At 42.3% G+C, this 111,240-nt stretch overlaps 3 protein-coding genes and 4 long non-coding RNA genes across 7 annotated transcripts; 4 read left to right on the plus strand and 3 right to left on the minus strand.

Annotated features, from left to right (window-relative positions):
* Nucleotides 1-13,233: 13,233 nt before the first annotated feature.
* Nucleotides 13,234-15,003, plus strand: LOC119015316. The gene is made up of 2 exons (XR_005073287.1): nucleotides 13,234-13,982; nucleotides 14,132-15,003. It is a non-coding gene; the product is annotated as an uncharacterized LOC119015316 (long non-coding RNA).
* Nucleotides 15,004-18,398: 3,395 nt separating this feature from the next.
* LOC119015311 lies at nucleotides 18,399-19,642 on the minus strand. The gene is made up of 2 exons (XR_005073279.1): nucleotides 19,520-19,642; nucleotides 18,399-18,882 (listed from the first exon to the last, which is right to left on the minus strand). It is a non-coding gene; the product is annotated as an uncharacterized LOC119015311 (long non-coding RNA).
* Nucleotides 19,643-23,144: 3,502 nt separating this feature from the next.
* LOC119015291 (NLR family CARD domain-containing protein 3-like) lies at nucleotides 23,145-36,673 on the plus strand. The gene is made up of 12 exons (XM_037091145.1): nucleotides 23,145-23,381; nucleotides 23,687-23,809; nucleotides 24,012-24,119; nucleotides 26,528-26,606; nucleotides 26,746-26,974; nucleotides 27,137-28,916; nucleotides 29,006-29,179; nucleotides 29,733-29,906; nucleotides 30,391-30,564; nucleotides 31,112-31,285; nucleotides 35,750-35,796; nucleotides 35,923-36,673. The coding sequence occupies exons 1-12, from the start codon at nucleotides 23,176-23,178 to the stop codon at nucleotides 36,468-36,470; spliced, it is 3,816 nt and encodes a 1,271-aa protein (XP_036947040.1). The 5' UTR covers nucleotides 23,145-23,175; the 3' UTR covers nucleotides 36,471-36,673.
* Nucleotides 36,674-41,533: 4,860 nt separating this feature from the next.
* Nucleotides 41,534-71,693, plus strand: LOC119015205 (NLR family CARD domain-containing protein 3-like). Its single transcript, XM_037090997.1, has 12 exons — nucleotides 41,534-41,798; nucleotides 42,140-42,271; nucleotides 44,151-44,229; nucleotides 44,369-44,597; nucleotides 44,760-46,539; nucleotides 46,636-46,809; nucleotides 47,366-47,539; nucleotides 48,827-49,000; nucleotides 49,564-49,737; nucleotides 70,416-70,462; nucleotides 70,589-70,985; nucleotides 71,016-71,693. Exons 1-12 carry the CDS (start codon nucleotides 41,560-41,562, stop codon nucleotides 71,191-71,193), a joined length of 3,777 nt encoding a protein of 1,258 aa, XP_036946892.1. The 5' UTR covers nucleotides 41,534-41,559; the 3' UTR covers nucleotides 71,194-71,693.
* A 7,135-nt stretch (nucleotides 71,694-78,828) lies between these two features.
* LOC119015319 lies at nucleotides 78,829-79,912 on the minus strand. The gene is made up of 2 exons (XR_005073290.1): nucleotides 79,782-79,912; nucleotides 78,829-79,146 (listed from the first exon to the last, which is right to left on the minus strand). It is a non-coding gene; the product is annotated as an uncharacterized LOC119015319 (long non-coding RNA).
* A 3,170-nt stretch (nucleotides 79,913-83,082) lies between these two features.
* LOC119015199 (NACHT, LRR and PYD domains-containing protein 12-like) lies at nucleotides 83,083-100,186 on the plus strand. Its single transcript, XM_037090987.1, has 13 exons — nucleotides 83,083-83,653; nucleotides 83,959-84,090; nucleotides 87,498-87,576; nucleotides 87,716-87,944; nucleotides 88,107-89,886; nucleotides 89,976-90,149; nucleotides 90,406-90,579; nucleotides 91,085-91,258; nucleotides 91,694-91,867; nucleotides 92,433-92,606; nucleotides 93,083-93,256; nucleotides 98,481-98,527; nucleotides 98,654-100,186. Exons 1-13 carry the CDS (start codon nucleotides 83,427-83,429, stop codon nucleotides 99,223-99,225), a joined length of 4,110 nt encoding a protein of 1,369 aa, XP_036946882.1. The 5' UTR covers nucleotides 83,083-83,426; the 3' UTR covers nucleotides 99,226-100,186.
* A 7,740-nt stretch (nucleotides 100,187-107,926) lies between these two features.
* Nucleotides 107,927-109,009, minus strand: LOC119015310. The gene is made up of 2 exons (XR_005073278.1): nucleotides 108,884-109,009; nucleotides 107,927-108,246 (listed from the first exon to the last, which is right to left on the minus strand). It is a non-coding gene; the product is annotated as an uncharacterized LOC119015310 (long non-coding RNA).
* Nucleotides 109,010-111,240: the final 2,231 nt, after the last annotated feature.

Genomic DNA, 111,240 nt, shown 5'->3' on the forward strand with positions numbered 1-111,240 from the left:
GTGTGTTAGTTGAACTTCTCTCTGTGTTTTCTTGCATCTTTAGCTTTTAGTTTTATGATTTGAAGTGAAGGTGTGTGTCTGCGTTCATGCTGTCTCAGATCCTTCACACTGTTTCTTTCTGGATTTCTTTCTTAACCACAAAGATGAACGAACAGAACAAACCTTTCAGCCTGATAAGAAAAGCTCAAGTTCCATGTGTCAAACTTACATTTCTAACCATTTTGAGCATTTATTGCACATTTCAGTGATTTTACTTGTTATTTGTTCATTTTTTTCCTGGTTTGATGTTGTAAATTAGATTTTGTGAAGCACTTTTGTTGTTTCCAGATGATTTTATCCACATGACAGATCGAGGAAAACTTTAAACTGTAAATCATTAACCAGTTTCTGTAGCTCTGAATATCAGTTGTCATATATTTGGAAGCTAAATAACATCATAAAAAAACAATTAACTCATACAGCAATTAACGGTGGACTCGTTATGTAGAGTGATGTCAGTGGAAATGAAGCGATGAAGAGATGACGTGAACTTGTGACGACAATCTGGATTTGAAGTTCATGATCTGGAGTAAAAGTTTGAAATAACATGACATTTTAAATATTTAAATACTTTCCACTGCTGGATGGCGATCATTTCAAACTTTTTATTTCAGGTGTTTCTTCTGGACTGCTTGTTGTTGTTGTTTCCCACGAAGACATTCAGTAGAAAGTCGAGCTCTTATTGTACGATCGCGTATCGAAGCAGGAAGAGAAGCGGTTTGAAATATTCAACTTTTGTCCGTCAGAGAACAAACGAGGTGTTCTCAGAGGAAAATAAGGTCCCAGAACGCTGTTAGAAGGTGGCAGGGTCCGCCACAAGTAAACCAAGTGAAACAGTATGAAGTTGTGTCGTCCTTTACGTTCAGTTTGTTTATTCAGTCATTAAAACAAAGAGTTTCAATATTCAGTTTGTTTAAATCAGACAATCCAGATCTGAGCATTTCTTCCCCGAAACTTCAGACTGCTCCTTTAAATTTCTGTTAAATATATAAACAAATTTCAGTCTGTCGTAAAGTAAAGCTGCAACTAAAGATTTGTGTCATTATCGATTTATCTGCAGGTGAGTTGTACGAAGAATTAAGTCAGTTTAAAATGTCAAAAGATTGTTAAAAAAAAAAATGAAACCCCAAAACTCTTCAGTAAACGACAGAGAAAAGCAGCCGGAGAAACGATGTTTGACTTTTCTGCTTGTAAAACAGCTGAAACTATTCATCCATAATCAAAACTGTCTGCAACTTCAACATTAGATGTTGATTTTAAGACATTTTAGCACAAAAAAATGCAAGAAATCTCCTCGTTCGAGCTTCTCAAACATCAGGATTTGATGCTGAACCAACAAATATTTAGTTTTCATTAATGGTTTAGTTGATAAAATGTCACATCATGAGGTCTTTAAATCACTTCTTCTGTCAAAAAAAAAAACCCCAAAATCTTCACATATTGTCATTAAAGACGAAGAGAAGCTGCAGATCTTCAGATTTCAGCAGCTGGAACCAACAAATGTTTGACTTTTTTTCCTTGAGAAACGCCTGAAACCATCAGAGAGTTCAACGCTGGTTACTTGACGTTCGTGTTGCTTCGATCGCTCTGTTTGTTGTTGTTTGTGGATTTGTGTCTAATTATTTATTTCATTTCCAAACAGATGTGTGAGTTTTGACGTGTTTATATCAACGAGACCGTCTTTATGTTATTAACGTGTTTCCAGGCGGCAGGTTCGTCTGAAGAGTTTGCAGCAGCAGTTTGGTTTGTTTGTGTGAACCTGTGAGAGTTTCAGCTCCTGTCGCTGCTCCTCCTCCTCCTCCTCCTCCTCCTCCTCGTCCTCCTCCTCCTCCTCCTCCTCGTCCTCCTCCTCCTCCTCCTCCTCCTCCTCCTCCTCCTCGTCCTCCTCCTCGTCCTCCTCGTCCTCCTCCTCCTCCTCCTCCTCGTCCTCCTCCTCGTCCTCCTCCTCCTCCTCCTCCTCGTCCTCCTCCTCCTCCTCCTCCTCCTCCTCCTCCTCCTCCTCCTCCTCCTCGTCTTCATCCTCGTCCTCCTCCTCCTCCTCGTCCTCGTCCTCCTCCTCCTCCTCCTCCTCTTCCTCCTCCTCTTCCTCCTCCTCAGAGTTCAAGGTCGCCGTGCGGCTATTTCCAGCTCGTCTTGGCTTTGATCCGTGTCGCAAAATGACAAGGTAACGCAACTCGGGGGGTCAGCTGTGTTACAGGAATGCTTCCACGGATCGGGAAAGAGAAAATCAATCCTGGCTGACAGTGTCTTCAGGATACTCCGACCTGACTGGACCATGACAACTGCACACACACACACACACGAGATATAAACACTTGAGCTCACACACATGTACACAAACAAGCACTTGTCGTACACACAAACACAAGCTGCAGCCAAATATAGTTCACACACACACACACACACACACTGCAGCTGTCTGCGAGCCTGACACAGACGACCTCTGTCAGCTCGACTCCGTCTGTCGTCTTGTCAAGGTGCATCAGAGAGACAAGGTGTCGGCCCAAAACTTCATCAGCCGCTAACTGCTTCTGAAAAGTTCAGCTCAGGGAGAGAAACAACACACACAAGGAGGAAGTTAAACCTGAAAGTGTCGACACAACACTCGGTCGGAGTCCTCGTGGAGATCCGGGAAGTTCTGACGAGGAAAAGTTCCAGGCAACGAGCTCGTTAAACGTACAACAGTCTGGAAGGATCGACCCACATTTCATATCCTACAGAACCAAATATCACATTTTAGCCATTATGTCGTTTAACTATTGTTCGAATTTTGTCGCCAGTTGTTGAAAAGCGAAAGGCGGAAGCTCAGCGATTCAAATGAAGCCGTTATTTTGTGTTTTTAGCTTAAAATCCGATCATTTTATCTGTTATTTTGACGCCTGACTTGACACCAAACTCAGATCACGTCGGTGGTTCTGAAGATGAATTGTGCAACATATCTCACATATTATTGATGATTAAGGCAGCAGATTATCGTGGTTAGTCAGCACCTGATCAGTCACCTGCACCATCAGGAAGTTGTCGTGTGTTATGAATTGTGTCCTCTCTCCACACCCGTACATCCTGCAGTCTGACCGCCGGACATCAGCGCTGCAGCGTCTCTGCTCTCGTCCGTCTGACGGTGTGATATCTTCTGTTTCTGTGGCCAAACAATGCCTGTGAGCGCTGGCAGCCATTAGACTCCCTCCCAGGTCATTGAGCATTCCCTGCTAGCTAATTACAACAGGGCCCGTAGTTGTCTGCACCCCTGCCTCCCCCCTCGTCCTCCCTCCTTCCTCCCCTCTCCTGTCTGGAAGCAGGGGCAGGGGTTGCGAGGGGGGACATATTTCTGACAAATGTGCCATCTCCGTAATTAGCTCCGAAGCAACATATGAAACATTAAACACGCCGGGCGCTGACGACAATCAAAACATTTCATTTGTTGTCAATTATTCATTACTTTGAAGGTTCTGAAGGGGTCGTTAATATGGAAATAAGCCTCCGATGCTAACAAGGTTGTAGTATCTGATTCCAAATCATCCTTTTTTTTTTTTTCCCCTTTCCTCCTTTCAGGCTAATATTTAGCCTTTTCTTGTCTTTTATTGTGGTTTCTTCTCTTATTCATGAAGCGCCGCTTCTTCAAACAAAACCATTTTCCCCGACTCAAAAACAAGCCGCTTTTATCCACTTTATGAAAGAGCGGCGCCGCGTTTGATGGACTTCTTTGATAGCTTCAAGTTCAAGCTGAAGTTAAACCGCCACAAAGCCACGATCCAGTGGACGTGGCTGGAGCAGTTTCCTGTCTGCACCTGGGTTTATTAACGTCTACGTCCCCCTCGGTGGCCGTCTGAGCAGACCTGCCAACAGCGCAGCCGCTAAACTTCCCCTGTCTGCAGCTTTTCACGCTTTACTTCCCCTACAATTAATTAACGGGATGAAAAGTCCCACGCAGCACCTCGCCTCGCCGCCGCGCCTCTACCTTTGCCAGCTGTCAAATTGGAGAGACGTGGACTGGAAAAATAAGCCTGAGGCTGCGGCTATTTAAGGTAATTAGTTTTGATGCGTGCGGCTCTCAATCCCTATTACCTGTCCACTGCTGCCGCCGCCAACCGCCCAGGGCGCCGCTCGGTCGGGGAGTTCGGCTTAACGTGTCCCAACGCATGATGACGCCAGACTGGAGACATTTTACATCCACTGAGTCCACGTTGGCCGAGGACGGAGGTTCGAAACTGTAATTCTCCTGTGAATCATTGAAGGTTGTTTTACAAAATGTGTTTCGAGCAACGAAAACGTGTTCTTGACGTCGACAACCGTCGATGATTCTCACTGGACGGTTCTCAGGTGTTTCTGGAGGGATGAAAGCGATCAGGTGAATCCTTAAAGTCCTCTTGGAGTGTTTCGAGTGTTTCAGGAAGACGACTCCTCGACCTCGACTGGAATTAATTAAAGTCATGTCCATGGTTTACCTTCCAGAGAGCTTCAGTAAAGAGAGTCGTGTCATCTCCGTGTACTCCAGTGGAGCTTTTAATGGATAACGGAGCGTCTCAGTAGTTCGCAGAAGCTCAGTGCTGTAAACCAATTGATCAATAATCATCTATCAGCTTTTAAACTGCCAGTTCAGTCTGTCTGTATTAATGCAGTTAGATTACCTGCTGAGAACTTCCTGGAACTGTTTGAACTGTCTCCTTGACTCACGATCTGCATTTCGAACTTCCGCTGTCGCGACTCTCTCAACATAAGAGCATAAAAACATGTTTTACTGTTTTTATTTCAGAATAATTCGTTGTTAGTATCTAATGTTGTGACGACTGCTCGTGTTGTTAAAGACGCCACGAGGAGCAAGTCGACTTTTTTTTTCTGGTGATACGTTTTCTGACTCTGATCTATGTTGTTTTCTCATGTGGTTTTTTTTTTTCCTTAATGTTTTTAAAAAGTGACATTTTGGCAGATTTTAAAATATTTTCAAGACCTTTGTTTTTCAGGTGTGAAACCGAATTTTTTTTTTGTTTGTTTATTTGTTTTTTAGGTTCTTTACATATGCCAGTTAGATTGAGACAGTTTGAGTTTCAAGAAAACCTTCAAAAATGATGATTTCAGTGCGTTTCTGTCTGTGACCATGTCAGATCCCTCTTCACTTGTTTTGAGGACGTGGGTTCAACTCCCGAGTGACTCGCTCAGTCACCTGAACGGCTCAGGTGGACAAACGTCTGAGAGGGATCAGATCTTTATACCCTTTCATAAGTGTTTGTTCTGCAGATTTACTTTTGTTCTTCTACCTTTCGTCCTCTTTCCTCTTTGTGTTTTCCCCCTCAGACACTGTCTGTCTGAACCCAGCGAGCCCACGGTCATCATTAAGACAGTAAATCTGCATATTCAATCTTCTTTTTTCCTTTTTTTTTTTTAACAGTACAGTCACTTTAAGCTCAAGTAGCCCAAGGAAAGACAATACCCAGCATCTCTTCAATTATTTATTCTCACATCATCCCAAAAAGATGACAAATGCTAATTCAGGTCCATTCCCCAGCTGGGCGTCCAAGTGCTCATTAGTTTTAAAGAAGGTTAATCCATTTAGGTTTTTGCATATTGATATGCCAATTATGTCTAATCGTGGAATAGGCATCCGTCAAGGTAATAGTGCATAAACACATGCAGGAACATTAGGGAGAAGTCGGCGTTATAATAAAGTAGGTGTTAATTGGTGATGGCTAACTCATGTGTGTAATGTACAGCCGGGTGAGGAGCGGCGAGGAGGGGGAGGGAAAAAAAAAAGGGGCTTTCCCCCCCAAAATCATGTCATTTGCAAACCCCCACGCTGTGAGCTCTGCGGGTGTCGCGCCCAAACGCTCGGCTGGAGAGCAGGGTCACGAGGGCAAAGGACTGTGGGAGGTTTGACTGTTGTTGTGGTGAGCAGAAGACATCCAGCTCTTTGTAAAAGGTTTCATCCACCTGCTGTTGTACAACGGTTTTATTTACTGTTTCAGTGTGAAGTTAAGAGTCCTTGAAGTGCTGAAGAAACAACAATAATGTAGACATGTGAACACACACAAATATGAATCAACATCACCTGAAATGTCAACAAATCGTTTTCTGTTAGTCTCTTTACTCTTACCGGCATATACCACCTAAAGAAAATGTTTCTTAATTTCACCAAATCATTTCTCATTTTTCAGTTTGCTTACAGATGGAGAAAAAAAAATTGTCTCCTGAATTTTTCTTTTTTGTTGCATAATTTTCTTTTCTTTTAATTTAAAAAAAAAGGAATTCTTCTGAATCTATCTGGCAAATGAGCCAAACACAAACCTTACTCACTTTTTATCACCAGATCATTTCTCTTTGGTCTCTTAACCCAGACGATCACTGAGCCTGTCAAACACTTAAAGTCACGTTAAAATCAGCTCTACTCTGATGAAAGCACATACATGACACTTGTTCCTATTAAACAGGAAACCACTCCTGATGGGTCGTAATGTGTCTGTGAAGCACATAAAAAATAAATAAATAATAAGTTAGCACTAAGCTGTAATTGAACGCCATGTTTGAGCAGAACCTGGTGACAGTGGAGAGGAAAAAACTGCCTTTAACAGGAAGAAACCTCGAGCAGAACCGGACCGGATTGTTGCCCATCGTCCTTGTTTTAAAGTATTTCATGTTTCCTGACTTGACTTGACTCGTTTCAGCTCCAGGAAAGATGGCAGGGTCCGCCACATATAAACAAAGTGAAACAGTATAAAGTGTGTTGTCCTCTTTTACTTGATTTTTGAAAACATCTGAAACAAGTAGTATTTTGTCTGATTGTAGCACATCACCACAACTTAAATTCCTCTTTTTATTGTATTATTTTAACTTGTTCTAGGATAAAAGAAGTTGTTTTAAAAAGAGGAAAAGAGGAAAGAGGATTTTTTTAATATTCTAATAGCTTAAACATGATATCTTTTAGAGAAGGAACAAATAAATAAATAAAACAAAAACAAAATGAGTGTAAAAAACATTCATTATTAAATTAAACCAGGTGGCAGCACAGAATCAGTGGGACTCAGATATTTTCTGTCCTGATGACGCTGAAACTGATGAAATGAAACGTGACTCATTAGTTTAAGACAACAAATTCATGTTGAAACTTAAATGAAGTTCAGGACAAGTTTCAACACAATACAGTGAAAAATAAGACAAAAGAAGTTCTCATGAATCAAAAGTTTCAACTGACAGGTCCTGGGTCAGTCGGTATGGAGCGACCCGTATCTACAGAACATTTAAATATCTCATTTTGCTCAATAACGCATACATTTCTTACTTTTCAGTGGCAGTATTAAGTAGTTTTATTTCATAGGTCGATATTTGAACTGTGTTGACTTCAAGCTTTTCTATCTTTGTTTGATGCCTATTGACCAGAGCAGAAATACATTTTTAAAAGTTTGAAATTGTGTGTATGAGTTTGTGTATATTCATTAAAATGTATAATTTTGCTGACATGGTGTTATTTATTGTTTTAAGTGTTTCTACCTTCACCAGTTACTTTTACTTTGAAAATACTCAGAGCATCGGCAGCGGACGTACGGGTACTTCCGGTGGCTAACATGCTAAGTTTTTTGTTTGGTTTCACGTCCGGATAAGATGAAATCCGAGCAGTGGAGTCTGCGTGTTTGGATAAAAGCGGTTATACTGACTTCATGCACACATTCTGGATTTTCTTATCTCGGGCACGAATGTAAAAGGAAGCTAGCGTAGCATACTCAGCAGGAAATAGACCGAGCCGGAAGTGTTCAACGTCTGAATGAACTCCACTGTTGTCCCGCGAAGCTAACGAAGCTAACTTTGCTAAGTGCAGGAAGTAGACGGAGCCGAACGTGATGTCTGTGCAGGAGAACTTCTGCTGTGAAAATGACTGAAGTCCAGACGGTGAGAGTTTTTATGCAGCAGCGACTGACTGCGGCTGCTGAGGAGATATTCGAGCTGTTTGAAAGAACGATAACAGAGAACGAGGAGGAACTGTGTCGACAACAGAAACTACTGGACGCTGTTTACAACCCTCAGGTCCAGTTACACAGAGCAGGTTGGTTCTGTTTACATCAGTTGAAGTATTAATACTCCACCACAAGCACAAGTCCTGGAACCAAACTGCAAAGCATGAAACTAGTAATAGTTAATGTACATATTAGTTTTGAAAAATGGCTGAAAAATGCTCACAAAGCTCCATAAATGATTATTTTCCAAACAATAACCTCTTAGTTTTAGAGGTTACAGATCTCTCATTAAAAGTTACTAAAATATAGAAAAGAAGAGTTATAATAATAATCATACAGTTTTCTCATTAAGAACATTTTCATAAGATCATTTATGTGTTTCTTTATTCTCCGCAGACGTCCAGCTGCTGTCGGTGAGTAAAGAAGAGGATCCACCTGAGCAGCAGGGCTGGAGCTCCGGGCCGGACCAGGAGGATCCACCAGAGCCGCCACTCATTAAAGAGGAACAGGAGGAAGCCCAGACCAATCATGAGGAGGCTGGTGTCTTCAACATCACTGTGAAGAGGGAAGAAGAACATGATGAAGAGGAACATCAGTCCTCACAGCTTCATCAGAGTCACCCTGAGGATGATGGAAAGGACTGTGGGGGATCAGAACCAGCCAAGAACTTGAATCCTGATTGTATCACAAGCAACAGGATCCAAACAGGACTGAAATCTTTTAGCTGCTCAGATTCTGGTAAAAAAAAAAATACCCCCAGAAGAAATCTTTAACAAATCACATGAGAATCCACTCAGAAGGAAAAGAGTCGAGCTGCTCGGTGTGTAAAAAAATGTTTCACCACGGAGGAAAACACAGGAGAGAAACCTTTCAGCTGCTCAGTCTGCGGCAAAAGATTCTCAGTCGAGTCAAATTTGACCAGACACCTGAGAGTTCACACGGGAGAAAAACCTTTCACCTGCTCAGATTGTGATGCCAGATTCAGTGACAGAGGCCATTTGTCCCGACACATGAGAATCCACACCAAGGAGCAACTATTTAGCTGAACAACTAAACCCAATGTTTAGTTGTACTGTGGATTGTTTTTTAAAATTATTTTTGAATTAAAATGAATAAAATGTGTTTCAACTGTCACCTCTGTCTCAACTTCCATCACTTCATCAGAAAAACAGACACTATATTTATGAGAATGTAGTTTGGTTATTGGCATTATCACTGAAGGATAATACAGCTCAAAGCTTCAAGCACCAATGCCATGGTGTCCTTATAATCACTCTGCCTGTTTTACATTTAATGTCCACTTGATGGCGCAGTAGAGCAAATGAAGCACCATGACCACAGAAGTTGAGACATGTCAGTCGTGGCCATTCATCAGAAAAATCTAAATCAAAACTTCAAAATGCAACTCAAAGAGCTGCTGCTTGTATTGTACACAGGCAACACAAGTTTAATGTCCAAACAAAGTTCCTGCAGCCTCTCCTGCTCCGGGAAGAAACTACAGGCCCGCCCAGGTGCATCATGGTCCTGCAGCTACTTCTACCTATGAAACTGCGGTTATTCAGTAAAAATAAACATTATTATTTTAACGCAGTGAATGTTCTTGGTCCCATTTTAAACTGTTTCACTGGATGTCATGGTTTGTTGATTTCCTGTTTTATTTTGTAATTCTGGTGCATTTATTGTAAACACAGTTTCCCCTGCTGTTGTAAACAGTTCACCTTCAAACTGACCTGAAAAAATGAATTTAAAAAGAACACAACCTTCATTAAACACATTTTATGCAGATGAATAATTTTTTGTCTTTTGTATTCCTGAAGATTTGTGCATGCATTACACATTACAAACACCACGTGTTAGTGGACGTGCAGGACATGAGGTGTGTGTTTACTGTCTTTAGATCCAACATTTCTTTTTTATTCTACACATTTTCAGCCAGGAAGACGAGCCTGTCTCCTCCCTCTGGCTCGAGGTCTTGTTGTGGCTTCCTAACACAAAGCTGAGGTCCAAAGTTTTCAGCGTGTGGATGAACCCTGGCTGTCCACTGGGACCCTTTCTCATCATACAGGACATGATGATCAGTTGACAAGCTGCTGACCCGGTGGCTCAGTCAGCTGAAGCAGTTCTGTGAAGTTCTGAGGTCGTGGGTTCAAGCCTGGAGTCAGAACCACAAAGGAAGGACGAGTATCTGATGACGTCGCTTCCACTGTTTAAAGTTCTGAGTCCAAATCCTCAAAGTTTTCACACCATTATTTTGTGGTCAACAGAAGTAAAACACTCAAAGAAAGTGATTCATTTAAGACTGATTCATCAGCTCAGGATGGTGAAGTGATGCTGTGAAGTCTGGAGGTTGTAGGTTCAATCCCTGGGTAGGTCAGGTAATTATAAACCTCATGTCCAAAGTCCTCTCAGAAACAGAACTACAGTCCCAGCTCATTAGCTCAGGAAGATAAACTTCTGTTTTGAAGACAGTAGGTTGTGAGTTCAAACCCTCCCTGAGTTTTGAAGGTGTCCACCTGTCTGATCAGCAGCTCAGGTGGACACTGCACAGCTCAGAGTTTGATCTCATGACACTCAGTGACTTCTGAAGTCCAACACTTGTAAAGGTAAAAAGGTGGAAACCAGGTGTTTCAAAAGGTTTCCACCTTTCAGCAACAGGTGAGCATCATCAAAGATTGTATAGTCTTAGATTTGTCTGTTCAGACAGACAACTCTAAGACTATACAATCTTTGATGATGCTTCCACCTGTCTGAGCTGCTGATCAGACAGGTGGACACCTTCAACACTGACTGTGTGTTTATTGTGTTTGTGTTGTTGATCCTGAAGAAACATGATCTCATTTGTGTTGTACTACTTTTGTTGGTACAACTAATGACAATAAAGCTTTGATTGCTTGATTGATTGATTATAAGGAGCAAACCACCCACCTCCCCTCCCCCCCATCACCACCAACTCCCCCCACCCCCTCCTTCCCTCCCACTACCCCCCCATCAATACCAATACCATTTTTAATGTTAAAACAACTTCCATGTTACTATTTATGAATGATGAAAAGGTCAGAAGGATTAAACTACAGATGGCTGGCAGCAGTCCAGGGACAGTTCCAATATAAATATAGAAGGTGACAATAGTTTTGTTCTGGAGTCGCTCCTCTTTGTTCACAGAACCTCAGATGAGTTTATTTCTTGTCCTGTGTGCTGGTGAACTTCTGGTCCAGCAGCTTCTTGCTGTAGTAGCTCTGCCAGAAGTGCACCTGCACAGCGTTAACCATCAGCAGGCACATGACAGAAACAGCCAAGAAGCAGAAGACTGTCGGGATGATGCTGCCACCTTGTGGGACACCAGGCTCAGCAGGCTTACTGTCACCTGAGAATGAAAAGACGAGTAAAATGTTTAAGATTTGTGTCACTTTCTAAAGCCTGTAATGTTTAATTCTGTCTGCATTTTGTTTGTTTCAGACGTTCAGCAGAAATGCAGCCCTGCACGATGAGAAGAGGGTCAGACCCCGGGACCAGCAACTTTAAAAACAGCGGCCGTCCAGCTGACGAGGCCTGAAGGACTCATGGTGAAAAGATGGAGGGTGAGAAAACCATCCTGTCATGAGGAACCAACTTATCTGCTAATTTGTGTTGCTAACAGTGAACTATAACTTTGTTATTTCATATTTGTAGTCATCTCAGTTCCTGTAGAAGACGAGGGGTTCAAACAGCTGAACGACATTTTATTGCGAAAAGCTGCTGCGTTATCTTCTAGACATATTCTACATTTTAAGCATGTTTAAATGTTAACTTTGTTTAATGGGTATGGAAGTTTTTTGGTACTTGTTGGCTGAAGATGTTTGGAAGTCTGAGAGCCGGATGAAATACTGAAACACTTTCAGAGATCACAAACTAAACTGTCCTGATGAAGTTTTTAAACAAGCGCTGAAGAGATTTGAGCTCATGTTTGATGCTTCTGAACGTTGATGTTCAGAGCAAAGAGTCCAAAACTTGTACAAATTGTTCCTTTTTGTTTAAATGTGACTTTGTTTGTGAAACGATCAGCTGACGAGTTTATAATCAGACTGAAAGATGTCGCACAGCGTCACTGAAATGTTTCTCCTCTGCTGAAGTAGCTGAATATAAAAGTCTACTTGTGTCCTCATCATGTTGTCTGTCAGTGTGGAAACTGTAAATAATTCATATTGTTTTCATGCTATATTAAAGGAACCAGAACACATGAAGTGACATGTAGTGTGCTGATTTGACATGTGGACCTCCAGAACCTCGTCAGATTGTCCCGACACATTTTAGATGCTTCCTGTGGTCGTTAACAATCATTTACAACAGTTTGACGACGTGTTGCAGAGACAGTGAGGTTTATACTGAACCAGTCTGTAAGAGGATGATGTCATTATTCTACAGACGCCACACTGTGACATCACTGTGACATCACTGTGACATCAGGACTTGCTGTACAGTGAGAAATTAAAGTCCTCAGTGTTTCTGCTGTAAAATGAATGTGAACATTTGGACACGCAGACAAAACACGACATCTGAAGACCAACAAGTAATCGATTACTTTAGAAAGTAACTGTGAGTGAATGTAAACTTGTTCAACAGGAATTCACAGGAAGCAGCTCGACGGACAAACACAGAAGATCAGCTGAAGATTTCATTCAGCGTGTTATTGATCTGAACATGTGACGTGTTACAAAGACACTAAACAGGAACAATATAGGCGACTTCTCTGTCACCAGACTCCCTTTAAAAAACTCTAGATTTAGTGAGTTGTTGAGTTAAAACAAACTTTATAAACATTATGAAACTCTTTTGCTGACAGATTCTAATTCATTGTGTCCTTGTTGTAAATTCAGCATCAAATCTTTCAGCTGAAGTTGTTTGTCTCCTTGTAAAAAGTGTCAGTTTGTGGCAGCATGTCTGTACCAGCCTGTCTGCTTCTGTGTCTAAAGTGCTAAAGTCTTACCTGCCAACACTGATCAGCTGTTTGAACACACTGTTTACACTGATTTTACCATTTACACTCCATTTATGAAAGAAGAAACATGTTATTGATCTTAACATGTCACGTTACAAAGACACTAAACAGGAACAATATAGGCGACTTCTCTGTCACCAGACTCCCTTAACAAATGTGTCAGTTTAGTACAGTGTCGCCAGATGAACGATAATTATCTTATCTGTACGATAATTTTGCCCTCTGTACGATGTACGATCAATAATCCCAAAAAAGGCCAAATATACGATAATTTGACCATTCCGTGAATGTGTGGTTGTCTGTCGGAGTTTTTTTGTGAACCCTGAAGGCATCTGTTTCCATGTGACAAGTTTCCAGCCAATCGTGCTTTTCTAAATGTGAGCTACGAGTGACGTGCATGCGTTTGCCTCAGAACGACGGTCATGATTGGCTGAATAGTCCGCTGTGCCCGCCCCCCATGAGCGAGGGAAAGAAGAAAAACAAAGAAGAGAAGAAGAAGCAGAGCCGGTCTGGAAGAAGCGCGGAAAAGAAACTGAGAGAACCTGGAGAAGGAGGAGGAGGAGGAGAGGCTGAGAAGACGGCGGGGCAGAGTCGAAGTGAGCAGCATCGCCTACAAACTATAGAAAAGAGCGGGAGAGCCAGTTCGCCGGCTGGTTGAGACCTGTTGCAGGCTCGGAAAGCAAAGCTGTCTGCCGGTGCTGAAGACAGAGCTGGTGGCCCAAAGAACTGTATTAAAAAACACAGCAAATCCAAAAAACTCAAAGAGAAAGAATCCTGTGAACGTGTGTTTTCCAAGGTAAATCTAATGAAAACAAAACCACCAAACCGACTTATCACAGGCGCCCTTAATGGGCTCATGCACACATCAGAGAGTGTGAAGATGGCAGGTGGATGTGCCGGTTTGAAGCCAACAACCACAATGCTGCGGTCCATGACAACATGAGATGTAAACAGTAAGAGGACTGCCCCCACCCAGCAGGGTGCAGCAGACTCAGACAGGGACTCACAGCTGGAGACTGAACCTGAAGGTAAGCAGCATTCATTATTTAATGAGCCAGCTGATGGCCTGAACTGTTTCATGCACATGATGAACAGGGTTCTAGTCATCTGTCATGTAATGTAACATGTCATTAATCTAAACAGTAGTCTGCTCTCCGCTCTTCTTCATTTGATTCAGAAAACTGCCAAAGGCGGAGACGTGACGTGACGCAGCCCGGACAGCTGATGGAGACCGAGGCGATCAGGGCTACACACCACTTAGTGTTTGTCCACATTAGATGTTGGACTTTTGGTTCACTCGGTAAAAACACATGTAGCCCTTGGCCTGTTGTCTGCTGTGCTTCCCTCTTTTCCAGGTTATTATACAGCAGGTTATATATGCACTTTATTTAAAGTTATAAGCTGTTAAATGCTGTTTTTGTTGATTTTATGAGTTGTTGTCATTTTTGAGGACAGAGACATGTTGTAGCTCTGAAAATAAAATGTAATATGTGAAGCCAGATCTTTATTTTCTTGTCAGTTATCATGAATACTGTTTCTCTTTGTCTCTCTGCCTGTTAGACGCTATTCAACACTAGAGTGACTAAAGCGCATCAATAAACTTGTTATTTTGGTTATGACGGCTGTCCGATAATTTCCCTCCAAATACGATCATTTGATGTCTGTGGTACGATAATCCTACATTTCCCAGCTGGCAACGCGGGTTCAGTGAGTTGTTGAGTTGGAGCCACTTTATAAACTGTGTGAAACTCTGTCTCTGATGCCATCAAACTATCAATCAGAATATAATGACAAATCAATTTGCTTCACAGTAAACTTCATGATTTTAATAGGTAAATTCCACATCCACAAGAGTAAATTTTCCAAGTCCCTCCCAAACTTTAATGTCTTCACAAATGAAGATTCCTTGAAACTGTTGCCAAATAAGAAAAGTGAGCGCACACTATTATACCTAAAGTCGTTTTCACGTACCCCCAAATAAGAAATGCCTTGTATACACTAATTTATTTTATTTCAATTACAACTATTATTTCTTTATTAAGATTTTTTTTAAATCCTTTTTTATATGTCTGTCACTCAGTGCCTGTTCTGTCTGAATGTACTTTTTGCAAATGTTAAATAAAAACTTTCATTGAAACAAAACAAAACACGTTCCAGTGTGTCCTCCTCCTCCAGCTTCTTCTTCGTTGGTTTGGGCAGCTCCTCCTGCTCCATGCTGTCTCTCTGCAGAGCACCAACAGACCCAACACATATCTGCAGGGGCAGAGCGCCCTCTGGTGGCTGCACACACACACTGCACTCTTTGCTCTCGTCCTCCTGTGAGCTCAGCAGGTGAAACCAGGGCTGCAGGTTTTCAGGTCGTGGGTGGAAACAGTGAAATGTGACAGAAACAAAGAGCGTCAGTCAGATCTGTTAGCTCAGTGTGATAGAAGCCTGGTTAGTAGTCCGGAGGTTGCGGGTTCGAGTCTCCTTTGGCTTCAATTATTATAATAGTCCGATTAAAAAGCTGAAAGTCACCAGCGTCCAGAGAAGAGGTCCAAATGTGAAGTGGACTCTGTAGTACGGTGGGTTCAGTATCTGACTGGCAATCGGAGACATTAGGATGTTGGATTTGTTCTATTTGACTCTGTGAAGAGACGCAGACGTGGAAAACTCAACCTTTGGTCTGACAGACAGGAGGAGCCATGCCGGGACTCGAACCCGCAGCCTCTGTACATGAGACGCCTGCTCTACCAACTGAGCTAAACGGCACACCGCTCTGAAAAGCTTTGAAAACAAAGTCTAGACCTCTAAGAGTTCATCCCACTGAGTTATATTGGGGCTCTGCTGGAGAAGCTCTGAACTTGTGCAGGTCACAGTGTTCACATCTCAGTCATCTGAAGAATGAATGAAGGTGCATTTATTCACTTTTTCTATTGTTGGTCTGTGTTCCAACAAGCCTCTGTGTGATTGGCTGCAGGTGTGTGTGAGGGACTTCAGGTTGTCCAGGGAGCTGATTGGAAGTCAGAGTTTCAGGGCGGCTCCTCCCAGTTCCTGTAGTCGTCCCTGACCACAAAGCTGTCGGGCGTTTTCAACACTCTGCCACTTTATTATTGAGCCTTTGTTATTTTTGCTGGTGATCCTGAGATTCCTGGTCTTCCTGCTGAGTTGTTGTCAGTAGTTTTAACGGGGGGTTTGTTACGACCCTCATACATGTTTCTGTTTCAGTGACCCTCTGTGTGATTGGCTGCAGGTGTGTTTCCTGAGTCCAGGTTGTCCAGGGAGCTGATCCTGTTCCAGACTGCCAGCATGTTTGCTCGTGTTGCAACATGTGTTTTTGAATAAAACCATTTCAAGATAAATTATGAAGCATTACGACATTCACATGTATAAAAATGTTTGTAGCATGCGGTCCAGGGTCACAGCATTGTTCAGGTGGCAGGAGACTCGACCCCCTCCAGCCCTGGTTTCACCTGCTGAGTTCACAGGAAGCAACAAGCAAAGAGTCTCTCAGAGGTTTCCACTCCTTCTTCTGAGCAGCAGCTTCAGAAAGAGTCCGGCTCTTCAGACACTTTTACTGGACACGTCTCTTCTCTGAGCGCTTTCAAGATTTCATTTCTAAGCGCTGGACTTCAAAAGCCAGCGAGCGTCCTGAGATCAAACTGTGAGCTGTAGAGAGTCCACCTGAGCTGCTGATCAGACAGGTGGACAGCAGCATTCAGCTCTGACTGTGTGTTTGTGTTTGTCTTGTTGATCCTGGAGAAACTGCATGACAATAAAGCTTTGACTGACTGATTGTTGGAACTCCAGTTGTTCAAAGAGAATCAGACTCCCCCACAGAAATGGAACGTTCCGGGGGCCGGCCGCTGCAGCAGCCAATCAAGCCACCTGCAGCCTATAAAGCTGAGCTGCTGCCACACAGTCAGTCTTTGGTTCCTCAGTGTGGCGTGCGTACCTGCTCAGGTGAGTGATGTCATGACTTGGTGTTTAATGATCATTATGGTCGACTGTCACGTCTGATGCACTTCCAGTGTTGCTAAAGAGCACGTTGGTTAAATCAAACTAGAATTTACAGTCATGAATTTCCTTTGTAAAGTCACCAGTCTGAGTTAGTTACTAATTATTTCTGTTTTCTTTTACAGGAAACCTAATGAACCGTTTCCAAATCATCACGCTCAATCTTCAATAAAATAACTGAACAGAACCTGAAATCCTGAACTTTTGACTCTAACAGATCATCTGTGGTGGGTTAGTTTATCTGCACATTCAACAGTTTGCTCCACATTATATATTCATGAGTTGTTGTTCACAGCAGACGTCACCTGGACAGTCGACTCTAGTTGTAAACCACGTTTGACTGCACGTGAGCTTTATTCCACAATAATACTGCCTCACCGTATAGGGAGAGTTTTTACTCCACAACAGGAGTCGCTCCTCTTTGTCCTCACAGAAGCTGAGATGAGCTGACTTCTTCTTCTGGTCCTGTGTGCAGGTGAACCTCTGGTCCAGCAGCTTCTTGCTGTAGTAGATCTGCCAGGCGAGCAGCTGCACAGCGATAACCATCAGCAGGTACGTGGGACACCAGGCTCAGCTGGCTCGTGTCACTTTCTACAGCCTGTAGTGTTTCTGTCTGATTCTGTCTGCATTTGATTTGTTTCAGACGTTCAGAGGAAACGCAGCCCTGCACCATGAGAAGAGGGGCCGACCCCGGGACCAGGAACGTGAAAACCAGCTGACGAGGCCTGAAGGACTCGCTGGTGAAAAGGTAGCAGTTGTGAAAAAAGGTTTGAAAACCATCCTGTGATGAGGAACTAACTTTGTTATCTGTCAGATTCTTGTTGCTAACAGTCGACTTTAACTTTGTTTCTTCTTCTTCCAGGTGCGTCAGATCCTGAGAGGGAACTCACCGTCATGTCTTTTACACCAAATAACTTCCATACACATTAAACACTAACAATTACACATGCTTAAAATGTAGAATGTGTAGAAGATAACACAGCAGCCTTTCACAATAAAAAGTAGTTCAGCTGTTTGAACTCCTCGTCTTCTACAGGAACTGAGACCAAGATGGAAAAAGTCTGTTTTCTTTGTTCACTTTCAATATGTCGGCTATTAATGCATTTCCAAGTATAACAGTGTTGTACTTGGAAATGCATTAATAGTTGACATATTGAAAGTTACTTTAAAATCATTCTAACAAAGAAAACAGACTTTTTCCATCTTGGTCTCAGTTCCTGTAGAAGACGAGGAGTTCAAACAGCTGAACTACATTTTATTGTGAAAGGCTGCTGTTTTATATTCTACATTTTTCAAGCATGTTTAATGTGTATGGAAGTTATTTGGTACTTGTAACATATTTCAATAAATTCACTAAAAGTCTGAATTTGTTTCCTGTGTTTGTCTCCAATTCTGTATTCATGAGTTGTTTTCACTGCAGACAACAATAAACTTCATTTGACTTCATGTTCTTTGGCAGCTGTGACCTTTATTTCACTTTGTCATTAAACAATTAACATCAACTCTTAAATGCTACAATATTTTGGATCAAATAAAAAGCTAATTTGTCACATTTCCATGAAATGCATCAGACAAAAGGCTCAAACTGCACATTTCAACATTGTGGCTCAATAAAAACAACTGAATCAAATACGGTTTTTTTTATTTCATGATATCAGACAGGTACTAGCACTGGATGCTAAAGCTAAGCACAAAACACTTCACTTCTAAAAAGTCGCCAAAATGAGCATCTCCATACAAACTGACAGTGACTAAAAGTGTTGGCTGCAGGTGGATCTGATGTTTCTCACAGTCTCACTTCCCTCTGAGGGATGAGACTGGAACAGCAAAAAGAACGGACCTCATCTGGTCGGGTGAAGCGACCCGGTGCTGGAAGTCGCTGCCGGCTGTGCCCGTCGCTCTCGGACCCGCTCCAGAAGCCATAGAGGGAATCTGAAAGAAAAAACACGACAAGGTTAACACAAATGTTACATGTTCAGTCATAAAGCAGCAGGAAAACTAGTACAGACAAAAGGCTGGTTGACTCAACTGTTTCAATAATAAACTTTCAGTCCAACTCTTGCCTACTTATGTGTGTTTAAATCAAATGTACAAGCAGAGTGGAACAATAAAGTAGCAGAATATGGTACCTGAGGAACTCAAACCTGGTTAATTTCGTCGCTGGCTGTTTGAGATTTAGACACAAACGAGTTTAATTTGTACCTGATTAAATGCAGACTTGCTGCACAGCTGCACTCAGTTACTTTCAATCAACGCTCGTTAGCTAGCGTTGCTAAGCTAGCATGGAAAACGCTCGTCGGATACCTTCATTTGAAGCGTTCTTGACCCTCAATTTAACATTATGTGAGTCCAAATGTTCACGTAAACGCTTCATTTCACTCCGAGTGCCATCATTCTTCACTGAAACTGTTTGTTCACGGCACAACACAGCGGAGCTAACAAGCTAATGGCAGCTAGCTGTTAGTTAGCTACACGGACAGCAGTGTTAGCTCGGTTACTGTCGCTGGAGCGACATGCGAAGTATCCAGACAGCCGGTGAAAACATGGAACAGATGAATGAAGCACTTACTTTAGTTATCTGCTGCTCACACGAAGCGTCCGACCGTCAGCATGTCGGTGGACAAACAGAAAGCTGCTGGCTGACTGGGGCCATAGGAGACAGACCGGAAGTGTGACGTCTCTACCTCTGATTGGGCAAACGGCCTCACCTGGATTCAAACGAGCTTTATTGACAAAACGACCATTGACACTCAAGCAGCGTGTTGTTAAAAAAGCAGATTATTTTCACACAAAGCGTTTTAATCTTAGGAAAGTCTGAGTAACTGCAGGTTTGACTTTTAATTTAAAGTATTGTATTGGCCTTTATTGACAATTTAATTTAAGATATGACCGGAAACAGGACGAGTGACACACTGCAAAGGGCCCCAAACCGGGACACGAACCCGGATCCCCTGCAGAGGACAAAGCCTCTATCCATGGTGCACCTGCTCTACCAACTGAGCTAACAGATGTCACGTCCTTTCTCTATGACTATGATCGGGTCACTTTGGGTCATTTATCACCAAAACAGGTAATTTTGGTTCTTGCAGTGCATCAAAACATTAATGAGAAACTGTGATGTTGTTTGATTGGATAATGTTCATTGCGTGCAGTTAGACAAATAAAGTTAGAGGCAAAGTGTGACAATAATGAAAATCAGGTCAAGTCAAATGTTCCTATTTCACCATTTAATGCCGTGCACCATCGTCCAAAGTACAGCAAAAAAAAAAAAAAAAAAATTGCACATTCACAGTTTGAAGAAATAAAGCACAAAATAAAACACAAACTAAGTTCAGGTTCAGACACCTGATGTCCAGGTAGCTCAGTGTGTTGGAGGACTGTCATGAAGTTCTGAGATTGTGAGTTTGATCCTTGAGTCGGTCTGAGTTTTGAAGACAGTTCTTCAGATAAAAGAGTCAAAAGCAGGACATGCAGGTATCTGATGAGCTGGTCTGGAGGTTGTGGGTTTGAATCCTGACTCTTTATAAAGTTGCTGTTCAGAAGAACAAGTGAAAAACTCTGAGAGACTCTTTGTTCTCATTGTCCTGTTAGCTCAGCAGGGTGACACTTGGATTAAGAGTTTTGAGGTTGTAGGTTCAAGGCTTGATTGATACTTTTTTTCTGGGGATGTTGCCGTTCAAAAGGGTGAAATGTAAAAGAAACAAAGTGCATCTGTCAGATCCTGTAGCTCAGGCTGATAGAGGCCTGCTCCGCAGTTCTGAGGTTGCAGGTTCAGTCCCTGGATAGTTCAGGTGATTTTTATAAACCTGATGTCCAAAACAAAGAGTGAAATCCTCTCAGAAACAGACTTCCATCTCCAGCTCATTAGCTCAGGAAGATAAAGTGCTTCTGTGAAGACTGAAGGTTGTGGGTTCAAACCATGACTAAGAGTTTGCTCTCATGTGACTCTGTGACTTTTGAAGTCCAAAACATATAAATGAAAACTTAAAAGAAGACATGTGTCCAATAAAAGCTCCTCACTCTTCATGAAGTTGCTGCTCAGAAGAAGGAGTAAAAACTTTTGAGAGAGTCTGAAGTCTTTGACTAAATGAAGAATATCTCTCATCAGCAGCTCCAGTCTCCTGGTGGTCTTCGGTCTTCCTCTGTGGGAGCTTTAATTTAATTCCATCAAACTCTCCTGAGGTAGATGTTCAGGTAGCTCAGTGGTTTAGGGTGCTGTCATGAAGTTCAGAGATTCCAGGTTCAATTCTTGACTTTGCGTGAATTCTGAAACTGTTCTTCAAATAAAAGCATCTGACTTTTTTTATAAAGTTCCTGCTCAGAATGAGTGAAAACCTCTGAGAGACTCTTTGGTTGTTGCATCCTGTTAGCTCAGCAGGTGAAACCAGGGCTGGAAGTTCGGTAACTTGAATGATTTTTTTGAGTACTGAGGTTCAAAAGAGTGAAATCTGACAGAAACTAAAAGCACCAGTCAGATCCAGTAGCTCAGGCTGATAGATGCCTGATCAGTAGCCCTGGGGTTGTGGGTTCAATTCCTGAGTAGTTCAGGTGAATTTTAAACCTGATGTCCACGTCAATAAAAAAGGGACAAACTTATTCAGGGCCTTCTTGTAAATTCGGCATGTGTTAGCTGGTTGTGGGTCGTGCTGCAGCGCCCTCAGTCTAACAGGAAGACTCCCAGTCTGAACTCGCCTCGCTGGGTGTTTACTCCTCACAGTTTACTTTCACTTTCTCTCAGGTGTGTTGCGCACCTGGATTGACCGTCTGAACCTCCAGCTGAAGGTAATGTAATGAATCTAACATGTTGGACTCGCTAACACAAGCTCTACTTTTCATTGTTACACCGGAAACAGAACAAAAAGTGAAGCTCGGTTGTTTATTTCTCCAAACTCTCAAGTTTAAACTCGGAGCGTCCGGACACACGTCCGCCATTTTGTGTCGATACCTGCGGAGTGTAACAGATGAAATAAGAGTTGAAATGGAGTTAGTTGGTCAGTGTTTGAACACAGAGTGGTTGTCACTGTGTAGCTCCACTTACTGATGACTGAAGGCAGCTTCTCCTGCCTGAATCAGCCTGTGGAGGAGGCCGAGACGAGCCGCCGCTCTCCCGCTGTCTGACGCACTAAACGCGGCTGCAGAGCAGCTGTTGGTGTCGGTGAATAATCTGTGGTTGTATTTACAGTCCAGGACTGATGAGGAGGCAGTAAGAGGACATCCAGGAGTCTGAAGCTTTATTTAATTAGTACAAATAGAACTTCATCACTGAGCAGCAGTCAGCAGGAACACGTCGGCTCTCAGTGTTAGTACTTAAAGTAGGCCCGTTACGTCACTCGAGTATTTCTGCTCCTGATCACTTCTCAGAGGAAGAGATTCTAATTTTTACTTTGCAGATAAATGTTTTAAATAAACAACAGATGACCAGATTGACTCTTTTAGATTAAAAGATATCAGAGAAACGTGTGTGTTGACTCCGCCACAGCATCATGACGTCATCTAGTGGACTGATCCAAGTCCAGCAGCTGATGTTCTGACAGGAGACGTGACGTCAGTGAGAGACGTCATAGCCTCTCCAGACAAAACCCACCTGAACACACCTGAGACTTTCATATTTTATAATAACACAACAGGTTATTAGAACAATTTCTGCCTCTTGGTTAAATCAACTTGTCAGTATTTGTTTTTAATCAGTTATTTAACACTCCAAGCTGCACAGAAAGTCTCCACAGTCATGAACAGAAGGACAGTGACTGTTTTTATACCCTTTAAAATGTGATAATGTTTATATAGAAATGACATCAATAAAATTCAAAGTAAATATTCTAAAATACATAATGAGAGATTGTCTTTTATTTTGAAGTCAAACTCAGACTGATGACATCACTGTCCCTCCTGCAGGTCAGTGAAGACAGGTCCTGGATCAGTCCACTGTCTCTTTTCTGTCACAAGACATTTTCACATTTGTCTCCAGATTTCACGTCACTGCTGTGAGCAACTTTATTAGTAGAGAACAGTAAAAAACAGAGTACAAATGATTTAATGACATGATTTAGTTTTGGTTTGATGTCCTGCAGCAGCCATTTAGTGAAATATGTATTAATAGAGTCAGTGAGTTGTGGAATAATGTGCTCTGAGTTTAAATGTTAGAAGAGGAAGTCGACTTTCAGACATTTTGTCCTTCAAGAGTGTTTCTGAGCCAAAGGCTGATTTCAGTTGATGTGCAGATGAATGATTTGTGTTTCCTCTCCAGATGAAAGTGTGTGTGAGATGAGCAGCATGAATCAGTGTGAGGACAGAGAGGAGGGAGGCCCTCCCTCTAAAACCACTGGACCTGGACCAGGACCAGGACCTGGACCTGGACCTGAGCCCAGCTGTGTTTCCATCAAGAGTCTCATTAATTTGTTTGATAGACAACCAGCTCCTGCTGTAAAGAGGTGAGCTGTTAATAACATTAATATGTGACTGATTCATGTTTTAACTGTGGAGAAAGATGTTTTCTGAAACCTGATGTTTATTTTCAGCTTCGTTCTTCTTCACTTGAATTTATCTTCTCACTTTAGAAAGCTGCCCAATAGAACCAGTCTTCAACTCTTCATTTCACTTTATTGAATTAGTTTGGTCCAATATTCTCTGAAGGTTTATTCCTGATGTTTTCCACTATTTTATGGACAGAAGCTTCTGTGTCTGAAGACTAGAAAGTGAATTAACATCTCTGGTGGTCTTCTTCTCTGTCCAACAGGAGACCAGCCTCTACTGGACCTGGACCTGGACCTGGACCTGGACCTGGACCTGAGCCCAGCTGTGTTTCCATCAAGAGTCTCATTAATTTGTTTGATAGACAACCAGCTCCTGCTGTAAAGAGGTGAGCTGTTAATAATATTAATATGTGACTGATTCATGTTTTAACTGTGATGAAAGATGTTTTCTGAAACCTGATGTTTATTTTCAGCTTCGTTCTTCTTCACTTGAATTTATCTTCTCACTTTAGAAAGCTGCCCAATAGAACCAGTCTTCAACTCTTCATTTCACTTAATTGAATTAGTTTGGTCCAATATTCTCTGAAGGTTTATTCCTGGACATGGACCTGAGCCCAGCTGTGTGTCCTTCAAGAGTGACCGGTCAAAAGGTCGCCTCATTGATTTTAAGGGAAAAAAACCTCCTGCTGTAAAGAGGTGAGCTGTTAATAACATTAATATGTGACTGATTCATGTTTTAACTGTGGAGAAAGATGTTTTTCAACTCAAGAGGAAAATTTCAAAAAAAGTTAAAATTATTGTTGTTTTCAGCTTGCAGTGCTGTGAACATGTAAACACGCAGGTCGTTTCTGTAGATGCATCTACATCCAACATGTACATGTGCAATATGGCCGTGGTTGGGTTGGTGCGTTCGGGGGCGCGTCAGGGGAAGCGGAGGGTTGTCCATGATGTGATTGTGCCATATGAGCTCTGCCTTCCTTGGCACAAAGACCCGCCCACTCTGTGAAGTATTTGAGAGCTGCCAGGGCGAGCCAATCAGAGGCAGCGTTGGCTTGGCATGTCATGACATGTTTCATGCCTTTTTCAAGGAAAAATAGAATAAGATTTTATGTTCTGTAGTTCTTTTTTAAATAAAAAATATTTCATGTTATTGGCCAAAATTTTAGTTTGTAAATTGAGTAGTTAAACTACAAAAAATGACCGAAAAAGTAGTTGAAATACTTGATGCAACACAAAATATGAATGTAGTTTAACTAGCAGCAAGTTACAGCAAATTGTAGTTAAGCTATGTAGTTCAACTACATGTAGTTTGCATCTCCCCAACACTGGATTCATGTTTTCTGTTAGTTATTCAGAGACATTTGTTTAAAATTGTTGTTTTTTTCAGCATCATTCTTCTTTAGTACATTTATATTCTCACAATTGTCCAGATAAATGAACCATGGTTTGTTCGAAGTATGATGCCACAAAACTAAACTACTGACGAGACTTTTAGGGAACGAACTTTGCTTGCAGCCGCATTGTTGTGATTGTCTCTCCGCTACAGAAGCGGTGGTGTAGCAAGTTAAAGCTAGGGTCTACATTCCTGGACAGCTAGCAAGATTGGAAGTCAGTGCTCCGTCCAAAGCCACGCCCCCACAAACTTGAACGTGCATCAGCAGGGAGAAGGAGTGAGCTGAATATTTCTGGCATCAGTGAAACGTGACGTGTGCACGCGTGGAGAAGGGAGGGACAGAGGGGGCGCAGGCTGAACAAGACACGAAGGCATCTGAGTTTTTTCTGTTCGGGCCGAATAGCACGGATTGGTCAGCTTTTTCTCAGTCCTGCAGCTGCCACAGAGGTCTGATTGTTTTGGTTCCTTTTTCTGAATACATAATGTATTGACTACTCTCAGGATCAATGGCGGTGGGGTGGCCGTGGCCACCTCACCCTGAATCCTGGCCACCTTATTGGCCACCCTGGCCTGACCCCAACCACCCATGCAAGAACCGCATCACAGCTGTCACTGCTTTCTGGCATGCAGATGCTTTCCTGCACTGCGACGGCACTACCGGACACTTTAGATGCACACACATCCTGTCTTAACCCCCTCTGATAGAGCGGTGCATCAGAAATCAGCTACCTGCCTCCACAGCTCCGATGGGGTTTCTGCGGCGTGTCATCCTCTGACCCTCAAGCGAGGTCGTGGGTGAGGCGCTTCCAGCTGCTGGAGGCGGGGACTGAATAATTATTAGTTTAATATATTAGATTAATATCAACCCTGGAACTCTATCATACTGCACATCCTGACAGCTGAGAATATTACTCTCAGACATTGCCCCCCCCTCAGAGGGAACTCCTTTACACATACAGACACTTCTCCCTTCAAACAGGGCAGAGCTCTGTGAGAAACAGCAGGAGAGACACAGACACAACACCTGAGGGAGAAGCAGGTCCGCCGCAGACGTGCACGAAAAAACAAGTGTGTCGCACCGAATGTGTGCCGGTACGGTGTCGTGTTGGGTTGGGCGCCTACATTTCAAATAATGGCTTTGTGTGCACTGAAGACGCTTTATCTGAAACACACACAAACGCTTTAACCAAGACGGCGGCCAAAATCACTGCATGCACCACGTCATACAGTCTCAATATGCGCAAAATAAAAAAAGAAAGAAAAGCCAAGACTTTCAAGTCATCTGTGTCAAGTCTAAGTCAAGTCTCAAGTTATGAATGCCAAGTCAAAGTCAAGTCGAGTCTTTCATCAGTGTTAGTCAAGTAAGTCTCAAGTCATCAAATCTGCGACTCGAGTCTGACTCGAGTCAAGTCATGTGACTGGAGTCCCCCACCTCTGTCATATAGTGTTTGTTTGTGAAACCTGCAGTAAAACAGTTTGTAGATGTTATTCTCACTTTGACTCAGCTGATCTGAGCTCAGTCTCAGTTTTGACAGTATGTGTTAGCAGCCGACTCCTCCTGTCTTTTCTTCAAGTGCCCTCAACTGTTAAATCAGCTGCTGTAGTTGATCTGAGGTTCACAGACTTTCCATTCAAACACCCAAACACTGCAGCAAGTTTGTCTCCGAGTGGACAGACACAATGTGACTGATTCTTCATGATTCCTCCACAGAGTCGACCAGGAGAGCTCAGAGGTTCCCAGAGGTCCGTCTGTCCAGCAGCATCAGACACACCTGGACTCCATATTTATGGTCTGTACATGAACAACAACTACTTTTACATCCAGTCTGTTCACAATAATCTCCATGCTGCACTTTACAGACCAGTGGTGAATCTGTCCAACATGGATCTGATGTTAAATGTTGTCATTCACATGATATTCTGTTTCAGCTGCTGGAGGAGAACATTGTCACTTTTGTGAAGAACGAGCTGAAGAAGGTCCAGAAGGTTCTGAGTTCAGATTACCCAGAATGCTCAGAGAGTCAGAGGGAGGATGAGGAGGTGTTGGACGGTGAGGATGAAGAGCAGAGGAGGAGCAGCAGAGAGGCATTTCTGAAGATCACACTTCACTTCCTGAGGAGAATGAAGCAGGAGGAGCTGGCTGACTGTCTGCAGAGCAGTAAGAGGATTTCTCTAAAGATTTAATGTGATGGATCAATGAGACGATTACTGAAGTATGATGATGATAAACCTGTTTAAATATACAATCTTTAGGGGAATGAAATTGTGTTATTGTCTTTATAAATAACTTCATGAACTTGTTTGTTGTGTGTTTCTTTAGAAAGTCATTCTGCAGTTTGTCAGCGTGAACTCAAATCTAACCTTCAGAAGAAGTTCCAGTGTGTTTTTGAGGGGATCGCTAAAGCAGGAAACCCAACCCTTCTGAATCAGATCTACACAGAGCTCTACATCACAGAGGGAGGGACTGCAGAGGTCAATGATGAACATGAGGTCAGACAGATTGAAACAGCATCCAGGAAACCACACAGACCAGAAACAACAATCAGACAAGAAGACATCTTTAAAGTCTCACCTGGAAGAGACGAACCAATCAGAACAGTGATGACAAAGGGAGTGGCTGGCATCGGGAAAACAGTCTTAACACAGAAGTTCACTCTGGACTGGGCTGAAGACAAAGCCAACCAGGACATACAGTTCACATTTCCATTCACTTTCAGAGAGCTGAATGTGCTGAGAGAGAAAAAGTTCAGCTTGGTGGAACTTGTTCATCACTTCTTCACTGAAACCAAAGAAATCTGCAGCTTTGAAGAGTTCCAGGTTGTTTTCATCTTTGACGGTCTGGATGAGTGTCGACTTCCTCTGGACTTCCACAACACTGAGATCCTGACTGATGTTAGAGAGTCCACCTCAGTGGATGTGCTGCTGACAAACCTCATCAGGGGGAAACTGCTTCCCTCTGCTCGCCTCTGGATAACCACACGACCTGCAGCAGCCAATCAGATCCCTCCTGGGTGTGTTGACATGGTGACAGAGGTCAGAGGGTTCACTGACCCACAGAAGGAGGAGTACTTCAGGAAGAGATTCAGAGACGAGGAGCAGGCCAGCAGAATCATCTCCCACATCAAGACATCACGAAGCCTCCACATCATGTGCCACATCCCAGTCTTCTGCTGGATCACTGCTACAGTTCTGGAGGATGTGTTGAAGACCAGAGAGGGAGGAGAGCTGCCCAAGACCCTGACTGAGATGTACATCCACTTCCTGGTGGTTCAGGCCAAAGTGAAGAAGGTCAAGTATGATGGAGGAACTGAGACAGATCCACACTGGACTCCAGAGAGCAGGAAGATGATTGAGTCTCTGGGAAAACTGGCTTTTGAACAGCTGCAGAAAGGAAACCTGATCTTCTATGAATCAGACCTGACAGAGTGTGGCATCGATATCACAGCAGCCTCAGTGTACTCAGGAGTTTTCACACAGATCTTTAAAGAGGAGAGAGGACTGTACCAGGACAAGGTGTTCTGCTTCATCCATCTGAGTGTTCAGGAGTTTCTGGCTGCTCTTCATGTCCATCTGATGTTCATCAACTCTGGAGTCAATCTGCTGGCAACAAACAAACAAACAAAAGGCCGTCGATCTGCAGAGAAACGTCTCTACCAGAGTGCTGTGGACGAGGCCTTACAGAGTCCAAATGGACACCTGGACTTGTTCCTTCGTTTCCTCCTGGGTCTTTCACTGCAGACCAATCAGACTCTCCTTAAAGGTCTGCTGACACTGACAGGAAGTATTTCACAGACCAATCAAGAAACAGTCGAGTACATGAAGAAGAAGATCAGTGAGAATCTGTCTGCAGAGAGAAGCATCAATCTGTTCCACTGTCTGAATGAACTGAACGATCGTTCTCTAGTGGAGGAGATCCAACAGTACCTGAGTTCAGGACGTCTCTCCACAGGTACTCTGTCTACTGCTCAGTGGTCAGCTCTGGTCTTCATCTTACTGTCATCAGAAGAAGATCTGGACGTGTTTGACCTGAAGAAATACTCTGCTTCAGAGGAGGCTCTTCTGAGGCTGCTGCCAGTGGTCAAAGCCTCCAACAAAGCTCTGTAAGTGTGGAGACGTTTTTTTCATTATGCATTAAATGTGCTGTTATTGACCCAAATAGAAATAATTTTCTTAATTATTCTTTATCCAGACTGAGTGGCTGTAACCTCTCAGAGAGAAGCTGTGAAGCTCTGTCCTCAGTTCTCAGCTCCCAGTCCTCTAGTCTGAGAGAGCTGGACCTGAGTAACAACAACCTGCAGGATTCAGGAGTGAAGCGACTTTCTGCTGAACTGAAGAGTCCACACTGTGTCCTTGAAACTCTCAGGTCAGGATTCATTATTTTATTTCATTATTTCTTGTAACTGTACAATTGGAGCAGGTCTAAACCAGACATGGTAAAAAAATAATTGAAAATATAAAATCTGTCTCATATGTCAGAAGATCACCAAAATAGTTACAATTCATCCTGATGGATGCATGAATGCATTTTATATAAAATGTGGGTCCGTCAGTCTATTCTGCACTCTGGTCCCGATTTACTAATCTCAACAACCACTGGATGGATTATTATGAGTTTTGGTTCAGACATTCACGCTCCCCTCAGGATGAACTGTACATACTTTGGTGATCCTCTGACTTTTCTTCTAGCTCCATCATCAGGTCATAATTTTAATCTGAACAACATGTTGGTTCATGAACAAATATTTGCAAAACTAATGGCATTTACACCAGCTTCAGTTATACTCTGTTTTTAGCGCTGATTAATTAATTAGTGAAAAATAAGAAGATGAATATATTAAACATTAAACACTTAAACACAGATGTGCACTGAATCATCAGGACCCTCAGCTGATGTGTGTTGTTTTGTGTGTCTGCAGGCTGTCAGGCTGTCTGATCACAGAGGAAGGCTGTACTTCTCTGGCCTCAGCTCTGGACTCCAACCCCTCCCATCTGAGAGAGCTGGACCTGAGTAACAACAACCTGCAGGATTCAGGAGTGAAGCAGCTTTCTGCTGAATTGAAGAGTCCACACTGTGTCCTTGAAACTCTCAGGTCAGGATTCATTATTTTATTTAATCATTTCATCTAACTGTACAATTGGAGCAGGTCTAAACCAGACCAGAAAAAAATAATGAAAAAATATTTCTCATATGTCAGAAGATCACCAAAATTATTGCATCTCTTCCTGATGGAAGCATGAATGCATTTTATATAAAATGTGGGTCCGTCAGTCTATTCTGTTCTATTCTGTAGTCTATTCCTATTAACTAATCTCAACAACCACTGTCTGGATTATTATGAGTTTTGGTTCAGACACTCATGCTCCCCTCAGGATCAACTGTTGTTACTTTAGTGATCCTCTGACTTTTCATCTGATGCCATCATCAGTTCATCATTTTATCTGTACAATATGTTGATTCATGACCAGATATTTGGAAAACTAATGGCATTTCAATCAGATCAGTTACACTCTTGTGTACTGAATCATCAGGACCCTCAGCTGATGTGTGATGTGTGTTGTTTTGTGTGTCTGCAGGCTGTCAGGCTGTCTGATCACAGAGGAAGGCTGTACTTCTCTGGCCTCAGCTCTGGACTCCAACCCCTCCCATCTGAGAGAGCTGGACCTGAGTAACAACAACCTGCAGGATTCAGGAGTGAAGCAACTGTCTGCTGAACTGAAAAGTCCACGCTGTGTCCTTGAAACTCTCAGGTCAGGATTCATCATTTTATTTCATTATTTCATCTAACTGTACAGTTGGAGCAGGTCTAAACCAGACCAGAAAAAAATAATGAAAAAATATTTCTCATATGTTAGAAGATCACCAAAATAATTACATCTCTTCTTGATGGAAGCATGAATGCATTTTATATAAAATGTGGGTCCGTCAGTCTATTCTGCACTTTGGTCCCGATTTACTAATCTCATCAGCCACTGGATGGATTGTCATGAGGTTTGGTTCAGACATTCATGCTCCCCTCAGGATGAACTGTAAATACTTTTGTGATCCTCTGACTTTTCTTCTAGTTTCGTCATCAGTTCATCATTTTAATCTGTACAACATGTTGGTTCATGAACAAATATTTGCAAAACAAATGGCATTTCCATCAGCTTCAGTTATATTCTGCATTAGTGCTGATTATTTAATTAGCAAAAAGTAAGAGGATGAATATAACATTAAATCCTTCAACACAGATGTGTACTGAATCATCAGGACCCTCAGCTGATGTGTGATGTGTGTTTTTTTGTGTGTCTGCAGGCTGTCAGGCTGTCTGATCACAGAGGAAGGCTGTACTTCTCTGGCCTCAGCTCTGGACTCCAACCCCTCCCATCTGAGAGAGCTGGACCTGAGCTACAATCATCCAGGAGACTCAGGAGTGAAGCTCCTGTCTGCTCGACTGGTGGATCCAGGCTGGAGACTGGACACTCTCAGGTATGATGAGTTTTGCTGCAGCCACAGATGTGAGACTCTGTATCAGGATTGTAGATGGTTCAGTGTCAGGAGGTCTGCTTTGTTTACTCCACCTCCAGTTGGTCAGGTCAGGTGAAAAGGCAGCATAGCTTGCCAGCAAGCCAATAGATGATGGGAGTAAGTCACATACGTGCAAGTCATGAGCAAGTCTCAAGTCTTAACCTTCAAGTCTCAAGCAAGTCCCAAGTTACTGTGATCACAATCAAGCAAGTCAAGTCAAGTCATTGGTCAAACAAGTCACAAGAAGTTTGTATGAATGTATTCTTCATTTCTGTAGACGCAGTAAAAAGAAGAGGGTGGTTCGTCAGTAATATGATGTAATTGCATAGTTGATCAATTTTATATATTTTTTACAAATCCATGAACACAAAAATAAGACTAGATTAATATCAGCCCTGAAACTGTACCATCCTGCACATCCTGACAGCTGAGAATATTCCTCTCAGGTATTGCCCCCCTGCCTCTATAAAAGGAGGCTGAAAATCACAGGACATGTCTGTTCTGTCCTGAAATGTGTGTTTCTCTTCTATAAAACACATCCTACATCTCGGAGGCGACGTCTTTACACATACAGACACTTCTCATTTCAAACGGGGCAGAGCTCTGTGGGAAACAGCAGGAGAGACACAGACACAACACCTGAGGGAGAAGCAGGTCCACCGCAGACGTGCACGAAAAAACAAGCGTGTCGCACCGAATGTGTGCCGGTACGGTGTCCTGTTGGTTTGTGAGCGCGCATAATGCGCAGCTACATTTAAAATAATGGCTTTGTGCGCACTGAAGACACTATATCTGAAACACACACGCTTTAACCAAGACGACGGCCAAAATCACTGCATGCACCATGTCATACAGTGGCTGAGGGCTCAATATGCACACAAAAAAAGAAAGAAAGAAAAGCCGAGACTTTCCAGTCATCTGTGTCAATTCTAAGTCAAGTCTCAAGTTATGAATGCCAAGTCAAAGTCAGGTCGAGTCTTTCATCGGTATTAGTCAAGTAAGTCTCAAGTCCTCAAATTTGTGACTCGAGTCCAACTCGAGTCAAGTCATGTGGCGAGTCCCCCACCTCTGGTTACGAGTGAAGAGAGGAAGATAAGAAGAAGAGATGAAGATCAGCGACCAGGATGGTTTTAGCACAAACACTAAAGTTTCACCTCTTTCTTCAGACTAGTTTAGTGCCTGTTCAAAATGTGCCTGTCTGATTTCTTGGCCTCTGGTTTTGCTGCTTGATGAACCGCTCATCTAAACTACTTCACACTGCACACTGATTAAAAGGGTCATCAAAAGATTAACATTAAATCTTATCTCCACCATGTCACTGCTGTGTTATGATATTAATAATAACAATAGACTCTCTGTGTCAGATGTCTGATCAGAAAATACTTAAATTCAAAAGATTTCTGTGACACATAAATTAATTTAATCACTGAACAGTGGCAGCTCCTGACAAATTTCTCAGGGGGGGCAACTGTTCTGATGATGACTGAGGTGACCCGTTCAATGGGAAAGTTAATAGGCAGCAAGTCAATTGCCATATATTTTTATTTTCTTGTCAACTTACATAGCAATACCAAATGTAACAGCTACAGGGAAAAGTTACATCCAGGAGTGTTCAGCAAATAAAATGATCTTGGCTCTACAAATGAAGAGTCACAGAGAGAATCTGTGAACATGGACGGATGCGCTTGCTTTACCATTAATTACAAAGGGGACTACATATAAGTCAAAAAAATATGTATTTATTTATAGTAGTTTTTTTAAAATTCCAAATACAAATTCCAAAGAGGTAATGCATTGAAATTGTTCAACACTGCATGAACAATATGGGCCTCGCTATACGATTTCCCCTCTTGGTAGAAACTTGTTAGATGTTTAAATTTGGTCTGGGAGCTCCTGATTGTTTTCCTGCCAATTTATCTTCTTTACCACGATGACAATAAGTAAAATGACCAAGTTGCTCCGTACACTTGCCATTCTAACCTTGAATGTGACTAGCATTGTTGTCACTGTTGTTGATGTAAAGAGCAAATACACATCAGGCCTGTACAATAAAACACAACAACAACAGAGCAGCACTTCCTCGCAACATGTAGAAGTAGAAACATATTAGAGAAAACACGTTAAACATGTAACAGATTACATGTTCAACATGTAATAGATTACATGTTAAACCTGTAATAGATTACATGTTCAACATGTAATAGATGACATGTTAAACATGTAATAGATGACATGTTAAACATGTAACAGATTACATGTTAAAGATGTAATAGATTACATGTTAAACATGTAATAGATTACAGAGGGTTTGTTGAGCCAGTAGATGAAGAAACATGAACAGTTCTACTAGTGGAGAACCCAAAGAGCTGTGATCCAGCAGCAGTCTATGTTTTGCTGCCACAAACTGAGGGACAGTGAGTGACAGTCAGCTGACAGTTGTTCATGTTATATGTGATGACACTTATTATTTAGTGTTGTGCTGTTATTGTCAGCTTTGGTTACACTTATATCTATGTTGTGTTTTCATCTACTGTACTAGTCTTTACACTACAGTGTTCTTCTTCTTTTCTTGCTTTGGCCACATGTTTGTGTGACATCGTGCCAATAAAGACATTTTGAATTTAGAAAAGTAAATAAAAAGATAAATGTACATTGTGAATGCAGCCTGAGCCATGCAGTGAGAATAAACAGGACATGTAATATATATTTTAACAGAACAGATGTGCTCAAGTTTCTATGTGAAGAAATAAAGACTTCACTTCAGACGATCTCTGACTACGACATGAAATATTCTAAAACCTCCTCTGATGTCCTCCAGTGTCTCTGAGCGTACTTCAGCTAATTACCCACCAGGGGGCGACACTGATCCATCACAGACCTGAGAGCACAGACGGAAGCTGTTTCTGTCTTAAACGTTGGTTGTTAAATTGAAACCTGTAATGTAGCCGGGCCCTAATCTTGTGTTTGCAGGAACATCAGGTTTACTAATGGATGAAGTGGATCAGGTCCAAAAGTTCATCCTGTCCAAACTTTTGTCAGTCAGCCTGTCCAACAAACAAATCCTGCTGCTCATTAACACACTGAACAATAAGTGACTGAAGGGACAGACACTACGGATCAGTGGAGACAGGTTCTGGGTTTGAAACCTTCACTAAGTCACCGTGCCGAGTCTCCTTCACCCGTAGTGGCTCCGACCTGCTTTCTCTTCAGGTCTCAGTGATGTGGTGCTACCGGGCCATGTGAGATCAGCTCTGCACATCTTGGAGCTGTTTTCTTTCAACACTTTAATATAAAGTGCTGCCAAACTTTTGATGACTTGGCTCGAACACTTTTCTCTTCTGCAGCGTTTCTAGTTTCTGTCGCCTCCGTGGCCTCCGATATGTTGCAGATGTGTAACGGAGCCGATTCAGAAAGGAGACGGTACAACTCTGAGTAGCTTCCTGTTTCACTTACTGCTGTTCTCCTTAGGAAACCAGACCTGTTGCACTGAATGTGTTTTCCTAACGTATCTTCCTCTCTTTGTCTTTGACTATGAAGTGAAGCAGCTCGCTCTGTGCCACAGCGCCTGTATTGTAACGTAAACCAGTTAATCCACCATGAAACTGGTCAGAAACTATTTTCATAATTGTTTAAATAGGTTTGTCGCAGCCCTAAAATATTCTGATATAAAATTTAAATGGCCTCAAACATGACATGAAGTTCTCCTCACAGTAACTGTTACTGCTGTAATATACATCAGATATCAATCCAGCACCAAACTATAGTCACATGAACATGTCAACACATGAAACCATGAAACTGTTTCTATCACAAACAGCTTCAGTGACACTTGTGAGGTTCTGGAGGGAAACAGTCTGGGAGTCTCTGTCACTTGGTTTTGTGTCAGAGGTCGGGAACCAACGTCCAATGTTTTCTGATTGATTTATTACGTATAAATTGTATTTGTGTCTTTGCACAGTAAAACAAAGCAGCAGAAACACAGCAAGAACAAAAAGCAGACTGTGCAGCTGAGATTCAGAAAAGCCCTCCAAGCTTCAAACAGGAATCGGACCTCAAAAGTTCTGACGTCCAAATCCAAAAGTCCTATAATATAGAAACATGAGCACAAGTTGACATTGGATCAAACAGCAAGCGTCAGGTCGCCCACAGGAAACAGCAACAACATCCAATAAAATAAAGAGGACGTGATAAATCCAACAAGAGGTTTGTGTGTGTTCTCAGATGTTGTCGTCCTCTTTCACACACACCAACATCCTGTGGCTCACTCTCAGTGTGTGAGGAGAGAGGCAGAGGTGAAGAGGTTCAGGGAGAACAGGGAGAAGCAGCCTGATGGGCAGATTGTGTTTCTGTGTATGAGAGTCATGTCATGTCCATGTTTGCATGCTGAAAGAGGATGTGCTGCTCTGACCCCCCTCCTCCTTTCAGGGTGGAGCCTGCTGGAGTCCGATGGTTGACACCAGGTCTGAGGAAGTGTGAGTGTCTTTTTACTGTCATTCATCAAAACACTGTGACATCACTCATTCACATCTGTGATGTCATCATCACACTGATGACACATTAATAACTGCAGCTGTGTTGTGTCTTTTTCTCTCCATCAGATTCCTGTAAGCTCACAGTCGACACAAACACAGTCAGCAGAAGAATCAAACTGTCTGACAACAACAGGAAGATGACGTGTGTGGAGGAGGATCTGTCATATCCTGATCATCCAGAGAGGTTTGAATCCAGGTGGCCTCAGCTGCTGTGTAGAACTGGTCTGACTGGTCGTTGTTACTGGGAGGTCGAGTGGAGAGGAAGAGTTTCTGTATCAGTGAGTTACAGAAGAATCAAAAGGAGAGGAGACAGTAAAGACATTGTGTTTGGACTGGATGATCAGTCCTGGAGTCTGGAGTGTGATGATGGTCATTTCTCTGTCTGGCACAATAAGAGAAGAACAGTCATCTCCTCCTCCTCCTCTTCCTCCTCCTCTGGTAGAGTAGCAGTGTATGTGGACTGTCCTGCTGGCACTCTGTCCTTCTACAGAGTCTCCTCTTACTCACTGATCCACCTCCACACCTTCAACACCACATTCACTCAACCTCTTCATCCCGGATTTGGACTCTTCAGGTCCAGTTCTGGTTCCTCAGTGCGTCTGTGTGGTGTTTAGTGTGCAGAGTCTCCTCCTGTCACAGAAACATTGTCAGTGCTGAACAGTTGAGTCTGTACAGGATCACAGTCACATCAATCTTTCAGCTTCTTGTAATAAATTCATCATCAACTTTGTACAAAATGATTCAAACTGATTGAAAAGATTCTTCATTTACATTTGAAACTTCTTCCATTAAATTGTGGAAATTGTGTTGACTTGTACTTTCTGTCATGTGTTGTTTTGAATTCTGGCTCTTGTTCCAATAAAATCCACAACTATCAGTGAAATGTAAGAAACAGAAAACACTGTTGAAGTCCGGCTGTATTTTCAGGACGTTTGTTGGATTTGAATCTCATCTGTGAAAATAAACAGCTGTGAGAAAAGGTTAATGGGTTTGAGTCTTGATTGAGTTTTGGGTTTGACTCTTATAAACTCAGTGAAGTTTGCAGTACAGAATGAAAAGCGTCCAGAGAAGATCTTCCAGTTCTCGGGGGATTGGTAGTGTGATGTGTCTGTTCCTGGTTTGTAGTAACTCAGGTTACAGGTTCGACCTCTGCCTCCTCCAGAAGGACCTGGGATGGAAGCAGGGGATTATGGGAGAATGAACCATCAGCAAGTAAACTTTTATGGAAGTGTGAGTATCTGTCAAAGTTTAAAATCAACTGTTTCTAAAGTGGTTCCACCTTCCTGCTCAGTTATTCCGACGTATTCATTTATTCTGCCAGTTACTGTGATGGAGCCACGGCGGTGTCTGGAATCCAGCTCCCACCTTGTAACTTCTCCTGAACCTCCTTCATTAAAGGACCAGATGAGACAAGGGAACAAGTATCGGAGCGCTGGGCGGTCCGGACCTGACGCCTCCCGTGGTTGAGTTTGAGGATTCTAACAGTTCTTCAGCACCATCAGTGCATCAGAAGTGACAGTCGACCATAATGATCATTAAATAGAGACCCAGTGGACCAACAGCCCAACATATGTGATCCACAAGCCAACAGCAGCTCCCAGAATGTGTCCAAACCTAAAGTAGCATCACGTCCACCAACACCAAGTCATGACATCACTCACCTGAGCAGGTACGCTCACCAGACTGAGGGATCAGTAACAAACAAACTCAGTGAGGTCTGCAAATACAAAACATCATTCACAAACTAAAGCATTTAGTTTTGCAAACAAGAAATGTCCGTATCAAACAAATACAACATGCTGCAGAAACAAATACAGCAGGTTTTACACACACAACGAAACTTATTTCTTCATGAACAAAAAACAATTCTACAAGCACGAACAAAAAAATGTGTAAAAAGTGACTTTTGTCTCTCCTCTTCCGTCTTGCTGATCCACAAACAGATGCCAGTAAACTTTCTAACAAATGTCCTGTAATTCAAACTTCACAACAGCAGGTGGCGCCGTTGAGTCAATTTAAGGCCGGCAGGACGATTTTTTCCCCTAAAATTTTATTTTTAATTTGTCTATTTTATTGAAGGTCGCAACAGGATGTGCAGGGTTAGTTGCGGACTGTCTTGTCACATATTGTGGTGAAAGTAATTTGATGTTGCTTTTGTATTGAAACTTTTTCAGTGGAATCCGTCACATTATGAAGTGCTGTTTGGTGTTGAGCATGAACACCGTCACTGGTTCCTGATTGTTAGTATTGATTTTTCAGCTATTGAGAGCACATATTGACATGTCACATACAGTCTATCATACAGGAACAGATCAAGTGATGTATTTGTTCAGACTTGTGTTCAGCTCTGTGAACTCTTCATCCTGCACCTTGATACCAAAGTAGTTCTTGTTGCAGACCACATGCAGTAGAGCTCTTCTGTACTGTTGAAGTGGACAAACATATTGTATGTACACTGATCTGAGGTCTTTATGGTGCATACAGGTAATATATCCATCTGAAAGAAGAACACTCCTCTTGGATTCGCTTGGAGAAACTGCTGCCGAGCTGAAAAAGTGCCAGGATGTAACAAGGTACACTTTAATTACAGCGTCAGATTTAATATGAGCCACTTGTCACATATGACTATAGATGCAGCGACACGTCATGATGGAAATTTGTAGTAAATCATGTTGGTGTCATAACATCTGTCAAACAAATTAAAAAATTTAAAAAAATATGTTTGTATCTCATTTGAAAAGTTTGAGCTGTGATTTTCTTCTTCATATGTCAGAATTACATTTGATTACATATTTTAACAAAGCATGTAATACCTGTCATAATGCTTAATTGCAGTTGTAATACCTTACAACAATGTCAAACAACTGGTCAGCACTTAAGACAAAAGAATGAACTTCAAGGGATGATATTTGCTCAGGCAGACAAACAAAACCAGAAACATAATGTGGAGCATTGAATGATATTTCCAGAGGATAATAGATCATGAGATGCACGTGCATGTATGTGAAGTATCTGGTGAATATCAGCCAGAAGAATAGAATCAGTCCTGCTGGTGACTGCAGGACTAAATGCAGATGTATATGTCAAACATGTACAATGCCAAGTTTTCCTCTCTTGTAACATTACAGGTGAATATTACACAGGTGCATGTGGCACAAAATTAGTAGAATCTTTTTCTTTGAAAAATGCGGTTGTTGGGGAAGGACAATAGTTGTTTTCACCTGGAACAACGTTCTTATCTTTCTTCTGTTTTGATGACTGAGTATTTTCTTGTGCTCGTCTATCAGCACTTGACATCTTATAACAAATATAATGTGAAGCTTGTATGATGTTTAAGTCAATAAATCAAGTTACTATTTAAGATATTTTTGTTTTTTAGAGCATCCTTGAGGAAGAAAGTCACATGAATGGCAAAAGTGACGTCATTTGTCCCAGGAAGAACGTCACTGTGGATATCTGAAATGTTCTTTTAGAAGAAGTGAATTACAGATATCTGCAATACATATCCAGTCTAACTATTGTAGTTTCTGGGCTGTCTTCCTCAAAAGTGTCAGCATGTAGTATGTTGATAAAAGAATTCTGCGGAGGCAAGGCTGGGTGGAATGATAGAGCAGTCTTTATTGAGACAAACTTCGGTTAGCCGAGCGTCCGAGCAGAGTGTGGCCCCACATCTGATGTTCTCCAAACAGGGCAAAGTAATGCCAAACGTTTTTGCCCTCTTGCCCTATCAGAACTCCTACGCCTTCGATCTTAGGAATTCTACCAAATGCCACCCCCCCTTCTCTTCCTGTGCGAGGGTTTTTAGAGTCCCTTTCTAGCACACACCCACTTCTCCTAATTGGTCACTTTGGTAAATTATCCAATGGACTAAAAGAGGAGTTGACTTGTTTCTCTCGTAACTCATCTAACTTGGCTGCATTCAACTTCATGTCTTGTCCCCAAAATGACCCAAGTGGGTTTCCTGCTCTTCTACGGGCACAAACACAAACATTTGAGCATCTCCCACCATCTGGCGTGGGGGTCAATCTTAGGTTTACTGCTTTATCCTGGTCTGCCACCTGATAACCTTTGGCACTTACACAGTTACCACTCTGACCCCTGGAGCTGTAAATCCACTCTATTTGTATTCTTAACTCACATGAGGAGAAACAATTAGTAACCAAAGATGTGTAGAAAACACACAGATACTACACTATTAAATGTTAAAACGGCCACTTCATACTTTTTAAGGATTTTTAGATCTCTTAAATGTAGTTTTGACTAGTACAATCAGAGCTGTAGATATCTTGAACTAACATTTCTACTAGTAAGAATGTTATTGCGGATATCTTTAATTACAGAGAGGAGTGTGGTTCGATTCAATGTTAAAACAGCTTGTCATAGTCACCACACCGGCTTCCGTAGCTGCAGCTGCAGCCTGCAGGTGTTGATATTAGTTTGTTTACTTGACTGGGTTTGTTTAGGGGAGACCGGTTAGCAGGTGAGAGGCTGACAAACTCATTTCTATCCGGCTGCTTCAGCTAAGCTAACGTACATGTAGGCTAACGTTAACTTAGAAATGTAATGTGAGACGTAATTAAACGTTTATTAGTTCATTTAATACCACGGAACACATTATTAATTAATTCGTTATCACGAGATAACAGTGCATAAAAAGGAGAAAAGTCCGTGGCCGTTCTCGGCTTCCGTAGCTAAATGTGGCGAAATGTTGCTGTTTATTTTAACATGCGCAACTTTACATGTGTCAGCTGGTTGTGGGTCGTGCTGCAGCGCCCTCAGTCTAACAGGAAGACTCCCAGTCTGAACTCGCCTCTCTGGCTGTTTCCTCCTCACAGTTTACTTTCACTTTCTCCCACAGGTGAGTTGCGCACCTGTATTGGCCGTCTGAACCTCCAGCTGAAGGTAATGTAATGAATCTGACATGTTGGACTCGCTAACACAAGCTCTACTTTTCATTGTTACACCGGAAACAGAACAAAAAGTGAAGCTCGGTTGTTTATTTCTCCAAACTCACAAGTTTAAACTCGGAGCGTCCGGACACACGTCCGCCATTTTGTGTCGATACCTGCAGCACCTCCTAAAACGAGGCTGTAACATATGCCGGATTTACAAGAAGGCCCGAATCATTAAGAATGTGTCGTCGACAGCGTTTCACGGAGTTTATAAAGGTTCTCTGAACTTATCAACTCACTAAATGGAGGGATTTCTCAAGGGAGTCTGGGAGCTCTCCCTCCCTCCTCCTCTCCCTGCTGCTGCTGACTGGAGCTGATGAGACTTATAATATGTTGGTGTTCAGGTTCTTGTTCATAATCATCAGTTACTTGTTATCCTGTAAATTCAAATGAGTCCAAACACATGAATGTGTCTCAACATTTACTATGACGTCATCATTTAGACTGAGCCCGGATCATCAACTGCATGAAGTAGAAATACGTGACTAAAGTACCTCAGAACTGTAGTTCTTTATAGTACTGGAGTAAATGTACTTTCCTCCACTGTTACTGGTGTTTGTACAACAGTGATGCCAGTCGTGTCTGCTGGTTAAACTTCCAGTCTGATGCTCCATGACGCCATCTAGAGGACTGACAGTAGAAGTGCAGCATTCATGTGACACTGATATGAAGCAGCCAATCAGAAGAGGAGCAGCTGATGTTCTGACAGGAGACATGATGGAAAGGCTGATTTCAGTTGATGTGCAGATGAATGATTTGTGTTTCCTCTCCAGATGAAAGTGTGTGTGAGATGAGCAGCATGAATCAGTGTGAGGACAGAGAGGAGGGAGGCCCTCCCTCTAAAACCACTGGACCAGGACCAGGACCTGGACCTGGACCTAGACCTGGACCAGGACCAGGACCTGAGCCCAGCTGTGTGTCATTCAAGAGTGACCAGTCAGAACATCGTCCCATTGATTTTAAAGGACAACCAGCTCCTGCTGTAAAGAGGTGAGCTGTTAATAACATTAATATGTGACTGATTCATGTTTTAACTGTGATGAAAGATGTTTTCTGAAACCTGATGTTTATTTTCAGCTTCGTTCTTCTTCACTTAAATTTATCTTCTCACTTTAGAAAGCTGCCCAATAGAACCAGTCTTCAACTCTTCATTTCACTTTATTGAATTAGTTTGGTCCAATATTCTCTGAAGGTTTATTCCTGATGTTTTACTATTTTATTATTATTTTTATTATTTTTTTGTTTACCACTATTTTATGGACAGAAGCTTCTGTGTCTGAAGACTAGAAAGTGAATTAACATCTCTGGTGGTCTTCTTCTCTGTCCAACAGGAGACCAGCCTCTACTGGACCAGGACCTGGACCTGGACCTGGACCTGAGCCCAGCTGTGTGTCCTTCAAGAGTGACCAGTCAAATGATCGTCTCATTCATTTTAAAGAACAACCAGCTCCTGCTGTAAAGAGGTGAGCTGTTAATAACATTAATATGTGACTGATTCATGTTTTAACTGTGGAGAAAGATGTTTTTCAACTCAAGAGGAAAATTTTGAATTATTGTTGTTTTCAGCTTGCAGGGCTGTGAACATGTAAACACGCAGGTCGTGTCTGTAGATGCATCTACATCCAACATGTACATGTGCAATATGGCCGTGGTTGGGTTGGTGCGTTTGGGGGCGCGTCAGGGGTAGCGGAGGGTTGAAAATAAATGGACCATGGTTTGTTCGAAGCATAATGCCACAAAACTAAACTGCTGACGAGACTTTTGGGGAACGAACTTTGCTTGCAGCCGCATTGTTGTGATTGTCTCTCCGCTACAGAAGCGGTGGTGTAGCAAGTTAAAGCTCGGGTCTACAATCCTGGAGAGCTAGCAAGATTTGAAGTCAGTGCTCCGTCCAAAGCCACGCCCCCACAAACTTAAAGCGCATCAGCAGGGAGAAGGAGTGAGCTGAATATTTCTGGCATCGGTGAAACGTGACGTGTGGAGAAGGGAGGGACAGAGGGGGCGCAGGCAGAACAAGACATGAAGGCATCTGAGTTTTTTCTGTTCGGGCTGAATAGCTCAGATTGGTCAGCTTTTTCTCAGTCCTGCAGCTGCCACAGAGGTCTGATTGTTTTCGTTCCTTTTTCTGAATACATAATGTATTGACTACTCTCAGGATCAATGGCGGAGGGGTGGGGTGGCCGCGGTCACCTCACCCTGAATCCTGGCCACCTTATTGGCCACCAACTGCATCACAGCTGTCACTGCTTTCTGGCGTGCAGATGCTTTCCTGCACTGCGACGGCACTAACGGACACTTTAGATGCACACACATCCTGTCTTAACCCCCTCTGATAGAGCGGTGCATCAGAAATCGGCTACCTGCCTCCACAGCTCCGATGGGGTTTCTGTGGCGTGTCATCCTCTGACCCTCGAGCGAGGTCGTGGGTGAGGCGCTTCCAGCTACTGGAGGCGGGGACTGAATAATTATTAGTTTTATATATTAGATTAATATCAACCCTGGAACTGTATCATACTGCACATCCTGACAGCTGAGAATATTACTCTCAGACATTGCCCCCCCCTCGGAGGGGACTCCTTTACACATACAGACACTTCTCCCTTCAAACAGGGCAGAGCTCTGTGAGAAACAGCAGGAGAGACACAGACACAACACCTGAGGGCGAAGCAGGTCCGCCGCAGACGTGCACGAAAAAACAAGTGTGTCGCACCAAATGTGTGCCGGTACGGAGTCGTGTTGGTTTGGGCGCCTACATTTCAAATAATGGCTTTGTGTGCACTGAAGACGCTTTATCTGAAACACACACAAACGCTTTAACCAAGACGGTGGCCAAAATCACTGCATGCACCACGTCATACAGTCTCAATATGCGCAAAATAAATAAAGAAAGAAAAGCCAAGACTTTCAAGTCATCTGTGTCAAGTCTCAGTCAAGTCTCAAGTTATGAATGCCAAGTCAAAGTCAAGTCGAGTCTTTCATCAGTGTTAGTCAAGTAAGTCTCAAGTCCTCAAATCTGCGACTCGAGTCCGACTCGAGTCAAGTCATGTGACTGGAGTCCCCCACCTCTGTCATATAGTGTTTGTTTGTGAAACCTGCAGTAAAACAGTTTGTAGTTGTTATTCTCACTTTGATTCAGCTGATCTGAGCTCAGTCTCAGTTTTGACAGTATGTGTTAGCAGCCGACTCCTCCTGTCTTTTCTTAAAGTGCCCTCAACTGTTAAATCAGCTTCTGCAGTTGATCTGAAGTTCACAGACTTTCCATTCAAACACCCAAACACTGCAGCAAGTTTGTCTCTGAGTGGACAGACACAATGTGACTGATTCTTCATGATTCCTCCACAGAGTCGACCAGGAGAGCTCAGAGGTTCCCAGAGGTCCGTCTGTCCAGCAGCATCAGACACACCTGGACTCCATATTTATGGTCTGTACATGAACAACAACTACTTTTACATCCAGTCTGTTCACAATAATCTCCATGCTGCACTTTACAGACCAGTGGTGAATCTGTCCAACATGGATCTGATGTTAAATGTTGTCATTCACATAATATTCTGTTTCAGCTGCTGGAGGAGAACATTGTCACTTTTGTGAAGAACGAGCTGAAGAAGGTCCAGAAGGTTCTGAGTTCAGATTACCCAGAATGCTCAGAGAGTCAGAGGGAGGATGAGGAGGTGTTGGACGGTGAGGATGAAGAGCAGAGGAGGAGCAGCAGAGAGGCATTTCTGAAGATCACACTTCACTTCCTGAGGAGAATGAAGCAGGAGGAGCTGGCTGACTGTCTGCAGAGCAGTAAGAGGATTTCTCTAAAGATTTAACATGATGGATCAATGAGACAATTACTGAAGTCTGATGATGATGAATCTGCTTATATATTCAATCTTTAGAGGACGGAAATTGTGTTAGTGCCTTTATAAATAACTTTATGATTTTTTTGGTTGTGTGTTTATTTAGAAAGTCATTCTGCAGTTTGTCAGCGTAAACTCAAATCTAACCTTCAGAAGAAGTTCCAGTGTGTGTTTGAGGGGATCGCTAAAGCAGGAAACCCAACCCTTCTGAATCAGATCTACACAGAGCTCTACATCACAGAGGGAGGGACTGCAGAGGTCAATGATGAACATGAGGTCAGACAGATTGAAACAGCATCCAGGAAACCACACAGACCAGAAACAACAGTCAGACAAGAAGACATCTTTAAAGCCTCACCTGGAAGAGACGAACCAATCAGAAGAGTGATGACAAAGGGAGTGGCTGGCATCGGGAAAACAGTCTTAACACAGAAGTTCACTCTGGACTGGGCTGAAGACAAAGCCAACCAGGACATACAGTTCACATTTCCATTCACTTTCAGAGAGCTGAATGTGCTGAGAGAGAAAAAGTTCAGCTTGGTGGAACTTGTTCATCACTTCTTCACTGAAACCAAAGAAATCTGCAGCTTTGAAGAGTTCCAGGTTGTTTTCATCTTTGACGGACTGGATGAGTGTCGACTTCCTCTGGACTTCCACAACACTGAGATCCTGACTGATGTTAGAGAGTCCACCTCAGTGGATGTGCTGCTGACAAACCTCATCAGGGGGAAACTGCTTCCCTCTGCTCGCCTCTGGATAACCACACGACCTGCAGCAGCCAATCAGATCCCTCCTGGGTGTGTTGATATGGTGACAGAGGTCAGAGGGTTCACTGACCCACAGAAGGAGGAGTACTTCAGGAAGAGATTCAGAGACAAGAAGCAGGCCAGCAGAATCATCTCCCACATCAAGACATCACGAAGCCTCCACATCATGTGCCACATCCCAGTCTTCTGCTGGATCACTGCTACAGTTCTGGAGGATGTGTTGAAGACCAGAGAGGGAGGAGAGCTGCCCAAGACCCTGACTGAGATGTACATCCACTTCCTGGTGGTTCAGGCCAAAGTGAAGAAGGTCAAGTATGATGGAGGAGCTGAGACAGATCCACACTGGACTCCAGAGAGCAGGAAGATGATTGAGTCTCTGGGAAAACTGGCTTTTGATCAGCTGCAGAAAGGAAACCTGATCTTCTATGAATCAGACCTGACAGAGTGTGGCATCGATATCAGAGCAGCCTCAGTGTACTCAGGAGTGTTCACACAGATCTTTAAAGAGGAGAGAGGACTGTACCAGGACAAGGTGTTCTGCTTCGTCCATCTGAGTGTTCAGGAGTTTCTGGCTGCTCTTCATGTCCATCTGACATTCATCAACTCTGGAGTCAATCTGCTGACAACAAACAAACAAAAGAAAGACCGTCAATCTGCAGAGAAACGTCTCTACCAGAGTGCTGTGGACGAGGCCTTACAGAGTCCAAATGGACATCTGGACTTGTTCCTCCGCTTCCTCCTGGGTCTTTCACTGCAGACCAATCAGACTCTCCTTAAAGGTCTGCAGACACAGACAGGAAGTATCTCACAGACAAATCAGGAAACAGTCGAGTACATGAAAAAGAAGATCAGTGAGAATCTGTCTCCAGAGAGAAGCATCAATCTGTTCCACTGTCTGAATGAACTGAACGATCGTTCTCTAGTGGAGGGGATCCAACAGTACCTGAGTTCAGGACGTCTCTCCACAGATGAACTGTCTCCTGCTCAGTGGTCGGCTCTGGTCTTCATCTTACTGTCATCAGAAAAAGATCTGGATGTATTTGACCTGAAGAAATACTCTGCTTCAGAGGAGGCTCTTCTGAGGCTGCTGCCAGTGGTCAAAGCCTCCAACAAAGCTCTGTAAGTGTGGAGAAATTTCTACAGAATGCAGTGAATGTGCTGTTATTGACCCAAAACGAAATTAATTTCTTGTTCTGCCGATTATTCTTTATCCAGACTAAGTGGCTGTAAGCTCTCAGAGAGAAGCTGTGAAGCTCTGTCCTCAGTTCTCAGCTCCCAGTCCTCTAGTCTGAGAGAGCTGGACCTGAGTAACAACAACCTGCAGGATTCAGGAGTGAAGCTGCTTTCTGCTGAACTGAAGAGTCCACACTGTGTCCTTGAAACTCTCAGGTCAGGATTCATTATTTTATTTCATTATTTCTTGTAACTGTACAATTGGAGCAGGTCTAAACCAGACAGGGTAAAAAAATAATTGAAAATATAAAATCTGTCTCATATGTCAGAAGATCACCAAAATAATTACATTTCATCCTGATGGAAGCATGAATGCATTTTATATAAAATGTGGGTCCGTCAGTCTATTCTGCACTCTGGTCCCGATTTACTAATCTCAACAACCAGTGGATGGATTATTATGAGATTTGGTTCAGACATTCATGCTCCCCTCAGGATGAACTGTACATACTTTGGTGATCCTCTGACTTTTCTTCTAGCTCCATCATCAGTTCATCATTTTAATCTGTACAATATGTTGGTTCATGAACAAATATTTGCAAAACTAATGGCATTTACACCAGCTTCAGTTATACTCTGTTTTTAGCGCTGATTAATTAATTAAGAATAAGAAGATGAATATATTAAACATCAAACCCTTAAACACAGATGTGCACTGAGTCATCAGGACCCTCAGCTGATCTGCGATGTGTGTTGTTTTGTGTGTCTGCAGGCTGTCAGACTGTCTGATCACAGAGGAAGGCTGTACTTCTCTGGCCTCAGCTCTGGACTCCAACCCCTCCCATCTGAGAGAGCTGGACCTGAGTAACAACAACCTGCAAGATTCAGGAGTGAAGCGACTTTGTACGGAACTGAAGAGTCCACACTGTGTCCTTGAAACTCTCAGGTCAGGATTCATTATTTTATTTCATTATTTCATCGTACTGTACAATTGGAGCAGGTCTAAACCAGACTGGACCAGAAAAAAAAATGACAAAATATTTCTCATATGTCAGAAGATCACCAAAATTATTGCATCTCTTCCTGATGGAAGCATGAATGCATTTTATATAAAATGTGGGTGTCACGCTCAGACAAGGAGAGAGGACTCAGATGCAGAATGATTGAAGTAACGACAGGTTTTATTTAACTGATCTGTAACTCTTTAGTATGGATGACAAAACAATGGCTATGAAATTTCTATGGTGACAGACAAGACATACAAGACATAGAACACATAAAATGGAAAACGCTCCAGAAAGAGGAATCTACACTATTCTTAATTTCAAGATTATAAAACTTAAATGGAAAACAAAAACTCTCCGAAGAGGTCAGCTCACAGGCTATCAAAAATATCTACACTGAGTAATGAAAAGATGCAACAAAAGGCGCTCCACATGGAGGAAAACAAACGCCTATCAAAATCCTGAACTGAAAATCAAAGCACTAACCAAAAACTTTAGAACACAAGAATCAAACAACCAAAGAGAACAAATACAGAGAATAAAACTTGACGATACTTAACTTGGGAATTTACAATGCAAGGCTGTGGAAATGGCTTCTGTATACGACTAACGACGAAATACTTCTGCGACGCAGACAGGGGAAGACAAAGACTTTATACACATGAGGAAGGGGAGTACAGGTGAAAACAATCAAGGATTAGGGGTGACGTCAGACCGGGGACACAAGAGGAAGGGCAAGTGACCTGAAATGAGAGGAGAGTTACTTTTCAAAATAAAACATGAAAATCACAGGACAAAAAACCCAAGACAGGACATCCCTCACCGCATTGTGACAGTGGGTCCATGAGTCTATTCTGTTCTATTCTGTAGTCTATTCCCATTAACTAATCTCAACAACCACTGTCTGAATTATTATGAGTTTTGGTTCAGACATTCATGCTCCCCTCAGGATCAACTGTTGTTACTTTGGTGATCCTCTGACTTTTCATCTGATGCCATCATCAGTTCATCATTTTATCTGTACAATATGTTGATTCATGACAAGATATTTGGAAAACTAATGGCATTTCCATCAGCTTCAGTTATACTCTGTGTTTAGTGCTGATACATACATTTGTGAAAACTAAGATGATGAAGATAATAAACGTTAAATCCTTCAACACAGATGTGCACTGAGTCATCAGGACCCTCAGCTGATCTGCGATGTGTGTTGTTTTGTGTGTCTGCAGGCTGTCAGGCTGTCTGATCACAGAGGAAGGCTGTACTTCTCTGGCCTCAGCTCTGGACTCCAACCCCTCCCATCTGAGAGAGCTGGACCTGAGTAACAACAACCTGCAGGATTCAGGAGTGAAGCGACTGTCTTCTGAACTGAAAAGTCCACACTGTGTCCTTGAAACTCTCAGGTCAGGATTCATCATTTTATTTCATTATTTCATCTAACTGTACAATTGGAGCAGGTCTAAACCAGACTTTGAAAAAAAAATAATGAAAAAATATTTCTCATATGTCAGAAGATCACCAAAATTATTGCATCTCTTCCTGATGGAAGCATGAATGCATTTTATATAAAATGTGGGTCCATCAGTCTATTCTGTTCTATTCTGTAGTCTATTCTTATTAACTAATCTCAACAACCACTGTCTGAATTATTATGAGTTTTGGTTCAGACACTCATGCTCCCCTCAGTATGAAGTGTTATTACTTTAGTGATCCTCTGACTTTTCATCTGATGCTATCATCAGTTCATCATTTTATCTGTACAATATGTTGATTCATGACCAGATATTTGGAAAACTAATGGCATTTACACCAGCTTCAGTTATACTCTGTGTTTAGTGCTGATGCATGAATTTGTGAAAACTAAGATGATGAATATATTAAATGTTAAAACCTTAAAAACAGATATGCACTGAATCATCAGGACCCTCAGCTGATCTGTGATGTGTGTTGTTTTGTGTGTCTGCAGGCTGTCAGGCTGTCTGATCACAGAGGAAGGCTGTACTTCTCTGGCCTCAGCTCTGGACTCCAACCCCTCCCATCTGAGAGAGCTGGACCTGAGCTTCAATCATCCAGGAGACTCAGGAGTGAAGCTCCTGTCTGCTCGACTGGAGGATCCAGGCTGGAGACTGGACACTCTCAGGTATGATGAGTTTTGCTGCAGCCACAGATGTATAAACTTTTTATTTATAAGGTATTTGCATAAAATTGCACATTAAAAGAGAGAAAAGAAAAAAAACAACAGCAAACTACCAAACAGCAGAAACAAAATAAAAGGAGGTCATGGAATGGTGCACTTAAATAGAAAAAACAGAAAACCCAAAGATTCTCACAAATCAACATACATTACTCAGTATTGTACAGTAACATCACTGTTGAGCCATGTAAATGGACCACTTTCCCCATCTTTTCTCCCCTATCTCCTTTTGGTTATCAAACTTTTTATTCATTTAAGAGAACAAGAGAGGAAAAACAAGACAAAAATACATGTTGCACTTTTGTATACCTGACAAACAGAAAGAAGAGAAAGGCATATATACATTTTAACTTAAAAGTCATTATAATGGTAACAATTAGGCCACACGACAGAGAGACACCTCAGCTTTAAGATCTTTTAAATAATGATATATAAGTAAAGTAACAAAGGTATCAATCTACAGACATATTAATTATAATGTCAGTACACATTTTGTGCAAGAATGAAAAGGCATAAAGAAAAGAACATAAGAAAAGAAAACAAATACCAAAAAACAAACAAAAACAAAAACACAAAAACAACTGTGAGTGGAGTCCGAGATTTCAAAAAAAAAATAATTTTTACCCATTATTTTCCAAGTGATCCTTAATGTAGTTTGTCCAGGTTTTCCATAGACTCTCAAACTTGTCATTTTCAAGTCTAAGAATGAATGTTAGCTTCTCCATGTCAAAAATATCTTGGACCACCTTGATCCAGTCCTTGGCTGAAGGAGGATCTTTTGTCAACCATCTCCTTGTAATTGCTTTCTTACTAGCAAGTAGAAGAATATTATACATATATTTATTCTCCAACCCCTTTACAGTGTCTGGTCTTATCCCCAAATATAAGGTCTCAAACTCTAGGGGGATCACTACTCTCAAGATTTTTTCCATGATAATCTTGGTGTCTTGCCAATATTTTGAAATTATAGGGCAGTCCCAGAACACGTGGAAATGAGTTGCCTTGTTGTTGCCACAGAGTCTCCAACATGATGTATTTTGAGAGATCATTTGAGCTGGAGCTCTAAAAAATCGAACTGTGTTTTTCCACCCAAATTCTCTCCAAGAGATTGAAGAAGTACTTTTCCATTGTTGTACAAATATTTTTTCCCATGTCTCCGGGTGTATTGTTATACTACTCTCTTTCTCCCATTTCTCCTTTATGTATATAGTGTCCGCCCCCACTAGCTCTTGTAACACCTTGTATATCTTTGATATGTTTCCACGGCCAGGGTCTGACCTAAAACTGTGTAGAAAAATCTTCAGAATACCCAATTTGGTTGTTTGCCACTCTTCTCTATTCATTTTTTTCTGTACATAATGCCTAAGTTGTAAAAATTTATGAAAGTCCTGATTGGTTAAACCAAAACAATTTTTAAGGTCTTGGAATTGTCGCAATGTGCCTCCCTCATAAAGGTCATTATATTTAGTTAACCCTTTGTCTGCCCACTTTTTGAAACCTGTGTCTAGTCTATTTGGTATGAATTCAGAATCATATCCTATCCATCTCAAGATCCAGTATGGTTCTTTAGCTTTATTTTCACTGATTACTTTGTGCAAAATATTAGTTGATATCCTTAACCACGGATTAGTGTCTTTAAGATGACAAACCAGCCCATTGTCCACTATAATTGCTTGTAACGGTATATCACTGGAAATTTGAAGTTCTATCTCTTTCCACCTGGCATTATAAGACGGATTACAAATGTCAACCAAAACTTTAATTTGTGCTGCTCTGTAGTAATTGTGGATGTTCGGGAGAGAGAGGCCCCCTTTGCTTTGTCTTTGGCTAGTTGGAGAGTTGAGAGGCGAATTCTTGGCCTCTTCCCCTGCCAAACAAAACGTGATATTAATTTGTCTACTTCCTGAAATTTTTCCCTTGGAATTTCTGCAGGTACATTTTGGAATAGATAGAGTAATCTAGGAAGCACATTAATTTTTATTGCTTCCACCCTCTGCCCTAACCCTAAGAATGGCACTAGGTCCCATCTAGTCACATCAGATTTAATTTTAGAGATTAGGGGGTCATAGTTTTTTGATACAATCATGTGTAGATCTTTTGGAATATTCACACCTAGATACCTAATTAATTTTAATTCCCAGTTAACGTCGAATTCCGCTCTAATTTTTTGACTCGGAGAATAATTAAATGTCAAAATTTGAGATTTATGGGTGTTGAGTTTATATCCTGAGAATAGTCCATATTCCCGCAGGGTTGAGAGCAGTTCTTGAAAAGAAGTGGATGGGTGTCCCAAGTATATCAAAATGTCGTCTGCGAATAAGGCAATTTTGTGTTCTACCTGAGCCACTCTGATCCCCCTTATCTTCTCGTTCTGTCTTATCCACTGACTGAGGGGCTCTATAAAAATAGCAAATAAGAGCGGGGAAATAGGGCAGCCCTGTCGACATCCCCTTTCTAATTTAAAAGAATTTGATAGTCCGCCATTAATCCGTATTCTAGCACATGGTTTGTCATATAAAGTTTGTATTATCTTCACAAAATTTTTATGAAATTGAAATCTTTCTAATGCCTTATAAAGGAAAGACCAATTGACTGAGTCAAATGCCTTTTCCGCATCCAACCCCACCAAGACAGCTTCCAAGTTGTATTTATTTATATGATTAATTATGTGTAATGTCCTCCTTACATTATCCTGTGTTTGCCTTTGTCTTTTTTTTTTTTCCTCATTGTTTTTTATTGCAGTTTTTTTCTTCTTTTTTAACAAAGCAGTGTCTGCAACACCAGACACACAACAACAAAGCAATACAAACACAAAACGTACACAACAGCTCTTAAATATGGCCTAATACAAGAAGTGGTGGGTCATTCTTACAGTACCCGGGTGTGGATCACGTGCGCAACAGTCCTTTTAATAAAATGGTGGAAAGATCTGGTCCGATATAGTCCAAAAAAGGGTGCCACACTCTGTAGAACTGATCCACACTGTGGTGTATAACATTGGTAAGATATTCTAAAGGAATCAGTTCGAAAATTATTTTACGCCAACCACAGACAGTGGGAATCCTATCACTGACCCATTGCAAGAGGATATTTTTCCTGGCTGCAAATGTTAGAATGTTATACAATCTTTTGTTGACTGCTGCTTTTAGGTGGTCACTTGGATAACCTAGAATCAGAGATATGGGGTCCATCTCTATATCAACGTGGAAGATTCTCCCCATTTCACCTATAATTTCAACCCAATATCTTTGAAGTTTATGACAAAACCAAAAACAATGAGTTAAAGTCCCCACACCAGTTTTACACTTGAGACACATAGGGGAAAGAGAGCGGTTGAAGAGGTGCCTGCGGTGAGGGGATATATGTAATCTGTGTAAAATCTTAAATTGTATTGCTCTTGTCCGAGTACAAATTGAAATTCTTTTTGCAAGAGACCAGATGGTATCCCACTTTTCTTCGTCTATGGTTACCGACAGCTCCTTCTCCCACACACCTCTGACCCCTTGCGCATCAGTGGTAGACAAACCGTTAAGTACATGGTAAAATGAACTCAGAGACCCTTTCAACTGTTGTTTAAACAAAATTTTCTCAACATCAGATACTTCAGGGTGTTCAATAAGGGTTGTACTATGAGTGATATAATGTCTTATTTGCAGAAAGTGAAAGAAATCTTGTTTTGGCAATTTGTAACTGTTGGTAAGTTGTTCAAATGACATAAGTTTATCACCTGAGAAAAGATCGCCAAGATATTTAATATTCTTATCAGACCATCGTTGAAAGCCGGGGTCTGAGGAACCCGGGGGGAAAGCAGGATTATTTATTATTGGGGTAAAGGTTGATGTTATTTTTGATCTCCCCTCAAGACGGCGGACAAGTTGCCATGCTTTTAGGGTGTTGATTGTTATAGGGTTTGTACAGAGGGCTTTAATTTCTTTAAAATTATTACAAAATAATAAATCACTTAGTTTGCATTGTGACAGAGCTGTCTCAATATCCAACCAAATTGAAGTTTTACCCTTAACCCAGTCGTTCACAAATCTTAAATGGGCAGAAAGCTGATACATTTTAATATTAGGTAAATCCAAGCCACCCATGGAACTTGGCAGATGTAATACTGCCATCTTGAGCCTAGGTCTACGCTTATTCCAAATAAAAGAGGTGAGCCATCCATTTATGTCCTTCAATACCCTTTTAGAGAACAAGACGGGGATCATTTGGATAGGGTACAATAGCCTAGGCAGCACATTCATTTTGACCAGAGCAATGCGTCCCAACCAGGAGACGGGAAGTGACGCCCATCGCTCCAGGTCTTGTTTGATTTTCCCAAATAAGGGTGTAAAGTTAGCTTTGTACAGTTGATCGAAAGATGGGGTAATAAAGATTCCCAAATACACAAACCCATTGGGAGACCATTTAAAAGGAAAGGAAGGAACAGTAGCTGGTATTGTTAAAAGAGTACCAAGGGGCATGGCCTCTGATTTAGCCAGATTGATTTTATAGCCAGAGAAACAGCTAAATCTGTCAATCACCTCAATAAGACTAGGTATGGATGTTTCAGGGTTATTCAAAAGAATTAAAACGTCATCCGCGTATAAGGTTATTTTATGACACAGCTGTCCAATCTCTAAACTACGTATTGTGGGCGTCACCCTTATGGCCTCAGCAAGTGGCTCTATAGCCAGAGCGAATAGAAGGGGCGATAAAGGACAGCCCTGCATCACTCCTCTGTGAGTGTTGAAATAATCAGACCTGAATCCATTAGTCAGGACTGCTGCCTGTGGACCATTGTAGATAATTTTGACCCATTTTATAAAATTCTCCCCTAATCCAAATTTGCCCAGTGTATATAATAAATAAGACCACTCAATTCGGTCAAATGCCTTCTCTGCATCAAGAGAAAGCACCAGGCCGTCAATAGATTTTTGCTTAAAAGCTAGAATAGCGTTTAACAACCGTCTAACATTGGTAGCTGAATTTCGACCCTTTATAAAGCCTGTCTGGTCCTCCCTTATCAGTACAGGTAAGAGGTTTTCCAAGCGGGAGGCCAAGATTTTAGAAAGTAGTTTCCTATCTACATTTAAGAGGGCTATAGGTCTGTAGGACCCGCAAAAATCAGGACACTTCCCTTTCTTTAGAATTAAGGAAATGTTGGCCTCCCTCAGTGTCTGCGGAAATTCACCTGTAGTGAAGGAGTGGTTGAACATATCAAGAAGAGGTTCTACAAGGATATTTTGAAACTGTTTATAAAATTCACAACAGAAGCCGTCAGGCCCTGGTGACTTTCCATTTTGTAATGATTTAATAGCCTTGATCACTTCAGTCTTAGTTATGGGACTGTTAAGGGCAGTCTTCTCTTCTTCTGACAGATTTGGTAAGTCGAATTGTGTAAAAAAGTTGTGCATTAGTTGCTCCCCCTCTGGAGCTTGTTGGGAAGAGTACAGGTTTTTGTAAAAATTCTTAAAACCGTTATTTATCAGTTTGTTTTCATATACCTTGTGGCCTCCTTCATCAGATACCGCTGCGATGGTATTAGATTCTGCACGCTTCTTAACATAGTACGCCAGACATTTACCTGCTTTATCTCCATGCTCGTAAAACCTCTGTCTAGTGTATTTAATTTTCTTCTCTGCATCTCTGGTAAGAAGGCAGTTCAGCGCTGATCTGAGTGTAGTTATTTCTTGCCACAATGGTGGTGACGGGGAGGCAATGTATGCTTTTTCTTTATCCATCAACTCACTCTCTAAAGATTTTTGTTTCTCCATCCGTTGACGCTTCTTTGTTGCAGAGTACGAAATAATTAGCCCTCTCCCATAAGCTTTGCATGTTTCCCATAAAACAGAGGCATTACTGGCTGATGGAGTGTTAATATTCAAGAATGCTTTAAGTTCAGTGGAAAAGTTAGAAGTAAATTCTTCATCCTTAAGAATAGTGGTATTAAGCCTCCAGTGACGAGACTTATGAAGCGCAGTTTTAAGATTAAGATCCATAATTACTCTAGCGTGATCTGAAATAATTATACTGGTTATGTCGCATGATAAGACTGAACACAAGTCAGTTTTTGGCAGAAAAAAGTAATCAATTCTAGTTTGGCACTTATGCGGAGCTGAGAAAAATGTGTATTGTTTATCAGAGGGGTGAGTACTTCTCCAAGCATCAATGAGCCCAAACTCGTCGCATAGAGCATGTAGCGTATTGGCCTGAGGAGAGGGGGATGCAATGCTATGTGGAAATTTGTCCATAAGCGGATTTAATATTAAATTAAAATCACCACCAATAATAATGGTAGAGTTAGGAAGAAATGGGGCTAAATCCAGAAACATTTTGGTAAGAAAGGTAGTTGGATGGGCAGGTGGAAAATAAACATTCATTATTAAAATATTTTGACCTTGCAAAGTTCCCTTGACTATCACATAACGACCCTTCAGATCTTTAACACAATCAGATACTATAAAAGATACATTTTTCCTAATCAACACTGCCACTCCCCTACTTCTTGTAGTGAAGGATGAAAAAAATACTTGTCCATATGACCCTTGTTGTAACTTTAAGTGCTCATTGTCATCAAGATGTGTCTCTTGTAGCATAGCAACATCTATACCGTCCTTTTTTAGACAAGTAAATATTTTTCTCCTCTTAATAGGGCTATGAACCCCACGTACATTCCAGGTGCATATTCGCAGCTTATTCATTATTAGTCCCATTCATGTATCATACAAAGCATATTGAGCCAAAAGATTCACCACACCCTGGTTAAAAATAAAGCAATAAAATGAAAAAAGAGCATGAAAGAGCTGTGTGATAAAACATTCAAAAAACAGTAATTCGGCAACAACCCTACTAAACGTGTAGGGAAAAACCAATCTCCTCCTGCCTGTCGGTGGAAGCCGACAGGTGCGGCACGCGCTTAACTCACGCCTACTCATAGACAAAAACACAGTCTGTCCAGCACCCGATGAAGTGGGACATTTCACCTGGTTGCTTATAAGCAGCGGGAGAAAAAAAAAGAAAAAAAGGGATAAAGTCACACACGCCTGGATTCGGCAGGTACTCACACTGGTTCATAAGGCACAGCCCCGGCACAATGTGAATAAAAGGAACACTCCGGTAGATACGGAGATTCAGGGCAGCGACTCCGCGTAGATCGCAGCTGCCTCCGGTGTGTCAAATCTCTTCTCCTTGCCGTTGACAGACAGCTTCAGTGTAGCGGGATATAGAAGCGCATAATCCACCTTTTTCTTCCTCAGGCAGCTCTTCACCTCGTCAAAAGCCTTGCGTTTCTTGGCTACCGCCGCCGAATAATCATTAAAGAAGGAAACTCTGATCCGGTCTGCTGGCTGATTCGGCTGTGTAGCAAGGCGCCGGGCTGCGGCCATCACTCGTTGTTTATCAGCAAAGTTGTGAAGTTTCATGATGATGGGTCTGGCGCGTTGGTTGGTGCCCGGCTTCGGTGCTAGGGAGCGGTGAGCACGGTCCAGCTTGATCTTCCCATTTTTAGTTGTAAGGTTGAGATAGGAGGGGAGCCATGTCTCCATGAAAGTGACAGCATCAATTCCCTCCATGCCCTCGGGTAGCCCGACCAAGCGAAGGTTACATCTGCGGCTGCGGTTCTCTAAATCATCCATATGGTCTGCCATGTCAGTTACTTGTTTTTCGAGTTGTGCCACCTTTGCCTGCAACACATCTGCCGTATCTTCCACGCCTGAGATTCGTGTCTCGGCATCACCGACCCGCGTTGCCAAGGCCTGGATCCGAGATGTCTGTTCGCGGATTGCGGCCAGTACGGTATCAACTTTAGCATCCAACAAGGTTGTGATGCTGTCAGTTATCTTACTCAAAGCCGCGAGGATACTCGGGTTGATGTCACTCCCAGTTTCCTCGGCGTCAGCAGTGGCTTCTGTGTCGCTAGCGTTAGCTTCTTCAGGCTCAACCGCAGCAGGATCCACAATGTCGCTAGCTTGCACAGTCGAAGCTGTCTTTTTCTTAGACCTGGCGTTAGGCATTTTAGAAAAATAGTCGTCCAAACTCATTATAGAGTTACTCCCACACGCATTTGTAACGTTTCACCAGGTGAACTCGTATTTTGGACGGATAATCAGAAAACCTCACCGGAGCTCAACAAGACAGGTGTTCACGCTACGACGCCATCTTGCCTTCCATCTGTTTGCCTTTGTCTGATAAAACCTGTTTGATCTAGCTGTATAATATCTGGGAGTATGTTTTCTAGACATTTTGCTAAAATTGATGTGAAGATTTTGTAGTCCTGATTCAAAAGACTAATAGGGCGGAAATTGGAACAATCAGTCTTATCTTTTCCTTCTTTTGGAATTACAGTGATAATTGCCTCCTTCCAGGAGGGGGGCATCTCTCCTTTCTCTAGGACCCAATTGAGTGTTCTCAATAATACTGGGGATAAACAGTCACTAAATGTTTTGTACCAGCCTGAGGTGAACCCATCAGAGCCTGGGGACTTATCTGGTTTGAGCCTTGAGATTGCCTTTTGTAGTTCCTCCATGGTCACCTTAGATGTTAAGATTCTGTTCTGATCTTCAGTAACTGTTGGTAGGTTGAGTGAAGCAAGCATAGAATCAGGTGATTTGTCCCCTTCATGGACCGTCTGGGAGTATAGGTTCTTATAGTACTCTTCAAAACAGCTACAAATTTCCTGGAAGTCATGCTTCACTTGTTTGGTTGTTGGGTCTTTAATTTTATGCACAGCTCTCTCTGCTTGTTGTTTTCTCAGTTTGTATGCTAAGTTTTTTGCTGCTTTGCTACCCGCTTCGTAGTACCTCTGTTTCAAAAATGTTAATTTCTTCTGAATATCTGTCTCATAAATTTCTTTTATCTGGTTTTTAATTTCACAAATTTTTTTAGTAATATCTAGTTGGGTATCTTTTTTGTGTTGTCTCTCTAATTTACTCAAGTCCTTTTCTAGATTATGCAATTTTTCCTGCCTTCTTTTGTAAAGCCAATTTTGCAATGATTTTCCCCCTTAAAACAGCCTTTCCAGCGTCCCATACCATGACTGGGGATACTTCCCCATTGTCATTCTCCGACAGGTACAGCAATATTTCGTGTTTAATTTCTTCCTTCAGTTTTCCTTTGAGTATATTTGAATTAAGTATCCAGGTAGTTCTAGTTTTATTATTTCTTAAATTAAGATCCAGATAAACTGGGCTATGGTCCGATAAGTCCATTATTCCAATTTTGCATGTCCTTACAGAACCGATATCTTTATTGTACATAAAAAAATAGTCAATCCTAGAATATGTTTTGTGGGGTGTGGAGTAAAAAGTATAATCCCTGGATGTTGGATTGAACTCTCTCCATACGTCACAGATACCTATTTCTTTAATCATCTTTCTCATCTTTTTCCCCACTGTGGTATTCTGTGACTGAGTTGGTCTGGTTACATCCCACTTTGGGTTTAATCTCAAATTAAAGTCACCTCCACATATGACCATTCCCTGTGCTTTTGTAATCATAAGGTCTAAAACATGTCTATAGAACCCCCATGTTGCACCAGGAGGTGCATAAACATTAAGTAGGGTAATTTCTAGTCCTTCTAATTTACCCATAACCATATTATATCTTCCCTCCTTGTCTATGATTTCTGATGACTTTTCAAAAATTACTCTTGTAGATATCAGCGTTGCCACCCCTCTTCTGTGTCCCTTCTCATAGGATGCAGAGAATACCTGATTGAAGCCCTGTCTTTTAAGTTTAGCATGTTCAGAATTAGTTAGGTGGGTCTCTTGAAGGAATATTATGTCTACCTTGTCTTTTTTCATTTTGCTTATAATTTTACTTCTTTTAACTGAATTAAGAACGCCTTTCACATTGTAAGAAGCCAGTCTAAGTGGTACTTTGGAACTTTCCATTAATGATCACGTAGCATCCCTTGTTTTACAATCCCCCTCCACTCGAACTCTGAAAAAACTGAAACATCATAACTAACACAAACAGAACAGTCCCAAAAAAATATGAACTTGGTAGTTTTCACCATTACCTCGCACCAGACTTCCTGCTTTGAGGTCTTGTTCATGACCCTGATGGAGCCTAGATCTTCTATTGGCTCTGAGGGAAAGCCTCCACATCTCTGTGAAGGGCCCTCCTTCAAGTGAATGAAGTGTTGCATGTCCATGGAAGGTCAGGTCCTCCTCGATCAGACACGTAATATTCCAAATGTCTTTTACTCTTGCCCAAGTGTCTCACATAGTAATGTCTCCTTAGTCCGTGGAATCCGCCGTTAATGTGAAGCTGGTTCAGTTGTGTGCCCGTCTGAAAACATCGAGTTTCTTCTTAAAGCCATCCCGCTGCGCCTCAGGCTGCTGCTCCTCTCCTCTCGGGGGTCGGGTTTTATGCCACATCAAGTTCTCAACTCTGTCTATCCAGCTCGTGTGTGGTTTGTATATCGCTACAGGCAGACCTCTTTTCACCATATCTTTAGTAGCCTCCTGCGCCGAGTTGTACATGCACGTCTCTCCTTCATAAAACACTCTCATCCTGGCTGGGAAAGGGGTCTGAAACCGTATTTTGTTCTCCCTCAACACTCTTTTAGCTTCAACATATTCCCGGCGCTTCCTCAGGGTCTCTGGAGCATAGTCATGATCCACATACACTTTCTTTTCTTTGTACAGAAACCCCCTTTTGCGCCATACCTGCTGCAGGATTTCTTCTTTAGTTTTGCTGTGGGAGAATTTCACCACTATGGACCTCGGGGGAGAGTCTGCTGGGGGCTTAGGGCCAAGTGCGCGGTGCGCACGCTGGATGTTGAGTTCGGCATCGGGGGGCAGCTCCAGCTTTTCCTTCAGCATATTCTCCACAAATTTTAACATAGATGCTGAGTCGTTCTCCGACCCCTCCTCGATGCCATGAATTCTTATATTATCCCGTCTTGCTCGTCCCTCTTGGTCCGTTAGCTTGTCTTCTAATTTAGCCTGTAGCTTCAGTAGCTCCCTCGTAGCCTCCTCCAGCCCCTGCACTATTTCCTCTGTCTCTGCAATTCGTGTTTCGGCTTCGTCAATTCTATTGTTAGTTGCCTTAATGTCACCTCGTATGTCACGGAGGGTGTCTGCGTTTTCACGCCGAAACTCTCGTAGTTCTTGCAGTATCGTTTGCAGGTTAGCCATATTCGCGTCCTCCTGTGGTTCCTCGGCGTCAGGGTAGCTATCCTTGTCACCTTCGACTGATTCTTCCTCGTCCAAGCGGGTTTTTTCAATCTCTGAAATGTTTCTCCTGCTTTTTCTGGGCATATTAAAAATGCTCCTTAAGTTTGATCTATCTTTGTTTAGAGACATTTTGAGAAAATACAGCATTTTTCCAACTGATCGAGGAGCTCTGTTTTTCTGCTGCCTACCTCATGGTTGCTAAACCGGAAGTCCTCCCCTATCTCCTTTTGAAGTCGTAAGGAATAAGTCATCTGCTCAAGGAAGTGTAGATAATTCACAATGTCAATAAAGACCTTCAAGGTAGGAACATCTTTTTGGAGCCAGTACTTTGTGATTGCCTTTTTACCAGCAGCCAACAGAATCTTTAGGAGGTATTCATCGTCTTTACATAGTTCCTCTGGGAGGCACCCCAGGTATAAAGATGTGAATGTGGTTTCGACGTTAAACCCCAAGACTTCTGCAATAGTTGCTGCAACCTCCATCCAAAAGTTCTGTATTAGAGGGCACAACCAGAACACGTGGGCGTGGTCAACCCCCGTTTCTCGACAGTCCCTCCAGCATCCAAGTTGCGTGTTGGTCTGTTTACTTTTTTGTTTTGGTGTGATAAAGAATCTTATGAGGGTTTTCCAGCAAAAGTCTCTCCAAACCAGTGAGTTGGTGGTAGAAGACTGTGTTATCCAAGCATTTGTCCATGTGTCCTCTGTTAGTTCAATGTCCAGTTCCTTTTCCCAGCGTTCCTTGATATACATAGTGGTATGCCCATTTAATGATGATATGCCATTGTACAGTCTACCAATCAATCCTTTTGTACTGTTTGAACTGTAAGCATCAACAAATAGTCGAATAATTATTGGGAGTTCTTTCTGGTCAGAGCCTTTAAACTCTTTACACACATAATCACGGAGCTGTAAATATCTAAAAAAGTCCTGTTTACATAGTCCAAATGTCTGACACAAGTTTTCAAAGCTGACCAGTCTCCCATTTTTAACTATTTTACATAAAGCAGTAATGCCCACAAAAACCCACTGTCTATATCTAACATCATACAGTGCTGGCTTATAATTAGGATCATACGCTGGCCATCTGAGTAAATTGACTTCCTTCTGTAGATTGAATCGTTGAACAACCTCTAACCATATTTTCAGTGAAAAATTCACCCACTGACTATTTGTCTGTAATATACTCTGTTTACCATGAATAGATCCTATGAATGATTGGATTGGAATATCTGTTAAAGAGAACTCTATTGTCTTCCATTTGGCTTCGTAAAAGGGATTACACCAGTATATAAGAGGTCTCAGCTGAGCTGATATGTAATAATCCTGTAGGGATGGGAGGGCCATGCCTCCCTTTTCTTTAGGCAACTGAAGGGTGGAGAATCTTACTCTTGGTCTTTTATTATTCCATATAAATTGTGAAATATGCATATTCCATTCCCTAAATTGTTTGAGGAAATTTCTATAGGGAGAGATGAGAAAAGGTATAACAATCTAGGAAGAATACTCATCTTGACTGAACTGATTCTATCACCAAGGTCAAGGGGAAGGACACTCCATCTTCTCTTCATATATATTTTTGTTAACACTGCTGTAATTAGCATGGAATAATCTTACTTCATCCTTAGTCAAATTAACTCCTAGGTATTTCATTTTATTTGAGTTCCAGTTGAAGTTATATTGTAAGATTAATTCCTGTGCGGTGTATAATTGAATGTCATGACCTGTGTTTTACTAACATTAAGAACATAGCCAGCGTATGTTCCATATACTTCCAACATGTTCATTAAGACCGGGAGAGAAAATTCTGGGTTCAGTAATGTAACTAGGACATCATCTGCGTACAGACTCACTTTGTATTCATTTCCCCCGATGGTGATACCTGTAATTTTATCCTCCTGTCGTATTGCCTGGGCCAAGGGCTCAATAAATAGATTAAAGAGGCTCGGGCTAGCAGGGCAGCCCTGCCTGCACTCTCGTTCTAAGGCCACAGCGTCAGAGAAGCTCCCATTAACCTTTATTCTTGCTATAGGGGAAGAGTAGAGTGCTTGAATGGATCTTATACATTTTTTACAAAAAACAAATCTTTTCATTGTCAAATAAAGAAATTCCCACCCAACAGAATCAAATGCTTTTTCAGCATCAAAACTCAAGACCATGGAACTAAGTTTTTCTCTGTTTATGTGTTCGATAGTATGGAGGGCCCTCCTGATATTATCTTGTGTTTGTCTATTCTTAATGAATCCTGTTTGATCTTCGTCTATTAACAAAGGCATTGCAGTTTCCAATCTCTTCGTTAAGATGGTGGCATATAGTTTATAATCTGTGTTTAACATGCTGATTTGTCTGTATGCTTTACATTCCATCCTGTCTTTTCCCTCCTTGGGAATGTGTCAGGTTCAAACACCTAAAACATTCGTTAAACAAAGACTAGACAGAGAAAGAAAGACAATCAAGCGATCAGTTTTTACTTGCAAGGAGAACAGAGTGTGCGTACTGCTTCACGCTCCAAACTGCTCTGCATCACTCTGTGTTCTCCTATCTTTTATTTCCTTAGGGTGGTTACAGAAAGGTCATGGTGGTTACTCTTGCACAACTTTTTCCTCAGCACATGCATCTGCTAATATGGTCTTCCTCTTTAAAGTAAGACATAGTCAAGGCTCTTCTTATCTGGTTATGAAGCAGCTGCACAGTGAGGTTGTGTTCCAGCCTTCGTAGCAGGTGTGTAATTTCTCTATGCAGACAAGAAGCTGGCTCAGCAACGGTTACTCTTTGCAAAACACAAAATAAGCGAGTGATAATATGTACAGTGATTCCAACAGAATGACTGATATAAAGGCCTCTCTCCAGGATGGGGGAGGGGATCCCTTAGTTAGAATATAGTTAAAGCAAGTCTCCAAGAGGGGAACAAGGTGTTCTCTCATGGCTTTATACCACTCTGGGGGGAAACCATCTGTGCCCGGTGACTTATTGCTATTTAGACTTAAGATGGCTTTGTCTATCTCTTCCTTTGATATTGGCATGATTAGTTTATTATTAACTTCTTTACCTATGCTAGGAAGATCCAATGAATTCAGAAATTCAATAATTGTATGTTTTTCTGCCTGTTTCCTCCTAGTATACAGGGCTTTGTAGTATTTTTCAAATGCTTTTTGTATACCATCTGGATGACTAGTAATCTTTTTTGTTATTGGGTCTCTTATTTTATGAATAGTTTGTTCTGCTTGTTGTTTATTAAGTCTCCAAGCTAATAGCCTGGTCGCTTTAGGACCAGCCTCATAGTTCCTTTGTTTCAGAAATCTGAGCTTTTTCTCCACCTCCTCACTTAGTATTTTATCTATGTCCTGTTTAACATTTCTAATTTGTGGATTAATATCAGGGTTACTATTAGTTATACGGAGCTGTTCAAGATCCTTCAGTTTTTCTTGCAGGTTTCAAAATGTTTGAGCTCTTAACTTTTTTGATATAGCTGTCCTGGCTATGATTTTACCCCTCAGGACAGCCTTAGAAGCATCCCACAGTATACTAGGATTAACATCGTCATTGTCATTTTCCTGCAAATATATTCCTAATTCTGTCACCATTGCAGCCTGAAAATTAGCATCATTTAGGAGTCCAGTATTAAGCCTCCAGAGTGTTTTACGCTGTCTACCCTCAAAATGTACAGTTATGTAAACCCCTGAGTGGTCAGAGAGGTCCCTCTGGCCTATTTTGCAGTCTTTGAGTCTATGGATATCTTTATCATACATAAAGAAATAGTCAAGTCTTGAATGAGTTGCATGCCGTCCTGAGTAGAAAGTGTACCCAGGATCATGTCTATGAGTGGTCCTCCACACATCCTTCAATCCTAGTTCTCTTAGGGCCCTATTTATTAATTTTTCAGAACAGTTCTTTTTCCTGTTAATATTAGTTGTATCAACCACAGGATTCAGAGTTACGTTAAAATCCCCAGCACAGATAATCGTTCCATATGTCTCTAATGCAATCAAATCAAAAATTTTCCTAAAGAATGAAGATTCAGTCCCAGGGGGAGCATAAATGTTAAGTAGTGTCACTTCCTTCTGATCTATTTTCCCCTTTACCAGGATAAACCTCCCCTCTTTATCTTTTATTTCAGATATGTATTCAAATGGGGTGGAGTTTGAAATTCATGTACAAACTCCTCTTGTTTTCCCTTTCCTATAAGCTGAAAAAAAAGCATTCCTAAAACCAAGCTTCTTCAATTTGTCATGCTCAGTTGTTGTATACTGCGGTGCCCGTTGTGTAGTGAACTCGCATTCGGGTTAAGGGAGTTTGGAAGCGTATTCCGTGTTCCTTCAAAGTCTTCTTAACAGGGGCGTATTCCTTTCTCTTCTTCTGGACAGCGTCAGCATAGTCATGATCAAAAAACACTCGTTTGTTGTCGTAGTTTAGACCAGTCTTCCAGGCTGCATGGAGTATGCTTTCTTTAACAGAGAATCGCAGAAAACGAACCACCATGGAACGCGGTGGGGCATTCTTAGATGGCTTCGGTGCTAAGGCTCGGTGTGCCCGCTCTATTCCCAGGTCACTATCCCAGTTAGGGTCGACAGCTTCCCCGAGTTGGGTCTTTATCATATCCACCACGAATGCTTTTGCAGAGGTGCCCTCCGCCTCCTCAGGAATACCATAAATTCGGATGTTATTGCGTCGTGAGTGGCCTTCCATCTCAGTCACTTTATCCTGCAGTGCTCGCTGGTTAGCCAGTAACTGAGTGAGCGCACCCTTAACTCCAATGTCCCACCGCTCTGTACTGGCCTGGCTCCTCTCGATCTCTTCAACCCGCTCTGCTACTCCTTCTAACTGACCAGTCATATCTTGCATTTTTCGGTGTATTTCTGTCGTGAACTCGTCCATTTGCTTTTTAATGTCCTCCCTAAAACATTTACGGAATTCCAGTAGCTCATTTTTTAGCTCCGTTCTGAGAGTATCCGCTCCAGCAGTTACAACTGCACTTACAGCTCCCCGTATGGTGCCCAAGCTTTCGCCTTCCACATGGCCTCCATCTTGTATTGTTTCATCGTCTCCAAACTCTTTCTCCGTGTCTCGTCCAGCAAGCGTGCCTCGTCCCTTTTGTTGTCTTTTAGGTCTTTCCCCGCTCATTCTTACGACTTGGTTAATGAAAAGTAAAATGAATTATACCAGACTGAGCGAGAAACTTAATGCTGATACCAGAGCTCTGCAGTTACGCTACCATCTTCACTAGCGCGCCACCGGAAGTCCCTCTGCAGCCACAGATGTGAGACTCTGTATCTGGATTGTAGATGGTTCAGTGTCAGGAGGTCTGCTTTGTTTACTCCACCTCCAGTTGGTCAGTTCAGGTCAGGTGAAAAGGCAGCATAGCTTGCCAGCAAGCCAATAGATGATGGGAGTAAGTCACATATGTGCAAGTTATAAGCAAGTCTCAAGTCTTAACCTTCAAGTCTCAAGCAAGTCCCAAGTTACTGTGATCAAAATCAATCAAGTCAAGTCAAGTCATTGGTCAAACAAGTCACAAGAAGTTTGTATGAATGTATTCTTCATATCTGTAGACGCAGTAAACAGAAGAGGGTGGTTCATCAGTAATATGATGTAATTGCATAGTTGATCAATTTTATATATTTTTTTCAAACCCATGAACACAAAAATAAGACTAGATTAATATCAGCCCTGAAACTGTACCATCCTGCACATCCTGACAGCTGAGAATATTACTCTCAGGTATTGCCCCCCCGCCTCTATAAAAGGAGGCTGAAAATCACAGGACATGTCTGTTCTGTCCTGAAATGTGTGTTTCTCTTCTATAAAACACATCCTACATCTCGGAGGCGACGTCTTTACACATACAGACACTTCTCATTTCAAACGGGGCAGAGCTCTGTGGGAAACAGCAGGAGAGACACAGACACAACACCTGAGGGAGAAGCAGGTCCGCCGCAGACGTGCACGAAAAAACAAGCGTGTCGCACCGAATGTGAGCCGGTACGGTGTCCTGTTGGTTTGTGAGCGCACATAATGCGCGGCTACATTTAAAACAATGGCTTTGTGCGCACTGAAGACGCTATATCTGAAACACACACATGCTTTAACCAAGACGACGGCCAAAATCACTACATGCACCACGTCATACAGTGGCTGAGGGCTCAATATGCGCAAAAAAAAAGAAAGAAAGAAAAGCCGAGACTTTCGAATCATCTGTGTCAAGTCTAAGTCAAGTCTCAAGTTATGAATGCCAAGTCAAAGTCAAGTCGAGTCTTTCATCGGTATTAGTCAAGTAAGTCTCAAGTCCTCAAATTTGCGACTCCAGTCCAACTCGAGTCAAGTCATGTGACTCGAGTCCCCCACCTCTGGTTACGAGTGAAGAGAGGAAGATAAGAAGAAGAGATGAAGATCAGCGACCAGGAGGGTTTTAGCACAAACACTAAAGTTTCACCACTTTCTTCAGACTAGTTTAGTGCCTGTTCAAAATGTGCCTGTCTGATTTCTTGGCCTCTGGTTTTGCTGCTTGATGAACCGCTCATGTAATCTACTTCACACTCCAAACTAATTAAAAGGGTCATCAAAAGATTAACATTAAATCTTATCTCCACCATGTCACTGCTGTGTTATGATATTAATAATAACAATAGACTCTCTGTGTCAGATGTCTGATCAGAAAATACTTAAATTCAAAAGATTTCTGTGACACATAAATTAATTTAATCACTGAACAGTGGCAGCTCCTGACAAATTTCTCAGGGGGGAAACTGTTCTGATGATGACTGAGGTGACCCGTTCAATGGGAAAATTAATAGGCAGCAAGTCAATTGCCATATATTTTTATTTTCTGGTCAACTTACATAACAATACCAAATGTAACAGCTACAGGGAAAAGTTACATCCAGGAGTGTTCAGCAAATAAAATGATCTTGGCTCTACAAATGAAGAGCCACAGAGAGAATCTGTGAACATGGACGGATACGCTTGCTTTACCATTAATTACAAAGGGGACTACATGTAAGTCAAAAAAATATGTATTTATTTATAGTAGTTTTTTTTTTAAATTCCAAACACAAATTCCAAAGAGGTAGTGCGTTGAAATTGCTCAACATTGCACAAACAATATGGGCCTCGCTGATTTCCCCCCTTGGTAGAAACTTGTTTGATGGTTAAATTTGGTCTGGGAGCTCCTAATTGTTTTTGTTGCCAATTTATCTTCGTTACCACGATGACTTTAAGTAAAATGACCAAGTTGCTCCGCACACTTGCCATTCTAACCTTGAATGTGACTAGCATTGTTGTCACTGTTGTTGATGTAAAGAGCAAATACAGATCAGGCCTGTACAATAAAACACAACAACAACAGAGCAGCACTTCCTCACAACATGTGAAAAGTAGAAACATATTAGAGAAACACATGTTAAACATGTAATAGATTACATGTTGAACATGTAATAGATTACATGTTGAACATGTAATCTATTACATGTTCAACATGTAACAGATTACATGTTAAACATGTAATAGATTACAGAGGGTTTGTTGAGCCAGTAGATGGAGAAACATGAACAGTCCTACTAGTGGAGAACCCAAAGAGCTGTGATCCAGCAGCAGTCTATGTTCTGCTGCCACAAACTGAGGGACAGTGAGTGACAGTCAGCTGACAGTTGTTCATGTTATATGTGATGACACTTATTATTTAGTGTTGTGCTGTTATTGTCAGCTTTGGTTACACTTATATCTATGTTGTGTTTTCATCTACTGTACTAGTCTTTACACTACAGTGTTCTTCTTCTTTTCTTGCTTTGGCAACATGTTTGTGTGACATCGTGCCAATAAAGACATTTTGAATTTAGAAAAGTAAATAAAAAGATAAATGTACATTGTGAATGTAGCCTGAGCCATGCAGTGAGAATAAACAGGACATGTAATATATATTTTAACAGAACAGATGTGCTCAAGTTTCCATGTGAAGAAATAAAGACTTCACTTCAGACGATCTCTGACTACGACATGAAATATTCTAAAACCTCCTCTGATGTCCTCCAGTGTCTCTGAGCGTACTTCAGCTAATTACCCACCAGGGGGCGACACTGATCCATCACAGACCTGAGAGCACAGACGGAAGCTGTTTCTGTCTTAAACGTTGGTTGTTAAATTGAAACCTGTAATGTAGCCGGGCCCTAATCTTGTGTTTGCAGGAACATCAGGTTTACTAATGGATGAAGTGGATCAGGTCCGTAGTGGCTCCGACCTGCTTTCTCTTCAGGTCTCAGTGTTGTGGTGCTACCGGGCCATGTGAAATCAGCTCTGCACATCTTGGAGCTGTTTTCTTTCAACACTTTAATATAAAGTGCTGCCAAACTTTTGATGACTTGGCTCGAACACTTTTCTCCTCTGCAGCGTTTGTAGTTTCTGTCGCCTCCGTGGCCGCCGATATGTTGCAAATGTGTAATGGAGCCGATTCAGAAAGGAGACGGTGCAACTCTGAGTAGCTTCCTGTTTCACTTACTGCAGTTCGCCTTTGGAAACCAGACCTGTTGCACTGAATGTGTTTTCCTGACGTATCTTCCTCTCTTTGTCTTTGACTATGAAGTGAAGCAGCTTGCTCTGTGCCACAGCGCCTGCATTGTAACATAAACCAGCTAATCCACCATGAAACTGGTCAGACACTATTTTTATAATTGTTTTAATTGGTTTGTCGCAGCCCTAAAATATTCTGATATAGAATTTAAATGGCCTCTAACATGACATGAAGTTCTCATCACAGTAACTATTACTGCTGTAATATACATCAGATATCAATCCAGCACCAAACTATAGTCACATGAACATGTCAACACATGAAACCATGAAACTGTTTCTATCACAAACAGCTTCAGTGACACTTGTGAGGTTCTGGAGGGAAACAGTCTGGGAGTCTCTGTCACTTGGTTTTGTGGCAGAGGTCGAGAACCAACGTCCAATGTTTTCTGATTGATTTATTACGTATAAATTGTATTTGTGTCTTTGCACAGTAAAACAAAGCAGCAGAAACACAGCAAGAACAAAAAGCAGACTGTGCAGCTGAGATTCAGAAAAGCCCTCCAAGCTCCAAACAGGAATCGGACCTCAAAAGTTCTGACATCCAAATCCAAAAGTCCTATAATATAGAAACATGAGCACAAGTTGACACTGGATCAAACAGCAAGCGTCAGGTCGCCCACAGGAAACAGCAACAACATCCAATAAAATAAAGAGGAAGTGATAAATCCAACAAGAGGTTTGTGTGTGTTCTCAGATGTTGTCGTCCTCTTTCACACACACCAACATCCTGTGGCTCACTCTCAGTGTGTGAGGAGAGTGGCAGAGGTGAAGAGGTTCAGGGAGAACAGGGAGAAGCAGCCTGATGGACAGATTGTGTTTCTGTGTATGAGAGTCATGTCATGTCCATGTTTGCATGCTGAAAGAGGATGTGCTGCTCTGACCCCCCTCCTCCTTTCAGGGTGGAGCCTGCTGGAGTCCAATGGTTGACACCAGGTCTGAGGAGATGTGAGTGTCTTTTTACTGTCATACATCAAAACACTGTGACATCACTCATTCACATCTGTGATGTCATCATCACACTGATGACACATTAATAACTGCAGCTGTGTCGTGTTTTTTTCTCTCCATCAGATTCCTGTGAGCTCACAGTCGACACAAACACAGTCAGCAGATACATCAAACTGTCTGACAACAACAGGAAGATGACATATGTGGAGGAGGATCAGTCATATCCTGATCATCCAGAGAGGTTTGACCCCTATATTCAGCTGCTGTGTAGAACTGGTCTGACTGGTCGCTGTTACTGGGAGGTCGAGTGGAGAGGAGATGTTTATATATCGGTGAGCTACAGAAGAATCAGAAGGAGAGGAGACAGAGATCACTGTGTGTTTGGACTGAATGATCAGTCCTGGAGTCTGTGGTGCTTTGCTGTTGGTTGTTACTCTGTCTGGCACAATAAGAGAAAAACAGTCTCCTTCTCCTCCTCCTCCTCCTCCTCCTCCTCCTCCTTCTCCTCCTCCTCCTCCTCCTCCTCCTCCTCCTTCTTCTCCTCCTCCTCTGGTAGAGTAGCAGTGTATGTGGACTGTCCTGCTGGCACTCTGTCCTTCTACAGAGTCTCCTCTGACTCACTGATCCACCTCCACACCTTCAACACCACATTCACTCAACCTCTTTATCCTGGATTTGGACTCTTGTGGACCAGTCCTGGTTCCTCAGTGCGTCTGTGTGGTGTTTAGTGTGCAGAGTCTCCTCCTGTCACAGAAACATTGTCAGTGCTGAACAGTTGAGTCTGTACAGGATCACAATCACATCAATCTTTCAGCTTCTTGTAATAAATTCATCATCAACTTTGTACAAAATGATTCAAACTGATTGAAAAGATTCTTCATTTACATTTGAAACTTCTTCCATTAAATTGTGGAAATTGCGTTGACTTGTACTTTCTGTCATGTGTTGTTTTGAATTCTGGCTCTTGTTCCAATAAAATCCACAACTATCAGTGAAATGTAAGAAACAGAAAACATCGACTCGTCTGCAGCTTTAATTGTAAAGAATCGTTGTGAACAAAGTTGTAAATGGACAGTAAAATCTGATCAAATGTACTCGACACTCCACCTGAAACACTCTGACTTGTTTCATGTGTTTCTAATGATGAAACTAAAAGTTTGATGGTGTTGGTTAACACATGTAATTATGTCCGTAGTGACAGAGTCATAAACTGCACAACATCTCTTCATTTCTGTCTGATTATTATATGAGAAGAAAACACATTTGAATGACAATCATTGTGTTTCTCTCAGTGTTTTGTGGCTGTTGAAGTCCGGCTGTATTTTCAGGACGTTTGTTGGATTTGAATCTGGTCCGTCAAACTAAACAGCTGTGAGAAAAGTCTTTCTCTGTCTGAGCCGGTTGGCTGAAGATGTTTGGAAGTCTGAGAGCCGGATGAAATACTGAAACACTTTCAAACTAAACTGTCCTGATGAAGTTTTTAAACAAGCGCTGAAGAGATTTGAGCTCATGTTTGATGCTTCTGAATGTTGATGTTCAGAGCAAAGAGTCCAAAACTTGTACAAATTGTTCCTTTTTGTTTAAATGTGACTTTGTTTGTGAAACGATCAGCTGACGAGTTTATAATCAGACTGAAAGGTGTCGCACAGCGTCACTGAAATGTTTCTCCTCTGCTGAAGTAGCTGAATATAAAAGTCTACTTGTGTCCTCATCATGTTGTCTGTCAGTGTGGAAACTGTAAATAATTCATATTGTTTTCATGCTATATTAAAGGAACCAGAACACATGAAGTGACATGTAGTGTGCTGATTTGACATGTGGACCTCCAGAACCTCGTCAGATTGTCCCGACACATTTTAGATGCTTCCTGTGGTCGTTAACAATCATTTACAACAGTTTGACGACGTGTTGCAGAGACAGTGAGGTTTATACTGAACCAGTCTGTAAGAGGATGATGTCATTATTCTACAGACGCCACACTGTGACATCACTGTGACATCACTGTGACATCAGGACTTACTGCACAGGGAGAAGTTAAAGTCCTCAGTGTTTCTGTTGTAAAATGAATGTGAACGTTTGAACACTCAGACAAAACACGACATCTGAAGACCAACAAGTAATCGATTACTTTAGAAAGTAACTGTGAGTGAATGTAAACTTGTTCAACAGGAATTCACAGGAAGCAGCTCGACTGACAAACACAGAAGATCAGCTGAAGATTTCATTCAGCGTGTTATTGATCTGACTTCTCTGTCACCAGACTCCCTTTGAAAAACACTAGATTTAGTGAGTTTTTGAGGTAAAACAATCTTTTAAACATTATGAAACTCTTTTGCTGACAGATTCTAATTCATTGTGTCCTTGTTGTAAATTCAGCATCAAATCAGAAGCTGAAGTTGTTTGTCTCCTTGTAAAAAGTGTCAGTTTGTGGCAGCATGTCTGTACCAGCCTGTCTGCTTCTGTGTCTAAAGTGCTAAAGTCTTACCTGCCAACATTGATCAGATGTTTGAACACACTGTTTACACTGATTTCACCATTTACACTCCATTTATGAAAGAAGAAACATGTCATTGATCTAAACATGTCACATGTTACAAAGACGCTAAACAGGAAAAATATAGGCGACTTCTCTGTCACCAGACTCCCTTAACAAATGTGTCAGTTTTGTACAGTGTCGCCAGGTGATCGATAATTATCTTATTTGTACGATAATTTTGCCCTCTGTACGATGTACGATCAATAATCCCAAAAAAGGCCAAATATCCGATAATTTGACCATTCCGTGAATGTGTGGTTGTCTGTCGGAGTTTTTTTGTGAACCCTGAAGGCATCTGTTTCCATGTGACACGTTTCCAGCCAATCGTGCTTTTCTAAATGTGAGCTACGAGTGACGTACACGCGTTTGCCTCAGAACAACGGTCATGATTGGCTGAATAGTCCGCTGTGCCCGCCCCCCATGAGCGAGGAGAAGAAGAAAAACAAAGAAGAGAAGAAGAAGCAGAGCCGTTCTGGAAGAAGCGCGGAAAAGAAACTGAGAGAACCTGGAGAAGGAGGAGGAGGAGGAGAGGCTGAGAAGACGGCGGGGCAGAGTCGAAGTGAGCAGCATCGCCTACAAACTATAGAAAAGAGCGGGAGAGCCAGTTCGCCGGCTGGTTGAGACCTGTTGCAGGCTCGGAAAGCAAAGCTGTCTGCCGGTGCTGAAGACAGAGCTGGTGGCCCAATGAACTGTATTAAAAAACACAGCAAATCCAAAAAACACAAAGAGAAAGAATCCTGTGAACGTGTGTTTTCCAAGGTAAATCTAATGAAAACAAAACCACCAAACCGACTTATCACAGGCGCCCTTAATGGGCTCATGCACACATCAGAGAGTGTGAAGATGGCAGGTGGATGTGCCGGTTTGAAGCCAACAACCACAATGCTGCGGTCCATGACAACATGAGATGTAAACAGTAAGAGGACTGCCCCCACCCAGCAGGGTGCAGCAGACTCAGACAGGGACTCACAGCTGGAGACTGAACCTGAAGGTGAGCAGCATTCATTATTTAATGAGCCAGCTGATGGCCTGAACTGTTTCATGCACATGATGAACAGGGTTCTAGTCATCTGCCATGTAATGTAACATGTCATTAATCTAAACAGTAGTCTGCTCTCCGCTCTTCTTCATTTTATCCAGAAAACTGCCAAAGGCGGAGACGTGACGTGACGCAGCCCGGACAGCTGATGAAGCCCGAGGCGATCAGGGCTACACACCACTTAGTGTTTGTCCACATTAGATGTTGGACTTTTGCTTCACTCGGAACAAACACCTGTAGCCCTTGGCCTGTTGTCTGCTGTGCTTCCCTCTTTTCCAGGTTATTATACAGCAGGTTATATATGCACTTTATTTGAAGTTATAAGCTGCTAGCAGGCACTTTGAAGTTTCCATAAGTGCTGTTTTTGTTGATTTTATTAGCTGTTGTCATTTTTGAGGACAGAGACATGTTGTTGCTCTGAAAATAAAATGTAATATGTGAAGCCAGATCTTTATTTTCTTGTCAGTTATCATGAATACTGTTTCTCTTTGTCTCTCTGCCTGTTAGACGCTGTTCAACACTAGAGTGACTAAAGCGCATCAATAAACTTGTTATTTTGGTTATGACGGCTGTCCGATCATTTCCCTCCAAATACGATCATTTGATGTCTGTGGTACGATAATCCTACATTTCCCAGCTGGCAACGCGGGTTCAGTGAGTTGTTGAGTTGGAGCCACTTTATAAACTGTGTGAAACTCTGTCTCTGATGCCATCAAACTATCAATCAGAATATAATGACAAATCAATTTGCTTCACAGTAAACTTCATGATTTTAATAGGTAAATTCCACATCCACAAGAGTAAATTTTCCAAGTCCCTCCCAAACTTTAATGTCTTCACAAATGAAGATTCCTTGAAACTGTTGCCAAATAAGAAAAGTGAGCGCACACTATTATGCCTAAAGTCATTTTCACGTACCCCCAAATAAGAAATGCCTTATATACACTAATTTATTTTATTTAAATTACAACTATTATTTCTATATTAAGATTTTTTAAAATCCTTTTTATATGTCTGTCACTCAGTGCCTGTTCTATCTGAATGTACTTTTTGCAAATGTTAAATAAAAACTTTCATTGAAAAAACAAAACAAAACACATTCCAGTGTGTCCTCCTCCTCCTCCTCCTCCTCCTCCTCCTCCTCCTTCTTCTTCGTTGGTTTGGGCAGCTCCTCCTGCTCCATGCTGTCTCTCTGCAGAGCACCAACAGACCCAACACATATCTGCAGGGGCAGAGCGCCCTCTGGTGGCTGCACACACACACTGCACTCTTTGCTCTCGTCCTCCTGTGAGCTCAGCAGGTGAAACCAGGGCTGCAGGTTTTCAGGTCGTGGGTGGAAACAGTGAAATGTGACAGAAACAAAGAGCGTCAGTCAGATCTGTTAGCTCAGTGTGATAGAAGCCTGGTTAGTAGTCCGGAGGTTGCGGGTTCGAGTCTTCTTTGGCTTCAATTATTATAATAGTCCGATTAAAAAGCTGAAAGTCACCAGCGTCCAGAGAAGACGTCCAAATGTGAAGTGGACCCTGCAGTATGGTGGGTTCAGTATCTGACTGGCAGTCGGAGACATCAGGATGTTGGATTTGTTCTATTTGACTCTGTGAAGAGACGCAGACGTGGAAAATTCAACCTTTGGTCTGACAGACAGGAGGAGCCATGCCGGGACTCGAACCCGCAGCCTCTGTACATGAGACGCCTGCTCTACCAACTGAGCTAAACGGCACACCGCTCTGAAAAGCTTTGAAAACAAAGTGTAGACTTCTAAGAGTTCATCCCACTGAGTTATATTGGGGCTCTGCTGGAGAAGCTCTGAACTTGTGCAGGTCACAGTGTTCACATCTCAGTCATCTGAAGAATGAATGAAGGTGCATTTATTCACTTTTTCTATTGTTGGTCTGTGTTCCAACAAGCCTCTGTGTGATTGGCTGCAGGTGTGTGTGAGGGACTTCAGGTTGTCCAGGGAGCTGATTGGAAGTCAGAGTTTCAGGGCGGCTCCTCCCAGTTCCTGTAGTCGTCCCTGACCGCAAAGCTGTCGGGCGTTTTCAACACTTTGCCACTTTATTATTGAGCCTTTGTTATTTTTGCTGGTGATCCTGAGATTCCTGGTCTTCCTGCTGAGTTGTTGTCAGTAGTTTTAACGGGGGGTTTGTTACGACCCTCATACATGTTTCTGTTTCAGTGACCCTCTGTGTGATTGGCTGCAGGTGTGTTTCCTGAGTCCAGGTTGTCCAGGGAGCTGATCCTGTTCCAGACTGCCAGCATGTTTGCTCGTGTTGCAACGTGTGTTTTTGAATAAAACCATTTCAAGATAAATTATGAAGCATTACGACATTCACATGTATAAAAATGTTTGTAGCATGCGGTCCAGGGTCACAGCATTGTTCAGGTGGCAGGAGACTCGACCCCCTCCAGCCCTGGTTTCACCTGCTGAGCTCACAGGAAGCAACAAGCAAAGAGTCTCTCAGAGGTTTCCACTCCTTCTTCTGAGCAGCAGCTTCAGAAAGAGTCCGGCTCTTCAGACACTTTTACTGGACACGTCTCTTCTCTGAGCGCTTTCAAGGTTTCATTTCTAAGCGCTGGACTTCAAAAGCCAGCGAGCGTCCTGAGATCAAACTGTGAGCTGTAGAGTGTCCACCTGAGCTGCTGATCAGACAGGTGGACAGCAGCATTCAGCTCTGACTGTGTGTTTGTGTTTGTCTTGTTGATCCTGGAGAAACTGCATGACAATAAAGCTTTGACTGACTGATTGTTTGAATCAGTGAATTGAGGCGTTGGAACTCCAGTTGTTCAGAGAGAATCAGACTCCCCCACAGAAATGGAACGTTCCGGGGGCCGGCCGCTGCAGCAGCCAATCAAGCCACCTGCAGCCTATAAAGCTGAGCTGCTGCCACACAGTCAGTCTTTGGTTCCTCAGTGTGGCGTGCGTACCTGCTCAGGTGAGTGATGTCATGACTTGGTGTTTAATGATCATTATGGTCGACTGTCACGTCTGATGCACTTCCAGTGTTGCTAAAGAGCACGTTGGTTAAATCAAACTAGAATTTACAGTCATGAATTTCCTTTGTAAAGTCACCAGTCTGAGTTTGTTACTAATTATTTCTGCTTGTTTCTTTTACAGGAAACCTAATGAACCGTTTCCAAATCATCACGCTCAATCTTCAATAAAATAACTGAACAGAACCTGAAATCCTGAACTTTTGACTCTAACAGATCATCTGTGGTGGGTTAGTTTATCTGCACCTCCAACAGTTTGCTCCACATTATATATTCATGAGTTGCTGTTCACAGCAGACGTCACCTGGACAGTCGACTCTAGTTGTAAACCACGTTTGACTGCACGTGAGCTTTATTCCACAATAATACTGCCTCACCGTATAGGGAGAGTTTTTACTCCACAACAGGCTGAGTGCTAAATGACTTCAGAACCGGCTGACAGACCATCCAGTCTGATTTAAGTGTATTTTTAAAGTTTCCACAGCAGCAACTTCCATGTTCCAGCGTGTGAATGATGAAAAGGCCGAGAGGATTCATGTACAGACGGACGGCAGCAGTCCAGGACAATTCTAACAAATGTAGAAACAGGTGACAGAGGAGCACAACAGTTTTGGGAGTTGCTCCTCTTTGTCCTCACAGAAGCTGAGATGAGCTGATTTCTTCTTCTGGTCCTGTGTGCAGGTGAACCTCTGGTCCAGCAGCTTCTTGCTGTAGTAGATCTGCCAGGCGAGCAGCTGCACAGCTTTAACCATCAGCAGGTACGTGGGACACCAGGCTCAGCTGGCTCGTGTCACTTTCTACAGCCTGTAGTGTTTCTGTCTGATTCTGTCTGCATTTGATTTGTTTCAGACGTTCAGAGGAAACGCAGCCCTGTACCACGAGAAGAGGGGCCGACCCCGGGACCAGCTGACGAGGCCTGAAGGACTCGCTGGTGAAAAGGTAGCAGTTGTGAAAAAAGTTTGAAAACCATCCTGTGATGAGGAACTAACTTTTCTGTCAGATTCTTGTTGCAACAGTGAACTTTAACTTTGTTTCTTCTTCTTCCAGGTGCGTTAGATCCTGAGAGGAAACTCACCGTTATGTCTTTTACACCAAATAACTTCCATACACATTAAACAAATTAACATTTAAACATGCTTAAAATGTAGAATATCTAGATAACACAGCAGCCTTTCACAATAAAATGTAGTTCAGCTGTTTGAACTCGTCTTCTACAGGAACTGAGACCAAGATGACAACTCGTCTGGGGGAAAAGCCTTTTGTTAGAATGATTTTAAAATAACTTTCTATGTCAACTATGAATGCATTTCCAAGTATAACACTGTTATACTTGGAAATGCATTCATTGTTGACAGTTATTTTAAAATCATTTTGACAAAGCTTTTTTTTTTCCAGACCAGCAGTCATCTTGGTCTCAGTTGCTGTAGAAGACGAGGGGTTCAAACAGCTGAACTACATTTTATTGTGAAAAGCTGCTGTGTTCTAGATATTCTACTTTTTTTTCCAAGCATGTTTAAATGTTAATTTGTTGAATGTGTATGGAAGTTATTTGGTACTTGTAACAAATTTCAATAAATTCACTAGAAGTCTGAATTTGTTTCCTTCTGTGTTTGTCTCAAATTCTGTATTCATGAGTTTTTACTGCAAACAGTAAACTTCATTTGACTGCATGTTTGTCAGCTGTGACCTTTATTTCACTTTCTCAATCAATTCATCATACTACATAAAATTAGAAATAAAGCTATTTTCTGTTCCATAAAATGCATCAGACAAAAAGGATCAAACTGCACATCTCAGTCTGGCTCAAAAACAACTGAATCAAACATGGTGTTTTTATTTCATATCAGACAGGTACTAGCACTGGATGCTAAAGCTAAGCACAAAACACTTCACTTCTAAAAAGTGGCAAAAATGAGCATCTGAAATTGTGTTGGCTGCAGACCTATGAGGCAGGTGGATCTGATGTTTCTCACAGTCTCACTTCCCTCTGAGGGATGAGACTGGAACAGCAAAAAGAACGGACCTCATCTGGTCGGGTGAAGCGACCCGGTGCTGGAAGTCGCTGCCGGCTGTGCCCGTCGCTCTCGGACCCGCTCCAGAAGCCATAGAGGGAATCTGAAAGAAAAAACACGACAAGTTTAACACAAATGTTACATGTTCAGTCATAAAGCAGCAGGAAAACTAGTACAGACAAAAGGCTGGTTGACTCAACTGTTTCAATAATAAACTTTCAGTCCAACTCTTGCCTACTTATGTGTGTTTTAATCAAATGTACAAGCAGAGTGGAACTATAAAGTAGCAGAATATGGAACCTGAGGAACTCAAACCTGGTTAATTTCGTCGCTGGCTGTTTGAGATTTAGACAAACGAGTTTAATTTGTACCTGATTAAATGCAGACTTGCTGCACAGCTGCACTCAGTTACTTTCAATCAACGCTCATTAGCTAGCGTTGCTAAGCTAACATGGAAAACGCTCATCAGATACCTTCATTTGAAGCGTTCTTGACCCTCAATTTAACATTATATGAGTCCAACTGTGCACGTAAACGCTTCATTTCACTCCGAGTGCCATCATTCTTCACTGAAACGGTTTGTTCACGGCACTAGACAGCAGAGTTGACGAGCTAATGTCAGCTAGCTGTTAGTTAGCTACACGGACAGCAGTGTTAGCTCGGTTACTGTCGCTGGAGCGACATGCGAAGTATCCAGACAGCCGGTGAAAACATGGAACAGATGAATGAAGCACTTACTTTATTTATCTGCTGCTCACACGAAGCGTCCGACCGTCAGCATGTCGGTGGACAAACAGAGAGCTGCTGGCTGACTGGGGCCATAGGAGACAGACCGGAAGTGTGACGTCTCTACCTCTGATTGGGCAAACGGCCTCACCTGGATTCAAACGAGCTTTATTGACAAAACGACCATTGACACGCAAGCAGCGTGTTGTGAAAATGAAAATGCTGCAAAGCAGATTATTTTCACACAAAGCATTTTAATCTCAGGGAAGTCCGAGCAACTGCAGGTTTGACTTTTAATTTAAAGTATTGTATTGGCCTTTATTTACTGTTTAATTCAAGATATGACAGGAAACAGGAGGAGTGACACACTGCAAAGGGCCCCAGACCAGGACTCGAACCCAGATCCACTGCAGAGGACAAAGCCTCTATACATGGTGCACCTGCTCTACCAACTGAGCTAACAGATGTTACGTCCTTTCTCTGTGACTATAATCGGGTCACTTTGGGTCATTTATCACCAAAACAGGTAATTTTGGTTCTTACAGTGCATCAAAACTTTAATGAGGAACTGTGATGTTGTTTGATGTTCATTGCGTGCAGTTAGACAAATAAAGTTAGAGGCAAAGTGTGACAATAATGAAAATCAGGTCAAGTCAAATGTTTCTATTTCACCATTTAATGCCGTGCACCATCGTCCAAAGTACAGCAAAAAAAAAAAAAGTAGAGCAAAAAAAATTGCACATCCACAGTCTGAAGAAATAAAGCACAAAATAAAACACAAACTAAAGTTCAGGTTCAGACACCTGATGTCCAGGTAGCTCAGTGTGTTGGAGGACTGTCATGAAGTTCTGAGATTGTGAGTTTGATCCTTGAGTCGGTCTGAGTTTTGAAGACAGTTCTTCAGATAAAAGAGTCAAAAGCAGGACATTCAGGTATCTGATGAGCTGGTCTGGAGGTTGTGGGTTTGAATCCTGACTCTTTATAAAGTTGCTGTTCAGAAGAACAAGTGAAAAACTCTGAGAGACTCTTTGTTCTCATTGTCCTGTTAGCTCAGCAGGGTGACACTTGGCTTAAGAGTTTTGAGGTTGTAGGTTCAAGGCTTGATTGATTTGTTTTTGGGTGTTGCCGTTCAAAAGGGTGAAATGTAAAAGAAACAAAGTGCATCTGTCAGCTCCTGTAGCTCAGGCTGATAGCGGTCTGCTCAGCAGTTCTGAGGTTGCAGGTTCAGTTCCTGGATACTTCAGGTGATTTTTATAAACCTGATGTCCAAAACAAAGAGTGAAATCCTCTCAGAAACAGACTTTTGTCTCCAGCTCATTAGCTCAGGAAGATAAAGTGCTTCTGTGAAGACTGAAGGTTGTGGGTTCAAACCTTGACTAAGAAGTTTATCTCATGAGATGCAGCAACTTTTTAAGCCCAACAGATAAAAATGAAAACTTAAAAGAAGAGATGTGTCCAATAAAAGCTCCTCACTCTTCATGAAGTTGCTGCTCAGAAGAAGGAGTAAAAACTTTTGAGAGAGTCTGAAGTCGTTGACCAAATGAAGAATATCTCTCATCAGCAGCTCCAGTCTCCTGGTGGTCTTCGGTCTTCCTCTGTGGGAGCTTTAATTTAATTCAATCAAACTCTCCTGAGGTAGATGTTCAGGTAGCTCAGTGGTTTAGGGTGCTGTCATGAAATCCTGAGATTCCAGGTTCAATTCTTGAGTTTGACTGAGTTCTGAAACTGCTCAAAAGCTCCTGACTTTTTATAAAGTTCCTGCTCAGAAGAAGGAGAAAAAACCTCTGAGAGACTCTTTGGTTGTTGCGTCCTGTTAGCTCAGCAGGTGAAAGCAGGGCTGGAAGGTTTGGAGGTTGTGGGTTAAAGTCTTGATTGATCTTTTTTGAGTAGTGAGGTTCAAAAGAGTGAAATCTGACAGAAACTAGAAGCACCAGCCAGACCCAGTAGCTCAGGCTGATAGATGCCTGATCAGTAGTCCTGAGGTTGTGGGTTCAATTCCTGAGTAGTTCAGGTGAATTTTAAACCTGATGTCTACGTCAATAAAAAAGGGACAAACTTATTCAGGGCCTTCTTGTAAATTCGGCATGTGTTAGCTGGTTGTGGGTCGTGCTGCAGCGCCCTCAGTCTAACAGGAAGACTCCCAGTCTGAACTCGCCTCTCTGGGTGTTTACTCCTCACAGTTTACTTTCACTTTGTCTCACAGGTGAGTTGCGCACCTGGATTGGCCGTCTGAACCTCCAGCTGAAGGTAATGTAATGAATCTGACATGTTGGACTCGCTAACACAAGCTCTACTTTTCATTGTTACACCGGAAACAGAACAAAAAGTGAAGCTCGGTTGTTTATTTCTCCAAACTCTCAAGTTTAAACTCGGAGCGTCCGGACACACGTCCGCCATTTTGTGTCGATACCTGCGGAGTGTAACAGATGAAATAAGAGTTGAAATGGAGTTAGTTGGTCAGTGTTTGAACACAGAGTGGTTGTCACTGTGTAGCTCCACTTACTGCTGACTGAAGGCAGCTTCTCCTGCCTGAATCAGCCTGTGGAGGAGGCCGAGACGAGCCGCCGCTCTCCCGCTGTCTGACGCACTAAACGCGGCTGCAGAGCAGCTGTTGGTGTCGGTGAATAATCTGTGGTTGTATTTACAGTCCAGGACTGATGAGGAGGCAGTAAGAGGACATCCAGGAGTCTGAAGCTTTATTTAATTAATACAAATAGAACTTCATCACTGAGCAGCAGTCAGCAGGAACACGTCGGCTCTCAGTGTTAGTACTTAAAGTAGGCCCGTTACGTCACTCGAGTATTTCTGCTCCTGATCACTTCTCAGAGGAAGAGATTCTAATTTTTACTTTGCAGATAAATGTTTTAAATAAACAACAGATGACCAGATTGACTCTTTTAGATTAAAAGATATCAGAGAAACCACAGCGTCATGACGTCATCTAGTGGACTGATCCAAGTCCAGCAGCTGATGTTCTGACAGGAGACGTGACGTCAGTGAGAGACGTCATAGCCTCTCCAGACAAAACCCACCTGAACACACCTGAGACTTTCATATTTTATAATAACACAACAGGTTATTAGAACAATTTCTGCCTCTTGGTTTAATCAACTTGTCAGTATTTGTTTTTAATCAGTTATTTAACACTCCAAGCTGCACAGAAAGTCTCCACAGTCATGAACAGAAGGACAGTGACTGTTTTTATACCCTTTAAAATGTCATAATGTTCACATAGACATGATGTAAACAAAATTCACTGACTATGTGACAAAAGTCTTTTATTTTGAAATAAAACTCAGACTGATGACATCACTGTCCCTCCTGCAGATCAGTGAAGACAGGTCCTGGATCAGTCCACTGTCTCTTTTCTGTCACAAGACATTTTCACATTTGTCTCCAGATTTCACGTCACTGCTGTGAGCGACTTTATTAGTAGAGAACAGTAAAAACCAGAATACAAATGATTTAATGACCTGATTTAGTTTTGGTTTGATGTCCTGTAGCAGCCATTTAGTGAAATATGTATTAATAGAGTCAGTGAGTTGTGGAATAATGTGCTCTGAGTTTAAATGTTAGAAGAGGAAGTCGACTTTCAGACATTTTGTCCTTCAAGAGTGTTTCTGAGCCAAAGGCTGATTTCAGTTGATGTGCAGATGAATGATTTGTGTTTCCTCTCCAGATGAAAGTGTGTGTGAGATGAGCAGCATGAATCAGTGTGAGGACAGAGAGGAGGGAGGCCCTCCCTCTAAAACCACTGGACCTGGACCTGGACCTGGACCTGGACCTGGACCAGGACCTGAGCCCAGCTGTGTGTCCATCAAGAGTGACTGGTCAAATGATCGTGACATTAATTTTAAAGAACAACCAGCTCCTGCTGTAAAGAGGTGAGCTGTTAATAACATTAATATGTGACTGATTCATGTTTTAACTGTGGAGAAAGATGTTTTCTGAAACCTGATGTTTATTTTCAGCTTTGTTCTTCTTCACTTGAATTTATCTTCTCACTTTAGAAAGCTGCCCAATAGAACCAGTCTTCAACTCTTCATTTCACTTTATTGAATTAGTTTGGTCCAATATTCTCTGAAGGTTTATTCCTGATGTTTTCCACTATTTTATGGACAGAAGCTTCTGTGTCTGAAGACTAGAAAGTGAATTAACATCTCTGGTGGTCTTCTTCTCTGTCCAACAGGAGACCAGCCTCTACTGGACCTGGACCTGGACCTGGACCTGGACCTGAGCCCAGCTGTGTTTCCTTCAAGAGTGACTGGTCAAATGATCGTGACATTAATTTTAAAGAACAACCACCTCCTGCTGTAAAGAGGTGAGCTGTTAATAACATTAATATGTGACTGATTCATGTTTTCACTGTGGAGAAAGATGTTTTTCAACTCAAGAGGAAAATTTCAAAAAAAGTCAAAATTATTATTGTTTTCAGCTTGCAGGGCTGTGAACATGTAAACACGCAGGTCGTATCTGTAGATGCATCTACATCCAACATGTACATGTGCAATATGGCCGTGGTTGGGTTGGTGCGTTCGGGGGCGCATCAGGGGTAGCGGAGGGTTGTCCATGATGTGATTGTGCCATATCAATCAATCAATCAATCTTTATTTATATGGCGCTTTTCATACAGAAAAAATGTACCTCAAAGTGCCTCACAGAAATAAACAAACAACAGCAGAAAAATAGAAACAGCAAAATAAAGTTAGGAGAAGATAAAAGAACCCAAACCCTCCCACCCCTTCAGACATGGACAGAGACATACACACTCATACACACACTCACACATATGCACGCAGACACACACACACACACACACACACTCATACACACCCATACAGTAGCTGTCACTAAAGAGACATGGCTGGGCAGCGTGACCTGGTGCATGGAGGAAGCTACCTTTGGAGAGCCAACCACACTGGGAGAGATCTCGGGCCAAGGCCGCAGGGAGCACCGCCACAGAGACCACCCCAACCCGGGCAGACAGGAGGCCCCACACCAAGGTGCAGAGCCCTCTGGTCACCCGGGCCGGAGCCGTCCATGGGACAGCACCCCCCGCGGCCAGACCAGAGACCAGCCCAGCCCGGCAGGCCCCCATGAGGAAACACTGGAGATTAAAAACTAACAGACTAAAACAGTAAAATAAAGCAAAAAGCATAGAAGCTGAAAACACAAGGGACTAAAACATAAAAGTATAAAGGCTAAAAGCATGAGGGAGTAAAGGGTAAAATATGAGAGATTCAAACAGTAAAAGAAAATAAAAATAGATAAATAAAATAAAATAAAATAAAATGATTTGAATGAATAAATAAATAAATGAATGAATAAGTAAATAAATAAATAAAAGTGCTCTGATTAGCATGGCATAAAGGAATTAAGAAGAATTTAAATTTCAATTAAAAGCCTGGTTAAAAAGGTGGGTCTTGAGCCTCTTTTTAAAAACCTCAACAGTCTCTGCAACCCTGAGGCTCTACGGCAGGCTGTTCCACAGTCGGGGCCCATAACAACTGAAAGCCACCTCCCTGTGCTTTTTTGAACATATGATCTCTGCCTTCCTTGGTACAAAGACCCGCCCACTCTGTGAAGTATTTGAGAGCTGCCAGGGCGAGCCAATCAGAGGCAGCGTTGGCTTGGCATGTCATGACATGTTTCATGCCTTTTGCAAGGAAAAATAGAATAAGATTTTATGTTCTGTAGTTCTTTTTTAAATAAAAAATATTTCATGTTATTGGCCAAAATTTTAGTTTGTAAATTGAGTAGTTAAACTACAAAAAATGACCCAAAAAGTAGTTGAAATACTTGATGCAAAACAAAATATGAATGTAGTTTAACTAGCAGCAAGTTACAGCAAATTGGAGTTAAGCTGTGTAGTTCAACTACATGTAGTTTGCATCTCCCCAACACTGGATTCATGTTTTCTGTTAGTTGTTCAGAGACATTTGTTTAAACTTGTTGTTTTCATCATCATCATCATTCTTCTTTAGTACATTTATATTCTCACAATTGTCCAGATCTGCTGCATGCTTCTGTTTGAGACGCTGAAATAAATGGACCATGGTTTGTTCGAAGTATGATGCCACAAAACTAAACTACTGACGAGACTTTTAGGGAACGAACTTTGCTTGCAGCCACATTGTTGTGATTGTCTCTCCGCTACAGAAGCGGTGGTGTAGCAAGTTACAGCTCGGGTCTACGATCCTGGACAGCTAGCAAGATTTGAAGTCAGTGCTCTGTCCAAAGCCACGCCCCCACAAACTTGAACGTGCATCAGCAGGGAGAAGGAGTGAGCTGAATATTTCCGGCATCGGTGAAACGTGACGTGTGCACGCGTGGAGAAGGGAGGGACAGAGGGGGCGCAGGCAGAACAAGACATGAAGGCATCTGAGTTTTTTCTGTTCGGGCCGAATAGCTCAGATTGGTCAGCTTTTTCTCAGTCCTGCAGCTGCCACAGAGGTCTGATTGTTTTCGTTCCTTTTTCTGTATACATAATGTATTGACTACTCTCAGGATCAATGGCGGAGGGGTGGCGTGGCAGGGGGTGGCCGCGGTCACCTTACGCTGAATCCTGGCCACCTTATTGGCCACCCTGGCCTGACCCCAACCACCCATGCAAGAACCGCATCACAGCTGTCACTGCTTTCTGGCGTGCAGAGCCTTTCCTGCACTGCGACGGCACTACCGGACGCTTTAGATGCGCGCACATCCTGTCTTAACCCCCTCTGATAGAGCGGTGCATCAGAAATCGGCTACCTGCCTCCACAGCTCCGATGGGGTTTCTGCGGCGTGTCATTCTCTGACCCTCGAGCGAGGTCGTGGGTGAGGCGCTTCCAGCTGCTGGAGGCGGGGACTGAATAATTATTAGTTTAATATATTAGATTAATATCAACCCTGGAACTGTATCATACTGCACATCCTGACAGCTGAGAATATTACTCTCAGACATTGCCCCCCCCTCGGAGGGGAATCCTTTACACATACAGACACTTCTCCTTTCAAACAGGGTAGAGCTCTGTGAGAAACAGCAGGAGAGACACAGACACAACACCTGAGGGAGAAACAGGTCCGCCGCAGACGTGCACGAAAAAACAAGTGTGTCGCACCGAATGTGTGCCGGTACGGTGTCGTGTTGGGTTGGGCGCCTACATTTCAAATAATGGCTTTGTGTGCACTGAAGACGCTTTATCTGAAACACACACGCTTTAACCAAGACAGCAGCCAAAATCACTGCATGCACCACGTCATACAGTCTCAATATGCGCAAAATAAATAAAGAAAGAAAAGCCAAGACTTTCAAGTCATTTGTGTCAAGTCTCAGTCAAGTCTCAAGTTATGAATGCCAAGTCAAAGTCAAGTCGAGTCTTTCATCAGTGTTAGTCAAGTAAGTCTCAAGTCCTCAAATCTGCGACTCGAGTCCGACTCGAGTCAAGTCATGTGATTGGAGTCCCCCACCTCTGTCATATAGTGTTTGTTTGTGAAACCTGCAGTAAAACAGTTTGTAGTTGTTATTCTCACTTTGACTCAGCTGATCTGAGCTCAGTCTCAGTTTTGACAGTATGTGTTAGCAGCCGACTCCTCCAGTCTTTTCTTAAAGTGCCCTCAACTGTTAAATCAGCTGCTGCAGTTGATCTGAAGTTCACAGACTTTCCATTCAAACACCCAAACACTGCAGCAAGTTTGTCTCTGAGTGGACAGACACAATGTGACTGATTCTTCATGATTCCTCCACAGAGTCGACCAGGAGAGCTCAGAGGTTCCCAGAGGTCCGTCTGTCCAGCAACATCAGACACACCTGGACTCCATATTTATGGTCTGTACATGAACAACAACTACTTTTACATCCAGTCTGTTCACAATAATCTCCATGCTGCACTTTACAGACCAGTGGTGAATCTGTCCAACATGGATCTGATGTTAAATGTTGTCATTCACATAATATTCTGTTTCAGCTGCTGGAGGAGAACATTGTGACTTTTGTGAAGAACGAGCTGAAGAAGATCCAGAAGGTTCTGAGTTCAGATTACCCAGAATGCTCAGAGAGTCAGAGGGAGGATGAGGAGGTGTTGGACAGTGAGGATGAAGAGCAGAGGAGGAGCAGCAGAGAGGCATTTCTGAAGATCACACTTCACTTCCTGAGGAGAATGAAGCAGGAGGAGCTGGCTGACTGTCTGCAGAGCAGTAAGAGGATTTCTCTAAAGATTTAACATGATGGATCAATGAGACGTTTACTGAAGTCTGATGATGATGAATCTGTTTATATGTACAATCTTTAGGAGAAGGAAATTGTGTTACTGTCTTCATAAATAACTTAATGATCTTGTTTGTTGTGTGTTTATTTAGAAAGTCATTCTGCAGTTTGTCAGCGTGAACTCAAATCTAACCTTCAGAAGAAGTTCCAGTGTGTGTTAGAGGGGATCGCTAAAGCAGGAAACCCAACCCTTCTGAATCAGATCTACACAGAGCTCTACATCACAGAGGGAGGGACTGCAGAGGTCAATGATGAACATGAGGTCAGACAGATTCAAACAGCATCCAGGAAACCACACAGACCAGAAACAACAGTCAGGCAAGAAGACATCTTTAAAGCCTCACATGGAAGAGACGAACCAATCAGAACAGTGATGACAAAGGGAGTGGCTGGCATCGGGAAAACAGTCTTAACACAGAAGTTCACTCTGGACTGGGCTGAAGACAAAGCCAACCAGGACATACAGTTCACATTTCCATTCACTTTCAGAGAGCTGAATGTGCTGAAAGAGAAAAAGTTCAGCTTGGTGGAACTTGTTCATCACTTCTTCACTGAAACCAAAGAAATCTGCAGCTTTGAAGAGTTCCAGGTTGTGTTCATCTTTGACGGTCTGGATGAGTGTCGACTTCCTCTGGACTTCCACAACACTGAGATCCTGACTGATGTTAGAGAGTCCACCTCAGTGGATGTGCTGCTGACAAACCTCATCAGGGGGAAACTGCTTCCCTCTGCTCGCCTCTGGATAACCACACGACCTGCAGCAGCCAATCAGATCCCTCCTGGGTGTGTTGACATGGTGACAGAGGTCAGAGGGTTCACTGACCCACAGAAGGAGGAGTACTTCAGGAAGAGATTCAGAGACGAGGAGCAGGCCAGCAGAATCATCTCCCACATCAAGACATCACGAAGCCTCGACATCTTGTGCCACATCCCAGTCTTCTGCTGGATCACTGCTACAGTTCTGGAGGATGTGTTGAAGACCAGAGAGGGAGGAGAGCTGCCCAAGACCCTGACTGAGATGTACATCCACTTCCTGGTGGTTCAGTCCAAAGTGAAGAAGGTCAAGTATGATGGAGGAGCTGAGACAGATCCACACTGGACTCCAGAGAGCAGGAAGATGATTGAGTCTCTGGGAAAACTGGCTTTTGATCAGCTGCAGAAAGGAAACCTGATCTTCTATGAATCAGACCTGACAGAGTGTGGCATCGATATCAGAGCAGCCTCAGTGTACTCAGGAGTGTTCACACAGATCTTTAAAGAGGAGAGAGGACTGTACCAGGACAAGGTGTTCTGCTTCATCCATCTGAGTGTTCAGGAGTTTCTGGCTGCTCTTCATGTCCATCTGACATTCATCACCTCTGGAGTCAATCTGCTGGCAACAAACAAACAAACAAAAGACCGTCGATCTGCAGAGAAACGTCTCTACCAGAGTGCTGTGGACGAGGCCTTACAGAGTCCAAATGGACACCTGGACTTGTTCCTCCGCTTCCTCCTGGGTCTTTCACTGCAGACCAATCAGACTCTCCTTAAAGGTCTGCTGACACGGACAGGAAGTTGCTCACAGACCAATCAGGAAACAGTCGAGTACATGAAGAAGAAAATCAGTGAGAATCTGTCTCCAGAGAGAAGCATCAATCTGTTCCACTGTCTGAATGAAGTGAACGATCGTTCTCTAGTGGAGGAGATCCAACAGTACCTGAGTTCAGGACGTCTCTCCACAGATAAACTGTCTCCTGCTCAGTGGTCAGCTCTGGTCTTCATCTTACTGTCATCAGAAGAAGATCTGGACGTGTTTGACCTGAAGAAATACTCTGCTTCAGAAGAGGCTCTTCTGAGGCTGCTGCCAGTGGTCAAAGCCACCAACACAGTTCTGTAAGTGTGAAGAAGTTTTTTTCAGAATGCATTAAATGTGCTGTTATTGACCCAAATAGAAATAATTTTCTTAATTATTCTTTATCCAGACTGAGTGACTGTAACCTCTCAGAGAGAAGCTGTGAAGCTCTGTCCTCAGTTCTCAGCTCCCAGTCCTCTAGTCTGAGAGAGCTGGACCTGAGTAACAACAACCTGCAGGATTCAGGATTGAGGCATTTGTCCGTTGGACTGGAGAGTCCACAATGTAGACTTGAAACTCTCAGGTCAGATAGTTCATAGTTTGTCTCAAATTATTTTTGTATTTCTTTAATGTTTGAATTCAGTTCTCTCTCTCATGTCAGAACTCTTATGTTTTGAAACCCTGCTACTTATTATTGTTCCATGTCTGTTTAATCCAGGTTTAGTCTTGTTGATTTTTCATATCTCCGACATATAAGAGTAAAACAGAAAGCAAGTTCACATGTGCTACAGTGTTATTATAAATGATGTAAATGTCTTTTTTTAATGTTCACGCTCCAGACTGAGTGGCTGTAACCTCTCAGAGAGAAGCTGTGAAGCTCTGTCCTCAGTTCTCAGCTCCCAGTCCTCTAGTCTGAGAGAGCTGGACCTGAGCAACAACAACCTGCAGGATTCAGGAGTGAAGCGACTGTCTGCTGAACTGAAGAGTCCACACTGTGTCCTTGAAACTCTCAGGTCAGGATTCATTATTTTATTTCATTATTTCATCTAACTGTACAATTGGAGCAGGTCTAAACCAGACAGGGTAAAAAAATAATTACATTTCATCCTGATAGAAGCATGAATGCATTTTATATAAAATGTGGGTCCGTCAGTCTATTCTCCACTCTGGTCCCGATTTACTAATCTCAACAAGCACTGGATGGATTGTCATGAGGTTTGGTTCAGACATTCATGCTCCCCTCAGGATGAACTGTAAATACTTTGGTGATCCTCTGACCTTTCTTCTAGCTCCATCATCAGGTCATCATTTTAATCTGTACAATATGTTGGTTCATGAACAAATATTTGCAAAACAAATGGCATTTACACCAGCTTCAGTTATATTCTGCATTAGTGCTGATTATTCAATTAGCAAAAAGTAAGAGGATGAATATAATAAACATTAAATCCTTCAACACAGATGTGCACTGAGTCATCAGGACCCTCAGCTGATGTGTGTTGTTTTGTGTGTCTGCAGGCTGTCAGGCTGTCTGATCACAGAGGAAGGCTGTACTTCTCTGGCCTCAGGTCTGGACTCCAACCCCTCCCATCTGAGAGAGCTGGACCTGAGTAACAACAACCTGCAGGATTCAGGAGTAAAGCGACTTTCTGCTCAACTGAAGAGTCCACACTGTGTCCTTGAAACTCTCAGGTCAGGATTCATTATTTTATTTCATTATTTCATCCAAGAAGTACTCATGTACAATTGGAGCAGGTCTTTACCGTAAATGGTAAATAGATATATTCATTCATTCATTCATTCATTCATTCATTCATTCATTCATTCATTTATTCATTTATTTATTTATTTATTTATTTATTTATTTATTTAGTTATTTAGTTAGTTATTGTCAGAGGATCACCAAAATAATTATGTCTTAAATCTGTAGAATGTCATTTCATGAACAAATATCTGCAAAACTAATGGTATTTCCATCAGCTTCAGATATACTCTGCATTACTGCTGATTAATTAATTAGTGAAAAATAAGAAGATGAATATAGTAAACATTAAACCCTTAAACACAGATGTGCACTGAGTCATCAGGACCATCAGCTGATGTGTGTTTTTTTTTGTGTGTCTGCAGGCTGTCAGGCTGTCTGATCACAGAGGAAGGCTGTTCTTCTCTGGTCTCAGCTCTGGACTCCAACCCCTCCCATCTGAGAGAGCTGGACCTGAGTAACAACAACCTGCAGGATTCAGGAGTGAAGCTACTGTCTGCTGAACTGAAGAGTCCACAATGTGTCCTTGAAACTCTCAGGTCAGGATTCATTATTTGATTTCATTATTTCATCTGACTGTACAATTGGAGCTGATCTATACCAGACAGGGTTAAAAAAAAAGAATTGAAAATGTAAAATATATTAAATATATCTCATATGTCAGAAGATCACCAAAATAATTACATCTCATACTGATGGAAGCATGAATGTATTTTATATAAAATGTGGGTCCATCAGTCTATTCTACACTTTGGTCCCGATTTACTAATCTCAACAACCACTGGATGGATTGTTATGAGGTTTGGTTCAGACATTCATGCTCCCCTCAGGATGAATTGTCATTACTTTGGTGATCCTCTGACTTTTCTTCTAGCTCCATCATCAGTTCATCATTTTAATCTGTACAATATGTTGGTTCATGACCAAATATTTGCAAAACTAATGGCATTTCCATCAGTTTAAGTTATACTCTGTGTTTAGTGCTGATTAATTAATTAGTGAAAAATAAGATGATGACTAAAATAAACATTAAACCTTTAAACACACATGTGCGCTGAGTCATCAGGACCCTCAGCTGATGTGTATTGTTTTGTGTGTCTGCAGGCTGTCAGGCTGTCTGATCACAGAGGAAGGCTGTACTTCTCTGGCCTCAGCTTTGGACTCCAACCCCTCCCATCTGAGGGAGTTGGACCTGAGTAACAACAACCTGCAGGATTCAGGAGTGAAGCGAATTTCTGCTGAACTGGAGAGTCCACACTGTGTCCTTGAAACTCTCAGGTCAGGAGTCATCATTTTATTTCATTATTTCATGTTACTGTACTATTGGAGCAGGTCTAAACCAGACAGGATAAAAAAATAATTGAATAATTAAATCACATGTCAAAGGATAACGAAAATAGTTACATTTCATCCTGATGGAAGCATGAATGCATTTTACAAAAAATGTCGGTCCGTCAGTCTATTCTGCACTTTGGTGCCTACTAACTAATCTGAACAACCACTGTATGAATTATTATGAGTTTTGGTTCAGACATTCGTGCTCCCTTTAGGATGAACTGTAGTTACTTCGGTGATCCTCTGACTTTGCATCTGATGCCATCATCAGTTCATCATTTTATCTGTACAATATGTTGATTCATGACCAGATATTAGGAAAACTTATGGAATTTCCATCAGATCAGTTACACTCTTGTGTACTGAGTCATCAGGACCCTCAGCTGATGTGCGATATGTGTTGTTTTGTGTGTGTGCAGGCTGTCAGGCTGTCTGATCACAGAGGAAGGCTGTACTTTTCTGACCTCAGCTCTGGACTCCAACCCCTCCCATCTGAGAGAGCTGGACCTGAGCTACAATCATCCAGGAGACTCAGGAGTGAAGCAGCTGTCTGCTCGACTGGAGGATCCAGGCTGGAGACTGGACACTCTCAGGTATGATGAGTTTTGCTGCAGCCACAGATGTGAGACTCTGTATCTGGACTGTAGATGGTTCAGTGTCAGGAGGTCTGCTTTGTTTACTCCACCTCCAGTTGTTCAGTTCAGGTCTGGAGAAAAGGCAGCATAGCTTGCCAGCAAGCCAATAGATGATGGGAGTAAGTCACATACGTGCAAGTCATGAGCAAGTCTCAAGTCTTAACCTTCAAGTCTCAAGCAAGTCCCAAGTTACTGTGAAAGTCAAAAATCAAGCAAGTCAAGTCAAGTCATTGGTCAAACAAGTCACAAGAAGTTTGTATGAATGTATTCTTCACATCTGCAGACGCAGTAAACAGAAGAGGGTGGTTTGTCAGTAATATGATGTAATTGCATAGTTGATCAATTTTATATATTTTTTTCAAACCCATGAACACAAGAATAAGACTAGATTAATATCAGCCCTGAAACTGTACCATCCTGCACATCCTGACAGCTGAGAATATTCCTCTCAGGTATTGCCCCCCCACCTCTATAAAAGGAGGCTGAAAATCACAGGACATGTCTGTTCTGTCCTGAAATGTGTGTTTCTCTTCTATAAAACACATTCTACATCTCGGAGGCGACGTCTTTACATGTACAGCCCCTTCTCCTTTCAAACGGGGCAGAGCTTCTGTGGGAAACAGCAGGAGAGACACAGACACAACACCTGAGGGAGAAGCAGGTCTGTCGCAGACGTGCATGAAAAAACAAGCATGTCGCACCGAATGTGAGCCGGTACGGAGTCGTGTTGGTTTGTGAGCGCGCCCACATTTAAAATAATGGCTTTGTGCGCACTGAAGACGCTATATCTGAAACACACACATGCTTTAACCAAGACGACAGCCAAAATCACTGCATGCACCGCGTCATATAATGGCTGAGGGCTCAATATGCGCAACAAAAAGAAAGAAAGAAAAGCCAAGACTTTCGAGTCATCTGTGTCACTTCTAAGTCAAGTCTCAAGTTATGAATGCCAAGTCAAGTCGAGTCTTTCATCGGTATTAGTCAAGTAAGTCTCAAGTCCTCAAATTTGCAACTCGAGTCCAACTCGAGTCAAGTCATGTGACGAGTCCCCCACCTCTGGTTACGAGTGAAGAGAGGAAGATAAGAAGAAGAGATGAAGATCAGTGACCAGGAGGGTTTTGGCACAAACACTAAAGTTTCACCTCTTTCTTCAGACTAGTTTAGTGCCTGTTCAAAATGTGCCTGTCTGATTTCTTGGCCTCTGGTTTCACTGCTTGATGAACCGCTCATCTAAACTACTTCACACTCCAAACTGATTAAAAGGGTCATCAAAACATAAACATTAAATCTTATCTCCACCATGTCACTGCTGTGTTATGATATTGATAATAACAATAGACTCTCTGTGTCAGATGTCTGATCAGAAAGTACTGAACCTTCAATTCAAAAGATTTCTGTGACACATAAATTAATTTAATCACTGAACAGTGGCAGCTCCTGACAAATTTCTCAGTGGGGAAACTGTTCTGATGATGACTAAGGTGACCCATTCCATGGGAAAATTAATAGGCAGCAAGTCAATTGCCATATATTTTTTATTTTCTGGTCAACTTACATAGCAATACCAAATGGAACGGCTACAGGGAAAAGTTACATCCAGGAGTGTTCAGCAAATAAAATGATCTTGGCTCTACAAATGAAGAGCCACAGAGAGAATCTGTGAACATGGACGGATACACTTGCTTTACCATTAATTACAAATGGGACTACATATAAGTAAAAAAATATGTATTTATTTATAGTTCTTTAAAGTATTTTTTTTTAAATTCCAAACACAAATTCCAAAGAGGTAATGCATTGAAATTGCTCAACATTGCACAAACAATATGGGCCTCGCTATATGATTTCCCCCTTTGGTAGAAACTTGTTTGATGTTTAAATTTGGTCTGGGAGCTCCTATTTGTTTTCCTTACCAATTTATCTTCGTTACTACGATGACTTTAAGAAAAATGACCGAGTTGCTCCGTACACTTGCCATTCTAACCTTGAATGTGACTAGCATTGTTGTCACAAGTTATAGTGCTGCAACTAACAACTATTTTCATAACCCATTAATCACATAAAAACACAAAAGCTGATGTGTTTTTAAACATTTCCAGGATTTTATTAAAAGAATAAAACGTGTCATTTTCCTCTTTAGTCTTGTTCAGTTCACTTTCAAACAACTTCACATCATAAAAGCAACATAAATGAATGAGCAGCAGAGTCAGTAAATGTTGGATCTTAAAGCTGCCATGTGAAAACTAGTTTATTGTAGACAAACGTGAAAGATGCTGCAGATGGAAACAGGTTTTGTTTGATCACTGAAACGATGCAGCTTTTATTTTGTAGCCTGCTGCAGTCTGATTATTGGAAGGACTTTCAGAATAAAACAGGAATGTAAATGATTAACAGTAGCCGTGTGCAGTGATATAGATCACTGAGGGTGACGAACACTGAGATGCATCGACAATCATTGACAGCTGAATCGTGGTGGAATCATGAGGCCACTGAAGATTTACACCTGTAAAATGTTTGTTATATGAAGAATGCAAAAGTAAAATCTAGTTTGTTTTCTAAAGTGCACATAGCACTCCTTCATCCTCCACCATTGATAGTGGCCTCGTGTGTTAGCAACAAACTGAGGAAACCATCAGTCAGAACAGCTGCTGGCTGTGGTGTCATGGAGCGTCCTTCCTCACAACGTAGTCACCATGTTGACTTGTTTCTTTGTCAAGTGACAGACACAATATTATATAATATCAGTTTGCATAGTAACAATTCACATGAAGCTCAGTGAACTCAGTACACACCTTGTTGTTTTAGTTCATATCTGCTGATGTAAAGAGCAAATACAGATCAGGCCTGTACAATAAAACACAACAACAACAGAGCAGCACTTCCTCACAACATGTGAACAGTAGAAACATATTAGAGAAACACATGTTAAACATGTAATAGATTACATGTTTAAGATGTAATAGATTACATGATAAACATGTAATAGATTACATGTTCAACATGTAATAGATTACATGTTCAACATGTAATAGATTACATGTTACACATGTAATAGATTACAGAGGGTTTGTTGAGCCAGTAGATGGAGAAACATGAACAGTCCTACTAGTGGAGAACCCAAAGAGCTGTGATCCAGCAGCAGTCTATGTTCTGCTGCCACAAACTGAGGGACAGTGAGTGACAGTCAGCTGACAGTTGTTCATGTTATATGTGATGACACTTATTATTTAGTGTTGTGCTGTTATTGTCAGCTTTGGTTACACTTATATCTATGTTGTGTTTTCGTCTACTGTACTAGTCTTTACACTACAGTGTTCTTCTTCTTTTCTTGCTTTGGCCACATGTTTGTGTGACATCGTGCCAATAAAGACATTTTGAATTTAGAAAAGTAAATAAAAAGATAAATGTACATTGTGAATGCAGCCTGAGCCATGCAGTGAGAATAAACAGGACATGTAATATATATTTTAACAGAACAGATGTGCTCAAGTTTCTATGTGAAGAAATAAAGACTTCACTTCAGACGATCTCTGACTATGACATGAAATATTCTAAAACCTCCTCTGATGTCCTCCAGTGTCTCGGACCGTACTTCAGCTAATTACCCACCAGGGGGCGACACTGATCCATCACAGACCTGAGAGCACAGACGGAAGCTGTTTCTGTCTTAAACGTTGGTTGTTAAATTGAAACCTGTAATGTAGCCGGGCCCTAATCTTGTGTTTGCAGGAACATCAGGTTTACTAATGGATGAAGTGGATCAGGTCCAAAAGTTCATCCTGTACAAACTTTTGTCAGTCAGCCAACAAACAAATCCTGCTGCTCATTAACACACTGAACAATAAGTGACTGAAGGGACAGACGCTACGGATCAGTGGAGACAGGTTCTGGGTTTCAAACCTTCACTGAGTCACCGTGCCGAGTCTCCTTCACCCGTAGTGGCTCCGACCTGCTTTCTCTTCAGGTCTCAGTGTTGTGGTGCTACCGGGCCATGTGAGATCAGCTCTGCACATCTTGGAGCTGTTTTCTTTCAACACTTTAATATAAAGTGCTGCCAAACTTTTGATGACTTGGCTCGAACACTTTTCTCCTCTGCAGCGTTTGTAGTTTCTGTCGCCTCCGTGGCCTCCGATATGTTGCAGATGTGTAACGGAGCCAATTCAGAAAGGAGACGGTGCAACTCTGAGTAGCTTCCTGTTTCACTTACTGCTGTTCGCCTTAGGAAACCAGACCTGTTGCACTGAATGTGTTTTCCTAACGTATCTTCCTCTCTTTGTCTTTGACTATGAAGTGAAGCAGCTCGCTCTGTGCCACAGCAACTGCATTGTAACATAAACCAGCTAATCCACCATGAAACTGGTCAGAAACTATTTTCATAATTGTTTTAATTGGTTTGTCGCAGCCCTAAAATATTCTGATATGGAATTCAAATGGCATCAAACATGACATGAAGTTCTCCTCACAGTAACTATTACTGCTGTAATATACATCAGATATCAATCCAGCACCAAACTATAGTCACATGAACATGTCAACACATGAAATCATGAAACTGTTTCTATCACAAACAGCTTCAGTGACACTTGTGAGGTTCTGGAGGGAAACAGTCTGGGAGTCTCTGTCACTTGGTTTTGTGGCAGAGGTCGGGAACCAACGTCCAATGTTTTCTGATTGATTTATTACGTATAAATTGTATTTGTGTCTTTGCACAGTAAAACAAAGCAGCAGAAACACAGCAAGAACAAAAAGCAGACTGTGCAGCTGAGATTCAGAAAAGCCCTCCAAGCTTCAAACAGGAATCGGACCTCAAAAGTTCTGACGTCCAAATCCAAAAGTCCTATAATATAGAAACATGAGCACAAGTTGACATTGGATCAAACAGCAAGCGTCAGGTCGCCCACAGGAAACAGCAACAACATCCAATAAAATAAAGAGGAAGTGATAAATCCAACAAGAGGTTTGTGTGTGTTCTCAGATGTTGTCGTCCTCTTTCACACACACCAACATCCTGTGGCTCACTCTCAGTGTGTGAGGAGAGTGGCAGAGGTGAAGAGGTTCAGGGAGAACAGGGAGAAGCAGCCTGATGGACAGATTGTGTTTCTGTGTATGAGAGTCATGTCATGTCCATGTTTGCATGCTGAAAGAGGATGTGCTGCTCTGACCCCCCTCCTCCTTTCAGGGTGGAGCCTGCTGGAGTCCGATGGTTGACACCAGGTCTGAGGAAGTGTGAGTGTCTTTTTACTGTCATTCATCAAAACACTGTGACATCATTCATTCACATCTGTGATGTCATCATCACACTGATGACACATTAATAACTGCAGCTGTGTTGTGTCTTTTTCTCTCCATCAGATTCCTGTGAGCTCACAGTCGACACAAACACAGTCAGCAGAAACATCAAACTGTCTGACAACAACAGGAAGATGACAAGTGTGGAGGAGGATCAGTCATATCCTGATCATCCAGAGAGGTTTGAGTCCTGGTGTCCTCAGCTGCTGTGTAGAACTGGTCTGACTGGTCGCTGTTACTGGGAGGTCGAGTGGAGAGGAAGAGTTTATATAACAGTGAGTTACAGAAGAATCCGAAGGAGAGGAGGCAGTACAGACTGTTGGTTTGGATGTAATGATCAGTCCTGGAGTCTGGACTGTGATGATAGTCGTTACTCTGTCTGGCACAATAACAGAAGAACATTCCTCTCCTCCTCCTCCTCCTCCTCCTCCTCCTCCTCCTCCTCCTCCTCCTCTGGTAGAGTAGCAGTGTATGTGGACTGTCCTGCTGGCACTCTGTCCTTCTACAGAGTCTCCTCTGACTCACTGATCCACCTCCACACCTTCAACACCACATTCACTGAACCTCTTTATCCTGGATTTGGACTCTACTTGTCCAGTTCTGTTTCCTCCTCAGTGCGTCTGTGTGGTGTTTAGTGTGCAGAGTCTCCTCCTGTCACAGAAACATTGTCAGTGCTGAACAGTTGAGTCTGTACAGGATCACAGTCACATCAATCTTTCAGCTTCTTGTCATAAATTCATCATCAACTTTGTACAAAATGATTCAAACTGATTGAAAAGTTTCTTCATTTACATTTGAAACTTCTTCCATTAAATTGTGGAAATTGCGTTGACTTGTACTTTCTGTCATGTGTTGTTTTGAATTCTGGCTCTTGTTCCAATAAAATCCACAACTATCAGTGAAATGTAAGAAACAGAAAACATCGACTCGTCTGCAGCTTTAATTGTAAAGAATCATTGTGAACAAAGTTGTAAATGGACAGTAAAATCTGATCAAATGTACTCGACACTCCACCTGAAACACTCTGACTTGTTTCATGTGTTTGTAATGATGAAACTAAAAGTTTGATGGTGTTGGTTAACACATGTAATTATGTCCGTAGTGACAGAGTCATAAACTGCACAACATCTCTTCATTTCTGTCTGATTATTATATGAGAAGAAAACACATTTGAATGACAATCATTGTGTTTCTCTCAGTGTTTTGTGGCTGTTGAAGTCCGGCTGTATTTTCAGGACGTTTGTTGGATTTGAATCTGGTCCGTCAAACTAAACAGCTGTGAGAAAAGTCTTTCTCTGTCTGAGCCGGTTGGCTGAAGATGTTTGGAAGTCTGAGAGCCGGATGAAATACTGAAACACTTTCAGAGATCACAAACTAAACTGTCCTGATGAAGTTTTTAAACAAGCACTGAAGAGATTTGAGCTCATGTTTGATGCTTCTGAACGTTGATGTTCAGAGCAAAGAGTCCAAAACTTGTACAAATTGTTCCTTTTTGTTTAAATGTGACTTTGTTTGTGAAACGATCAGCTGACGAGTTTATAATCAGACTGAAAGATGTCGCACAGCGTCACTGAAATGTTTCTCCTCTGCTGAAGTACACTATATTACCAAAAGTATTCGCTCACCTGCCTTTACTCATTCTATGAACTGAAGTGCCATCCCATTCCTAACTCATAGAATTCAATATGATGTCGGTCCACCTTTTGCAGCTATTACAGCTTCAACTCTTCTGGGAAGACTGTCCACAAGGTTGAGGAGAGTGTTTATAGGAATTTTTGACCATTCTTCCAAAAGCGCATTGGTGAGGTCACACACTGATGTTGGTCGAGAAGGCCTGGCTCTCAGTCTCCGCTCTAATTCATCCCAAAGGTGTTCTATCGGGTTCAGGTCAGGACTCTGTGCAGGCCAGTCAAGTTCATCCACACCAGACTCTGTCATCCACGTCTTTATGGACCTTGCTTTGTGCACTGGTGCACAGTCATGTTGGAAGAGGAAGGGGCCCGCTCCAAACTGTTCCCACAAGGTTGGGAGCATGGAATTGTCCAAAATGTTTTGGTATCCTGAAGCATTCAATGTTCCTTTCACTGGAACTAAGGGGCCAAGCCCAGCTCCTGAAAAACAACCCCATACCATAATTCCTCCTCCACCAAATTTCACAGTTGGCACAATGCAATCTGAAATGTACCGTTCTCCTGGCAACCTCCAAACCCAGACTCGTCCATCAGATTGCCAGATGGAAAAGCGTGATTCATCACTCCAGAGAACGCGTCTCCACTGCTCTAGAGGCCAGTGACGGCGTGCTTTACACCATTGCATCCGACGCCTTGCATTGCACTTGGTGATGTGTGGCTTGGCTGCAGCTGCTCGGCCATGGAAACCCATTCCATGAAGCTCTCTGCGTACTGTACTTGGGCTAATCTGAAGGTCACATGAAGTTTGTAGCTCTCTAGCAATTGACTGTGCAGAAAGTCGGCGACCTCTTTGCACTATGCGCTTCAGCATCCGCTGACCCCTCTCCGTCACTTTACGTGGCCTACCACTTCGTGGCTGAGTTGCTGTTGTTCCCAAACGCTTCCATTTTGTTATAATAGAGCTGACAGTTGACTGTGGAATATTTAGGAGCGAGGAAATTTCACGACTGGATTTGTTGCACAAGTGGCATCCTATGACAGTTCCACGCTGGAATTCACTGAGCTCCTGAGAGCGGCCCATTCTTTCACAAATGTCTTGTTTCACAGTCTGCATGCCTGAGTGCTTGAATTTATACACCTGGGGCCAGGCCAAGTGATTAGAACACCTGATTCTGATCATTTGAATGGGTGAGCGAATACTTTTGGTAATATAGTGTAGCTGAATATAAAAGTCTACTTGTGTCCTCATCATGTTGTCTGTCAGTGTGGAAACTGTAAATAATTCATATTGTTTTCATGCTATATTAAAGGAACCAGAACACAAGAAGTGACATGTAGTGTGTTGATTTGACATGTGGACCTCCAGAACCTCGTCAGATTGTCCCGACACATTTTAGATGCTTCCTGTGGTCGTTAACAATCATTTACAACAGTTTGACGACGTGTTGCAGAGACAGTGAGGTTTATACTGAACCAGTCTGTAAGAGGATGATGTCATTATTCTACAGACGCCACACTGTGACATCACTGTGACATCACTGTGACATCAGGACTTACTGCACAGTGAGAAGTTAAAGTCCTCAATGTTTCTGTTGTAAAATGAATGTGAACATTTGGACACTCAGACAAAACACGACATCTGAAGACCAACAAGTAATCGATTACTTTAGAAAGTAACTGTGAGTGAATGTAAACTTGTTCAACAGGAATTCACAGGAAGCAGCTCGACTGACAAACACAGAAGATCAGCTGAAGATTTCATTCAGCGTGTTATTGATCTGACTTCTCTGTCACCAGACTCCCTTTGAAAAACACTAGATTTAGTGAGTTTTTGAGGTAAAACAATCTTTTAAACATTATGAAACTCTTTTGCTGACAGATTCTAATTCATTGTGTCCTTGTTGTAAATTCAGCATCAAATCAGAAGCTGAAGATGTTTGTCTCCTTGTAAAAAGTGTCAGTTTGTGGCAGCATGTCTGTACCAGCCTGTCTGCTTCTGTGTCTAAAGTGCTAAAGTCTTACCTGCCAACATTGATCAGCTGTTTGAACACACTGTTTACACTGATTTCACCATTTACACTCCATTTATGAAAGAAGAAACATGTCATTGATCTAAACATGTCACATGTTACAAAGACGCTAAACAGGAACAATATAGGCGACTTCTCTGTCACCAAACTCCCTTAACAAATGTGTCAGTTTAGCACAGTGTCGCCAGGTGAACGATAATTATCTTATTTGTACGATAATTTTGCCCTCTGTACGATGTACGATCAATAATCCCAACAAAGGCCAAATATCCGATAATTTGACCATTCCGTGAATGTGTGGTTGTCTGTCGGAGTTTTTTTTGTGAACCCTGAAGGCATCTGTTTCCATGTGACAAGTTTCCAGCCAATCGTGCTTTTCTAAATGTGAGCTACGAGTGACGTACATGCGTTTGCCTCAGAACAACGGTCATGATTGGCTGAATAGTCCGCTGTGCCCGCCCCCCATGAGCGAGGAGAAGAAGAAAAACAAAGAAGAGAAGAAGAAGCAGAGCCGGTCTGGAAGAAGCGCGGGGAAGAAACTGAGAGAACCTGGAGAAGGAGGAGGAGGAGGAGAGGCTGAGAAGACGGCGGGGCAGAGTCGAAGTGAGCAGCATCGCCTACAAACTATAGAAAAGAGCGGGAGAGCCAGTTCGCCGGCTGGTTGAGACCTGTTGCAGGCTCGGAAAGCAAAGCTGTCTGCCGGTGCTGAAGACAGAGCTGGTGGCCCAATGAACTGTATTAAAAAACACAGCAAATCCAAAAAACACAAAGAGAAAGAATCCTGTGAACATGTGTTTTCCAAGGTAAATCTAATGAAAACAAAACCACCAAACCGACTTATCACAGGCGCCCTTAATGGGCTCATGCACACATCAGAGAGTGTGAAGATGGCAGGTGGATGTGCCGGTTTGAAGCCAACAACCACAATGCTGCGGTCCATGACAACATGAGATGTAAACAGTAAGAGGACTGCCCCCACCCAGCAGGGTGCAGCAGACTCAGACAGGGACTCACAGCTGGAGACTGAACCTGAAGGTAAGCAGCATTCATTATTTAATGAGCCAGCTGATGGCCTGAACTGTTTCATGCACATGATGAACAGGGTTCTAGTCATCTGCCATGTAATGTAATATGTCATTAATCTAAACAGTAGTCTGCTCTCCGCTCTTCTTCATTTGATTCAGAAAACTGCCAAAGGCGGAGACGTGACGTGACGCAGCCCGGACAGCTGATGGAGACCGAGGCGATCAGGGCTACACACCACTTAGTGTTTGTCCACATTAGATGTTGGACTTTTGCTTCACTCGGAACAAACACCTGTAGCCCTTGGCCTGTTGTCTGCTGTGCTTCCCTCTTTTCCAGGTTATTATACAGCAGGTTATATATGCACTTTATTTGAAGTTATAAGCTGTTAAATGCTGTTTTTGTTGATTTTATGAGTTGTTGTCATTTTTGAGGACAGAGACATGTTGTAGCTCTGAAAATAAAATGTAATATGTGAAGCCAGATCTTTATTTTCTTGTCAGTTATCATGAATACTGTTTCTCTTTGTCTCTCTGCCTGTTAGACGCTATTCAACACTAGAGTGACTATAGCGCATCAATAAACTTGTTATTTTGGTTATGACGGCTGTCCGATCATTTCCCTCCAAATACGATCATTTGATGTCTGTGGTATGATAATCCTACATTTCCCAGCTGGCAACGCGGGTTCAGTGAGTTGTTGAGTTGGAGCCACTTTATAAACTGTGTGAAACTCTGTCTCTGACTCATTCTGCATTATTTGGCCCTTGTTGATAATTCAGCAGCTGTTCTACATGAAGAATGTTTTCCTGTGTGTCCGAGTGATGTTGGTGTTCAGCAGGAGGTGACAGATGTTGACACCGGGTCTGAGCCTCCTCTCGCTCCTTTCATTACAAACCAAGCCGCCATTTCTACTAATTCTCCACTTTGATTGACATCTTCATTTAATTCAACTCAATACTGATATTCAATACTTCACTTTCTCACAAGATCCCAGAAAAACACACCAACATTTTTCTCCTTGATGCAGTTTTTAAAAATCTTTTTTATATGTCTGTCACTCAGCGCCTGTTCTGTCTGAATGTCTGTACTTTTTGCAAATGTTAAATAAAAACTTTAATTGAAAAAAAACAAAACACATTCCAGTGTGTCCTCCTCCTCCTCCAGCTTCTTCTTCGTTGGTTTGGGCAGCTCCTCCTGCTCCATGCTGTCTCTCTGCAGAGCACCAACAGACCCAACACATATCTGCAGGGGCAGAGCGCCCTCTGGTGGCTGCACACACACACTGCACTCTTTGCTCTCGTCCTCCTGTGAGCTCAGCAGGTGAAACCAGGGCTGCAGGTTTTCAGGTCGTGGGTGGAAACAGTGAAATGTGACAGAAACAAAGAGCGTCAGTCAGATCTGTTAGCTCAGTGTGATAGAAGCCTGGTTAGTAGTCCGGAGGTTGCGGGTTCGAGTCTTCTTTGGCTTCAATTATTATAATAGTCCGGTTAAAAAGCTGAAAGTCACCAGCGTCCAGAGAAGAGGTCCAAATGTGAAGTGGACTCTGTAGTACGGTGGGTTCAGTATCTGACTGGCAGTCGGAGACATTAGGATGTTGGATTTGTTCTATTTGACTCTGTGAAGAGACGCAGACGTGGAAAATTCAACCTTTGGTCTGACAGACAGGAGGAGCCATGCCGGGACTCGAACCCGCAGCCTCTGTACATGAGCCGCCTGCTCTACCAACTGAGCTAAACGGCACACCGCTCTGAAAAGCTTTGAAAACAAAGTGTAGACTTCTAAGAGTTCATCCCACTGAGTTATATTGGGGCTCTGCTGGAGAAGCTCTGAACTTGTGCAGGTCACAGTGTTCACATCTCAGTCATCTGAAGAATGAATGAAGGTGCATTTATTCACTTTTTCTATTGTTGGTCTGTGTTCCAACAAGCCTCTGTGTGATTGGCTGCAGGTGTGTGTGAGGGACTTCAGGTTGTCCAGGGAGCTGATTGGAAGTCAGAGTTTCAGGGCGGCTCCTCCCAGTTCCTGTAGTCGTCCCTGACCACAAAGCTGTCGGGCGTTTTCAGCACTTTGCCACTTTATTATTGAGCCTTTGTTATTTTTGCTGGTAATCCTGAGATTCCTGGTCTTCCTGCTGAGTTGTTGTCAGTAGTTTTAACGGGGGGTTTGTTACGACCCTCATACATGTTTCTGTTTCAGTGACCCTCTGTGTGATTGGCTGCAGGTGTGTTTCCTGAGTCCAGGTTGTCCAGGGAGCTGATCCTGTTCCAGACTGCCAGCATGTTTGCTCGTGTTGCAACGTGTGTTTTTGAATAAAACCATTTCAGGATAAATGATGAAGCATCACGACATTCACATGTATAAAAATGTTTGTAGCATGCGGTCCAGGGTCACAGCATTGTTCAGGTGGCAGGAGACTCGACCCCCTCCAGCCCTGGTTTCACCTGCTGAGCTCACAGGAAGCAACAAGCAAAGAGTCTCTCAGAGGTTTCCACTCCTTCTTCTGAGCAGCAGCTTCAGAAAGAGTCCGGCTCTTCACACACTTTTACTGGACACGTCTCTTCTCTGAGCGCTTTCAAGGTTTCATTTCTAAGCGCTGGACTTCAAAAGCCAGCGAGCGTCCTGAGATCAAACTGTGAGCTGTAGAGTGTCCACCTGAGCTGCTGATCAGACAGGTGGACAGCAGCATTCAGCTCTGACTGTGTGTTTGTGTTTGTCTTGTTGATCCTGGAGAAACTGCATGACAATAAAGCTTTGACTGACTGATTGTTTGAATCAGCGAATTGAGGCGTTGGAACTCCAGTTGTTCAAAGAGAATCAGACTCCCCCACAGAAATGGAACGTTCCGGGGGCCGGCCGCTGCAGCAGCCAATCAAGCCGCCTGCAGCCTATAAAGCTGAGCTGCTGCCACACAGTCAGTCTTTGGTTCCTCAGTGTGGCGTGCGTACCTGCTCAGGTGAGTGATGTCATGATTTGGTGTTTAATGATCATTATGGTCGACTGTCACGTCTGATGCACTTCCAGTGTTGCTAAAGAGCACGTTGGTTAAATCAAACTAGAATTTACAGTCATGAATTTCCTTTGTAAAGTCACCAGTCTGAGTTTGTTACTAATTATTTCTGCTTGTTTCTTTTACAGGAAACCTAATGAACTGTTTCCAAATCATCACGCTCAATCTTCAATAAAATAACTGAACAGAACCTGAAGTCCTGAACTTTTGACTCTAACAGATCATCTGTGGTGGGTTAGTTTATCTGCCCCTCCAACAGTTTGCTCCACATTATATATTCATGAGTTGTTGTTCACAGCAGACGTCACCTGGACAGTCGACTCTAGTTGTAAACCACGTTTGACTGCACGTGAGCTTTATTCCACAATAATACTGCCTCACCGTATAGGGAGAGTTTTTACTCCACAACAGGCTGAGTCGCTCCTCTTTGTCCTCACAGAAGCTCAGATGAGCTGATTTCTTCTTCTGGTCCTGTGTGCAGGTGAACCTCTGGTCCAGCAGCTTCTTGCTGTAGTAGATCTGCCAGGCGAGCAGCTGCACAGCGATAACCATCAGCAGGTACGTGGGACACCAGGCTCAGCTGGCTCGTGTCACTTTCTACAGCCTGTAGTGTTTCTGTCTGATTCTGTCTGCATTTGGTTTGTTTCAGACGTTCAGAGGAAACGCAGCCCTGCACCATGAGAAGAGGGGCCGACCCCGGGACCAGGAACTTTAAAACCAGCTGTCGTCCAGCTGACGAGGCCTGAAGGACTCGCTGGTGAAAAGGTAGCAGTTGTGAAAATGGGTTTGAAAACCATCCTGTGATGAGGAACTAACTTATCTGTCAGATTCTTGTTGCAACAGTGAACATTAACTTTGTTTCTTCTTCTTCCAGGTGCGTCAGATCCTGAGAGGAAACTCACCGTTATGTCTTTTACACCAAATAACTTCCATACACATTAAACAAATTAACATTTAAACATGCTTAAAATGTAATATATCTAGAAGATAACACAGCAGCTTTTCACAATAAAATGTAGTTCAGCTGTTTGAACTCCTCGTCTTCTACAGGAACTGAGACCAAGATGACAACTCGTCTGGGGGAAAAGCCTTTTGTTAGAATGATTTTAAAATAACTTTCTATGTCAACTATGAATGCATTTCAAAGTATATACTTTGAAATGCATTCATCGTTGACAGTTATTTTAAAATCATTTTAACAAAGCTTTTTTTTTTTTTTTTTTCCCAGACCAGCAGTCATCTTGGTCTCAGTTCCTGTAGAAGACGAGGAGTTCAAACAGCTGAACTACATTTTATTGTGAAAAGCTGCTGTGTTCTAGATATTTTACATTTTTCAAGCATGTTTAAATGTTAATTTGTTTAATGTGTATGGAAGTTATTTGGTACTTGTAACACATTTCAATAAATTCACTAGAAGTCTGAATTTGTTTCCTTCTGTGCTTGTCTCAAATTCTGTATTCATGAGTTTTTACTACAAACAGTAAACTTCATTTGACTGCATGTTTGTCAGCTGTGACCTTTATTTCACTTTCTCAAACAATTAACACCAATTCATCAAATACTACATATCAAATTAGAAATAAAGCTATTTTCTGTTCCATAAAATGCATCAGACAAAAAGAATCAAACTGCACATTTCAACATTGTGGCTCAATAAAAACAACTGAATCAAACATGGTGTTTTTATTTCATGATGTCAGACAGGTACTAGCACTGGATGCTAAAGCTAAGCACAAAACACTTCTAAAAAGTAGCAAAAATGAGCATCTGAAACTGTGTTGGCTGCAGACCTATGAGGCAGGTGGATCTGATGTTTCTCACAGTCTCACTTCCCTCTGAGGGATGAGACTGGAACAGCAAAAAGAACGGACCTCATCTGGTCGGGTGAAGCGACCCGGTGCTGGAAGTCGCTGCCGGCTGTGCCCGTCGCTCTCGGACCCGCTCCAGAAGCCATAGAGGGAATCTGAAAGAAAAAACACGACAAGGTTAACACAAATGTTACATGTTCAGTCATAAAGCAGCAGGAAAACTAGTACAGACAAAAGGCTGGTTGACTCAACTGTTTCAATAATAAACTTTCAGTCGAACTCTTGCCTACTTATGTGTGTTTAAATCAAATGTACAAGCAGAGTGGAACAATAAAGTAGCAGAATATGGTACCTGAGGAACTCAAACCTGGTTAATTTCGTCACTGGCTGTTTGAGATTTAGACACAAACGAGTTTAATTTGTACCTGATTAAATGCAGACTTGCTGCACAGCTGCACTCAGTTACTTTCAATCAACGCTCATTAGCTAGCGTTGCTAAGCTAGCATGGAAAACGCTCGTCAGATACCTTCATTTGAAGCGTTCTTGACCCTCAATTTAACATTATATGAGTCCAAATGTTCACGTAAACACTCCATTTCACTCCGAGTGCCATCATTCTTCCATGAAACGGTTTGTTCACGGCACAACACAGCGGAGCTAACAAGCTAATGGCAGCTAGCTGTTAGTTAGCTACACGGACAGCAGTGTTAGCTCGGTTACTGTCGCTGGAGCGACATGCGAAGTATCCAGACAGCCGGTGAAAACATGGAACAGATGAATGAAGCACTTACTTTAGTTATCTGCTGCTCACACGAAGCGTCCGACCGTCAGCATGTCGGTGGACAAACAGAGAGCTGCTCGCTGACTGGGGCCATAGGAGACAGACCGGAAGTGTGACGTCTCAACCTCTGATTGGGCAAACGGCCTCACCTGGATTCAAACGAGCTTTATTGACAAATCGACCATTGACACTCAAGCAGCGTGTTGTTAAAATGCAAATGCTGCAAAGCAGATTATTTTCACACAAAGCATTTTAATCTTAGGAAAGTCTGAGTAACTGCAGGTTTGACTTTTAATTTAAAGTATTGTATTGGCCTTTATTGACAATTTAATTTAAGATATGAGAGGAAACAGGAGGAATGATATGCTGCAAAGGGCCCCAGACCGGGACTCGAACCCGGGTCCCCTGCAGAGGACAAAGCCTCTGTACATGGTGCACCTGCTCTACCAACTGAGCTAACAGATATCACGTCCTTTCTCTATAACTATGATCGGGTCACTTTGGGTCATTTATCACCAAAACAGGTAATTTTGGTTCTTACAGTGCATCAAAACTTTAATGAGGAACTGTGATGTTGTTTGATTGGATAATGTTCATTGCGTGCAGTTAGACAAATAAAGTTAGAGGCAAAGTGTGACAATAATGAAAATCAGGTCAAGTCAAATGTTTCTATTTCACCATTTAATGCTGTGCACCATCGTCCAAAGTACAGCAAAAAAAAAAAAGTACAGTTTGAAGAAATAAAGCACAAAATAAAACACAAACTAAAGTTCAGATTCAGACACCTGATGTCCAGGTAGCTCAGTGTGTTGGAGGACTGTCATGAAGTTCTGAGATTGTGAGTTTGATCCTTGAGTCAGTCTGAGTTTTGAAGACAGTTCTTCAGATAAAAGAGTCAAAAGCAGGACATTCAGGTATCTGATGAGTTGGTCTGGAGGTTGTGGGTTTGAATCTTGACTCTTTAAAGTTGCTGTTCAGAAGAACAAGTGAAAACCTCTGAGAGACTCTTTGTTCTCATTGTCCTGTTAGCTCAGCAGGGTGACACTTGGATTGGGAGGTTTGAGGTTTTAGTTTCAAGGCTTGATTCATTTGTTTTTGGGTGTTGCCGTTCAAAAGGGTGAAAGTAACAAAGTGCATCTGTCAGATCCTGTAGCTCAGGCTGATAGAGGCCTTGTCAGCAGTTCTGAGGTTGCAGGTTCAGTCCCTGGATAGTTCAGGTGATTTTTATAAACCTGATGTCCCAAACAAAGAGTGAAATCCTCTCAGAAACAAACTTCCATCTCCAGCTCATTAGCTCAGGAAGATAAAGTGCTTCTGTGAAGACTGAAGGTTGTGGGTTCAAACCATGACTAAGAGTTTGCTCTCATGTGACTCTGTGACTTTTGAAGTCCAAAACATATAAATGAAAACTTAAAAGAAGACATGTGTCCAATAAAAGCTCCTCACTCTTCATGAAGTTGCTGCTCAGAAGAAGGAGTAAAAACTTTTGAGAGAGTCTGAAGTCTTTGACTAAATGAAGAATATCTCTCATCAGCAGCTCCAGTCTCCTGGTGGTCTTCGGTCTTCCTCTGTGGGAGATTTAATTTAATTCCATCAAACTCTCCTGAGGTAGATGTTCAGGTAGCTCAGTGGTTTAGGGTGCTGTCATGAAGTTCTGAGATTCCAGGTTCAATTCTTGCCTTTGTGTGAATTCTGAAACTGTTCTTCAAATAAAAGCATCTGACTTTTTTATAAAGTTCCTGCTCAGAATGAGTGAAAACCTCTGAGAGACTCTTTGGTTGTTGCATCCTGTTAGCTCAGCAGGTGAAACCAGGGCTGGAAGTTCGGTAACTTGAATGATTTTTTTGAGTACTGAGGTTCAAAAGAGTGAAATCTGACAAAACTAAAAGCACTGGTCAGATCCAGTAGCTCAGGCTGATAGATGCCTGATCAGTAGTCCTGAGGTTGTGGGTTCAATCCCTGAGTAGTTCAGGTGCATTTTAAACCTGATGTCTACGTCAATAAAAAAGGGACAAACTTATTCAGGGCCTTCTTGTAAATTCGGCATGTGTTAGCTGGTTGTGGGTCGTGCTGCAGCGCCCTCAGTCTAACAGGAAGACTCCCAGTCTGAACTCGCCTCTCTGGGTGTTTACTCCTCACAGTTTACTTTCACTTTCTCTCAGGTGTGTTGCGCACCTGGATTGACCGTCTGAACCTCCAGCTGAAGGTAATGTAATGAATCTGACATGTTGGACTCGCTAACACAAGCTCTACTTTTCATTGTTACACCGGAAATAGAACAAAAAGTGAAGCTCGGCAGTTTATTTCTCCAAACTCACAAGTTTAAACTCGGAGCGTCCGGACACACGTCCGCCATTTTGTGTCGAT

The sequence above is a fragment of the Acanthopagrus latus genome, chromosome 24 (assembly GCF_904848185.1).
Source record: "Acanthopagrus latus isolate v.2019 chromosome 24, fAcaLat1.1, whole genome shotgun sequence".
Classification (NCBI taxonomy): Eukaryota; Metazoa; Chordata; class Actinopteri; order Spariformes; family Sparidae; genus Acanthopagrus; species Acanthopagrus latus.

Bases quoted from the DNA above. Each gene is read 5' to 3' on its own strand.
- LOC119015291 (XM_037091145.1), top strand. From the start codon at position 23,176: ATGATTTGTGTTTCCTCTCCAGATGAAAGTGTGTGTGAGATGAGCAGC. The intron at 28,917-29,005 runs GTAAGTGTGGAG...TTCTTTATCCAG, and splicing joins AAAGCCTCCAACAAAGCTCT to ACTGAGTGGCTGTAACCTCT. The intron at 30,565-31,111 runs GTCAGGATTCAT...GTGTGTCTGCAG, and splicing joins TGTGTCCTTGAAACTCTCAG to GCTGTCAGGCTGTCTGATCA.
- LOC119015205 (XM_037090997.1), top strand. From the start codon at position 41,560: ATGATTTGTGTTTCCTCTCCAGATGAAAGTGTGTGTGAGATGAGCAGC. The intron at 44,230-44,368 runs GTCTGTACATGA...ATTCTGTTTCAG, and splicing joins ACCTGGACTCCATATTTATG to CTGCTGGAGGAGAACATTGT. The intron at 49,001-49,563 runs GTCAGGATTCAT...GTGTGTCTGCAG, and splicing joins TGTGTCCTTGAAACTCTCAG to GCTGTCAGGCTGTCTGATCA.
- LOC119015199 (XM_037090987.1), top strand. From the start codon at position 83,427: ATGATTTGTGTTTCCTCTCCAGATGAAAGTGTGTGTGAGATGAGCAGC. The intron at 91,259-91,693 runs GTCAGGATTCAT...GTGTGTCTGCAG, and splicing joins TGTGTCCTTGAAACTCTCAG to GCTGTCAGGCTGTCTGATCA. The intron at 93,257-98,480 runs GTATGATGAGTT...TCCTCCTTTCAG, and splicing joins TGGAGACTGGACACTCTCAG to GGTGGAGCCTGCTGGAGTCC.